The sequence below is a fragment of the Pelophylax lessonae genome, assembly GCF_965119305.1.
Source record: "Pelophylax lessonae genome assembly, chromosome: 4".
NCBI classification, from domain to species: domain Eukaryota; kingdom Metazoa; phylum Chordata; class Amphibia; order Anura; family Ranidae; genus Pelophylax; species Pelophylax lessonae.
The window spans coordinates 622,413,422-622,557,600 of NC_138771.1; the positions used below are offsets into that span (position 1 = coordinate 622,413,422).

General features: G+C 43.7%; 1 protein-coding gene across 3 annotated transcripts; it reads right to left on the reverse strand.

Moving 5' to 3' along the window:
- Positions 1–30,655: 30,655 nt before the first annotated feature.
- Positions 30,656–92,057, reverse strand: MOGAT3 (monoacylglycerol O-acyltransferase 3). Of its 3 annotated transcripts, none has more exons than XM_082255493.1 (9): positions 91,907–92,057; positions 80,368–80,415; positions 72,585–72,680; positions 61,442–61,549; positions 61,265–61,335; positions 57,145–57,349; positions 54,783–54,957; positions 48,247–48,449; positions 30,656–30,913 (listed from the first exon to the last, which is right to left on the reverse strand). In XM_082255493.1, the coding sequence occupies exons 3-9, from the start codon at positions 72,655–72,657 to the stop codon at positions 30,759–30,761; spliced, it is 990 nt and encodes a 329-aa protein (XP_082111619.1). In that variant the 5' UTR covers positions 72,658–72,680; positions 80,368–80,415; positions 91,907–92,057; the 3' UTR covers positions 30,656–30,758. The 3 variants fall into 3 exon arrangements, with proteins under 3 accessions (XP_082111619.1, XP_082111620.1, XP_082111621.1); XM_082255494.1 differs by having other exon boundaries at positions 80,346–80,415; XM_082255495.1 differs by lacking the exon at positions 80,368–80,415 and having other exon boundaries at positions 91,907–92,054.
- Positions 92,058–144,179: the final 52,122 nt, after the last annotated feature.

Sequence of the window (144,179 nt, forward strand, 5' to 3'; positions counted from 1 at the left end):
TGGAAATTGGGAGCCCAGTCTCCATTCTCCAGCGGCAGGCTGAGTTAAAGGGGGCAGAGACAGTCGGTCCTGTCGCCCAGCAGCAGGACTCTGTGTTGGGAGGAGAGACAGTCGGTCTCCCTCCACAAAGACTGGAAGTATGTATGGGAGAGGAGATTGTTACCCCCCTCTCCCCAGCGGCAGCTTAATGTACCAGGGGGAGACTGTAAGCCCCCCACCAGTGCAGATGGGACCGAGGTCTCTCCACCGGTCCTGCAGGGAATTGGGAGCCGAATCTCCATTCCCCAGCGGCAGTGTAAAGTGCAGGGAGAGGAGAGCAGTGTCCTCCCTCCCCAGCGGCAGTGTGATGTGCCGAGAATTGGGAGCCCAGTCTCCATTCCCCAGCGGCAGAGTATCCTACAGGGAATAGAGAGCCCAGTCTCCTTTCCCCAGCAGCAGGACTCTGTGTTGGGAGGAGAGACAGTCGGTCTCCCTCCGCAAAGACTGGAAGTATGTATTGGAGAGGAGATTGTTACCCCCTCTCCCCAGCAGCAGCTTAATGTACCAGGGGGAGACAGTAAGCCCCCCAACAGTGCAGATGGGACCGTGGTCTCTGCACTCACAGCACAGGGGGTAGGGACAGTCGGTCCTGACCCCCAGCAACAGGGCTGTTTAGCCAAAGGGAAGACAGTCGGTCTTCCCCCACAGAAGCATGGTGGTGTATCTAAAGGGGAGACAGGCGGTCTCCCCCTCCAGCAACCAGACTCCAACCAGACTACTCCGGTTGTAGTGCTGGCACCAGGACAGAGTACCGCTGGTCTCTGCCCACTCAGCAACCCACCAAGGCAGCCTACCAGTCCCCTACACAGCCGTGGTGAGGCACCTGGACATGGACAAGTTTCTCCTCTAACCAGGTGTAGTAACCATTTATTGTGGGTGGGCCGTACTGTTTTTTCTGTTTTGTGCGTGGGCTGCTGGACTAACAAGGGCACTGACCGGCAGGAGGTCAGGTACCCTGTTAGTCTTTTTAGAAAGGGGGAGAGATGTGACGAGACCAATCTCGCCACTGGGCGTTGGAGAAGCCTGGTTGCTCGCCTCCTGCAATGGGACTATGGACCCTCTCATCAGCCCAGGCTAAACGTAAACCCCATGGCAATTTGACTGTGTTTGTGGCATCTGAGCACTGTTTGGATATGTTGAGCGCTCAGATCCAGGCTATCTGGGGATGGGTTGAATATAGGGGTTCTGTTCAGTAGACTGGGAGTTATGCATTTTTGTGTCTTTTTGTGTTTCTTTAAACATGTGGCTAATGGAGCCTTGCCTCTTCTGGAAGCTAAAACGTATTCCTGTAAACTGTAAGGAACAGGAAGCCAACTCCTAATATGGGCATTACAGGAAGTTCTGAGGAGACGGGCGGTCTATTGACACTCAGAGTAATGTGTATTGAGGGCTCGTTAGGGAACCATTGTTCTGTGTCTGACTATTGTGTACATTGATTGCCCCCTGGAGCTTCTGTCTCCTTGCATTGGTCAAAGCTATCTGACCAATCCCTGTTGACTCATTTTTAAGCCCTCATTTGCATATGCTGGAGAGGACCTTAGTGAGAACTGCAAGTACTTTACAATTGACCAATGGGAAAGCGGTTGTTGGGGGAAGGATGTTCCAATTTCTGTATAAAAGTGTGCTCTGTTCTTCCAATAAATTTTGTTCCTGTTTTACCCTCATCTCGGAGCTTTGTCTCGTTATTGGGGGAATCTGCTGCAGGGATTGCTATGGTCTTCCATACTCCCTTAGAGAATCACTAAGCTCTTATAAGAGCTTGTGTAAGAGCTTGTTCGTGCTGCACTCTCTGGGGAAAGAGAGGTTCACCCACAGGAACCTGGGGCCTTGTCGTTGGTCCAGGGTGGGTAGGAGATGCCAAGACCCTAACCAAGCTGCGGCGGTTCGTGGAGTCTGAAGTGCTTACGGTGTCTGGTGGAGTGCTTGGAGCCCTCGGGAAGCACTAGGAGCATCTGTCAACGGAGGTACCTGCTCAGGGGTGCCCTGTTCCGTAACAGGGGCTGACAGGGGCTATAGCTCCGAGTGTCCCTTTGAAAAGCCTCGGGTCTCCTCTTCATGTTAAAAAACGATTAGCCCCGAGCCTCCTCCTCCACCCCCTCACCTGGCTGACTGACTGGCTGTACTCGTTCTTCCTTCCTTGCCTGCAAGCCGGGGAGTCGCGGACACACTGGTTGCTAGTCGGCCTGCCGCTTAGCGTCTAGCAACCAGTGATGTCACGTGACATCAGCAGCGTCAGGTGACAGCAGCAGCCAGAGCGTGCGGCGGCCCAGAGAATTCCACCTCCGCACCAAGAACTCTGACTCCACCCACCGGCCACCTCCCTCTTCTGCAGGCACTGGCGCCGTTTCCAGTCAGAGAGGACATGTGCTCACCAGGACCAGGTAGGTAGGCGGCAGGGCGGGCATGCAGGGTCCTGGCCTAAATAGGCCACTAGGTGCCAGTATGGTGGACGCGCCTGTGTGTCCAACTGCAGGCCGTTGTGCGATTGTTCCTTTGCACACTTAGTTAGGGTCACATGCCCGAAAACATGTACACATTTATCCGTATGAACATGAGCACAAGCTTTACGGTTGACACAATCTCTCTAGCAGCTGACATAATGTCCCTGATAGCCACCTCCAGCTGTCAGGTGAATACCAATCAAGTGAATACAGACTTATCAATCTCAGCCTAAGCTGATTATTGCCGAGCAACACTAAAATTGAAGAGTCACTTCTGCTAAGGGCAGGGTGGCTACAGGATAAACACGTGACCATAGAAACATAGATTTTGCCTTTTATAAGCCACTTGTCCCCCATGGGTGTAATGCTGATCCTGTGGGTTTGCTAACTAATAAATCCAGTAAAATATTGGACTAGCAACCGATGTGCTTTGTGGTTGGGTGAGGTTTTTAAAGCTGACTTCCAGGCAAGCAGCTAAATACACAGCTGAACTAGTACTTATATTTGTAGTTATGTTCAGTTAGTCTTGTGATTCAAATATCCCAGCTTTAACAGCAAGGACAGATCCAGACCCTTGACCTTCACTGTAGCAGCAGCACAACTTGGACCAGAACTCACCCCAGGCCTGCTAACTGGCCAATGAGGGAGCAGCAGCGTTCCGATAAGTCATCTTTTTGTTCACTCTGCTCTATCCTCCTATCAGCATATTACATTTTACACATGTACATGCAGCAGACATTGATTGTCTCCTAGCCCTAATCTTACTACTGCCAGTCTGTCGTACAGGGGAATTATAAATATGGAGGAGCAGCACAGTGGCTCAGTGGTTATCACTTCCACATGGCAGCACTAGGGTTGACAGTTTGAATCCCAACTACCTGCCTGGAGTTTTCATGTTCTCTCTTTGCCCGTGTGGGTTTCCTCCGATTACTCTGGTTTCCTCCTACAATTCAAAGACATGCTGGTAGGTTAATTGGCTCCTGTGTTAATTGGCCCTGGTATGTGTATGTATGAATGTGAGCTGGGACCTTAGATTGTAAGCTCCTTGAGGGCAGAGGCCAGTGAGAATGTACAATATTTTATGTAAATTGCTGCCTAAATTGACAGCGCTATACAAATACCTAAAGAAAATAAATAAATCAGCCCCATAGCCTCTGATGCAGCCGGTCTGAACCAGCGAAACTGGCCAGGCTTTATCCTCTGGAACCAGGGTTAGCCCAAGAGATTGTGCTGCCTGGGTCTAAGAATGAAATGCTGCCCCCCCCCCCTAAAAAAAAAATCACACCCACCAAAAGGCCACCACATCCATTATTTTATATCAATATAAAATTTAGAAATTATTATATATTGTTATCTTCTTCCAAAACCTCCATCAGACCAGTCCACTATACACCCACTGTCTGTCCTTAGTCCTCCTGTCACTTCTGTGTCTGCCGTAAGCACCGCCCTAGAAGATCCAGCCTGTCCTGCGTTAGATGAAATGCGCTGATGTCTAACGTCATTGTGCACATCACGATCACGCAAGACTTTCCCAGGAGGAGACGCCTCCTCATACTCATGAGTTTGTACTACAGGCGGCAGTATGAGATGGGGAAATGCCACCCGTAACGCGCCGCAAACTGATAACACAAAAAACTGCTGAAAAAAAAATCGCAATTTGCCGCCCCTCTCAATGTGTCGCTTGGGTCCAGTGGACCCAGCAGGACCCATGGAAGGGCCAGCCATGTCTGGAACCCTACCCACCCTCCTCCTAGTGAAATGACTGGGACTGTTCAGTACACTTGGATACGTTATGAACTTTGCTTTACATGTTTTCACTATGGCGGATGCAAAATAATTTTGGATGTCTTACACTACAGTTGTATTTGTTCTATACTGGTATGAAGGAGGTTGGAATGAAATGGCTACTCAAGTTATATGGCTTATAGGAGAGATGGGGCTATCACTAATGTGTTTTATGGGTTTTTCTGGTTAAATGTTTTTCTTGAGTTTTCAAATACATCAAAGGTATAACGAATAACGTGTTTTTTTTTTGTTTTGTTTTTTTAATTTATTTATTATTTTCAAAAAAGAAGAGAACATAGAGATACATTTCATACAGTAAAAAACTTAAAATTTCCAGTATTATAAATTTCTCCCTTCCCTTTATTTTCGCCCCTATTAGACCCCCCCCCCCCCCGCCCTTATCTATATTGGTTTACTTTTTCTCCACTCATTTGGTGTATTCTCTTGTTGTCTTAAACTCTCTCCAATTTTTCCATTTATCACCCCACTCCTCAGCCTCATCTTCTTCCCAATCTCTTAGATATTCTAATGTTCTTATTCTCTCAACTCTTTGTACCCAGTCCCCCGTAGTCGGGGCCTCTTCCTTTTGCCAAAATAACGGGATTAGTCCTTTTGCTGCATTCATCAGATGGGGTATTAATGTTGTTTTATATTGCCTGACGGAATTTTTGATACCGTGAAATAGGCAATACCTAGGATCTTCTGGAATTTCTATTTTCGTGATTTTTTTAATTAGGCCCAGGATTTCCTTCCAGTACTTTTTAATTTTTGGGCAATCCCACCATAAATGCGCCATTGTGCCTGTTTCTAAGCAACCCCTCCAACAGTTTTTTGATTTTTCTTCTTGATAGTTATGTACTTTATCGGGGGTAATGTACCATCTTGCAATACTTTTGTAATTCATTTCAGCTGTGTTTGTATCTACTGTGGAACTGTGTATTATTTTTAGGCTTTTTCCCAAGTGAAAATCTCTATTTCGTGTGCCCAAATCCCTCTCCCATTTTTCGATGAATGGCGGGACCGCCGGTCCTGTCAAGTCCACCAGGATTTTATATATATTTGATATTTTGTTTTCATATTTCTCTGAGGAGCAGATCCGCTCAAAAGGGAGCAGATCTTCTCCCCTTCTCAGCGGTCTTGGCAGAGAAGTCACGAAGTGCCTCAGCTGGCAATATCGCCACTCATCGAGTCTCCAATCTTTTCTTTTTTGTTTTAATACCTCGTATGTGTATATTTGGTCATTGTCCATAATATCTCTCAAACGTGCGTCCTCGTCTCCTATCCACTCTCCTCCCATTTTTTCTTGTCATGTCCTTTAACCGGTTGCCGACTGCGCACAGTATATTTACTGCGGCAGTCAGCCCCGGCCAGGCAGAGTGACGTAGATCTACGTCACTAGCCTGTCACCGGGTTTTGAGCCAATAGCGGGCGAGCGCGCGCCTCAGCTGCTCGTTCACAGGGGAGTGCGGGCGTGTGACCGGCGCACCCGATGTCCGCTGGTCACACTACAATCGTCGGTAGAGCGGGAGAAAGGCGGGCGGCTTATGTAAACAAGCCGCCTGTCATTCTCCCCTGTGTAGAAATGAAGATCAGACGGTTCTACTATGTAGAACCATTGATCTCTGTTTTTACACCAATAGCCATGTCCCACTACAATTAGAAACACGCCCCTAGGACACACTTAACCCCTCCCTCTCCAATACAGTTAACCCCTTCCCTGCCAGTGTCATTTTTACAGTAACAGTGCATATGTATAGCACTGATTACTGCAGTAATGTCACTGGTAACCCCAAAAGTGTCAAAATGTCAGTCAAGGGTCCGATCTGTCCGCCGCAATGTCGCAGTACCGCAAAAAAAATCGCAGATCGCCGCCATTACTCGTTAAAAAAAAAAACACCAAAAATGACAAAAATCTTTCCCTTTGTTAGTAAACGCGATAACTTTTGCGCAAACCAATCAAAATACGCTTTTTGCGATTTTTTTTTACCAAACATATGTAGTATAAAACAAATTGGTCGAAAATTTTAAAAAATGTAGATTTTTTACATTTTTTTGGGGGGGAATTTCATATAAAAAAAAGTGAAAAATATTGTTATTTTTGCAAAATTGATGCTCTTTTTTTGTTTATAGCGCATGATCAAAAAATCGCACAGGTGATCAAATACCACCAAAAGAAAGCTCTGTTTGTGGGAAAAAAAGGACGTGAAATTTGTTTAGGTACAGCGTCGCAGGACCGCGCAATTGTCCGTTAAATTCACGCAGTAAAAAATCGCAAAAAAAACCCTGGTCAGGAAGGGGGTAAAATCTTCCGGGGCTTAAGTGGTTAAAGGAATTAACAGTGAATTGTATTGCCATTTATTTCTTCTGTGAGTTAAATCCCAGATTTTAAGTGCATGAGTTGTGATTGGATGTGCCTTGAAATTCAAATTCCTATATTGTGCAGGTATCCATATGATTTTTCCTAAGTGAGTGTGACTCATTGTGCATTCTATTTTTACACAATTTTTTTTCGCTTTTTGTTTTCCCCCATTCTATCACACATGAAAGAATAGTTGCATCGTAATATTTTTTGAAGTCTGGTACTGCTAAGCACCCTTGATTTTTGGCCTTAATTAATACTGCATGTTGTATTCTGGGTTTACCTCTTTTCCAGATAAATCTAGATATTAAAGATTTCAGAGTTTTGAAATATATCTGAGGGATCGAAATAGGTAACATTTGAAATGTATAGGTTATTTTTGGTAGGATTGCCATTTTTATTATGTTAATTCTCCCTATCCATGATAGCGGCCTATGTGATATCCTGTTAAGTTCTTTTTTAATTTCATTTAATAGCGGGATGTAATTTTCTTTGTATAATCCTTGGGATTTTTTTGTTAGGGTACGAATAACGTGTTTTATGGGTTTTATGGGTTTGGATCTTCATCCTCCCGTGGATGTTCATGCCTTCTAGTTTTGTGGTACACTTGGCGTTACCAGTTGCAAGTTTGAATGAAGCTTTGCATGTGTTCCAGCTTGGCATCCTTTCTTCAGTTTAATGAGTCACATAGAGATTTATTTCTTACTAACCAAGGAGAACCTTTACACTATGTGGCAGTTTGATGTGTTTCATACAAGGTCATACAAGGTCAAGACTGGATTATATTCTTGTCCATTCATGCAATATGGTCATACTTATTATTTGAAATAGAAAATATAAAGATTGATGATACTGTGGAGATACAGATGAATGGTCATCATTTATAAGGACTTTAGGAGATGGAAACATAGAGAGGGAGGTGGGAATTTGGGTGGTTTTAATACAGTGTGGTATTTTGCCAAATTTTAGAGGATTACGTGTCTGTATATATTTTTCAAAAAAAATATTGTTTTGTACTGCACAGGTGGAATTGCTGGATTGTCTGAGCAATATGGATTTTTAATATATATTTTTTGGAGTTAAGTCCAAATCAGGCTTTTAGATGGGTTTTGATATTTGGATTTTTCACCAGTCAAGTTTATCAGTTAGGACTTTGAGGATTATTTTTCTTTCTTGAAATAAATATGGGTCAGAGTTTCTCAACCCTTTTTCAGTCACAGCACTCTTTGAAATTATGCAATGTTTTTATGTCCTCCAGTCTAAAATGTAGAAAACGTAAATGTTACTAATCAATGGCAAACCTGTGCCTGGGACCATGCACAAAACTGCCTTGACGAAATTAGTTCCACATCAGAAGCCACCTTCAGAGGTTCCTCTATCACAGTGATGGCGGACCTTGGCACCCCAGATGTTTTGGAACTACATTTCCCATGATGCTCAACTACACTGCAGAGTGCATGAGCATCATGGGAAATGTAGTTCCAAAACATCTGGGGTGCCAAGGTTCGCCATCACTTCCCTATCACATCAGACGTTCAGAGTGACCCCATCACATCAGAATCCCCCCATGCATCAGAGGCCCCACTCTACATGACCCCTTCGCCATCATGAGCCCCCAAATCCCACAGTCCCCCCATCATAGAGCCATTGGTTGTTATGGCACTGGTGGCCAGCCTGCCAAAGCATGGCAAACCATGAAGTTGTTCTAGGGCAAACTGGGTCCCATGCTTGCGGCACCCCAGGGGAAGCCAGCCAGCACCCTGGTTGATAAACACATATAGATATTGCTGATGTCAAGAGAATTAATTAAAATTCATTTTTAAGCTCCAGTTGTTGAGTTCTAGATGGTGCCCTGTGCTTTGTGCTGCTATAAAATGGCGTATGGTTTATTATCTTATGCATTGCTGTGCGTTTCAGTCCATTCTGCAACTTCATCCCAATAGTGGCAATAGTAGGGCATGCTTGACATTCTCAATCTGACTCACATCTCAAATCCACAATTAATGTCTGCTGGTGTCTAAAAATACAACTTTTAATAGACTCATTTTATATAGTCTATTTAAATTCCAGTAACCAATATTTTAAATACAAACCCGATTCCAAAAAAGTTGGGACACTGTACAAATTGTGAATAAAAACAGAATGTAATGATGTGGAAGTTTCAAATTTCAATATTTTATTCAGAACACAACATAGATGACATATCAAATGTTTAAACTGAGAAAATGTATCATTGTAAGGGAAAAATAAGTTGATTTTAAATTTCAAGACATCAACACATCCAAAAAAAAGTTGGGACAAGGCCATGTTTACAACTGCGTGGCCTCCCCTCTTCTTTTTCTGTTTCAAGTATTTTATTAAATAATGCAAGTGAGTAACAACGTTTGACATACAGAATAATGCAAGGTAATGTAATCAAAGCTCGGTAACAGAGCATGACCAATAACTGTAACTACAGCAAATCGTGAGGGTTAGTAGACAAGGGGTGGTAAATGGGTTGTCACGAGAGAGTAGTGATTGGCATTACCAACCCACCGGCACCCCATATAGGGATCACACTGTGCCTAGGTGGGGAGGCAAAACCAACCAATTGTTAAACTAAAAGGGAACAGTACCCAAGTCTACCGTATCGTGTGGGAAAAGGCAGGGGGATGAGAGGATCCTCACGGGTATCTACCAAACAGGGAAAACATAGGCTACAGTAAGCCAGAATGAGGGAACAAGTCGAACGGGTAACCTGTAAACTGTAGTTAAAATGACAAGGTAGAACAAACTCAGACGTTGTAGGAGCTACAACATATGTATGCAGAAGGAAGGAAGCAGGGCGTGGGGGGGACAGGGAGAAGGGGGTAACAAGAGGGGACAAGGAGAAAAGGGGAAGGGGTAGAATGAGGGGGAAGAAAAAAGGATCGCCGGGGGGGCCAGTACATAAGGAGTGGGGGTTTTGGGTCCCCAGGTTTGGTTCAGGGCAGCAGTAGGGAGCTATCAAAATTGGGGGGAAGAAAATTGTCAACCCAAGGTTGCCAGATTCTATTATATTTCTCGACTGTATCCGTCAAAACAGCATCGATTTTGGCGTGGATCATAGCGTTGGTGATTCGGTGTTTCACTTCAGTCAATGGCAGGTGTGGGGATTTCCACGCTTTGGCAATGGTTTGTTTAGCCGCTGTTGTGACCCCTCTTCTTTTTATAACAGTCTGCAAACATCTGGGGACTGTAGAGATAAGTTGCTGAAGTTTAGGAATAGGAATGTTGTCCCATTCTTGTCTAATACAGGCTTCTAGTTGCTCAACTGTCTTAGGTCTTCTTTGTCGCATCTTCCTCTTTATGATGTGCCAAATGTTTTCTATGGGTGAAAGATCTGGACTGCAGGCTGGCCATTTCAGTACCCGGATCCTTCTTCTACGCAGTCATGATGTTGTAATTGATGCAGTATGTGGTCTGGCATTGTCATGTTGGAAAATGCAAGGTCTTCCCTGAAAGAGACGACGTCTGGATGGGAGCATATGTTGTTCTAGAACTTGGATATACCTTTCAGCATTGATGGTGCCTTTCCAGATGTGTAAGCTGCCCATGCCACACGCACTCATGTAACCCCATACCATCAGAGATGCAGGCTTCTGAACTGAGCGCTGATAACAACTTGGGTTGTCCTTGTCCTCTTTAGTCCGGATGACATGTCCCAGTTTTCCAAAAAGAACTTCAAATTTTGATTCGTCTGACCACAGAACAGTTTTCCACTTTACCACAGACCATTTTAAATGAGCCTTGGCCCAGAGAAAACGCCTGCGCTTCTGGATCATGTTTAGATATGGCTTCTTTTTTGGTCTATAGAGTTTTAGCCGGCAACGGCGAATGGCACGGTGGATTGTGTTCACCGACAATGTTTTCTGGAAGTATTCCCATGCCCATGTTGTGATTTCCATTACAGTAGTATTCCTGTATGTGATGCAGTGCTGTCTAAGGGCCCGAAGATCATGGGCATCCAGTATGGTTTTCCAGCCTTAACCCTTACGCAGAGAGATTGTTCCAGATTATCTGAATCTTTGGATGATATTATGCACTGTAGATGATGATAACTTCAAACTCTTTGAAATTTTCCTCTGAGAAACTCCTTTCTGATATTGCTCCACTATTTTTCGCCGCAGCATTGGTGGGAATTGGTGATCCTCTGCCCATCTTGACTTCTGAGTGACACTGCCACTCTGAGAGACTCTTTTTATACCCAATCATGTTACCAATTGACCGAATACGTTGCAAATTGGTCCTCCAACTGTTCCTTATATGTACATTTAACTTTTCCGGCCTCTTATTGCTACCTGTCCCAACTTTTTTGGAATGTGTAGCTCTCATGAAATCCAAAATGAGCCAATATTTGGCATGACATTTCAAAATGTCTCACTTTCAACATTTGATATGTTATCTATATTATATTGTGAATAAAATATACATTTATGACATTTGTAAATTAGTCCATTCCTTTTTTACTCACAATTTGTACAGTGTCCCAACTTTTTTGCAATTGGGTTTGTATGTTTCTATGTTTAAAGTATACAGAACATCAACTGTTAAACCGAAACCTAAGCATAATTATATAAAAAAGAGGTTTGAGAGGTAGGGCAGAAAGAGAATGTCAGACATACCCTACTATTGCTTCTATTGGGAGATATTTTACATTCCTATACTTTAATTGTATAAACTTTTTTGTTTTTTTATTGTTGGGGCAAAGAAGGTTTTGGAAGAATTTATGAGGCCCTTGTCTTATTAAAACTGAGAACCACTGATATAGAACATTGGAAGTGGCTGATTATAGTGATAACTACAAAGAATTTAGGCTGATCTCCAGAAAATCCTTAAAAACTTTTTTAGATGCTGAATTAGCAAAGTAAAATTGAACTAATAATAGGTGTTCTGTTTTAAATACTGATTTATACATTAACATACCCCCTTAGACACAGTCTGTCCAGACAGCATGGTCACCTGCTGACTTGGCACCATCCACAGGCAGCTTAACTCTTCAATAAGACACGGATGTTAAAGCGTAACTCCACTTTTGTTGAAAAATAATTATTCCCCTCTGGGTGATCTCTGTACATTACAAGGATAGTAACAAACTTTGTTGCAGATTCCTACCTTTTGTTATTCTGAAGAAATCATTGTTTGTTCCTCTGTGCTGAGTGGGTCAAATGGGAGTGGTTTCATAATTATCTATCAGCTGTGGCAGCTGCAGGGCTCTAATGAGAAAATCTGCTGGGCCTGCATCCCTTTAGACGTGTTTCTATTGGGAATATCCCACCAAGAATGACATTTTTGTTGCAGGGGATGCCAGAAATATGACTTGCATCTTAGGCTGGGAAAATTGGTGAGCCAATCACACAAGCAGGAAATTATGTTTCTGGGGGTGTGGTCAGTATACATTCTGTGTACAGAACAGCTCCAGGTAGCCATGTTGCATTGCAATTTCAGAAAATTACAACAGCTGCAGATTGAAAAGGAAAGATCATTCTTAATAACCTTCAATTACAATATGATTTGTGTCGCAATTTTACACGCTATATCAGTGATGGTAAACCTTGGCACGCCAGATGTTTAGGAACTACATTTCCCATGATGCTCAACTACACTGCAGAGTGCATGAGCATCATGGGAAATGTCGTTCCAAAACATCTGGAGTGCCAAGGTTCGCCATCACTGCGCTATATTGTTTTTTTTATTTTTTGTTTATTTGCTATTTTTTTCCCCCACGAAAGTGGAGTTACCTTTGAAATCCAATGCAATTTTATGTCAGATAATTGCAGTACAAAGGATGTGATTCCAGTCCTTTGAAATGTAATGACTTTGCAAATCCCGGTCTCTGCAAAGTACTAACACAGACTGAGGGAACATGGAAGAAATTGGGAAGGTCTAGCTAGGACTAAACCAGCTAGCACTAAACAGAAGGGGAGGACAGAGGAAGCTATAAAAAATCACATTAGTAGACAAGTTGCAGTGGCTCAAAATTGCCACTAGATGTCAGCGTGCTACAGAAAAATAATAACCTTGCCTGCAGTTCAATACAAGAAATAAAAATATGTGAAAGTGGGGCTAAACAATATGTATACTTTGTGTTAATGGCTGTTGCATACTGTATGTAGATATGTGACATGTTCTCCCCTCCTCCATTCACAGAACGCCTTGAATTCTTTTAAAAAAAATATAATACTTCAAGTAGTTTGGACCTCCGCTTTGCTCCGTGCCGTCAAGATCCTAAAATTCAACAGATGACAACCTCCCTCTTTTCTAGATGGAGTTGCAATTAAGAAACTTCCTTTCTAAGTCTCTGCAGCGCACAACTCTTTACGATTCCCTGAAACCCTTTGAGTATGTATGTACTAAAAAAGTAGAATGCAAGACATACTCTGTCCCAGAGCTATGCTCTTTTCCTACCACCAGAGGGCTCTGTCTCATGTTCTATCACCCAACAAGAGAAAAAGTTGGAGAGCTCCTTTACCAAGGACCAATAAGTCCACATCATACACTCACCGGCCACCTTTTTGGGTTATTTAACTTACTGTTGCCTTTCTATCATCTTGAACCAATCTGCCCATTCTCCTCTGACAACAACAAGGCATTTTACTCCACACAACTGCCGCTCACTGGATATTTTCTCTTTTTCCCACCATTCTCTGTAAACCCGAGAGATGGTTGTGTGTGAAAAACCCAGTAGATCAGCAGTTTTTGAAATACTCAGACCAGCCAGCAACCATGTCACATTCAAAGTCACTTAAATCCCCTTTTCTCCAACCCTTGATAAAGTCACATGTGTGTGTGACGCAACGCGTCGGAAGGAGCCGGGTGATGTCATTTCCGGTCTATGGCCGAGACCGGAAGTTCGGTGTTTTACATGCTGTACTGCTATGGGGTCTCCTCGGTTCTATCTTTGAATTGTACACCTGCATTTTCTTACTCATATGTAAGTTATTTATATTTCTTATTAAACTATTACTTTTACTTACTATAAAAGTGGAACACATAGTGTTCAAGGCTAAAAACGTGGGACTTTTAGGGGGTGTGGCCAGTGTATACATGATGATGTGTTGGTAATACATACACAGCTGCTGGTAAGCAAAATGGAGCATATGATAAATCATCACGTGTTTATTAAAATATTCCATAGCACTTAAACATTTGTACATTGAGTATTATAAAATAAAACGGGGAATGTAAACAATATACATAAGGATAACATGATACAATCATAATAAATGGTACATAGATTAACAAAGTATACCAACAAATAAGCAATATAGGAATGTCCACTATGGGGACTATGGGGCTGGTATGTCCGTCACATATCGGGAACTGCGATGCGCTCCTTCCGTTTCTGCTCCCCTCCTTCGTGGGGGTGTGGTCGCGGCAGCAGCGCATTGGCGCCACTACTTTCCATACAGAACGTGACGTCATCACTGCGTCGACGTCCTTGCACGTGATTTCCATCAGCGTTCATTTAGGGACGCCATCTTCAGCAGCCGTTGTCTGCTTGGCGGTGTCCCGCATTTTGAACAGCCAGTGACGCTGGGAGCAACTTCTGCCTCCCCCTCGGTGCAGGTCTGCTATCACTCTTCTCTATTCACCCCCACTACTCTTCAGCTTTTCTGTGTAGGCGCAATTGCCCATACTTCTTTTCTTGGGACACTCCCCACATTCATTTCACCACATTTTGGCATTCTCTTTGCTCCTATACTTGTCTTTTGCTGGATTCAGCACACTTATTGGTCACCTCACACATTCGATTTTTGGGGCACTTTCTATCCCCCCCTTTCTCACCTATTACCTTGTTACACCGCTATACACATTGGCTTTTTCCTTCCCTTCCTTTCCTCTTTTTCTCACACCTCTAGTGTTGGGTCTACTCTCTACCATTGTTGGTCTTGGGTCCAGCATTTCATTCCACTATATATCACCCCCCAGTATTATTACAGTCTACCCCATTACCCATTATGTTTTTGTACCGATTTTCCCATATGGCCCATCCTATGCCAGATTACCTCTGGCTTTGGGCTTAATATTGTACCTTATCAATACTTGGACTACCCCATTATTAATTATTTCCTTTATTTACATCTTAATATAGCCCTTACGACCTTCAATGGCAATCCACCTATCCTATATGGACCCTGCGCCCAGGCCGTATGCGGAATCCTTGCTCCCTCAGTTCCCGGTGTAGACGTATTTTCGGGTGGCCTCCAGACCTTTTTGGCAGTATACTATCTTATTGTAAGTCCTATTCCACATTTTTGTATCCCTGACCCTCCTTTTTGGATGCTATACCAAATATTTTATATTTTCTAGAGATCGAAATTGCCTGCTCCTGAGTAAGTGAACTATGCTTCACGAAACGCGTAGAGCCAAAGAGGCATTTTCCACTGATAGTTATTGTACAAGCAAGCATCCAATCATTCCTATATTGCTTATTTGTTGGTATACTTTGTTAATCTATGTACCATTTATTATGATTGTATCATGTTATCCTTATGTATATTGTTTACATTCCCCGTTTTATTTTATAATACTCAATGTACAAATGTTTAAGTGCTATGGAATATTTTAATAAACACGTGATGATTTATCATATGCTCCATTTTGCTTACCAGCAGCTGTGTATGTTTTACCAACACATCATCATGTATACACTGGCCACACCCCCTAAAGGTCCCACGTTTTTAGCCTTGAACACTATGTGTTCCATTTTTATTGTATACATTAGGGATGGAGACCCCATTGCACAGGTCTCAATTAAAGTCCCAATTTCCTTTTCTTCCCCAATTGTCTTTTTTCCCCATCCTCCCCCTTTTTTTCCCTATTTCCACCCTTTGAAATACTTTTACTTACTACATTATGGAGACCCTTATCTGTCTTTTCATGAGCTGAGCACTATCTGCTGCGGAGTTATCACTCTACTAGGATTGCGTCTTTGGAAAATACGCATTTTTATTGATTTAAGCTGATTACCATTCGCCACAGAGTGAACCGCTTGATTAACCACTTTAGCCCCGAAAGATTTTGCTGCTCAATGACCAGGCCACTTTTTTGAAGTTGGCAGTGCGCAACTTTAACTGACAATTGTGCGGTCATGCAACGCTATACCCATACAAAATTTACGTCCTTTATTTCCCACAAACAGAGCTTTCTTTTGGTGGTATTTGATCACCTCTGCACTTTTTATTTTTTGCGATATTAATAAAAAAAGAGCGAAAATTTGGTGAAAAATTTACATTTTCTACTTTGACTGTTAAAAAATATCCAATATATTCAATTTTTGTCATATATTTAGGCCAAAATGTATTTAGCTACATGTCTTTGACAAAAAAATTCTCAATGAGCGTATTTTTATCCACTTTAAGACCGGAAGATTTTACCCCCTTCCTGACCAGGCCATATTTTGTGATTCAGCACTACGTTACTTTAACGGACAATTACTTTAACAGACTAGCATTTCTAGCTGTGACCATCCTGACTTGTGCGACCTGCATGTCAAGCGACTTTGTCGCTAATTTTTTCTGTGATTTGCTGTGATTTTGACTCGACTTTGATTAGACTTGACGCAATGCCTGTGTAATCTTGAGGTCTATGGAACTCAAGTCACAATTTCGTTATACCAAAGTAGTTCAGGGACTACTTGGAAGTTGCTGCGACTTGAAGCCGCACAGATATGAATGGTACTCATTGGAAATCATGGAATACGACTTGCCATGCGACTTTGTTGTCCCAAGTCGCAGGACAAGTGGCACGAGTGTGAAAGGGGCCTAAGGGTAGATGTCTGAGGTTCAATCAGACAAACTGAGTCTCAGCATCTGTGGTGTCAGAGCTTTGGGAATCCTTTGTCATCAGTTAAAGTCCCTTTGGAAAACAAATATGATAGATAGATAGATAGATAGATAGATAGATAGATAGATAGATAGATAGATAGATAGATAGATAGATAGATAGATAGATAGATAGATAGATAGATAGATAGATAGATAGATAGATAGATAGATAGATAGATAGATAGATAGATAGATAGATAGATAGATAGATAGATAGATAGATAGTTTGTGAGGTCGAAAAAGACATCAGTCCATCCAGTTCAACCTATGATGTGTTTGCTGTTAACCGTACATTGTATACCCCTGTATGTTGTGGTCTTTAAGATGCCCATCTAATAGTTTTTTGAAACTATCGATGCTCCCTGCTGATACGACGTCATCCTTACTGCTCTGACAGTGAAGAACCCCCTACGTATTTTAAAGAGGAAGTAAACCCTCCTCAGGAAGTTGTACCTATAGGTAAGCCTATGATGAGGCTTACCTATAGGTACTGTAAATATCTCCTAAACATGTACCGTTTAGGAGATATTTACCTTTAATGCAGCCAGTGACGTCACTGGCGCATGCGCTCTGAAGGAACGGCTGATCGTGCCGTTCCTTCAGAGCCCCGTGCCGTGACCGTCGGCTCCCGCGCGCGTGCGCGGGAGTGACGTCACCGCGGCTCCGGCCAATCAGATGACCGGATGCCGCGATCCCGGAAGACGAGCGACATGTCATGTCGCCCGTCATACAGGTAAGAGAGCGGCACGGCGGGGGCTCGTTCTAAGGTAAGTATTTCATAATGAGCTAGTATGCGATGCATACTAGCTCATTATGTCTTTCTCTTGCAGGTTGTAAAAAAAAAAAAAAAATTTTTAAACAAGTTTACAACCTCTTTAAGGTTAAACCGTTTTCCTCAAGTTTTAGTGAGTGGCCAGATAGATAGATAGATAACAGGCTTTTTTAAGTAACTAAAATTTAATTGATACAGAATCAATATAGTTATGTGTGAAATTTCAAAAAAAAAAAAAAAAGTATTTTTTTCCTCTAACCATAATAATTAAACATATTTACAATAATATAATGCATTTTCTTTAACTTAAGTGTATGCACATAGAATGAAATTTGTACATAAAATTGCTTTTATTGTGTTTAAAGTGTTTATTACCTCTGATAATATTGAAGATTAAAAATGGACTTAGTTCGCAGACAGTGATTGCTTTTCTTAGGTCAAAGGTATCTTATCAGCATGAGAGAGTCAGAGTTGCACAAATTTTTGTCATCTGGGTAATATCTTGTAGTACTTGTAGTCTGATTATGCCTCGGTGGTCTGTATTCCTGGAAAAAAACATTTTCATTTATAGTTTTTCAACTACAGTTTGACTATAGAGGACCATTTCATAGCTACAGCAAAACAGAATTTAGCCCTGGGACTTTAAGCAGTTCTGGACCGGAAGGTTTTACCCCCTTAATGGCCAGGCCATTTTTTGTGATTCGGCACTGCATTACTTTAACTGACAATTTTGCAGTCGTCCGTTGCTGTACCCAAATAAAATTGATGTCCTTTTTTTCCCAAAAACAGAGCTTTCTTTTGGTGGTATTTGATCACCTGTGTGATTTTTATTCTTTGCGCTATAAACAAAAAAATAGCGGCAATTTTGAAAAAAAAATAAAATATATATACTTTTCACTTTCTGCTACATAACATCCCCCCCCCCCCCCCTAAAAAAAAAATGAAAAAATCCAATTTTTTCATCATGTTAGGCCAATTTGTATTTTGCTACATATTTTTGCTAAAAAAAAATCCCAATAAGTGTATATTGATTGGTTTGTGCAAACGTTATTGCGTCTACAAACTAGGGGAAAGATTTTTATTTATTTATTTATTTATTTGTGTTTTTACTAGTAATGGTGGCGATCTGAGATTTTTAGCAGGACTGCGACATTGCAGCTATCCTGCTATCCCGGCTCAGCTGATTTGTAAGAATGGGTCCCCCCTATGAGTTGCAATACCTAACTGGCTATTGTGATGCGTATTTTTAAATTTACATTTTTTTTTTTTTAGACATGCTTTATGCGCATCTACTCCTGAAGAATTGAGCTATAGCTCACGAAACGCGTTGAGTTTTAAAGATGCTTCTATATCACCATGTGTCAATACAGTTTTTAGCATGTATATTATCATATAGTTACTACTTAGTGGTTTGGCATATTGTATATGTACTTTATGTATGATGATTATCTTCTTTACCTTTAAATACATTTACTCCATATCAAGTGGCCGCCAGTGTTCACCTCATTTAAAGTCCCAGGGCTAAATTCTGTTTTGCTGTATATGTTTATAGGGGTGGAGCTGTGTCACTGGCAGCACCAGACCATTCATTTTTAATTGGACCATTTCATAGCTGTGTTCCAAAATAAAGGAATAAAGTAAAATCAAAGTGGTTAAAGGGGTTTATATTTTAGAGTGACCAGGTCAAAGTCTTGACCTAAATCCTATTAAAATGCTGTGGCTTGCTAAACGCACCAGAAGTTTGGAGATGTTTGTTTTTGGTGCACAGTGATGCCCCACCCTAAAGTCCCACTCACATGAAACCCCCCCCCCCCTCCCCCACCACAGCCTGTAAGTAAATTTGGAGGAACATTATCCCCTAGTATTATTTTTAACCCCCTCTTACCTTATGTGCTGGGTAAACTGCAATTAGCATAGTCACATGTCCAGCGAATCCAGCCACCTCTGGTCCCTCATTGGTTTTCTTTTCTATGTCTCTTTTGGGCTCTTACAGTCAGCCCCTGATGACGTGCCACCAGGTCCACCCTCCAGCTGCTGTGGGTCCCTGCTCCTAAAGCCTCATGGGATATAAAATGTGAATATCCTTGGAGGTTGCCTGAGCAGAGACATGTCATTGCCACCTAAGTGAGAATGGAGGCAAGGGGCATAATTTGGTTAAATATTTTCATTTGGTGGAGATCTGAAAGGGGCGATTCGAAAAAAAAAAAAAATTTCTGAGTGAAGTTCCACTTTCTTTCCATTTAAACTTCCTGTGCGAATACTGGAGATGGCAACTTCATTCAGGCTGGGTTCACACTAATGCGAATTGGATGCAGGTTTCCCCAGTTGTGCTGTGACCAAGGCTCATCGCCGAAACGCGTTAGCCACCTTGTCCTTTTTACTCACTGATGTGTGACATTAAAGAATTGGAAAATTTACAGAGTTGCCAGCTGTCCTTTTGCTTGACATTGTATTCCACAATGTATGGAGAGATCACTGCAGCCTGGGCACCTATTGGACGTTTCAATTTACCTGATGGTTCCACTGCTCAGAGCGATGTTTTTTTGTCTGATGACAGGAGAGAGCGACTGGCTGTCAATGGAGCCAGCTCACCCAGCTGAGGTGCGGCCCCCGGTTTGCACAGGAATAGGGTCCTGTGCGTCTTCTGGTCCATTTCAGGTCCAAATTCAGGAAAACATTGGGACCTGTTTTGCACCAGAGAAGCACCGGACCCCCTGCTGTGAGCCTTGGCCGCAGCTAGTGTGAACCCAGCCTCAGGCCATTGCATACCTCCCAACTTTCTAAGATGGGAATGAGGAACACCTATTAGCAAAAACATGCAGGCATAGAACACACCTCCTGCCACGCCCCCTTAAATGAGAATTAAAAAAATGATTGGTTAAAACCGACAAGTGCTTTTTTTTTAGCACTATTATTCCTTTATTTTGGCTCTTGAGATTTATAAAATGCAGCGATGTAGAAACTGGATGAAATGTTTAGCACTGGGAAATAATTTTTGATAGATAAATAATGCATTTTATATGCAGCTATAAAAATCGGATCAAAATGAGGGACAAATGAGGAGGAAAAAGGGACAGAGGGACTTTGTTCCAAATGAGGGACAGTCCCTCGAAATCAGAGACAGTTGGGAGCTACGGTAATTAAAGTGATTGTAAATGATCACCTTGTAAAACAACCCTTCCTGTTTAATCACTTTACCACCGGAGGATTTTGCTGTCTTACGTCTGGGTCACTTCTTGCGATTCGGCACCGTGCAAATTTAACTGACAATTGCGCGGTCGTGCGACGCCGTACCCAAACGAAATTTACGTCCTTTTTTTCCCATAAACAGAGCTTTCTTTTGGTAGTATTTGATCACCTGTGCGATTTTTACTTTTTGCGCTATAAACAAAAAAAGAGCGTAAATTTAAAAAAAAATAACAAAATTTTTCACATTTTTTTATATGAAATTCCCCCCCAAAAAAATGTAAAAATCTAATTTTTTTTTAAATTTTTGGCCAATTTGTTTTCTGCTACCTATGTTTGGTAAAAAAAATCGCAATAGGCGTATTTTGATTGGTTTGCGCAAAAGTTATTGCGTTTACTAACTAAGGGAAAGATTTCTGTCATTTTTGGTGGGTTTTTTTTAACGAGTAATGGCGGCAATCTGCGATTTTTTTTGCGGGACTTCGACATTGTGGCGGACAGATCGGACCCTTGACTGACATTTTTGACACTTTTGGGGGTACCAGTGACATTACTACAGTAATCAGTGCTATAAATATGCACTGTTACTGTAAAAATGACACTGGCAGTGAAGGGGTTAATTTTTATTGGTAATCAAGGGGTTAATGTATGCCTAGTGCTTACTGACGTGTGTGGGGGGAGGGAACTATGTGACACAAGGACAGATCGCAGGTTCAGCTATGCTGAATCCTGCAATCTGACCCTGCCTTTCACTTAGGAGATCCGCCCGCTTTGTTTACACAAGCAGGCGGATCTCCAAACTCGATTCCTCGACGATCGGGGAAGAGCGGCGGTGATCACCGCCGCTCCTCCCCTGGCCTGACTCCCACTGTGACTGAATACAGCGGGAGTGAGCCTCCGGCGGCGCGCGCGCGCCGCCGAGGAGGGGGGATGTCTGGTGACGTAGGTCTACGTCACCAGAAGTTATCGAGCCACTTTGCCGCAGTAGAGCTCTAGTGAGCAGTGCGGAAGTGATTAAAATAGAAATGAAAGACAACAATTTGTGTTTTTGGATGTAAAAAAAAATATTCAAAATAGCTAGGTTCCAAAATCTGAAAGTAGTAAGGTATCTATCCCTAAAGAGATAGTGGAAAGTCCACAAAGGGACAATGGGGGGAATTGGGACTGTGCAATACCAAAAAAGTAATGGCAAAAAGGAAAATATCATGGAAAAAAAAAAATGATATTCTAAAATAAGAATTTTATTGGTGCAAAAAGCAGTAAAATACCTCAATGAAGGGCCATTGTTAGGTGAATAATAAAAACCATTGATTGATTTTGTTTCATACTGCACCATGAGCCTCTTCCATTTTTTTGCAAATTTAACCCTTGCATGATGTGCTGAGTCTATCATCGCACTGGAGGTTACCCGTGAGGCCGGAGGTTGCTGACTATACTGATGCCCTGGAAATCCTGAGATTGGTCGCATAACACTTGTTTGCTGTCCTATATCCTAGACAGCATTTGGCTCTGGTGAGTTAGCATTTCATTTGTTTTTGATGTTGGAGATTATCTTCTTCCTATAATAAAGCTTACCTGTAGGTAAGTAAATATCTCCTAAACATGAACCATTTAGGAAATGTAGCAATATTTCCAGGCATTGGGCCTGATATGGTTCTGCCATTATTACCGGTAACGCTTCCAACACATTTAAGTTGAAAACCCAAGTGTGAGAACTGAGACAATGACCATTCCGGCATCTTTGGTTTGTTTTGTTTTATTATATTTAGGGGATGGGAGAAGGGAATGAGTGGGATACTCCTCTGGCTCAACTAGGTTCAACTGGGACACTGTACAGAAAAATGCCCGTTAGCGCTGTCTTGACACCAGCTGAATGCCGGCCAACGCTCCCTGACGCTTGAAGATCCTGTTCTGCTGAACTGTGCTAGAACTTCGACTTTAATACTCAGATTAACTCAGCCGGAGTGGTCCCCTCTACACTTCAGGCAGACCCTCAGGGGCAGTTCACAGTACTCACGAACTTGGCATGCTTTTCTGGAACTGAACCCCTCTATCTCCACTGGTCACACCGGATCCTCTCTGCAGCTCAGCTCAGCTCTCTCTGGACTCTCAGGCAGCCACCCGAGACACCCGTTCCTTCTGACAGGAGGAGAGAAAGCCGTACTCTCCCTCCTGGGACTCTGCTTCCCGCCAAAGATGCTGCGCCATGCGTTCCCCTCAAGCTTATACCCACTCCCAGAATCCTCTGCGGCAGAATCTGCCTTCTGGGGTAGATACAGGCCTGAATGAGCCACTGATTGGGTTTCCTCCACTGCCCAATGAGAATCCTCCCATAGAGCCAATGGGGAGACTTCCCTCTCAGCAGCCACACCTAGGAGACATGACAGCCCAGCGGAAAATCATGGTCCTGCTGTTAGGCAGCCAAGGCCCACTATGCTTTACCTAGCACCTACCTGTAGGATGCTACAGAAATATTCACCCTGGATGCAGACAGTTGCATCACCAGCAAAAGCGCTCTGAAGGTCCGGCATTCCTTGCCGGACCTGCAGATCTTCATCCCAGGAACTGAGGGCTCCTGAGCAAATGTGCGGGAGTAATTTTATTGTGGCACCAGCCAATCACATAGCCTGATTGTGGGAGTCCAGAAGAAAAGACGGGGGGCCTTTGTTTCAGGTATGCAATGCATACTAGCACATTATGCAATTGCCTTACATCTGGGTTTTTTTTTTTTTATTAAAGTAACTCCACTTCCAACATTCCCCTCTGGGTGATATCTGTACATTACAAAGATTTTAACAAACTTTGTTGCAGATTCCTACCTTTTCTTCGTTCCTCTGTGCCTCTGTGTTGAGTGGGTCTAATGGGAGTGGTTTCATAATTATCAACCAGCTGTGTAGTTGCAGAGCACTAATGAGGAATCTGCTGGGTCTGCATCCCTTTAGACGTGTTTCTATTGGGAGTATCTCACTAAAATTACATTTTTGTTGCAGGGGATGCGAAAAATCTGACTTGTATCTTAGGGAGACTTCTGGGAAAATTGGTGAGCCAATCACAAAAGCAGGAAATCATGTTTCTGGGGTGTGGTCAGTATACATTCTGTGTATAGAACAGCTCCAGGTAGCTATATTGCATTGCATTTTCAGAAAATTACAACGGCTGCAGATTGAAAAGGAAAGGTAATTTTTAATAACATTCAATTACAATATGATTTGTGTCGCAATTATATACGCTATATTGTTTCTTCCTAATTTGCTATTTTTTTCCCGCACGAAAGTGAAGTGGGTCCCTCGGCGCCGTCACCGTGACCGTCCGTCTTGCTGACAGACTCAGTCACATGATCCACCGCCGGCCGGCGCCGCCGCTCTGACGTCATGCCGCTCCTAGCGGCTGACATAGTACGGACTTCACCAGGGATGCAGCAGCCATCACAGCGCGGCCGCGGGGCGGTCCCAATAGCGGCCGCGTCTTAAAGCGGCCACAATAGCGGCCGCGTCTTAAAGCGGCCACAATAGCGGCCACGTCTTAAAGCGGCCGCGTCTTAAAGCGGCCACAATAGCGGCCGCGTCTTAAAGCGGCCACAATAGCGGCTGCGTCTTAAAGCGGCCACAATTTTAAAGCGGCCCCAGGGCCGGCGGCCCACCGGGAAATTTCCCGGTATCCCGGTAGGCCAGTCCGGCCCTGGTCAGTTTCTATTAGGAAAGCAGAGTGACTGGCAGGAACACCAGAGATTTCACATAAAGGAAGCAATACAAAGAGAACAGGAGACTTTCTTATACAAGTACATGGTAAAGCAGGCACATATCAGGAATATGAAGTGTTGGGGTAACAAAGGCTTTAACTGCTGTGAAGTCAAGTCACTGACATGGCTGTGGTGGATGGAACGGTTGCGTAAATCTCAGGAGTGGATGGATAAAATAACAAATTAATTGGCTGGTAAAATGGCTCTTCATATGTAGTTCATGTGTATTTAGCTTTTTGCCTGGAGCTCAGCTTTAAAAAGGCTAAAAAATACCAACAATGTAATTAAAGTTAAGGAAATATTCCAATAGTTGTTAGTGGCTTTAGGTCATCAAGGTCCCCCTTTGCTGTGACTGTTTGGATAAGTACCAAAAAAAATGAAAAGTAATATATGTTTTGCATAAATTTAAATTCTTATATTCAAGACTAAAAAATACAATCTATAAAATCATTTGCATCAGCATATTTTATATTCACCACTTGCAATCAGCAAGCGAAGGTCTAGGTTTCCTCCTCACCTTTTTTTTCCTGGCTAACTTTACTGCTATGTTGTGAATAGCCTGTGTTGTGAAAAGATCTAAACAGCAAGAGATCAAACTACAAAGACAACTGGATGAGTCATTGTTGGGACATTTCGATCCCCTATGCAGCTATAACCCTGTATGGATCTTCAGGTGGGCAAACCAAGACAGTCAAAAGTGAGCAGGATGCGCTGAGCTTTCTCTATCAGACTTTGAGGGCTCGTGCACGCTGCAGCTCAAAAAAAAAGCTGCTTTTATTTTAGCTTGAAGAAGCGTGTGCTTTTTTGTGCTCTTGTGCACATTTTTATTGAGTTTCTTCATGTTCCTTTGAGCTTCATTAAGCTTTTTTTGAGCATAAGCATTTTTTTCACAAACCCTCCTAGATAGTATTTTCTTAACCACTGTATAAACAAAATAAGCTGGAACAAGCATTTTTGCACGTTTTCAAGCTTCTTTGAGCTTTTTTTAGCTTTTTTTTAGCTCTTTGGGGCACTAGCTCCTAGTTTGGTGGGGGGGGGGGGGGGGGTTCTGCCTGCAAGAGCATATGCCTGAAAACGCCTGAAAAATCCATAGTGTGCATGGACACATTGGCTAACATGGAGGGAAATTTCCAGGCAGAAAAAAAAGAGCTCAAAAGAGCTCAAAAGCCTGTAGGAGCAGCTTTGACCTGCAGTGTGCATGAGCCCTTAGAGTGCTCTAAAAAAAATCAGTGTCATAGAAGCATCCTGTGTTAAATAATAATTAGCACACCAACGTTTCTATAAAAATAATGAAAATGAGAGATCAGCTTATAAGCTTGTAAACATAAAAAATAAAATACGTGGAGGAAAAGCCTGATAGTTTTTCTATAATTAGCATAGTCATCGGCTATCTGCTTGATTTAAGCCATCTCATTCCTGTGCTTTAAAGGATCTGTCCACCCAACAGTGATATTTTAGTTATAGGTGAATTTTTTTGGGCTTGGGCTACTCAAAGAGTATTAACCGCTCCATCCTATCCCCATGGATAAATGAAAAGTTAGGCTTACACCAGTTAGGCCTGTTATTGGTCATTAAAACTTGCTACTGGCCATTTTCACACTGCTGTATCCTCTACATTATTTATTACTTTATCCAATGCAGTCCACAGTTAGTATTGTGAAAAGTCTCCTTCATATACATATCTTCACCATCCACCACCTTACCGTGTTTAGTCCTTTGAAAAGAATCACCACCAAAAATAGATGGAATGCCTGCTTACCAGCTCATACAGACCTCCTATCTCAGAAGGTCAATCTCGGTTGTGGCTAAATACCCAGCCAGGGCCTTTAGGGGTCATCTGAGAATCCTCTTGTGATATGCAGACCAATCATCCAGGCAGTATGATCATAGGTAAAACCCAAAATTCAGAAAACTCCACATAGTAAAAAAATCCTTAAAACATTTTATTGCACTTACATCAAAGAAGTCCAACAATCATGTTTAGAAATCAAAAAATGCTGGCCAGCAAATACAACCCCACCCGTCCATCCGGGACTCGAGATTTGCGGTGACGTCAGCACGTCTCTCTTCCCTACACGTTTCGTCATACGTTGACATCGTCCAGAAGACACGATTGTTGGACTTTTTTGATGTAAGTGCATTTTATGGTTTGTGCAATAAATTATTTTAAGAATTTTATGCTATGTAGAGACTTCTGTATTTTGGGTTTTACCTATGATCATACTGCCTGGATGATTGGTCTGCATATCACAAGAGGATTCTCAGATGACCCCTATAGGCCCTTGCTGGGTATTTAGCTAAAAGCGAAATTCACTTTCTGTGATAGGAGGTCTATATGAGCTGGTAAGCAGGCATTCCATCTATTTTTGGTGGCGGTTCTTTTCAAAGGACTATACATGGTAAGGTGGTGGATAGTGAAGATATAAAATAAGAACATGTTTCACTATACTAACTGTGGATTGCATCGGATCATGTTTTGGTATATGCAGAAGAGCTCAATGTAGCGCAACTCTGTTAGAGTATATTGTTCTTGGACTGTGTATATATCTCAAAGGAGAGTTGCTGCTCTAAGTAATGTGTTTTGGATCATAATATAGGGCAGTTTTTTCTCTTCTGTAATTATTTAATACTTGTAGTAAAACCTCAATCTGGAAATTTGGGCCTAGCCTTGCTGGTTACAAATGTCCTGCTGCTGGCCAATTTTATTCTGCTATATCATTGGTCTCTTAATACTTGTAGTAAAGCACCTGTCTGTATTCTTTTTCTCTTATACACCGTTCAGCCCTATTATCACTGGTTAAAAGTGTCTTACTTCTGCCCAATTTTGCATTGCTTAATGTTTATCCACCCCTCCTTTGCCCTTTTCCATTCACAGAATAGATGAGGGGGAAAGCTAGTAACCCATTATCGTCACTGTACTAGAGTCGGAAATGTACACTATATTACCAAAAGTATTGGGACGCCTGCCTTTACATGCATGAAATTTAATGGCATCCCAGTCTTAGTCCGTAGGGTTCAATATTGAGTTGGCCCACCCTTTGCAGCTATAACAGCTTCGACTTTTCTGGGAAGGCTGTCCACAAGGTTTAGGAGTGTGTCTATGGGAATGTTTGACCATTCTTCCAGAAGCGCATTTGTAAGGTCAGGCACTGATGTTGGACGAAATGGCCTGGCTCGCAGTCTCCCAAAGGTGTTCTATCGGGTTGAGGTCAGGACTCTGTCGAGGCCAGTCAAGTTTCTCCACCCTAAACTCGCTCATCCATATATTTATGGACCTTGTTTTGTGCACTGGTGCGCAGTCATATTGGAACAATAAGGGACCATCCCCACAATTGTTCCCACAAAGTTGGGGGCATGAAATTGTCCAAGTGTTTTGGTATGCTGACGCCTTAAGAGTACCCTACACTGGAACTAAGGGGTCAAGCTCAATCCCTGAAAAACAACCCCACACCATAATCCCCCCTCCACCAAATGATTTGGACCAATGCACAAAGCAAGGTCCATAAAGGCCCTAACCCTAAAGAGTATATAAAGGATTTATTTAAACGTATGGGGGCTAGACTGTGTTTTTTTTAAATTATTCCTGTGACCCCACAAACTCAGCCCTCTATTTATCTTGGTGACCACTGTCAGTAAGACAGAAAATTAGGGGAAAATTCAAAAATGTGTTGCCACCAGAACAAGAGGTAAGGGTAAATCATGCAATGGGAAATCCTGTTCCTGTGACAACTCTCTGAGATGGGAGTTCCGTTCACCCTGTAGAGATTTCCACTTATTTCCTGTGGTGTCACCAGGACATAAAGTGAATAGAAATCTCCCCAGAGGGATACAAACGGTAAAAATTAACCTGACAGGGGTCTAATCAATCCATATTTGATCTAAAACTAAAAGGATTGGATGCACATTAGCCTAACCCAACCCTTCCTTCGGAAAAAAAAATAGTTATCTTGTAATTCCAAAATTAACACTTAACAACCCATAACATCTAGTCTTAGGCTGGCCATACACTATACAATTTTCTTGTTCAACTTTCCTTTAGATTTACCAAAACCATGTAATATAGGGTCAAACCTAAACACTTTCAATTTGTATTCAATCAGGCATGCCCTTGCACTACATAGTTTAAGGTAAATCTAAAGGAAATTGAATAAGAAAATTGTATAGTGTATGGCCAGCCTTATTGCATAAATTCACGTTTACTTTCACCTGAACCACTTCAGCTCCTGAAGATTTTACCCCCTTCATGACCAGGCCATTTTTTGCTTTTTAGCACTACGTTACTTTAGCTTGTAATTGCACGGCCATGCAATGCTGTACGCAAACAATATTTTCTATCATTTTTTTCACACAAATATAGCTTTCTTTTGGTGGTGTTTGATCACCACTGGGTTTTTTTTTTGCAATAGAAACGAAAAAAGACTGAAAATTTTGAAAAAAACACATATTTTTTACTTTTTTTCTGCTATAAAACATATCCAATTAAACAAAAATAAAAAAAATCTAATTTCTTCATACATTTGGGCCAAAATGTATTCTGCTACATGTCTTTGATATAAAAATCACAATACATATATATTGATTGGTTTGCATGAAAGTTATAGTGCCTACAAACTTTGGTGTATATACTGCAATTTTTATTTTTTATTTTTTTTTTTATACTACTAATAGCAGAGATCAGCGACTTATAATGGGACTGCGATGGTGCGGCAGGCAATCTGACACAAACTGACGCTGGGGGGAACTGACTGCCACTGACATTACCAGTGACACTAATACAGTGACAAGTGCTTATACTATACACTGTCACTGTACTAATGACACTGTCTGGGAAGGGGTCCAGGGGTTAAATGCGTGCCTAACAATGTGTAATATGTGTAAAGTGTGCTGCTTTTACTAATAGATCTCTAAGTTTGCTTTGCAGGGAAGAGAAACAGAGAGATTGTTCCCTCTGTACAGAGTGCTGTGTTAATTGTCAGCACAGAGCTCTGGGCTGTGATTGTACACAGCCGATCAGCAGGTCCCGGCCATGAATCATTGGCTGGGGTTTGCTGTTAGGCTCCCGCTCTGTTCGATCCCAGCAGGATCCAGCCGGTGGGTGCGCAAGAGTGCCATGAACCCGGAAGAAGGCAGCAATTTACGGGTACGTTGCTTTGCCTACACCAGCCGCCCATCCACAGTACATTGTGGGCGACCGAGCAGGAAATTGTTAAATAGTGCAAAAGTACATATAATATACAATGCGGTGTTTTGTCAGCGGTACAGGGACGTCCTGCGCTGTTCCCGAAACAAAATTGAGTCGGGCTTAGTGCTGCTTAGCCAGTCACATGAAGTTTTGTGTTTCATCAATGAATACAAGACTTCCTATGATTGGTTGAGGTGGATTGGTTGTGACATCGTCTGCCCACCTCTCCACAATAACTAATGAAAGGAAGTCTTTTATTTACTAATAAAAATATAAGAGCCGGTTCACACTGAGGCGACACGACTCCTTACTACTTCGGGGGCGACTTGTGCATTACATTGCACCACGACTTCGGAGTGAGTTGCAGGGACTTCACATAATGGAAGTCTATGCAAGTCACTCCGAGGTCTCCCTGAAGTAGTACAGGACCCTTTTTCTAAGTCGGTGCGACTTGTGTCGTTCCTATTAGAACGGGTCCTGTAGCGGTTAATGGACCGCGAGGGAGCGCGACTTGTCAGGCTGACAAGTCGCCTGACAAGTCGCGCTAGTGTGGACCGGCTCTAAAGCTTCTTGTGAATGGTTGAACAGTGCTTACCATGACTTGATTTTGTCCCAGCTGCAGATGGGAATTTCCTGTTGTATATTGTATGTAGCTGACTCCAAATACAGTTTATACAGCACTGACAGCGGGCACACGTTAGAAAAGGAAAATGTTCATTGTGACCAGCTTGGTCCAATCAAACTGTTTAAAATGGAATATAAACCTGGATTTAGGCTTTGACCCTTCACATGATCTTGATTTTAATCCTTAACCAAACTACGACAACTATTTAAAACTTTTTTAAAGTCTATTTTTAACACCAGTTTGCCTCAACCCCTAAATTTAACCCGTGCTTTGCCCAGAATGAATGAAGCCAAGCCAAGCAGCAGGTTTACTTTACCATCTCCTCTCCACCAAGAGCCACTGATACCTACCTTCTCCTTATTCCTCCGCCATTCTGATTGATCTCCCGGAGTTAGAAGAAGAAGTCCTGTGTAGGCTTAAACCTATGATTGGAGCTTACACAGAGATGAAGACTATCCCCCTTCCATGGGACAGTGCTAAGTGGCCAATCATCAAGCATGCACCCCATCCCTTGGAAGGAAGGAAGAGCGAGTCACATGATCCCTTATACCTGGCTGGAAATACCAGATATGTGACTTACTGGGCTAGCCTACATGAGAAGAAAACAGGTCAGTTGATTTAATCCAACAAAATCCATCCATAACTGAAATACTAATTTTGCGTTAAGTTAGCCTTAAAGGAATCCATGGTAGGGATTGTGTAATTGAGTGCCAGAATGTCCATGGCACACTGCCTTGTATAGTAGTGTCGTAGATGGAGAGCCAGCTGCTGCCCAAACCGGGTCAGATGATCTGTAGAACATCACTAGCTGAAAGTCCACAAGACACCTTGAATTCGTCGAAGAGCTGTTTCAGTCCCTCTATGTAGAGTTTGTGATAATGTGACACTTCTTCTTCCTGAGGGCAGGGACAATGCGGCACGCGGATGGGTCTTCCCACTGCAACAAAGAGGAGACAACAACTTAAAGTGGTATTAAAGGCTTGGCTTTAAAAAAAAAAACATATCATACTTTGCTTTTTTTTGCAGTGGTTTTGAACAGAGCAACCCCGATCCTCCTGTTCTTGGGTCCCCCCCTGGAAATCCGGGCTCCAAGCAGGCTCGCTCTTGAGCCACGGCTCTGTGTGTCCATTCACACACAAAGCCTCGGCTCTGCTTCGCCCCTCTAAGTCCTTATTGGCTCACTGGCTGTAAATGGCAGCAGCTGGAGCCAATGGCACCCGCTGCTATCTCAGCCTATGAGGAGGGAGAGTCCCTGGCTAGCTGAGCCTCTCATGCACATCGCTGGATCCAGGTGTGCTAGGGGTGCAGAGGGTGCTGCTGCACACAGAAGGATTTTTATCTTTATGCATTAAATGCCTTTAGAACCACTTTAAAGCCTTGGTGCCCAACCAGTGGCCTAAGGGCCGCATGTGGCCCTTTGGTCTATGATGTGCCATCCTCAGGCTTCAGCAGTCTGTAGTAGGAACATGGATTAGGATAACAGCATTGATCTCTGCTACCCTTATGTAACATGTTCCTAGTTTTGTATTGTCTTCTGCAGCATATCCCCAGCTAAAAATATAGCATTTCCACACTCTCTGACCCTCCTTTCCTTTATTGGGTCTTCAGCCTACAGTCCTCTCAGGCATTACATATATTCAACATTATGTGCGGCCCTTTGATGATGTCAGGGGACACATTAGCTCATTTGTGACATTTACTAACTTAAAGGGTGACAAGTCTCACTAAGCAGACCTCAGTATGTAGGCAGGTGCAGTCCACTTTCTTCCCTGCAGGTGGCACTCAACTGCAGAGGGCGAGGAAGTCAAGAGAAAAATGGTTCCTCTATGGTTTCCTTTGGTTGGATGATGGCCGCCCATGTGAATCTGGTGGCCATTTTAGATGTAGCAGATTCAAAAGAAGACCCTGGCTCCTGGGTTTGGTGCGCATACTGGCTTGTGGATAGTGTAAGGACAGGTAACCATTCTGTCAGGGACAGTAGTAGGGAAAAGTTCAAGACAAGGTGGGAAAGCATAGGGATTCACCACTTTCCTCGAAACCTCCCCATTAGAGCTCAGAATGGCTAGGCCTGGTGTCTGTGCAGTTCTTGGCTGTATTCACAAATGCCAGATACAGATCAGCCCCTGCTGGAGCCTCTAACTTTGTGATTCCCCTCTAATCACTGGGGGAGGGGAGATGGAAGAAATGCTTCTTCCTGCCTGCAGTACACTGATGACTTCAACTTATCCTAGGCAAAGATGTTAAACTGGAGCTGAAAGATTGTATTTTTAGTGGTAAACTAGTAAAAGTGTGCCCGTTCCACAACAGGTATGGTTGAGGATATATTAGACATTTGGGGGTGAGGTGGATGAGAAGGTTGGATGTCATTGAAGGTGAGTTGGCTGGGAAGGGATGGATGTCAGGGGCGATGATGGTTAGCTGGCCAGGAAGGAGGGATGGATGTCTTTGGAGGGGGAGATTAGGTGGCCAGGGAGGGATGGATGTCAGCAAAGGGATTGCAGGGGTATGGGGGGGGGGGGGTAGGGTAGGGTGACCAGGAAAGAGATCAATGACAGCAGGGTAAGAAGTGAGGTAGCCAGGGAGGAATGGATGTCAGCAGAAAGAGGGCGAGAAAGGTGAGATGACCAGGATTTGGGTGAACTGCTGTGCTGCAGAAGGGAAAGGTGACCGGTAGAGAGCTGTTGGAGAAGTACATTTTTTTCCCCAGTGGGAAAAAGGAAGAAGGACTTAGGCATTATATTATTGAAGGTGAAGTTATTATGAAAATTGATGCTGTTGCTATATATTGGTAATCTGCTTCTGCTTACCTCCCAGCCACCTCACTCTCTCTGATATCATCCCTCCCTGCCCACCTAACCACCCCCTCCATTGACATCTGTCACTCCCTGCCTAACTCACCCCCCCCCCCTGGGATCTATCCCTACCCACCCCATTCACCCCCCCCCCCACTGACATTATCCCTCCCCACCCAACTCACCCCCCACTCACATATCCCTCCCCACCCAAATCACCCCAACTGAGATCCATCCCTCCCAACCCAACTCAACCCCCCACTGACATCTGTCTTTACAAACTGAACTCACCCCCCCTTGACATCATCCCTCCCCACCCAGCTCACCCCAACTGAGATCCATCCCTCCCAACCCAACTCAACCCCCCACTGACATCTGTCTTTACAAACTGAACTCACCCCCCCTTGACATCATCCCTCCCCACCCAGCTCACCCCAACTGAGATCCATCCCTCCGCACCCAATTCACCCCCCACTGACATCCATCCCTCCCCATCTAATTCACCTCAACTGAGATCCATCCCTTCAAGCAAAAAAGGAATGACCGCACTTCCGATGAAATTCAAAAAAGGAGTGTCTTTATTCCACATCAATCAAATGGTAAATATAGATACAAACTGTGAGTGCAGGACAAGATGGTCCTGCACATCTACCATCTTGTCCTGCACTCACAGTTTGTATCTATATTTACCATTTGATTGATGTGAAATAAAGACACTCCTTTTTTGAATTTCATCGGAAGTGCGGTCATTCCTTTTTTGCTTGATGTGACCCTGGATTGCGGATCCGACCAGCACCTGATCCCAGTCTCACCTGGAGCGGTCTCCCCAGCCTGGACTCTGCCTATTCCTCTGAGATCCATCCCTTCCCACCCAACTCACCCCCCTACTGACATCATCCCTCCCCACCCAGCTCACCCCAACTGAGGTCCATCCCTCCGCACCCAATTCACCCCCCCACTGACATCCATCCCTCCCCATCTAACTCCCCTCAACTGAGATCCATCCCTTCCCACCCAACTCACCCCCTACTGACATCTGTCCCTCCCCACCTAACTCACCCCCCACAGACATCATTCCTCCCCACCTAACTCACCCTCCACAGACATCATCCCTCCCCACCCAATTCATGCCCCACTCACATCCATCCCAACTCACCCCCCACTCACATCCATCCCTCCTCACCCAACTCACCCCCCACTCACATCCATCCCTCCCCACTCAACTCCCACCCCACTCACATCCATCCCTCCTCACCCAACTCACCCCCCACTCACATCCATCCCTCCCCACTCAACTCCCACCCCACTCACATCCAACCCTCCCCACCCAACTCACCCCCCCCCCACTCACATCCAACCCTCCCCACCCAACTCACCCCTCATTGACATCCATCCCCCCCCCGCTGACATCCATCCCTCTTCGCCCAACTCACCCCCCACTGACATCTATCCCATTCCACTCAACTCACCCCCAACTGACATCCATCCCTCCCCACCCATCTCACTCCCCACTGACATCATCCCTCTCTGAACACCTAACCACAACACCACTGATATCCATCCCTTTTTCACCAACTTACAATCCACAGACACAATCCCTCCCCACCCAGTGAGGGGGAAGTACTGTGATCTCAGATACAGTATATCCATCCAAATTAAGTCTATCCCTAACATCTACATTTCTATCATATCCATCTCTTATTTATCAATCCCTAATATTTCCATCACCAATATTTAAATTCACAAAATATCCATCCCAACGATACTGATTCCTCATATAGCCATCCTTGTTATATCTATCCCTGTTATATCCATCTCTGATATATCCATTCCTAGTATACCCATCCCCAATTTATCAATCCATGTTATACCCAAGCCTATTATATTCATCCCTATTACAGTATATCCCTCACCGATATATACATATACATACATATTTTATCCATCCCTAATATACCCAGCCTTATTATATCCATTTCTTATATATATATATACATGTACTATATCCCTTCGTAATATATCCATCCCTATTATATCTATCCCTGGTATATATGTACATACTTATTTTATCCATTGCTAATATATACACTATATACTGCATTATTTTTTACATCCCTGATATATCCTTTCCTAATAAAGTCACTCCCCTTTTATCCCCACTTCAACCCTCCCCCCCCCCCCCCTCCTAAATATATCCACGTCTTTTATATCCATTCTAATATATTCATCCCACAATACATTCAGTCTCTTTCATGTCACGCTCTGCTGCCTATTACTATCTATAGTATGCTGTCCTGTCTCATTTTCTGCCTACCTCTCTATTCTCTCCTAATATCCTCTGTCATCTCTATTCTCCATCTGTTCTCCCCCGCACCCCCCGCTGACTATCACTCCTCCCCGCCGCCATCTAACAGCCTCCTCTACTACCATCTCTTTCTCCTCTATTCCTCTCTCCTCTACTACCATCTCTTTCTCCTCTATTCCTCTCTTCTCTATGTCTGATCCATCCCTCTCTTCTCTCTCCTCTGTGTCTGATCCATCCCTCTCTTCTCTCTCCTCTATGTCTCTCTCCTCTATGTCTCCGATCCATCCCTCTCTTCTCTCTCCTCTGTGTCTGATCCATCCCTCTCTTCTCTCTCCTCTGTGTCTGATCCATCCCTCTCTTCTCTCTCCTCTGTGTCTGATCCATCCCTCTCTTCTCTCTCCTCTGTGTCTCTGATCCATCCCTCTCTTCTCTCTCCTCTGTGTCTCTGATCCATCCCTCTCTTTTCTCTCCTCTGTGTCTCTGATCCATCCCTCTCTTCTCTCTCCTCTATGTCTCTGATCCATCCCTCTCTTCTCTCTCCTCTGTGTCTCTGATCCATCCCTCTCTTCTCTCTCCTCTGTCTCTGATCCATCCCTCTCTTCTCTCTCCTCTATGTCTCTCTCCTCTATGTCTCTGATCCATCCCTCTCTTCTCTCTCCTCTGTGTCTGATCCATCCCTCTCTTCTCTCTCCTCTGTGTCTCTGATCCATCCCTCTCTTTTCTCTCCTCTGTGTCTCTGATCCATCCCTCTCTTCTCTCTCCTCTATGTCTCTGATCCATCCCTCTCTTCTCTCTCCTCTGTGTCTCTGATCCATCCCTCTCTTCTCTCTCCTCTGTGTCTCTGATCCATCCCTCTCTTCTCTCTCCTCTGTGTCTCTGATCCATCCCTCTCTTCTCTCTCCTCTGTGTCTCTGATCCATCCCTCTCTTCTCTCTCCACGGTGTCTCTGATCCATCCCTCTCTTCTCTCTCCTCTGTGTCTCTGATCCATCCCTCTCTTCTCTCTCCTCTATGTCTCTGATCCATCCCTCTCTTCTCTCTCCTCTGTGTCTGATCCATCCCTCTCTTCTCTCTCCTCTGTGTCTGATCCATCCTCTCTTCTCTCTCCTCTATGTCTCTGATCCATCCCTCTCTTCTCTCTCCTCTGTGTCTGATCCATCCCTCTCTTCTCTCTCCTCTATGTCTCTGATCCATCCTCTCTTCTCTCTCCTCTGTGTCTGATCCATCCCTCTCTTCTCTCTCCTCTGTGTCTCTGATCCATCCCTCTCTTCTCTCTCCTCTGTGTCTCTGATCCATCCCTCTCTTCTCTCTCCTCTGTGTCTCTGATCCATCCTCTCTTCTCTCTCCTATATGTCTCTGATCCATCCCTCTCTTATCTCTCTTCTGTGTCTCTGATCCATCCTCTCTTCTCTCTCCTCTATGTCTCTGATCCATCCCTCTCTTCTCTCTCCTCTGTGTCTGATCCATCCTCTCTTCTCTCTCCTCTATGTCTCTGATCCATTCCTCTCTTCTCTCTCCTCTGTGTCTGATCCATCCTCTCTTCTCTCTCCTCTATGTCTCTGATCCATCCCTCTCTTCTCTCTCCTCTGTGTCTGATCCATCCCTCTCTTCTCTCTCCTCTATGTCTGATCCATCCCTCTCTTCTCTCTCCTCTATGTCTCTGATCCATCCCTCTCTTCTCTCTCCTCTGTGCCTGATCCATCCCTCTCTTTTCTCTCCTCTATGTCTGATCCATCCCTCTCTTCTCTCTCCTCTATGTCTCTGATCCATCCCTCTCTTCTCTCTCCTCTGTCTCTGATCCATCCCTCTCTTCTCTCTCCTCTGTGTCTGATCTATCCCTCTCTTCTCTCTCCTCTATGTCTCTGATCCATCCTCTCTTCTCTCTCCTCTATGTCTGATCCATCCTCTCTTCTCTCTCCTCTGTGTCTGATCCATCCCTCTCTTCTCTCTCCTCTGTGTCTCTGATCCATCCCACTCTTCTCTCTCCTCTGTGTCTCTGATCCATCCCTCTCTTCTCTCTCCTCTGTGTCTCTGATCCATCCTCTCTTCTCTCTCCTCTATGTCTCTGATTCATCCCTCTCTTCTCTCTCCTCGGTGTCTGATCCATCCTCTCTTCTCTCTCCTCTATGTCTCTGATCCATCCCTCTCTTCTCTCTCCTCTGTGTCTGATCCATCCTCTCTTCACTCTCCTCTATGTCTCTGATCCATCCCTCGCTTCTCTCTCCTCTGTGTCTGATCCATCCCTCTCTTCTCTCTCCTCTGTGTCTGATCTATCCCTCTCTTCTCTCTCCTCTATGTCTCTGATCCATCCCTCGCTTCTCTCTCCTCTGTGTCTGATCCATCCCTCTCTTCTCTCTCCTCTGTGTCTGATCTATCCCTCTCTTCTCTCTCCTCTATGTCTCTGATCCATCCTCTCTTCTCTCTCCTCTATGTCTGATCCATCCCTCTCTTCTCTCTCCTCTATGTCTCTGATCCATCCCTCTCTTCTCTATGTCTAATCCATCCCTCTCTTCCTTCCCCTCTACGTCTCTGATCCATCCCTTTTTCCTCTGTCCTCTATGTCTCTAATCCATTCCTCTGATCTATTCATCTCTTCTGTCTCTCCTCTATGTCTGATCCATTCATCTCTGCTGTCTCTGATCTTTCCCTCTCTTCTGTCTTCTCTATGTCTCCAATTTATCTACTATGTCTCTTATCCATCCCTGTCTTCTCTCTCCTCTATGTCTCTGATCCATCCTCTCTTCTCCCTCCTCTATGTCTGATCCATCCTCTCTTCTCTCTCATCTTTGTCTCTGATCCATCCCTCTCTTCCCCTCTCCTCTATGTCTCTGATCCATCCCTCTCTTCCCCTCTCCTCTATGTCTCTGATCCATCCCTCTCTTCTCCCTCCTCTATGATCCATCCTCTCTTCTCTCTCCTCTTTGTCTCTGATCCATCCCTCTCTTCCCCTCTTCCCCTCTCCTCTATGTCTCTGATCCAAACCTCACTTCTCTCTACTTTAAATCTCTCATGTATCCCTCTTTTCTCTTTCCGTTATGTCTCTGATCCATCCCTCTCTTCTCTCTCCTCTATGTCTCGGTGTATATATAGCTCTCTCTGTCTCGTTCCATGTGTCTCCCTCTCTCTGTCCCTTTCTCCCTCCTCCTCGGTCACATTGTACTCTTTATATAGCTCTCTCTGTCTCAGTCCCTGTGTCTCCCTCTCTTTGTCCCTGTCTCCCTCCTCGGTCACATTGTGCTCTATATATAGCTCTCTCTGTCTCAGTCCCTGTGTCTCCCTCTCTTTGTCCCTATCTCCCTCCTCGGTCACATTGTGCTCTATATATAGCTCTCCCTGTCTCTTGTACTATCTATGTAACCTGATGACACACAGTCTGCAGATAATGTTACCATTACCTGGAATTTTACTCGCTGAGGATCACCTGCAGACATAGAGCAGCGTCATCGCTGGGGTACCCTACACCCTCTCATCCAGACAAGCTGCAGAGCATCTCATCCAAACATGCCACAGGATTTTTCATACTTGCAGAACTTCTCACTTTTTGACCCTGCGCTGCATTATACCTATACATACCTCAAAAGCTCATGTCTATACACCTTGCATAATATCTAACCAAAGATATTGCAGAATATATACCCTGCATACCATTTCTCCAATGCACAGCCTGCAGCAGATCTCATCTCTAGCCCTCATTAGCACTTCCCATATATATACTACAGAATATCTCAGATATAAACCTCAGAGAACATTGTATATGCTCACCCAGCAGAACATCTGATCTATACATTCCGATACTGACAGCAAGGAATTGTGCTGATCCCAGAAAGTAAAACATCAATTTTGGATGACTGAGTTTGTAAAATCTTATATTGTCCTAGTTTTGTTATCTTCCCCAAAAATAACTTTTACTGATGTTTTTCATGCCTTTGTTTCAAGTATTGACCTATTTAAATAGACACTGTCATCTGAACATTCAGCACAATGACAGTGCCTCCCGATTCCCCATCCACCGGCAAAGTATATATTCACTTATCCATAGTCCCTCACTGACTCCCCGCTGCAGGTGTCCACTTGGTGACCACGTGTCCCAGATTGCCCAAAACAGTCCCGCATTTTGCATGTCTGTCCTGGGTCCCAGGCACAGCCACCCTAACATCGAGCCGACGATGGAATCTGTCACTCCTTTGTCAGGGTGTTCGACGGGTGTTCACCCCACTGAACACACTGCACTGCAAAGCTTTGTCCAATTGGGGAGAGATAAATGCTGATTGTTAAGGAGCGGGGCTGGGAAGCCAGCTGCAGAATCCTTAACAACCTATGAGTCGTCAGCTGTCAGTAGCCTTCCCCGCTGACAGCTGAATAAAGAGTAGGGGTACCATGTAATATCTTGTTAAAGGGGGCTTCCAGATTCAGATAAGCCCCCTGCCCACAGACTCCCACAACAACCAGCCAGGGTTGTGGGGAAGAGACCCTTGTCCCTATTAACAGCAGAGCCCCCCTTCACCCCAAAGCACCCTGCATGTTAAGGGCATGTGGCCGCTCGCTTGTCCCCCCCATTTCCTGACCTGCCAGCTGCATACTCGGAAAAGGGTCTGATATAGATTTTGGGGGGACCCCACCCCGTTTTTTTTTTTAGTTCCTCCTGAGACATGGTCGAGTTCATAAAAGCGTTCTATCTCTGGTAAAAGCATTTTCTGGAGACGGTGTGGTAAAAGTTAGTGTCAATCTTTTCCTTGTAGAGTAGTTGCTGCAATTCCCGCTTGGTCTGGGAGATTGTTGGGCATGTAGAGGAGATAGAATTTTTAAGAAAAGACCTCTGGGCTACTAGAAGGCAGATCAGGGTCCAGGGTTTGTGTTGTGGGATAAGGTTGTTTGGGGACCACGTCTGGAGTTGTTTGTCCCAGTATCCAAATGTCAACAATGTAATGGTATCCTGCACTGGGACACCATTTTGTCAAGCAACCATCTTGTCTCAAAGAGCAGCCATCACAGGTAAACCAAAAAGGCACTCATTCACCAGCCCCCACCTTATCCTAATTAACGTTAGTATGCAGGCTTCAAAAGAATGCCTTATCTCAAGCACATCCTGGCAGATGGCAGGCCAGGTTGTAAAGCCATAAATCAGCAAGCCATTAAGACTGACCAGGCTGGGTTGTAAATACCTCACAGCCCAGATGGTCATTAGAACTGTAATACATTCACACACAAATTCATAATTGTAAACACAGCCAAGATATGTCTCTAGAAAGTATATATTTGCCAAATAAAATACTGAATGAAACGAGACCATGCATGATCCCCCTATCGCACATAGGATAGAAAAGAGCGATAAGATATTTCCTATATGATAGATATATTCATGTTTGATATCGTTTGAATGCAAATAACTTGCTGAGTTATAAAGTAGCAGTTTAAAGAATGTAACCCTTACATATTTCAAGATATGAATTCGGTTATAAATCTGTCTAAGCGGGAGGTTCCTTGGCATGTTCTGAGCCTCCATGGCCCCAGTGTTTATTGGTCAAGGACCTCTGGTGACACCCCCTGCGGGTCAGAGAAAAAGAGAGAAGCTGATGAGTTTCTCAGTTCTCATTTTAACATCAAGCAGTAACATCACTCAAGGGAAGAACCGATCACACATGCTCAGCTTCTGGAACTCTGATAATACAAGGACATTGGCTGCAAGTATTTTAATTTCTAATTCTTTATCTATTCTTCTAAATTGCTGAATTGTGTCTCTATTTCTTTGTAATCCATTTTTCTGTAAATATTTTTTTTTGCACCCATTTTAACCTTTTTATTAAACATTATTTTGAAAAGTGTTAATCTTGTCACTAAGCTCTTAATGCCAAGCTACCCAAAGAACCTGTCTCCTGAAGAGCGCTACTGTATAGAATAAACCCTCTGATCATTCCTGTCTGCGGTGACAGTGCGTGTTACAGATGATTATTCTAAAGTCATAATTGGTATTTCTAAAATTACGAGCAGAGAAAGGGTTAATTGTTTAATTAGCCCGGTGACAATCGCTCTCAGCCTGCTGGCATCTAGATTGTGGTCCTGCAATCTGGAAGAATCTTTTTGCCGGGTGCCGCTGAGAGTGGCATTGTTACGCAAGTGACGGCAGGGTGTGAGATTGCCTGGTCTTTGGTCATGATTTGGATGAGAAGGTCAGGGGGTCTGATACCCGCCACCATCACAAACAAGGGTCTTTTGGGAGTTGAAGTAGGGTAACACCGAATATGAAGGATATAACTTGGTCCCAGAAGGTAGCGATGAAGAGTGTTAAAGAGGGTCTCCGTTGAGAGCAGAAAGGACATGAGGCAGATTGGGGATCGTCCTTCGGTAGAAAAGGTATAAGGGTTCGATGTAGTATCTTCATTTGCGATTCACTCAATGTTTCATTAGGGATCAGTTGAAGGATGGAATTGTAGCCCCAAAGTATTTTGCCAAGAATCTCTGCATCCTGGAAATCCTTGCCCCAATTCGCTGCTGAAGATAAGGTGAGAGAGGGAGTAACTTTACGAAGCAAGGGTTTGTATATGTCCATTATGGAATACGCTCCTTCTTTGAGTAGGCTGTCGGTGATCGATGTTCTACTCTTTTCCCACCCTCCTTATATGAGGTGTAGATGTAGCTGACACACTGCCAGTAGTTAAAAAACCTGAGATTTGTTAAGGGAACATTCTTTTGAGACAAAGGAGAAGGGAAGTGGTGAACCAAAGTCCAGATCGCACAGGGATGAAAAAGTGGAGAGACCTTTACGCTGCCATACAGCGATGACATTGTGATCCATCCCCGAGGGGAAAGAAGGGTTTCCTTGAAAAGGTAAATGTCTAGATTTGAAAGGGGTAAGTTCAAACTCTTCTGAATTTCTCTACAAGCTATAGCCGTATCCCTCAGAAGAAGGTTATGTTGCAAGTCCATCCGGACTGATTTCCATTTACAATGTAACAAGGCCGCCAAAGAGGAAGGGCGTGCCTTTTCCAATTCAATGTGGTAGTTAGAGTAACATCCCCCATCCAATCTAAACCTATATGGAGCATACAGGCTAAATTGTAGACTCTTATGTAAGGCAGACTTATACCACCCTTTCTCCTGGGGAGAAATAATTTGGACAAGGCTATGCGAGGGCGTTTCCTTCGTCAAATAAATTGAGATAATGCTCTGTTTAAAAACTGAACCTCTTTGTGTTTCAGGAGTAGAGGTAAAGTTTGGGGAGGGTATAATAACGAAGCAAAACTGACCATTTTAAAAAGGTGGCATCAGCAAACAGGACAGAACGTAATTCACGATCGCCAATACAAATCCCGTTTAAAGGGGCCTGTTCGGTCAGGTATCTGGAGAGGGGTTCTAAGGTTAGATTAAAGAGCAGCGGTGAGAGTGGGCATCTTTGTCTCGTTCCATGAAAGGTGAAATTCTTTTGAGAGAAGGCCTGCCACAACCAGTCTGGCTGCGGGGGAGCTGTACATCACATTATTGAGGTGGTTGAAGGGGCCGAGAAAACCCATTTTAGACAGGACCAGTGATAACCACTGAAAACTGACATTATCAAAAACGTTCTCTGCATCCAGAGTGACAATGTTAAAATAGCCCCCCCACCCAGATTAAGTTTGGGATCTTCTAGAACTAACATCTCCTTGCGGATATTTAAGGAGGCCATTCTCCCCTTAACAAAACCTGATTGTGCGGGATGTATCAGAGAGGGGAGAATATTGGCAAGTCTATTTGCAACAATTTTGGAGAGGATTTTGAAATCCAGTTTCAGGAGTGATATGGGTCTGTAGGAACCGGGGTCAAGGGGGTCCATTCCTTTTTTTGGATGTAGCTTGATGATGGCCTGGTTTCCCATGGATAGATAGGAACCTCCTGACCAAATACCATTATAAACATTAGGGAGGGTGTGTTTAATTATTTCTTGAAGCATTTTAAAAAATGTGCTCATGAACCCATCAGGGCAAGGAGCCTTGTTTGGAGCTAGCTGTTGAATTGTTGTGGTGAGTTCTAACATGGATATAGGTGCATTCAGGGTTTCGAGTTGTACTGGCGATATCATTGGGATTTGTAATTTATCAAGAAACCTTAGAGCTGCCCCCTTGTCTATAGGGTCAGGGGCGTAAAGGGAGGAATAAAATTGTAACATATTCTTGCTGACCTCTTGTGGTAGGGATTTGATGGATCCTGAACTGTCCCGTAGGGATTTAATATGCGTAGGGCGATAAGGGCCTTTGCAAAGCCTTGCTAAGGGCTTTCCGGCCTTATTGCCAAATTTATGAAAGGTGGCATCTAAGTGTACTCTTTTGGTCAGTTCTAAGGTGTCAGCCCAGAAGTCAAAGGCTATTTTTGCTGCCTGCCATTCTTCTCTGTTTTCCAGGGAATTGTGTTTAGAGCGGGAAAGCTGTGCAAGTCTAAGGCAGGAGCTCGCTGACCGAAAACTGGGTAAGGCATGTCACGATGAAATCACGAGACCCTTGCTGCCCAGGCATATATTAGCATTGAGAAAATGACCCTATTTATCTGATTCTACCGATAATACCTCACAAGGAAGGTTCTTGTGGATCAGTATGAGCACCTTAGCCTTGCGACCGACTGCGTCGGATCCCAAGACTGTGCCTACCCAGAGTTTCTTCATGTAGTGCAAATCAGGGAAGGTTAGGTGGGTTTCTTGTAGCAGGGCGATGTCTGTTTTTAATCTCTTAAAGTGGCGAAGGATTTTAAGTCTTTTAACGGGGAACCTAAGACCTTTCACAATCCACGAGGTGACTCTCATGGAGGAGTTTTGGGAGTAAGAATTGGAGCTGGAGTATTACGTACAAGTATGGATTCCAGGGTAAGGAAGGCATTTTTGCTTAAGGAGCATCCATAGGATTCTCCTGTGGGAATTTGGGATAGCCTGGGTGATCGATAGGTAAGTAGGAGTAAGGGGTACAGGTGCTGAATGGGGGGATAAACAAAGGGTTAACAAAAATAATGTAAAACAAACTAAAGAGCGACCATAGGACTTTGCTTTTTTCCGCATGGGGTCACTGTGTGGATCAGCTCCCAGACTCTGAACCTGTGAGAGGTGTCTAGGATGCCCGTTAGTTTGAGAAGCATAGCAATCTCAGCTCAGATTAACAGGAAAGGTGTCACAGAGTAAGCGTCGAGTGAGGCCCATGAGGAAAACATAGAGGGGAATGGAAAGGGAAGACCCATAGGGTAATGCATCTATATTAACTACGAGTGAACTGTGAAACAAAACATGTTAGCAAAGCAATATGAGGGGACAGAAGTCAAACATTAGTCATTTACCCCAATATCTTGATATAAGGAGCCAAAAGAAGGCAAAGTCAGTGGGGTTTGGAGCGGTTCGGGGAGTCCTTTCTGGGACTTTGTTGATCCAAAGGGCGCGGGATTGGGGTTGCCCTGGAGGAGAGGTGTGGTTGAGTATTTGAGTTCAGTGACCGCATGAAGACCTCAGCTTCTGATGGGTCATTGAAGGCGAGCTGATCTTCGTTGGGTGCTCTAAGGCAGAGAATTGCAGGGAAAGCCAGAGTAAATTTGATTTATTTTTGATGGAGCTCTGAGTAGATTCAGTATCTCCCAAAAGTGAGTACACTTCTCACATTTTTGTAAATATTTTATTATATCTTTTCATGTGACAACACTGATGAAATTACAATTTGCTACAACGTAAAGTAGTGAGTGTACAGCTTGAATAACAGTGTAAATTTGCTGTCCCCTCAAAATAACTTAACACACAGCCATTATTGTCTAAACCTACAACATCAAAAGTGAGCAAACCCCTAAGTAAAAATGTCCAAATTGGGCCCCAATTAGCTATTTTCCCTCCCCAGTGTCATGTGACTCGTTAGTGTTACAAGGTCTCAGCTGTGAATGGGGCGCGAGTGTGCTAAATTTGGTGTTATTGTTCTCACTCTCTCATACTGATCACTAGAAGTTCAACATGGCACCTTATAGCAAAGAACTCCATGAGGATCTGAAAAAAAAGAATTGTTGCTCTACATAAAGATGGCCTAGGCTATAAGAAGATTGCCAAGACCCTGAAACTGACCTGCAGCACGATGGCCAAGACCATACAGCAGTTTAACAGGACAGGTTCCACTCAGAACAGGCCTTGCCATGGTCGACCAAAGAAGTTAAGTGCACGTGCTATGCGTCATATCCAAAGGTTGTCTTTGGGAAATAGACATATGAGTGCTGCCAGCATTGCTGCAGAGGTTAAGGGGTCAGGGGTCAGCCTGTCAGTGCTCAGACCATACGCCGCACACTGCATCAAATTGGTCTGCATGGCTGACGTCCCCAGAGGAAACCTCTTCTAAAGATGATGCACAAGAAAGCCCGCAAACAGTTTGCTGAAGACAATCAGACTAAGGACATGGATTACTGGAACCATGTCCTGTGGTCTGATGAGACCAAGATAAACTTATTTGGTTCAGTTGGTGTCAAGTGTGCGTGGTTGCAACCAGGTGAGGAGTAAAAAGACAAGTGTGTCTTGCCTACAATCAAGCATGGTGGTGGGAGTGTCATGGTCTGGGGCTGCATGAGTGCTGCCGGGAGCTGGGGAGCTACAGTTCATTGAGGGAATAATGAATGACAACATGTACTGTGACATGCTGAAGGAGAGCATGATTCCCTCCCTTCGGAGACTGGGCCAAAGGGCAGTATTCGAACCTGATAACGAACCCAAACACACCTCCAAGACAACCACAGCTAAAGAAGCTGAGGGTAAAGGTGATGGACTGGCCAAGCATGTCTCCAGACCTAACACATCTGTGGGGCATCCTCAAATGGAAGGTGGAGGAGCGCAAGGTCTCTAACATCCACCAGCTCCATGATGTCATCATGGAGGAGTGGAAGAGGACTCCAGTGGCAACTTGTGAAGCTCTGGTGAACTCCATGCCCAAGAGGGTTAAGGCAGTGCTGGAAAATAATGGTGGCCACACAAAATATTGACACTTTGGGACCAATTTGAACGTTTTCACTTAGGGGTGTACTCACTTTTGTTGCTAGTTACAGTGAGTTTGAGTATAGCCGTGGAACGCACGCCGGGTGTTGGACTGCACGCCAGGAAGGGACAACATTACATGTAACCTGACGAGCTTGGTGACACCTTCTATCCGGTAAAAGTGCATGCGGCTGCCGTATAGGGCAATGTTATATTTTCACTGACTTGTATTTGATTTTAACTTATTTTAATAAATGAAATGGCTTGTTTAAACTACTACATCATGAGGAGTCCCTTGTTTTTGCTCTAAATACCCGTCCCGAGATAAACAGGTTACCCTGATACCGAGGAGAGTGGACAAGAGGGCTTTCTGACACCATATCTGCAAATAAGCATTCTAGGATCCAGGTTGCCATAAGGTAACAGGGATCAGATTCATCTTGTAAGCTCATACTCTGGCCATCCCCGCACGAGTGAATAGGAGATACCCACCATCACTGTTCCCCTGCATGGTTGTGGACACCTCACTGGGACAATTTATGATATATACACACTGGACTTTGAGTGATCAATTGAAGTTGCACAGAGCACAAAAGCACTTTACTGATTGATGTGTATGCACCTTATTACTTAATAATTCATAAATTGGTTTGAGTATTTATGCATATAGGATTGTTCGTTGTATGTTTATCCATGAATTGGTAAACAGCATTTTATGTGATTGTAGTACATGCACTTTAATATATTTTATTTTTAAAATGGATTGATATTATAGCAAGGGGAGCACCCTGGCTTTGTCACTATAGCACTTTAATATTGCACAGAGATATTAATTTATAACACAGTCACTTTATAATAAGCACTATCTATTTTGTAGGATATATTTAGTATGGTAAGGTATATGCGCTGCTAAAATTGAGGTTACTACTTCAAGATAATATATACTGTTTTCCCCCTATTGGTGGATGTGTGGCAGCTGCAATCCTAAATGTATTCCATACACACATATTTAATTATTCACTTGGCGCGAGTTTTTATCAGTTTTTCAATTTGCATTGCCCAAGTGCATTACTTTATATTTTTAAACATTAAACCTCATCTGCCATGTAGTTGCCCACCCCATTATTTTGTTCAGGTCCGCTTGTAAGATTTCCACATCCTGCATAGAAGATATTGGCATGCTTAGTTTAGTATCATCCGCAAATACTGAGATTGTACTCGATATCCCCTCCTCTAGATCATTTATGAATAAATTAAACAGGATTGGCCCCAGGACAGAACCCTGGGGGACCCCACTTTCCACACCCGCCCAATCCGAGTACTCCCCATTAATCCCCATTAATCACCACCCTTTGCACTCTCCCCTGGAGTCAGTTCTCTATCCAGGTACTCACCTTATGGTCCATACCTACCTTCCTTAGTTTGTACAGTAAGCGTTTATGGGGAACGGTATCAAATGCCTTTGCAAACTCCAGATACACCACGTCCACAGGCTTTCCTTTATCTAGGTGGCAGCTCACTTCATCATAGAAGGTTAATAGATTGGTTTGGCTAGAATGATTTTTCATGAATCCATGCTGATTACTACTAATAATACCGTTTTCATTACTAAAGTCTTGTATGTGGTCCCTTAACATTCCCTCCAAAATCTTGCAGACTACTGATGTTAGGCTGACCGGCCTATAGTTACCTGGGATATATCTCGGCCCCTTTTTTGTAGACTATCCTTAAAGATCAAGAATAATGGTGATAACTGGCAATCACCTGACTGAGCTCTTAAAGAACACTTGGATGCAAGCCTTCCAGTCCCGGTGATTTATTTATTTATTCTGTGCTCTCCAGCTTCCTTCTCTAAATCTACCATCTCCAGCTTTCTTCTCTGATTCTGTTCTCTCTAGCATCCTTCTATCATTTTACCATCTCCAGCTTTCTTCTCTGATTCTGTTCTCTCCAGTTTCCTTCTCTGACTCTATCCTCTCCAGCATCATTCTCTAATTTTACCATCGCCAGCTTCCTTCTCTGATTCTGTTCTCTCCAGTTTCCTTATCTGACTCTATCCTCTCCAGCATCATTCTCTAATTTTACCATCTCCAGCTTCCTTCTCTGATTCTGTTCTCTCCAGCTTCCTTCTCTGATTCTGTTCTCTCCAGCTTCCTTCTCTGATTCTACCCTCTCCAGCTTCTTCTTGCTTGTGGACTGTGTCACAGAAAGTTCAAACATCATACTCACCTACACTAGTTACAGGTCGAGGGAAGGGGTTTAGGCCCCAGCTGCCTTCCTTGAACACTCCGGTGCCTTTGAAAAGGCAGGGGGCAAATCCCACATATTTCTGGAAGAGGAGTTGCAGCTTCCAGCTCCAGGAGCCCGGAGTAAAGCGAACCTGTTCATAGAGGTCATTCTCTCCGAAGCAATACACCGGCACAAGATCTGCCCTGCAGGAAATGAGAGATGCAGTTATACTGTGTGATCTCATTAAAGTGCATTTAAAGCCAAAATGTTTTTTTTCTTTAAAGCGGAGGGTCAAATTTAGATAAAAATACCCCCGGGACAGTCAGGGCTAGTACATTCCATAATGGATAGCCTCTGAACTGTCCCGGGTCGCACTTACCTGTAAGAAGAAATACTTACCTTGAAAAGTTCTTCTCCAGCGCTGCCATCTCAGGTGTGGGCAGCTGAAGCCAGCGCATCCTCTTCTGCGGCCTCTTTGTGATGTCGGAGTCCCACAATGCCCTGCACCGGCCCCACTCGTTACTTCTGGTGCAAACGCGGCATCCCTGCACAGCTTCTGGGCATGCCCAGAAGCTGTTTAGCAGGGAATGGCGCGCCTGCACCGGAAGTGACGAGCGGGGCCAGTGCAGGCGCATTGACTCCTGGGAGCGATGCCGTTCAGCTCCCAGGAATCATCGCAAACCGGAAGCGACGCCGCGGGCCGTGGCCGCAGAGGGAGGAAGTGGAAAGAAGGTAAGTATATTCAATATCAAGGTAAGTGACCAAAAAAAAAAATAATTGGGAGCATCCATTTCTTTATCAGGTGGCCCTCAGCAAGCGGATGGCCCAAAATCGATTTTTTCGATTTTGAGGCCAGAACTCCGCTTTAACAGCCCGGGAAGGTTTTACCCCCTTAACGACCAGGCCAATTTTGTGATACGGCACTTCATTATTTTAACTGACAATTGCGAGGTCGTGCAATTCTGCACACAAAAAAAATTGATGTATTGTTTTCCCCACATATAGAGCTTTCTTTTGGTGGTATTTGATCACTTCTCCGGTTTTTATTTTTTGTGCTATAAAAAAAAAAGAGCGATAATTTTGAAAAAAGCCCCAATATTTTTTACTTCCTGCTATAAAACATATCCAATAAAAAAAATGTAAAAAGTCAGGCCAATATGTATTCTACTACATGTTTTTGGTAACAAAAAAAAAAAACCCCAATAAGTTTATATTGATTGGTTTGCGTAAAAGTTATCACGTCTACAAACTATGGGATATTTTTATGGCATTTTTATTTATTAAATTTTTTTACTAGTAATGGCGGCAATCATCAATTTTTAGAGGGACTGTGACATTGCGGTGGACAAATCAGACACCTAACTGACACTTTTGACACTTTTTTGGGGACCAGTGACATTATTTCAGTGATCAGTGCTAAAAATATGCACTGTTGCTGTACTAATGGCACTGGCAGGGAAAGAGTTAACACCAGGGGTGATCAAAGGGTTAAATGTGTTCCTAAGGGGTGCTTTCTAACTGTGTGGGGGTTGCCCTGACTGGGGCAAGACAGAGATCCATGTTCCTGCTTAGCAGGAACAAAAGATCTCTATCTTCTCCCCTGTCAGAACGGCGATCTGCCTTGTTTACATAGGCAGATCACCGTTCTACCTTCCTCGGGAACCATCACAGGTGGCCCAATGTCCACCAGGACCCACTGATTGGCTCCCCCTCTGTCCAAACAGCATGCAATCGTGCCTCCAGTGGCGAGTGCAAGTCACCTAGTGGCTATTGTACAAAATGACGTACAGGTATGTGATTTTGTGCAACAGAGCCAGCCTGCTACAGTACATGTATGTTAGGCGGTCGGCAAGTGGTTTACTTTGGATGGAGTAGGAATGTTTGGAACACCTATCAAGTTTTTTTTTTTTTTGCTATTGTTTTCCCTTTAGTTCCTGTTCCAGAGACACTACAGCAAATGAGAAAAACTCTCACCAAAATAAGGGGATGTAGCCCAGTACTTGGCTATGTAGTCATGTTTTCAGTTTGCATGGGCTCTATACACTGTCCCTAAACTGATATGCTGATTCATCTCACTGTCTGCCTTTTGCCAACGGGGGGGGTGGGAAGTCAAGGAGCTCCATAGACTTCTATGCTGGCAGCAATGGAACGTGGGAAATGAAGTTCAGGAAGGGAGCCATACTGTGGACTTCTATTGACAATTGAAGTGCATTTTCCAGAGGGAGATTGTCAGAAGGAGGGGAAATAGCTGCATTTTCTTAGGCTATAGAGCAGTGGTCCTCAACTCCGGTCCTCAGGGCCCACTAACAAGGCCAGATTTTAAGTATTACCTTGGGGAGATGCAGACTAGAGTACTGCAATCACTGAGCAGCAAATTATATCACCTGGGATGTATTTCAGTTATCTTGCAAACCTGGCCTGTTAGTGGGCCCTGAGGACCAGGGTTGAGGACCACTGCTATAGAGGATACAGCTTCCTCTTGCCATGAGGGAACCTGGAGAGTGCACATCGCTGTCCAGTGCATAACAGCGGCCTGAGCAGGATCTGGAGTGCCGAGTCCAGATATGCCAACAGCCAGAGTCACCTGGGTGGAGAGCATAGAGTCGACTAATTGAGGTTTATGACCGGACGGTGAGGTGCAAAGCACTGAGACCAGGGAGCGTCTGCTGTGGGATTTATTATTTGCTGCCAGAGAGACTGAGCCCTCTGGAAATGACCATATAATCATCTATATAATCATCTAGTAGCCTTATTGTTGCCAGCAGACTTGGCGGAGATTAATCTCATGTGCACCAATGGTACATCTATGTGCCTACACTAGTCAGCCAAAGAGCTAGAACTAAAGACTGCATCTTTACAGCTGCTACACAGAGACCTTCACCTATTGCTTATGCTAAGAGGTACCCCTCAGGGGACATTACACCATATCATAGCCATTTTCTACAGTGCACTCTAGACTAGTTTTAGTATTATTGTTCACATTACAGTTAATGCTTATATGCTCTGTTTATTGCTGACTTTGCTGATTTACGAGTCAATCTCAGTCTAATGCTAGAGGACTCCAGTCTATGTTATCTTGGCATAATGATTATACTGTCTAGCGAACTGTGTCTGAACCTACCTTCTGTGTGTAAACTAATCCTTAAAACACCCTTTACTCTAACCCATATGAATACATTAGGGTTAATTTACTGCTAAAAAGTCTTTTGTCTATTTCCTGGTACTAATTCACAGTCAAGTTAAAGGTATTGTGTTTTTTAAGTGTTTGCAGTAACTTTTATTGAACGAGGTGTGTCAGAGGTGCAAGCGGAAAGTGACTCCTTTTGGGGTAGCACTACACTGCAATCCTCTCTTAGGCCCTGTTCACATTATGTGGGAGCACGCACATCCCTGTGGATTGCAAAAGATTCTGAATGGCAGAACCAGGAAAGGTTTGTCCAGCACCCAAGGCAAGAATGAGGAACTGTGACCCCATCCCCCACTGCTAATGCATGAAATTAAAGGGGTGTGCCACCCTGCGCCCACTCTCTGCCCCCTTGCTGAAGCTGTCCATGGTTCATTTCTTCCCTAAACCCATAAGGGTCTGGACCCTCTACGAGGCAGACTAATTCTTATGGGCATTGACTCTTTAAATGAGGAGCTAGGTCAATGGTTGGATGGCCAACTGCAACCTCTAGTGTGTTTTTTGCCTAGCTATCTTAAAGACACCAATTACCTCCTTAATCTAATGAATGGTGTTCTAAGGAAACAGGATTATGTTTGGTTGACTTGTGATGTCATCAGTCTGTATTCCAATGTTCCTCACCATCTAGCAAGGGAAGCTATATCTTTTATCTGGAATATCATACAGAATTATCTGCTTTACTGATAATTTGTGTTGGAGGTTTTTGACTATTTACTTACACACAACTATTTTACTTTCCATGGTGTCTTTTATCCTCAGCCGTTGTGGTATAGTGGGGGACGCCGCAGCTGAGCCCTTATCCCCTGCAGTGGATATCACTAACAGCCCGACAGTCTCACAACCAAGTTCCTTGAAGCGCTCCGTCCGTCCTTGCCCCTCCCCTACGAGTGATGACACAAGGGACCACGTGTTTTAAAAATCCCCCTGAGGAAGACACGTGGTCCCTTGTGTCGTCACGCGTAGGGGAGGGGCAAGGACGGACGGAGCGCTTCACGGAACTTGGTTGTGAGACTGTCGGGCTGTTAGCGATATCCACTGCAGGGGATAAGGACTCAGCTGTGGCGTCTCCCACTATACCACAACGGCATTGTAAAGAGGATTATCATCTAAGGGGCTATCTAAAGGTGCATGGATGCACCGGTAAATGTGAGTGTATCACCGCTTTTTTAATGGAATAAAGAAGGTTTTAAAATGATATAAGCACTATTGTGAGCTTTTTCTATTCCATGTATATGGATCACTGTAAGGATAAATGGTTTATCTAAGGGGATAAGATTCCCGGGATCTGCCGGATATCTAGCATTTATACCCAATTACATCCGATACGAGATTGCTAAAGAGGAGATATGGGAATAGATCATCTGGAGTCGTCAGGCATTCAGCATTTGAGCGCATTTACTTTATACACAAGGTGAGCGCCCAATCACAAGGGGGTGCACAATTAGGAAACAGCTGTGACACCCTGGTCACTCACTTGGTTTTCGGGAGCACAGCCACATATCTGGTGGCTTGAGCACATATAGCGGACTGTTTATTGGCACTTTATATCACAGAATTTATTGGACACTACTAATTTATTTATATATATTCGCTTATGATATTGTTTGCTATTTGCACATATTTTTATTGGTGATATTGTATTATCAATGGTATATTGCTTACTATTTGCACAAATATTTTTACTGGTGACATTGTAAATTTATTATCATTATTACATTGTTTTATGATTCACTATTTATTCACTGCCATGACTAAATAAGGACTTTGGTTTTATGAAAAATTTAGTGAACACTTTCGAGGAATTATAGGTATTTATTTTATTCATTTGAGCGCAGAGATTTATCTAATTTTAAATAGGACCCAGTATATAATATTTCATTCACACATTTTATTACCAATATATTCTCTTTTAATAGTTTTTTTATTTTGTGCAACACTATTTTACATTTAATAGCTCAATTGCACTTGTTTATGAGAAGTGAAGTGTCTGCGGCATTTTTTCAAAAAATCTACCATAAAAAGGTTGCTCGTAGGAATTCTTATAATTTGAGAGTTTAATTACCACTTTGAGCTTTGTACTATGAAGTAAATAGCAGGTCAAAATATGTAGCCTATCAGTAAATGTTTGTAGTGCTCTTTCTCTAAGGGTGGTGGTGTGGCAGGTCAACATTTACCTCCCAAGGTTGGATCCTTGGTGTATAGTTTGGTGAAAAACAGTTGGGCATCTGTCACTTTAGTCTTTTTTTACAATTTGTTGCTGAACTCAATTCTACGAGAGAGGGATGGGGTACAGGTTACCCAAAAATAACAAAATGGCTTAGGTGTTATTTTCTAGTTGGCCCTCAAATATCAGCCTCTTGGCAGTATTTGGCCTTTTTATAACAGCAAGATCAGATCTATATTGCCCCTGTTGTAGCAATTACAAATTTTCTTAAGTTGCAATAGATATTTCACTTTCTCTTATCAATTTAGCTCTTGACTCTTTGATAGCAGCCATAGTAACCTTGATTTATGAGCAGTAAATGTTTCTTGCAGGTTCCAGCGGCAGTTGCACCACTTCAGCACTGAAGATTCAGTTACAGATGCCCCATTATGTCTACTATTGTCCTGCACAGATCTCTCTGGATATACCCTCCAGCAGGGCACCTGAAATTCCCTGAGCCTCTAGCACAAGTCCCAAGTTGAGGCAAGGTCAAGGAGAGAAAAACACTCTGGAAGGGTTACCAAACATTCATCTTTCCTCTGCTTTACCACTGAACCAGAACCTTCTGTGATTGGCTAGGGTGGATAGATATTCATAACTCAGTTAGACTTTGTTTAAATGTGCGGTAGAGTTTACCGCCCCTCTAAAAAACTTTTCAGAGTGGCTAGGAGGCAAAATGTCACATTGTAATCCTGCTTTACCCATTGAAAGTTCACACTGCATGGACTCACGCGACTGCATGGATTTTGCATGGGCAGCATAGTCTCATTCACTTGAATAGGTCAAGTTTTATGGCAATTGTAAAGATTTTATCAGACCACGGTACAACCACAGCAATGTTTACTAACAGCTCCTGGCCATGTTAATTTGTGGCTCGAAGGGCGTGGCGGAAAAAACGGAGATCAACGCGGCCTCCTTTTATTGCCCCTCAGCTGTCAGTGTGAGCAAGGCCTTAATATCACCCACCACACTAACTATCGGAAGCATCTCAACCGAAGCAGCCTGAAGCAATGAACACAGAGAAATGCTACATTTTGGTAGTTATAACATGATACCAGATTATTACTGCCACCGGTCAGAACAGGCCCAGTGTGTCATTTTTTGGTTCCTGCTTGCCCCAGAGGAACATCATGCGGTGATGTAACCTACCCATTCTCCAAGGCCAGTCGGACAAATCCCTTCCTGCCTTCCAGTGTGACGATGTGTTGTCCTGGACTGCTTTGCAGGGACTCCGCTGCTCCTCCCACCACAATAAATAGCGCATTCCCAGTGCCGCAGTTGGTGAGGATGTATTTCAGGCTGTCCTTATTTACAGGAGCACATCCTAGAAAAGAAGGTAGAGGAAAAGGTAATAGAACATAAGAAAAAGACTTTACTAGATTAAAGCCCAAGGCTCCATTCACACCTGAGCGATCTGCAGCGACAGCTGCTGCAACTTGTTTTTTTTCCCCTCTTTTTGTTTTTTAGTGGAGCGTTTTTGGAGCAGCAACATTCGTTTGAATGGGCCTCTCTCTGCTCCAAAACCACTCCAAAGAAGCTCATATACCAAATCTTAGCACAGAACTAGGAACGTTGCGATTTTTGCTGCGACTGTAGACTGATTTGTCGTTCAACATTCATTGCAAAATCGACCTGCATTTGGGGTGCCATTAAGAAATAATGGCATCGCAAGTGCATTCTGCATTTTTCCACAATTCTGGAATCGGAAACAGAATCGCGGCAATTTAGCCCACAATCCGGATCGCAGAGGTGTAAACTGAGCCTAACTCCAAACAATAGTTTATGTAGATAGGGCGTTCCATATGTAAAGTGTTGGGCATCCTCCAAAATACCCCTAAGAAAAACATAAAAGGAGCAACTTAAAGCAGGACTTAACTCCCAAAAAAAGAAAACACAACACTACAGATGCAAGGGGAAAAAACAGCATGGGAGGAAGAGGTGAGTACCTTTTAATAAAATAATAATACTAAAAACATGTAGGGCTCTAGCGCTTGGTCACCTAAAAAATACTATGTTTTAAGGCATTCAGGCATTTTTTTTTTAAAGACCTAAATGCAGTCTATTGTTTTTAAAGCGGTTCCTTCAGAGCGCATGCACCAGTGATGTCACCGGCTGCTGCTCACAAGAATATCTCCTAAATGGCGCACGTTTAGGAGACATTTATTTTACCTACAGGTAAGCTTTATTATAAGCATACCTGTAGATAAAAACAAACAACGAGAGTTTACTATCATGTTAATGGGGCTGTACACACAGGGGCTTAAACTTGCGCTGCATCTAGATCAGTAAAAAAATGCTCATCAGTACACACATGCACGTTCAAATACGCATGTATATGCACACTCGCCACATCCCCTTCAATTTAAAAAAGCTAGAAGAATTTTTATGCATGAAAACTTGCAAGAGTGGCTTAAATGTTTTTAGTCCATCTAATTTATTAAGGTGTATTTATGCTATTTTTGCATTAGTTAGCCGGAGCATACTTATTTTTTGTAAGAGTTTCTTTTTTAAATTGGGGTATTTTAAAGATCAAGGGTCTCTGGGTCTGACTGAGCTTTAAAAAAGATTCCTTTCTTTTTTCAATTTAGTGTTTTTTTTTTTTCTTTTTTAAGTTATTGATCTTGTTAGAGCAGGGAAGGATTAAAGCTTTTATTTATTTATTTTTTTTTTGCTGTGTCCCTGTTTTCAGCACAGAACACAGATGAAAAAACTTTTTTAGTAAAGTCTTAAAGGCTAAGACTCCATGAATTACTGTCAGGGGCTCAGGATACGAGGGCCAGTCTTCCTATTGGGGTCAATTTAATGAGTTAATGATTTATTGACAAAATGAAGACCAAAATGAACAGTACGTTATTACAGGATCGTTATAATGAAAAAAGTAACCTGATCAATGCATAGAATTAATCCAGTTTTTTTACATTTTTATATAAGTAGCCTAATGGTTTTATCACATAAATCAGGTAAATTGACTGCATGCACTTAAAGCAGAGTTCCGGCCTCAAATACCTTTTTTAACTAAAAATACCCCTATAATACTTATCCATCGCCCTTTACAGAACCGCTATTCTCATACTTACAAGGTGTACAGTATTGGATCTTAGTCAAAATCTTACTTTAAAAATTGCTGTCTGGGCGCGGCCATCTTAGACGTGGGCATCTGAAGCCACAGTGTAATCTGTTGTGTCCTTCTTCCTGATTCCAGGGAGTGTTCTGGGAGTTCTTCCTGATTCCAGCCTCCTGTGAGTGATGACAAACAGCTCCCAGGATGCAATGCAAAGGCGGAAGTGATGTCGGTGGCCGTGGCCACAGAGGGGGGAGAAGGAGGAAGTACAATCAAAAATGCCCTGAAAATAAGGTAAGGGATCCCCCAAAAAAATAGAAAATGCCCAATTGTTGATCAGCATAGCGAGCACTCCAGGAATCACTAAAGTTGCAAAATAGGCGGGAACTCCACTTTAATATTTAAAGCAGCAAAAAAAAAGTTATTATTTAATTTAATCAAAAGCCTTACCAGCAGACATGACGTAATCACGATAAATGGGAAGTCTGAACATGCCCGATAGGACTGCCAGCCAAGGACGGACCCCTGGATACAGTTTAGAGAAGCCGGTGGCCTCAGTACCAAAGTTGCAAAATGAGGAAGTAGAGAAAATGCCATGAGGGTGACAACCAAGGACGTAATTCCTGTCGGGGCTGAGTGGAGAAGCCGGCACCAGCTGTCAAGATTCAGAAGATACAAATAAACAATACTTATATTAAACATGATGTACACAGTCTAATACAGTGGTGGTCATCTTTCTTGAAACTTTAGGCCTCAATTGTGGCCCTCAACTTCACCAAAAGGCTGCGCATACAATTTAGTGAATATTCAGTGTTAGAGAGAACAGACACATGACAGGATAAAGTCAAAGCCTCTGGGCATGATACAGGAGATGTCCAGACTGAGGACATATAGCAGCAGAAAAATATCCATGGAAAATATTTGCATTGCTGCATTCACTTTTATCTTATGAATGAACACCTCAGACCTGAAGATCTGACCCCCTCCCAACTAGTGAATGACTACAAGTCCCAGCATGAACTCATGAGATCTAAGGGGTCACATTCTTAAATCTCAGGGGCTCATGCTGGGACTTATAGCCCTTAAATAGTTGGGGGGCTGTCATGTCCTCAGCTCTGAGGGGTTCATGCTGGGACTAGTAGTCCTTCACTTTTGGGGGGGGGGGGGTCACATTCTCAGGGGATTTCAGGGGCTTGTGTTCACTAGTTAGGAGGGGGTGTCACGTCCTCAGCTCTGAGGGGTTCATGCTGAAATTTGCAGTCCTTCACTTTTAGGAAGTTCATACCTCCCAAAATAATGGACTTCAAGTCCCAGCTCGAACCCCTAAGATCTAAGGATTAATGCAGCGTCACCAGTGCCCATCAGAGCAGCCTCATTACTGCCCATCAATGCAGCCTCAACAGTGTCCATTAATGCAGCCTCAGCAGTGTCCATCAATGGATCCTCACCAGTGCCCATCAGTGCAGCCTGATCAGTGCCCATTAGCTCAGCCTCATCGGTGCCCATCAATGCAACCTCACCAGTGCCCATCGCTGTTGGTCCTGCAGGCTGTTGGCCTGAAAGTTCTGCTAGGAGCTAGCCATGGCCTGTGGGTCCTGCTGGCCGCTGGCCTGTAGGTTCTGCTGGGAGCTGGCCATGGCCAGCTCCCAGCAGGACCAACAGGCCATAGCCAGCTCCCAATCAGACCAACAGGCCATGGCCAGCTCCCAGCAGGACCCACAGGCTATGGCCAGCTCCCTGCAGGACCCACAGGCCATGGCTAGCTCCCAGCAGGACCCACAGGCCATGGCCAGCTCCCAGCAGGACCCACAGGCCATGGCCAGCAGGACCAACAGGCCATGGCCAGCTCCCAGCAGGACCCACAGGCCATAGCCATCACAGGACCTGACAGCCAGACAGTGTTGAGGGCTATTTCCTATTTTGAGGTTACTGGGTGGGCAGGGCACTGGGGCAGGGTAAATGGGGTGTATGGGGGGGGAGATGGGATGTGGGAGACAGCTGCGGGTGTCAGGGTGTCTCACCTCAGTGATGCCGTTGACAGCTCATCAGGTCCTTGCTTGGCCTCCTGGGGGTGATGACCACTTCAAGCTGCAGCCAGTGCCTAGCGCGCATCAGTCACATGCGTCCCCTGGCAGGCTGGCGCTCCCTGCCTCCAGTCCGAAGACTCCCAGTCCAAAGTAAGCTGCTCTCACTTCTAAAGCTTCAGGTTGCACTGTTGCAGCCATCCAGCACCCAGCCTGACTGGGTCATGTGATGTGCGTAACCTGTTCCCTGATGCGCTGTGCATCCCGCCTCTGCCCGCCTTCAAAGTCTCCGGTAGTTGTAGTTTCCTGCTACGCGCCCCTGCTCAGTTCTCCCCACCCACCGCCAAAAGGAACTGGAGCGCAGTCAGGACTACAACTCCCAGAATGCAGCGCGTCAGTAACACAGCCAATTGGCAGCCGCCACAGCCAATTTCCTGCACACGCAAAAGTAATAAATAAATAATGTCAGCAGACAGCGGCCGTTTTGATTATAGGTTAGGCGGCCTTGGCCGGCCGGGTTCAGGACCCTGGTGGGCCGGATGCGGCCCGCGGGCCGTAGTTTGAGGACCCCTGTTGTAGGCACATCAGTACCTTTAGAAGATATTTTCTAGAGCTTTCAAGATTTTTTTATAGATTGTTCATCCTTGCTCTTCTAAATGCCAGTCTATGTCACATTTCTTTATTTCTTGGTCCTTTGTGTTAACAATTGTCCCAAGGAGGCATAAACGGACCACTACTGCTATGTCTTCAACATTAACAGAAGTATTCATAATCTTAGTTAGTCTTGTTTTCATAACCGTAGTTTTTGTATGTTTGACTGAGAAAAGATTATTCACAAAGAACTTGGTTCCACCTTATTCACACAGAACTTGGTTCCACCTTCTGAACCCAAAGCAGGCCATAACCCTACATACTTTATGTATTATTAGGTACAATCGGATTGTAATGTATAAATAGTCAATGAAAGAGACGCCAAAGTCTAGATTTACCTGCAGCACCCTCCTAGTTGGGTGCTAGCTAGGTTAGGTAAATTTGGTTCTCTAATTTCTCTGTAATTAATGGAGCAGCATTTGATTTTTTGGTCCGCTCTGAGTTTCACTGATTATGTGATTGACTGCTTCCCCATGTTTTCTGGTGAGTTCTGGAAAGCAGTGGGCTGGAAGCGTCAGATCTACAGGTTGAATATTTATGTGGTCCCAGCCAATCCCTGGGGGAGGGTGCCCAGTCGGTGCATAACTAGTTTGAGACCTAGAGTAGAGGGGTTCTTTTCCAAGAGACGTTTCCAGCCTTAAGAGCTTCTGCCCTTCTGGGGCGTCCAGCTGTACTTCTTCATTTGCTCATCAAGGTCCCAGCCGTTTAACCTGAGGGGGCTTAATATATTGAATTTTTGCTGGAGCTGACTGAGGGATTTACCTAGGGATCTGGTCTGAGGAGCCCAAAGGAAATATGTCTGGCTGATAATTAAAGGAGGCATCCAACTATCTTGAGACATTTGTGAGTACAGACCAGTGCTTGAGATCCCAGTCAAAAACAAGGTGGATAAACCACCTATCTCCTGCGCTCAGAAAAGCCGACTCCTTGACTGCTCTGTCCACGAGACTTTCAAAATGGCGTCTTGGATGGCTAGGATCCTGCTGCCTAAAAGGACTGGGGCAGTCCAACAATACTGCAAACAAGAAACACAAAGAAAGTCGCATCGACCTAGCGCATTATCCTCAATATGGGCTTTATTGTTAAAACATAAAAATGGCTACTCACAAGCAAAGGTATAAATCAATCACATCGGACTCAAAATCTTGAGTATCGAGAGTAGTCCATACAAATGTCCCTTGTCCTATTAGGATGATGGCTAAGGAGCCTCAGAGCCCTGAGGAAGAGGCGTATGCCTTGAAACGCGTCAGCCGTCATCCTAATAGGACAAGATTTTGAGTCCGATGTGATTGATTTATACCTTTGCTTGTGAGTAGCCATTTTTATGTTTTAACAATAAAGCCCATATTGAGAATAATGCGCTAGGTCGATGCGCCTTTCTTTGTGTTTCTTGTTTGAGATCCCAGTGACTGTGTGCTACTTCTATCCCTTATACATCAGTGCCAGCCTGTGTTGAAAGGTGGACATTCCTTACAGTGTCCCTGTGTAGTTCAGCCCATTATTTGCTGCTGAGTGTCCTCAAGTTACTACTTTGTCCTACATGAGTATCCCACAGGTAACCTGAACCCATCCAAGTTCAAGTTTAATAAAGCATTATAAAGGATAACCCTAGACTATTCATTGAGCCAGAAGAGTGACTGAGGCCGTGTGCCTGGATATGAGAATACTGTAGCTTGGGAAAGAACCTTGGGACCATTCAGTGGGCCTTTTTGGGAGTGAGCACTACAAGTACATACTAACGTGGATTGTTGCGCAGACCTTTCTACATAACTCAAAAATGGCAAAGTCTAAGAATCAAAACTAAAAACCCAAAATTCAAAGATCACCTAAAACATGCATAGGGAATTTAAATAAAAATTAGTTGTATGAACATACAAATGTTAATAAATAAATACCTTTATTGGGAAATAGTCTCTAAAATTTTTCCACACTGTCCAATTCCTTATCCATTGCACTCTGCGACCACCTGCCAGGAAAAAAATCAAGACCGAGTTAGTCCTGCATTCTAAATATTATGAGAATATCACTGAGTATGTATCAGAGCATCAAAAAAATATATCAAAGACTGTTACCTCGAGATGGCGTGTCCCAGTCAATTAACATCCAGGAGAAATAGACCACTGAAAACAGCCAAAATGAGGTAAAGAGGAGATAAATGAGCAGCAAGGTGAAAAATGTTCCTGGGTGGAGACAGAAGAGCAGAACATGAACTGCACAGTAAAAAAAAAAAAGAGTTCTCTTATATTATAAAGGTGGCCATATACCAGTAGAATTTGTTTGAAAATTTCAATTTTCTGAACTTTTGTTTTATTTTCTAACGGTTAGTGGGATCAAATCAACGCTTGCGTTTGATTGTACTTACAAGTAAATTCTAACTATGAATATGGTTTTTATCTGGGAAAATTAGTACACGATATAATGAAAACTGCTTAATACAATATGTTTGGGAATTCATTCAAGTAGCAGGTCTGGGTGAAAGGTTAAGGGCTTTTGAACATAATTAGTTGACTCCATGATATCAAGAAAAAATGTTACAATTTTACAGAATTTCTGCATAAATGTTTAAATGAAAATCTAACCATGTATGGCAAGCTTCATTGTGGGACCTTTGGAGTCCTATACCTGTTGTAGCAACCTCCAAAGTAGGTGCGTAGGTGCTAGAAGAGAGTATAGTTTTACATTGGTAGGGTCTGCTCATGGTGCTCAGCTACAGCTCAGCTTGTCTGAAATGTTTCACATTGGTCCAATAGGGAGACATGTTAGACAGTGAGAGGAAAGCTGGCATGTTAGGGCACAGGCTGTGTTACAGCCTTGGTGAGTGGCAGAGGAAAGTGCCTCGGTGCATGCTGGGTGACTGTATAAATGCCAAGGTCACATGTGCTCAGGATCTTCGGCTGGAGAGCGGTGTCCCAGAGGGAGAGGGTGGCTGCCCCTCCTCTGTAGAATCTGCCACGCGGCCTTGGGTAGTCGAACCTGAGGGCCTTAAAGTCAGATAGGAGCTGAACCCCGATGTCCTGCAGAGCTGACTGGAAGGGAGACACTGGAAAGGATCTGATTCTGCCCACAGTGAGTACAGATCTGCGTCATGGGGCCTGTCATGAGAGGGCCATCCCTTCAGTGGAAGAGTCAGTGGACAGGTGTCAGTCAAGGGGATGCTTGCTAGAGAGTATCGACAAAAAATCAGTGGACCAAGGAATGAAGGTACATTCCCTGGTAACCAAGCAGATAATAAGCAATAACAAAGACTTGCTGGTAATTAATCATATATATTTTATTAAGTGATCAAAAATGATCAAATCTCATCAAAAAGATTGTGTGCCACATGCACTGAAACAAGAAATCCTTCCCACCCATAAAACACATGCCAACAATAGTACGTCTGGATCATTGTAGGCTAAGGAACCTGTGTAGCTGCACAGTAATGAATCTCAAGAAAGTAGCTGAAATGATTGAGCACAGCTAAAATAATGCCAAAAAAATGCACTGTCACTTTAAGTTAATTGCATTACGTATGGCACCCCTCAGAAGGTTTCTATTTAAGACATATGAGTGTGGGGAAGCGTCCCGACGAAGGTACGCTTGACGTACCGAAACGTCACAGCCAGGTCTAGGATCAGCTGTTCTCTCACTTGAAGGAGACATCTCTCTGAGCACCGGAAGGACAATGTGTTCAATCTGACAAGAAACCAGCGAGATGTGGGAACCCAGAATACATGACGGGCCAGCTGTAGGGGCATTTTATATGCTTTGGATCCCTGCCCCTTGATGAATTGGTCACCCATACATGGATGGATGCTGGAGTGGGAAGATACCCCGAAGATACATTTGGAACGGAGGTAACCAGTCCACTATATGTGGATACTAGATGGACATCTAGAAGGGGGTACGCAGGCTCGCATCCACTACCTGGCCTATTAGTGTGCCCTGAGGACTGGAGTTGAGAAACACTTCTTTATTTTAAGAGCAGTGCTGGAGAAACCCATCCAGCTTTTGATCAGTGCAGCTTGGTTAATTTTATATGTAAGAGGTGTTACCAGGCCTTTAGGAGATTTGACCCTAATTTACCTTCCAACTTAGGAAAAATTCTCCACAATCAGGAGAAAGAATTCCTCTTGTAGTTGTTGACGTGTGAAGGTCATTTTTTGGTGGTATTCAGAGGAGTAACACTTTTTTATGTATGATATGAGATAACTAGGTCTGCCATTTAAGCAGTTATTATTAACCACTTAAGCCCCAGAGGATTTGGCTGCTAAAGGACCAGGGGTTTTTTTGCGATTTTTTACTGCGTGACTTTAACGGACAATTGCGCGGTCGTGCGACGCTGTACCTAAACGAATTTGACGTCCTTTTTTTCCCACAAACAGAGCTTTCTTTTGGTGGTATTTGATCACCTGTGCGATTTTTTGATCACGCGCTATAAACAAAAAAAGAGCGTAAATTTTGCAAAAATAACAATATTTTTCACATTTTTTTATATGAAATTCCCCAAAAAAAAAAGTAAAAATCAAAATTTTTTAACATTTTTCGGCCAATTTGTTTTATGCTACCTATGTTTGGTAAAAAAAATCGCAAAAAGCGTATTTTGATTGGTTTGCGCAAAAGTTATCGCGTTTACTAACAAAGAGAAAGATTTTTGTCATTTTTGGTGTTTTTTTTTTTAACGCGTAATGGCGGCGATCTGCGATTTTTTTTTCGGTACTGCGACATTGCGGCGGACAGATCGGACCCTTGACTGACATTTTTGACACTTTTGGGGTTACCAGTGACATTACTGCAGTAATCAGTGCTATACATATGCACTGTTACTGCAAAAATGACACTGGCAGGGAAGGGGTTAACTTTATTGGACAGGGAGGGGTTAAGTGTGTCCTAGGGGCGTGCTTTCTACTGTGTAGGGACATTCCTATTGGTGTAAAAGCAAAGATCAACCGTTCTACATAGTAGAACGGTCAGATCTTTACTTTTACACAGGGAGAACTGACAGGCAGCTTGTTTACACAAGCTGCTCTGTCTTTCTCCCTTCACAGGAGCGATCGCAGTGTGACTGGGGGACATCGAGTCCGCCGGTCACACGCACTGACTTGCCTGTGAACGAGCCGCGGCGGGCGCGCGCCTCGGCGGGCGCGCGCCCGCCCGCGATAGGCTCGCAAGTCAGTGACAGGCGGGGCTGACCGCCGCAGTATATAGTCGTGCGGCGGTCGGCAACCGGTTAATCTTATTATTATTATTCAGGATTTATATAGTGCCAACAGTTTACACAACCCTTTACAACATAAGGGCAGACAGTACAATACAATTTAATACAAAAGGAATCAGAGGGCCTTGCTCATTAGAGCTTACAATCTAAGAGGAAGGGTCAAGAGATACAAAAGGGAATAACTGTGGGGGGTGAGCTGATCTGAAGAGAAGGGTTTTCAGTGATTGTGTAAAATTGGACAGAGTAGGAGATAGTCGGACAGATTAGGGTAAACAAAAACAGCAGAAAGGGGGCGCCTGGGTCAATGTGATAGTAAAAATAAGTAATACTTTATTCAAATACACTTGCATAAAAGTATCTTGCAAGCTGCGCACAGGGTAGATGTGGATCACCAATCAAGCAGCCAGCCATCCCGAGGGATGAGAAAACCGCTGTGGGGATAAACTCTGACTCGCCCTATGGAAGTATATAACCGGCGGCATCTCCAGCTCTCACACCCACTCTAACAGAGCTAGCAAGAGACCAAATCAGAACAGGGGTGGGCTGCAACACCTTTCTGAGGTGCCGCCTTCTTCTTCAGGCAAACCTGCCCCCTCTAGAGAGGAAAATTTATACCGTCTGGACGGAATCAGAAAACATCCAATCAGCACGGAGACCAGGCGTAATACTTTTATAGCTGTGATTCAATCTCCAACATTTATAACTGTCATATAGCTTGGCACAAGTTTACCTCAAGTTTACCTATAGAACAGCGGGCAACGAGGTAAAAAGTATACAAAATAGAATAAAGTAAAATGGCATTATTACAGAAAATCCTTAAAAATGTCATCTGATCCAAGTGAATGGCTGCATCGTAACACATCTATGATAGTATTTTATAATAGGTGGTAAAAAATGTATTAATAACTATATAAAAGGTGACATGAAGTAAAATAACCTATTATATTCATTACATGAATAATTACACTAAAAAATACAAATGATAAATTCATCAAGATACACACCAGGTGATAATTCTTATCAGCATATCTAAAGTGCGACGGATATATACACAGACTAAATGTATCAATAAGTATCAATAAGAACAAATATAAAATGAATGGCTGAAAATGGCAACAAATGTAAAAAAAAAAAAAAAAAAAGTAGGGGGGTAAAAAAAAGGGGAGATGGGAGGGGAGGAAAGAGAAAATAATGAAAAATCGGGAGGGAAAGGGGGGGAGGGGAAAGAGGAGAAATACTGTTACCTTCAAATTAATCAGGTATCATAGAATTATGTTGACTTTTATCTCTTCGTTTAAACCCTCAGGCACCGGAGAATTCAAGGTAAAAATCCAGTAGGTTTCCCTATGGCATAACCTCTTGAATCTTTTGGCCCGGGAGTAACAAGGAGAGACTGACTCCAACACCCAGACTTTTAACCCTTAATGTCGCAGCCTACATATAGAAGTCAAGTCAAACAATATATATAACAAATTCTGTTGAGCAACTGTAGTATTTCTTGATGATAGCTTTTGCCTGAACTATCTTTAAAACTCTTCTGGCGGTGCTGGACAAACCGGCACATTTTACATCAGATTTTTTTACACTGAAACATACCGTCAGATTGAAAAACGTGGAAATATTCTGACTGAAGTAGTACAGTAAGGAATTCTACTTGGGGCTACCATATTTGTCACACTTCTAGTTTTGCGATAGATGACCCTTTGTCTCTTAGGCAAAACCAGAGCTAACTTCGGGTCCTGTAAAAAAATACCCCAGTGACGTCTAATGATGTGTTCCATCTTTTTGAGTTGATTGTGATACTGGGTAATGAACTTGACCTCTGACCTAGTAACAGAAGTTGTCAACTTATCCTGATTGGTGAAAAAGGCTTTTTTAACTACGTCAGAATGATATCCCTTGTCTAAAAATGTATTTACTAGGAGTTGAAGTCTGCCTTGTAGTTATTATCTATAGTGCAGTTCTTTCTCAGTCTACAAAAATGGCATTTTGGGATATTCTGCTTCCATTTGGGGTGGTGGCAGCTCTCGAAATGGAGAAATGTGTCTTAGACACAATCCAGCCCTCTGCATGGAATGATTTGAGGTACAAAGACACAAGAGATTGAGGATCATATACATGAGTAAAGGAGATGCCCATTTTATTGTTGTTACAGTACTGGACAAAAGGGTAAAAAGAAGAGGGAGGACCATCCCATATAACAATCACGTCTTTGATGTATCTTCTGTATAAGACAATCTGACATGCAAAGGGGTTACTTCTTCAGATGCATGACTCCTCCATCCAACCCATAATGAGATTGGCATAACAAGGTGCAAAGGAAGCACCCATGGCAGTGCCATGCACCTGCGGATTGTAAAGATGCTTAAAGTAGTTGTGCTCCAAGCAGAATTGCATACAATCCAAGATGAACTGGGCCTGTAGGTGATGTAGGTTAGGTTCCAACTTCATGTGGGATTGATGTGTACAAGGAAGTCACATCAAGAGAGAGACAAGTGTAGGAACTCTCCAATGTGTAGTGCAACGGGGAATCTGGTAGGAACTGAACTATAGGTTTCAAAAAGCAATTTACATATTGGGACAGATCGCTCGCAATCCTATCCATAGGCACAATGATTGGCCTCCCAGGTGGACAAGGGGGATCCTTGTGCACCTTTGGCAGATGATAGAAGTACGGGTGTTTATAAAGTTCCTTATACAAGAATTGATATTCTCCTGAATTGATGACCTTATCTCTATATGCCTGGTCTACTAGGGGTTTTAATTCAGATTTGAAAGTATCCAGGAAATACCCTTAGGAAATCTAATATAAGTTTCAATGTCTGACAACAGTCTTTTGATAACGCTCTGATTGGCGGAGCGAAATGCGTCAAGCCGTCCGAATACGTACTACGTCACGTCTGGCCACATCCAACTTCCGGCTTCCGGCTTGCGGATACACGGGTGAACCACACGGCCATTTGTTTGGCGGCCCGTGGGATTGTTTTAGGCGGACATATTCCTGCAATTTTGTGTATCTTTTTATTTTGCGTGAAGAATAAAGTGTTTTGAAATACTACACGATGATGGCACTTTTCTTTTCATGAAACTTGTGAGCAATATCTGGATGCAGTGAGCGGCAGGGGACAACTACAACTCTCTGGCTGGCGATCCATAGAGGTGGTCATCACCTAGGATTACTTATAAGGCTTCATTTTACTCAGCTTCTGGTGAGTGGGGAACTGAGAGGGGAGCACCTACTCACTAGGACTGAGCACCGTCACTTTGTATGAGCACGTGGCACTTTTATGAGCACAGAGACTATTATTTTAATTACTGAAAGATGATTATATGCACTATTTTTTCACATAAGAATTAATTTTGGAATATATTTATTCACTTTTTGATATTTATATTTTGTACAACATATTTATGTATAATGATTGTATTATAATTACATTTGACACAGTTTATGCACGAGCACTTTAAGTACATCACTGATGAGTATAAATTCAGCACAATTATTCATTTGATCATATGTTTTAAGGTTCTAAGCAGTGCAGGTACTTTGTGATTCTATTGTTTGAAAGGTACCCCCTTTTTTACCAGCAGCAGCTTATTTATACATTTTAATTTTTATATACCCGTAATTACCGGAATAAGTGATCCTAAGCGCTAGCCCCTTTCATTTCAATGTCTGACAACCGTCTTTCGGACTCTTTGATGTAGTCAGATCTATTTTGAATACCTACTCCTCCCCCCTTATCTGTCTGTTTCACAAAAAGGTCATCATGATTGTTAGCTAAAGCTTCTAGAGCCAACCTCCCTCTGGGGTTGAGGTGATGGTGTTTAAAACTATTGAGCCTGGTAGAATCACACAAATGACGTAGCTCAGCAAAAGTTACATGATAAAATGAATCTATAAAAGAACTTTTCGCATGTGAAGGATAAAAAGTAGAAGGTGATTTGAAAGTTGTATGTGCAATCAGGGCATATGACATGGGTATGTAGGGGGGTATTCCTCACATATTTGTTCCACCTGAAGTTCTTTGAGAGTCTCAAGAGTTTTAGTATCGTCCGCATTCCACACTCCAGAATCAGTGGTGGGAGAAGGAGATGCATTTAAAGTCCCAAAACTGCCCATGTTTTATATGTTATCAGGGATGGAGACGCTGTGCTTTATATGGTGGTGTCTCATTTAAAGTCCCAATTTGTCTTTACTACCTATACTAAAGGGATGGAGGTGTGTGCTTCCCAGCTGGTTATTTTTTAGTTTGCACCCCATGGCTATTACACAGCCATTATTTTTTTCAATACCAGTGATGGATGGGAGCAGGTGGGGAAGGATCGGGCTATCTCCAAGCCCACCTGTTTCCCATCCATCCATCAGCATTCATGTGCTTCCATTGTGGAGACACTGAGGTTAAGTAGTGTTAGGACTGCAAGATACACAGGGTGCCGTGGAGAGGCCTTGCAGCTTACTCATTTGTTTGCAAATGTGTGTTAACCAAACCCCTGTTTTTAACCTACATTGTTGGACAGGTTTATTTGGTTTGTTAGCAGACTGGTGGGTAAGTATATCAAGCTAGGGGTCGGCTGTTTTCCACACACCTTTTTTAGTCCCCCTTTTTTTTCAGTTTTGTCATATACAGGGATGGAGACACAGAGCAAAACCTGCCGGTGTCTCATTTAAAGTCCCAAAACTGCCCATATTTTATAGGAGATGCAGGGGTAGCTTTAGAGGAAGAAGAATCATTTATATAAAAGAATTGTTTTAAGGTTAATTTACGAGTAAAACTAATTAAATCTCTGAAGAGCTTGGGAGAACTAGACGGAGCAAAATTCAAACCTTTTTTAAGGATAGAGATTTCCTCTATGGATAAAATGTGGGATGATCAATTAAATATTTTTATGGTATCTGAGGTAGTTTCCTGTGGTGCTTTTTGTTTACGCTTCCCACCTCGTCTGCCTCTACTCTTTCTTTTTTTTTTTGCAGTCTTCTCCACTGGGCAGAGAGGTTGGGTGCAGACTAAAAAAATCATCCAACAGGGCTGGCATGCTATCATCAGGGGCCGTCTATGGGCACTAGTGTTCCTGTGATAGCTTGTAAGCCCTCAGCAGATAAGTCAGGAGAAGTGTGACAAGATTCTAATGAGTACTGGGAGCTGCTTTGTATGGAATGGGACAAGACAGTAATGATGTTATTGTTAGTGGACGCCATGGCAGCCATCAGAGGGGGACAGCCCATACACATGTAGGGGGCCCGGGCATTCCAAGGGGCCCAGCCGCCCAGGCCCCAACCAACGAGATTAAGTTGTTGCTGCTGTACTAACTAGCAATTGCTAAAGCAGGGCGGCTGCAGAGGGATGTCTGCAGCTGAAGGTATGTCTCTTTGCTGGATTGCGCTGTCTCTTTGCTGAAAATTTTAAGCTGTCTCTTTGCTGGACCGGGATGTCTCTTTGCTGCATATATGAGGCGGTCTCTTTACTGGATTGGGATGGGTCTTTGCTGAATATATGAGGCAATCTCTTTACTGGATTGGGATGTCTCTTTGCTGAATATATGAGGCTGTCTCTATTGGATTGAGATGTCTCTTGGCTGAATATATGAGGCTGTCTCTTTGCAGGATTTGGATGTCTCCTTGCTGGCTTGAATTAATTTTCATATATTAAGTTGTAAATGTGTTAAAAATGAAGTGGGTGCACTGAAGGACTCGGTGGGATGGCCAGTGGGCAGATTCGGTGGGACGGCCAGAGGGCGGGCTCTGCGAAATGTTGGTGGTCAGGCCCGGAGGGGCCCAGGCCTAAATCTGTGTAAGGGGCCCCAAAATTTCTGATGGCTGCCCTGGTGGACGCAAAGAGACAGGATGATACCGGGGTGTTCACCTCCCATGCATAGGTGGGGAATGTCAAAACAATATTCTCCCTGGTGTTCTCAGCTGTAGCTATACTGTCTGAACTGTTAGAGGGAGTTTCACCTTTATTGCTGGCCCTATTTGTGGCTAGAAGTGGATAGCCTTTCAGAGGGAGTTTGGGACATTGACTCTTGGAATTGCCATTATTGGTCAGAGGTTTTTTTGGGGGATGCAGATGGCTAGGTAATGAATTCCGGTAACCTGCCATAGGCACCTGTCTCATCCTACGTCTGTGCATCACCCAGGTGTATACTCTATCATTATGAAAATCCTCTAGATCCGTATTTAATTTCTTGATTTTCTTGGCCAAAATCTTATTTTTTTTTCAACTATTTTCTGAAGTAAATTAGTAAACCATCTATCCATCAGACAAAAGGAGGATACTGTATCTCAATCTCAGACTTATATTTGGCTAATTTTCTGGTCCTCTGCTGGATAATGACCTTTATCCATTGTCTGAATCAAGGAAGGAACAACTCTTATACACAACTCTTATACACTCTAAGACCTCTGGGTGTCAATTTCAACTCTGGTCTCGAGATACTTGTTAAGAAAAATAATGTCCCACCATTGATGATTTTCTGATGTCAGTAGATCTCCCAATTTATAAAACAATTTACGCATATACAATTGAAATTTAAACGTGTGTGGTGTTATTAGAGGAAGGGGGGAATTGGGTTTGGAGGCAATTGGAGATGCAGGGATGAGGGTTCCAAAAAATAAATTAGCAAATGTAGTATCTCTGCAAGACAGAAAGGAATTAATCTGATCAATTGCAATTTTCTCCTGCAGAGGTTTGCCTGAAGAAGGAGGCGGCGCCCCCATCCTGATTTGGTCTCTTGCTAGCTCTGTTAGAGCGGGTGTGAGAGTGGGAGACACCGTGGGTTGTATACCTCCATACAGCGGGTCCAAGCTTATCCCCACAGCGATCTTCTCATCCCTGTGTGCAGCTTGCAAGATACTTTTATATAAGTGTATCTGAATAAAGTATTACTTGTTTTTACTATCACACTGACCCAGGAACCCTCTTTCTGCTTTTTTTGTTTGTGTCTGAGGAAAATCCCATTTCCTGCTGATGAGTTGCCGGTGACTGTGTGCGTGCAATCCCCACCCACCTGTGGATCCATCCGTCCTGCGGACTTCTCCCTGATATCCCTTACTACCATGGACTGTATGGACTAATTCTTACCTAATTTTGTTTTGAGTATATGTTGTTTTTTCCCCCCTGGTATTGATCCCTTATGGTCCACCTTATAGCTGACAATGAGTGCTGACTCACACACTACCTGCCAGTTCTGTGTGATATATTGCTTGGACAGATTAGGGTAGGGAGTTCGAGGATGGGAGAGGCTCTGGAGATGTCCTGGAGGCAAGCATGGGAGGAGGTGACAAGGGGGCTAGAGAGCAGGAGGTCCTGGGAGGAGAGCAGATAACAATTTGGTTGGTATTTTGAGACAAGGTTAGTGATATAGCTTGGGGCCGCGTTGTATATGGCTTTGTAAGTTGTTAGTATTTTGAATTAATTTGTTGGGTGGCAGAGAGAGGTAGCAGACACTGAATGGTTGGTAAGATGGTTGAGTCTGGCAGCAGCATGAATGATGGACTGAAGGGGGGATAGCCTATTAAAAGGTAACCTAATGAGGAAGGAGTTTCAGTAGTCGAGACGAGAGATGACCAGGTAGTGAACTTGGGGCTCTGTGGTGTCATTGGTTAGGACAAGAGTCTCTTGTCCTCATGGAATATGGACAAGGAACCATGTTCCTCCAGGGGTTTTCCGTGCCCTGGGAAGTTTTTAAAAATTCTCATGTAGAAGGACTGCCAGAAGTCAGTAAAGTTCCTTTGATGACTATATGCCTCTGAGGTCTGACCCAAGGTGGAATTAAAAAAGACTGAACTTCTGAGGAGGTGTTAGGCCTGCTGAATTAAATTTTAAGACCTAGGGGAGAAAGTCGGTTTGTGTTTGCAGAGGGATTTGTTTGCGTGTCAGACAACCACAGAGAGGTTGCTGAGTGCTGCAGGTCATAGCCTCCCACTGATTGTGAGAGTGATCTAAGTTTAGATGATGTGTGTCCTGATTTTTAATTCACAATTGGCACACTGCACATGACATTGAAGATCCACTCACCCATTAGGAGAAAGGTCAACACCCATTGAAACACACTGATGGCCAGGATATGTTTCCTTACAGAGTCCTCCATACCGAATCTTATTTGTATGTCACCTGCCCATAAAAGAAACAAATTTACCATGCCATCATAAAAAGCAGTCAGAATACAATATATAGCCACATATAGCCACATATAGCAGTATGTCTTATCCCATTACACAGCTCACAACAAAAGTCAGATTACAGCAAATGTACAAATTCTTATCAATAGGAGATAGTAATGCCAGTTCCTATGCTTAGCCCATTCATGTCATTGCAGATCAGAACTTTATACCAGCCAAGTAAAGGTAGCAGAGTCTAGAGGAAACACGTGTCATAATACCTCATCCAAAAAGCCATTGAGCTAAGGAGAGTTTCTCTACTATAATAGTTCTCAAGAAGCTCCACGATAAAAAACTGAGCCTAGGTTGGATGAAGACAGCCATGGAGACCATGATTTCTGAAGTTTTCTGTGACAAACCTTTGTGTTGATAAGTACATTTTTTCTTTCCAGTATGTTATTTACTGAATTTTTACATTGCATAAATGATGGAGGGGTGGGAGACATTCATTACTGTGCAATTGTAGCACTTACTCCCATAGGAGCCACTGGATTTACTGTCTTTCCCCTTCCACATAGCCAGGCAACAGGAATGTTCACACTTTTTTCAAAGGCTCAATAAAAAGTCCAGGGCTTTTGGTTTTGTTTATTTAGGGGTTACCTTGTACAGGAAATGGGGATGCATAGGATGCCCAGAACTGAACTTGAATCAACTCTTGAGGACTTGCTAATGTCTCTGGCTGATAAGAACTGACTTCACATGTGCTGTTCACTCATGGGAGTGATGGCGCAGCTAATATAGCAACAAAAAAGGTTCCAAACTGAAGATGCAGTTGCTAAACCTTGCAGGAATGCCAAAGCACCTGGCTACTGCTGTCCAAAGCTAGAGAAATGGGATTGCTTTTGGCTGCTTTGAGTTGGCCCCTGGTCCTAGACATGTAAAGTATGGCAGCCTTACTGTCCTCCCTGTACAGGCTTGGGGTAAATTCAAATGGAAATTGCTTACTCAGTCCCTTTTAGTAGTTCCTGGAATCCAAGTGGCTGCTGTATGGGCACACAGGCCGGGTCTACCTATCAGACTGGCCTCAGATAAGCCTAGCTGAGGTTGGTAAAGGGTGTGAGGCTTCCAGCTACTCCTCTCTTCCTCTCGCTCTCTCCTACTCCTGGCCTTCCTCCTGCCCAGGGTCAGAGCGCCCCAGCACAGGGGTCCCCTCCATGTGACTGGACCCTGTACTCTTTTCCTTGACTTCCAGGCTTCTGACTATTTATTGGTTGTTCCCCCACCTACTGAGCTTTGCCTCCTCAGGGATTGGTGGGAACTCAATAAATATTCAGGCTGCAGCCTCCGTTTTAGACATGTGCAGAATGGAAAAATTTGTTTAGTTTAGTTTAGTTTAGGATAGATTCGGTATGTTACTAATTTTGCTTTGTTAATTTGTTTTGGAAATCATTTAGTTATGTTTTGTTATTTCATTTTCTTACGAATTCCAAATTTTCTGAATGATTCCAATTTGGATCGATTGAAAAATGATCAACTGATCCAAATTTCTATGTGAAGAATAGCTGGTTGTTAGGGAACGGGCCGGGAAGCTGGCCACCATGTCCTTCACAACCCTTCAGGTCTGGTATGGGTTTTAAGGGAAACCCTATGCCAATTTTTTTTATTTTTTATAAATGGCATATGCCCCCCCCCACCCCAATACATACCTGAGCATGCAGCCTGGCAGACTAGGAAAGGGGGGGTGGGGTGAGCAAACACCCCTCCTCCTGAACCATACCAGGTCACATGCCCTCAACATGAGAGGAGGTGCTTTGGGGCAGGGGGACCTCCTCCCCACAACCTCCGGCCCAGGGTGCTTTGGGGGGAAAATACATCCAAATCCCAGAATAACCAAAAATGTGTCCAAATTTAGATTCGGACTGAAACTAATTGCCCTTGTCTACTCTGTCCCCCCACCCTCTAAGTTCCAGAACTATCCAGTGAGTTCCAGAAGCTAGGGGTAGATTACAGAGCCACAGCTTTGAAGCACTTCACAGTCTAAACCAAATAACCCCTGCTCCTCTGTCTATAGAGCCAAACTAAATGTATCTACTCAAAGAAACACTGAGGGTGCTACACAATAAACTAGATGGATTAGGGATCATGGGATGTGCAGTGTGCATAGAGCAGTGCACATGACCACAACTAATATGTGGGCAGGGCCTAGGGCTGTAGTACCCAATATGGGAGAGATTGCACACACAGTTCGGTATGTTGTATAATATCTTGCATATTGTAATAGGGTTAACAGAGGTATTTGCAGATAGTAGCTATAGGCACTGTTATTCAAGTAACAAGCTGTAGAATGTTCATACAGTTGCAATATAACACTTAGCAAAGGCACAGTATTGCAGCATTAAATTACTTGGCAATGGCACAGTATTGCAGAATTAAATTACTTGGCAATGGCACAGTGTTGCAACAGTTTAATATTCAGCAATGGCACAGTATTGCAGTGGGGCAGTGCTCCAGGCTTAGCCTGGGGTACCAGAGAGTACTGCTTCTGCTAGAGGAGTGGTAGACCGCAGTATAAGAAAGCAACACTGCTGAAGAGGTTTCCCAATTTCTGGTCCAGGTAGCAGAATGCTTGTATAAAACAAGTGCACTAACCCTGCTCGATCAAGAACCTCTTCCTGCATTTTTAACTCTACCTGACAAACAGGGTCTCTGTCCCTCACCTATCCACACGCTCCACAGGTGTGCCTGAATGGTATGGGCACCCTAACGTATAGAGTCACACACCAAGATGGCTGCCAGAAGTCATCAGAAGCCAACCAGACAGCTGCAACCTCTGTGACAACTATAGGATCTCTCAAGGAGTATTTTCCCTCTAAAGATCCCACTACATTGGTATAGCGGCACAGCGCCACCTACCGAATGGAGGCCAAGTTGCACCTGCCTACAAAAATGCACTGCCTGCTCCAAACAAACAGAGGTGAGGAGGGAAAAGAAGAGGTTCAGCAGCTCACGAAATACATTACAAGAAAGCAGAAAAACACAGTAAGAAATATTTCATGAAAAACAGATTACAAGATCATTAAGTGGTGAGCCTTCTTCCGCCAGTTTGCAGTGGCACCAATGGGTGCCTTCTGGGTTCTTCAAGGGTGCCTTGGAAAAATGCCAAAAAATTGCCTCAAAGTGTCCAAACGTTTTGGGGAAAAGTGTACACGGTCATAGATAAAGAAACCCTGTTCTCCAGGGAATTGCCACATTGCAGGCAAGGCAAAGCCTTTTCAGAGGTAAAATTGATTTAATTTCAACCAGGATGCTGATTTTTTTCTAGGTGCCTTTGGAAAATGCCTAGAAAATTGCCCCTAATTGCCCAAAAAATGTCAACAGGCCAGCATATGGATCAAGCCTGCTTTTTTGCTACACGAGGCTACAGGTTTTTATTGTGCAGCATTACAACTTTGGACACCATGTCAGTGTCCTAAAAACCAATGACATCATAGATTGATAGGGTGAATATCGGATGCCCGAGGACTTCCTTGTTTGTCCCTCTCCACCAGCACTGGGATCACATTAGCCAAGAGAAGAAGAGAAAATGAGGGGAAAGAGAAACGCTGGAATACTAGTCAGTACCAGCATGCATTGGAAGAATAAATCACCTCTAATGTTGGGTGTCCTATGTGTGTGGATAATGCGGTGATACGTAAAACTATTTTTTTTTTACATCTGTGAATGGGGTGCCACAACTGAAAAAAGGTTAAAAAACACTGAAGTAGTGGAATTCTTTTTGGAGAAGACGGATATTGTTAAGTGTAATCTCAAGAAGAAAAAAGATTTAAAAAGGAAACAAATGCAGTGACTAATTCTAAGGACTGTTACACTGCAATATATTTTTTTTTTGCTTGAAGTTTTAATTTGAACTTTCAGATTAGGTTTGCTTATGAATGAGAAGTCAGCATGAAGCAGATTGTGGTTTCATACAGATAAATTAACAAGGGCATGCGCCATCTGGCATTGATTCCCCTTTTATCTAATCATTTCTGGACTTTGGCACTTGTTATTGATACACATATTGGGATCAAGGTCTCAATGGACTTTACTCCTACTTCCTCAGCATCTATTTACATTATATGTAAAAGACAGCATTCTCTGTAGTACTTCCACATATGTAGCAAAAGACTGATTCAATATACATGAGAATTGAAAAAATATATCCAGCCAAAAGGATTATCATTAGTTTTGTATAGAGCATGGAAGGTTTAGAATCTCTGTCAGGTTAAATTTTACTCTGTGTGTACCCGCTGGGGAGATTCTCACTCTCTATATGTCCTATTGACCTTTGAAAATGATGTAAAGTCACAATTTTACAACTGTCACTGGATCAAGTACAGAGGGTGTGTAACTGAACTTGCAAGGATTCGATTCCAACGCACGTGCCACAGCGCATAAGTGGACATATAGACTCGTCCACTGATCCTGGTGCCCAAAGGCCTATTTAAACCCAAGGCCTGCCTAGTATCATTGCTGGATGGTGTTGAGCTTTACCCTTGTGTATAGAAAAATATACAAAGTATATTCCCCGCGCTAAGGAAATGTATTAAATGATTAATATATGTAGAAAAAAATATATAATATATATCCTGCGTGCCTGAAAGTAAATAAATGGGGTAAGCAGCTGCTGTAGGATAAGGGTAGGATGAAAAATTATTGGTCTTGTTAAAAGGCCAAATACAGCGCTTGCTGATTAAACCCTAATGGATAGCAATATCCATTCCAACCTCTGTGACTCTAAAGACGTCACCGAAAGTGACGAAACGTGTCAGTTTGGACCGCATAGCGTCATTACGTCATGTAGGTGGAACGCAAGCCGGAAGCCCGCTCGCCACTCTGCAAGGAGGACACGCAGCCCGCACCGCTGACCACCAGTCATTTGTTTGATTTGCATTTGAACCCGATTTATGGGAAATAAACTATTTTACTCATAAATACTACACTATCTGGAGCCTATTTCTCCTTCTCCTATTATACCACCTGGTCGTTTACCCCAGAGCCTAAAGAGCCATTACCAGCCCACAGGACCCTAAAGGGGAAGCCATTCCAGCCCAGGGGGCTATTAAGCTCAAGTGGCCCTAATGCCATATGGCATGTAGGACCCACAAGATCCGGTAAGTGATCCACTCTATTAATTTACATGAGGCAAGGAACCGATGATATAGCCAATCACGTCTGAGCACCTGCCCCTTTGAATACATTGGAAGATTCACATTCACCGAGGACTTTAATATTTGAGCACTACAGTCACTTTTTTTCTGGACTATATATTTTTTTTTTTAGTATATCCGTTTTACCCATTTTTTCATATTTATTATATGCTTTATTCACCAAGTCATCTATGCACATTGTGGCCCTTTTTTATTTATTTATTGGAATATTGATGCTTTACTATTGTTATTTATATTTGCTTACTAAATATTTTTAATTATACCATAACATATTTATTGACCATTTATGCTTATCACAGAGGTTGAAATGGATATTGCTATCCATTAGGGTTTAATCAGCAAGCGCTGTATTTGGCCTTTTAACAAGACCAATCATTTTTCACTTTACCCTTGTGATTTGTGTTTCTGAAAACCTACTTGATCCTGTTACTGATATGGCTCTCTCTGGCCTTTTTCTGGTCCTACCCACTAAAGACTGTGTAGGCAGATGCAGTCTGTATTCCCCACTGTAGGTGGCGCTTGACCAAAGCGGCAATGCAGAAGGGGCAGGAAGTTGTGAGGAACTGAGTCCATCTATGACTTCCTGCAGTCACTAAAAAAACAGCCGTTCGATTGGATACTGGCGCCCCACATGGCCTTGGCAGTCATCTTGGGCAGGGCAGAGTCTATTTAAGACTCCAACCCCTGGATTTGGCACTCTTTATGGGAGTGGCTAGTGTAGGGACAGGTTACCCATCTGGCAGGGACAGTCTTAACCTTAGGGAAAGATTCCAGGGGAGTAGGGAAAGTGCAGGGACTATGCTATCTCTTCTCAGGAATCCTCCCGTTTGGGTGTGGACCGGCCAGGCTGCATTCCCATCCTGCGCTGCAGAAGCCATTGGAATAGTTTCAAGATCACGGTCCTCTGCTACTGTTCGCAAGTTGCCTCAGTTAGTTGTGCTCACCTGCCGGGCCTGACTGAACATGTTTTGGGACTGTCTCAATATACTGTTCTCTCCTACCTTGACCACTGAATGTATTCTTTTCCCACAGCGCATCATGGTGCACCTTACCCAAGCAAGATTTAAACTTGCGTTGGGAAACCCCAATGCATTTCCAACAAATTGGAGCCCACGTGAGAACGCATCCTCTATCAGGTGGAAAAACAGCATGTTCCACGACCCCTGTGTACAATGTCATCCCAGAAGGCTCAGAACCACTCAAAAGATGGCTCCACCGCAATCTGCAGAGGACCTGCATGCTGAGTGGGGACTGTTCCATCAAACCTGCTGCTGACAGAAGGGTCATCAACCCTGAGGATGTACCACCAATCCAGGAAGTCCCTTTGGAGTAGTATTTTACTCCCATTCAACCTGGTCCTCTGGCCCCAGCTGATCCCAAGGAGGAACGAATACCACGGACGCGTATACGGACAGTCCCAAGGTGCCTAGTCGTGCTGATTCTCTGGAGTCCTCCGAGGATGAAGTCTCTGGCTCAGGTGAAGGGAAGGTTGCTGGTCCTGTTGACCCTCTACCACCCGAGGCCTCAGAGCGGCATACACAAGATGATAGTTCTGAAGGTGAGCTACCAATTGTACCACCATTAAAGCTTGATCATCCATTATTGCATTTCTTATTTTGGAGAGCCAGTATAAAGGAAAAGTGGTGGAAAAAGGCAATTGTCTTTTGATAACTTTTCACACAATCTCATTCTGCCAGCCCCCACTCCTCGTGCATTCCCTGCTCCTCATCTGCATGTATGCAAGCGGGCAGAGATGCTTGTGACATCATTGAGCTAAAATGGCCACATGGCCATATTAGGTCAATTGCATTGGTGTAAAATGGCCATGTGGTCATATCAGGTCGATAGCTTAACAAGCATGCCCCAGCCTCAGCTGATTGAGCCAGCAGGGGTGAGATCATGTGACAGCTTCCCACAGGTTCTGGACCAGGTTCAGACTGAATCCAGATCATGCCTAGCTGGGAGGTGTACCACTACATGCTGCTTGTGTAGTTTGCTCAATAGGAACCCTTTTGTTCCATGAAGCGATCATTTGCTACTCCTAGTGATCAATTACTAGCGAATTTAGTAGCAGAATTTAGTAAATTAAAAAATTCCTATCCTATTCTGGTGAGTGACAGCAAGTGGTTAGATCTAGCAAGAAGTTAAAATTAACCATATTAGATCTTCCGCAGTCGATTGCCAATAGTTTAGCTGAAGCTCTAAAATGATGGCCTACAAGAACATCTAGCAGGACCGAAATATGTTGACTGCTCTTTTCTGAGAATGCTAGCTGCCTGTTTGAAATACATCAGAGTCACAGACCTGGAAAAAAAAATAAAAAGCGTTGGAATTGCTAATCCATATCCTTGTTCTGGGCCAGCAACACATAACAGATAAGTAGACAGCTAGCATTTATCACAGGTTTAGTAAGAATGGGTAAAGGTAAATAGTAAGGTTGTGATGGTGCAACAGTTTAAACATGTCACCTAAACATGAAGAGGGGGTCACCTGCTCACAAGGCTGGACAACTGTTCTCACACTCAGGACTCTGTCACCCTGTATGGAGATAAAGCTGATTTAGTGTCAGAAGAAAAACAAAATCTATACATACTGAAGGTATATAATCATATCTTGCATATAAATGTTGATTAGGCTTCTAAAATTACATTACATCTTTAGTATTACATTTCAAGTACAGCAATGTATATCAGCCGCTCAGAATTCATTTTGCCCCGGTTGGACTTGGGTAGAATGATTTCCGATTCGCTGCAATGGCTTAGGTGACAACTGTCCCGGATTTGCTGGGACAGTCCCACATTTTGGCGCTTTGTCCAGCCAATGCTGTGTTGATGTCCCGAGATCACAGCATCAACCTGTGATCCCGTGGCACTATGTGGAGACACCCACCATGCTTAAGCGATGTCCCCCAGCACTACCTGAGCTGAGGCTTCCCAGGTAGCTTTCCACGTGGATGGAAAGGCCAGGAACTTGAAGACCCTCATGGCAGTGGCATCACTAGCAGTGAGCACCTGGGGCATGTGCCCCACGTCTCTTACCAGGTGCTCTGGGTGCTGTGGCTGATGCTGCCTGCCATGTTTATTGTGTCTCTTCTGCTGCCAACATGGCGGGTGTGGAAAGACAGCGCCAGGGAAACAAACGTAAAAGACCACGCACTCACATACTGTAGCTGTTCCATTCAGTAAAGCTGTGGATGAGGGGTGCCGAGATGAACTGTAAACAAGGAGTGCAGAGGTGAGCTGGGGGTGATGAGTGCAGACACAAGTGATGGACAAGGGGAGCTGTGAATGAGGGGTGCTTATGGGAGCTGTGTCTCTATGGGAGAAGAGTGCACAGGCTGGCAGAGTGGTGCAGAGGTGAGTGGTGAAAAAATGCTGGGGGTTATTTTTGCATCCACTGACACTAATGCTGCGGGTTTTTATTGTGCAAACTAACAACAATGCTGGGAGGTATTATTGGGTTCACTGACACCAATTTCTGGGGGTTAATATTGCATCCACTGACATCAGTGTTGGGGGTTTTGCTTGGGGTTATTATTGAATCCACTGACACCAGTGCTGGGGGTTATTATTGCGTTCACTGCCACAAATGCTGCAGATAGTATTGTATTCACTGACACCAATGCTGGGGGGGTTTATTGGATCCACTGACAACAATGCTGGGGGTTATTATTGCATCCACTGACACCTCCCACATGGAAGAAAAATATATTTAAAATATATTTTTTAAAAAATGAAATTTTCCCCCAAATATATTGGAAATATATTTGAAATGCTACAATTTTGGCCATATTCAATATATTTCTAAAAAAAAATCCCTAAATATATTGGAAATATATTTTTCTTCCATATGGGCTGTGCTGGGGGATATTACTGGGTTCCTTAACACCAATGCTAGGGGTTGTTATTGCATTGTCTGACACCAATTCTGGGGGTTATTATCTGGTTCCTTGATCCCAATTCTGGGGGCTATTTTTGCTTTCACTGACACCAATGCAGGAGGTTATTATCGGGTTCCCTGACACCAATACTAGGGGTTGCTACTGCATCCACTGGGGGTTGTTGTTAAATACACTGACACCAATGCTGAGGGTTATTTTTTGGGTCCATTATACCAATGCTGAGGGTTATTATTGCATCCACTGACACCAATGCTGGGGGTTGTTATTAGATACACTGACACCATTGCTGGGGGTTATTATCTGGTTCCCTGATACTAATGCTGGGGGTTGTTATTGCATCCAATGACACCAATGCTAAGGGTTATTATCGGGTTCCCCGACACCAATGCTGGGGGTTATTATTGCATCAACTGACACCAATTCAGGGGGTTATTATCGGGTTCCCTGACACCAATGCTGGGGGTTGTTACTGCATCCATTGACACCAATGCTGGGGCTTGTTATTGAATCCACAGACACCAATGCTGGGGGTTATTATTTAGTTATCTGACACCAATGCTGGGGGTTTTTATTGCATCCACAGACACCAATGCTGCAGGTTATTGTCGGGTTCCCTGACACCAATGCTTGGGGTTATTATTGAGTTATCTGACACCAATGCTTGGGGTTATTATTGCAGCAAGCTACTAGATATCTGCAGAAAAAACCCACATCAAATATCAAGCGCTACATGCAAAAAACTCTTATGTACTGGAAATGTCCACCTAGAGTCCATAGTGCCGTCAATAATCAAGGGAGGAAGATCCTGCAGCCCCTAAGTAGATCTGAGGCTGATCCAATCAATATGCATGTAAAGAAGCAGAAACAGCAGGGCACAAGGGTCAGTAAAAGTACTACTCTATTCCATCAAAAAAACAGCACATTTACATTCAGATATACTGTGTCCAGCATGTAGTGCAGAGGGAAGCAACAGGGATAAACCCAAGGTGGTGTGAGGTCACGAATCGATAAACGTCTGTGGTATGAGAGTCAATTTGAGCACAGGCATATCTTATTTCTGGTATAAAAGTTGGACCCGCCACACAGATCGAGCCATCGGCATCTACACCCATCCAACATGCACCTCATACCAGAGCAACAGCAAGGGCATTAGTGGGAGTAAATGAGAAGCAGCATGTTTCAGGGGCCCGACTTCTTTGTCAAGCTAGCCTTTGTTGTTGCTCTGATACAAGATTGCACAGCCGAAAACACCGTATTGCTCTACTACCATCCGCATTGCCCTTGCACCATCACCGTATTGCCCTTACACCATCCTTGTTTATCCTTGTAGATTAAGTGGAGCTCCACCCAAAGGGGAAGCTCCACTTGTCTGCCTCCTCCCTCTGCCTCCGCTGCCACATTCAGCACAGGTACCCACTCCCACTTCCAGCTCACTTTGCCGCAGTGAAATGAGCCGGAAGTTTTGGCTACCCCTCCTTCCCCACGCAGCCGGCCCATTCACAATGTGCAGCACGATTTGCGCATGCACAGTAGGAAACAGACGTGAAGCTGGTTTGCCTTAGCTAAGATGGCGGCGCCAGCACCTGAGAGCAGATTTAAGAATCGGCTGGGGTGAGGACACCTCTGGATCCCTGGACAGGTAAGTGCCCTAATAGTAAAAGTATTTGTAGCTGTTGATTTTAATTTGTTTTGGGGGGGGGGGTCGAGGGGTGCCGGAACTCCTCCTTACCTCTGCACTTCATGATGGACACAGTATATCTGAATGTAAGTATGATATTTTTCTATGGAATAAAGCATAATCATTGCATCCACTGACACCAATGCAGGAGGTTATTATCGGGTTCCCTGACACCAATACTGGGGGTTGCTACTGCATCCACTGACACCAATGCTGGGGGTTGTTATTAAATACACTGACCCCAATGCTGAGGGTTATTTTTTGGGTCCATGATACCAATGCTGAGGGTTATTATTGCATCTACTGACGCTGATGCTGGGGGTTGTAATTAGATACACTGACACCATTGCAGCGGTTTATTATCTGGTTCCCTGATACCTATGCTGGGGGTTGTTATTGCATCCAATGACACCAATGCTGAGGGTTATTATCTGGCTCCCTGACACCAATGCTGGGGGTTATTATTGCATCCACTGACACCAATACTGGGGGTTATTATCAGGTTACCTGACACCAATGCTGGGGGTTATTATTGCATTCACTGATGCCAATTCTGGGGGTTATTGAATCCACTGACGCCAATGCTGGGGGTTATTAATTAGGTCACCCACACTAAAGCTGGGGGTTATTATTGCATCCACTGACACCAATGCTGGTGGTTATTATTGCATCCACTGACACCAATTCTGGGGGTTATTATTTAGTTCACCCACACTAAAGCTGGGGGTTATTATTGCATCCACTGACATCAATTCTGGGGTTTATTATTGCATCCACTAACACCAATGCTGGGAGTTATTATTTAGTTCACCCACACTAAAGCTGGGGGTTATTATTGCATCCACTAACACCAATGCTGGGAGTTATTATTTAGTTCTCCCACACTAAAGCTGGGGGTTATTATTGCATTCACTGACACCAATTCTAGAGGTTATTATTGCATCCACTGACATCAATGCTGGGGGTTATTATTGCATCTACTGACACCAATGCTGGGGGTTATTATTGCATCCACTAACACCAATGCCGGGGGTTATTATTTAGTTCACCCACACTAAAGCTGGGGGTTATTATTTTTGCATCCACTGACACCAATGCTGGGGCTTTTTTACAGAGTTACCTGACACCAATGCTGGGGGTTATTATTGCATCCACTAACACCAATGCTGGGGGTTATTATTTTGTTCACCCACCCTAAAGCTGGGGGTTATTATTGCATGCACTGACACCAATGCTGGGGCTTTTTTACCGGGTTACCTGTCACCAATGCCGGGGGTTATTATTGCATCCACTGACACTAATGTTGGGGGTTATTGTTGCATCCACTGACACAAATGTTGGGGGTTATTGTTTCATCCACTGACACCAATGCTGAAGGTTATTGTTGCTGTGTACCATTTGGTAAATACCCCTTCATTTCCATAGGTAGTTAGATAAAACCTCCCAAAAGTGAGAGGAATTCTCCTCTTATACAATTATTCCCAGAACAGTTGTCCCTATATGAAGATTTTCTGTACACTTTTGTTTTGGGACAACTATAAAGTTTTGGATTTCCACTCATTTTCTTTTTAAAAACTGAACGCTAAAAAATATGTGCACATTCACCTTCCATGAAAATGGGGAGAAGACAAAATGTGAAATGTGTGCCGGTATGATCTTCAGCTTGCCAAATTCCTTTGGGACATGATGTCACCACCAGTCCATCTATGTGTATATTATGTGCACAGTGCAGGATACTGACTATAGATAGGCTGTGTATCAACTAACCAAGATAATTACATCACCTGCTGATAACTAGGGGTCACCTGGGCATAGGAATGTTATCAGCACACCAAGGATCCTCAAAAGGGTCCAAAGCTTGGTTTTTGTGGTCAAATATTAAACATAGAGCAATGTTTTGGAGCCACGCAGGGCCTCTTTGTCAGGCAAGTGGGGGTCCTGCGTGGCTCGGAAACATTGCTGTATATTTATGTGACCAGGAAAATAAAGCTTTGGATCCTTTCGAGGAATCCTTGGTGTGCTGATGAGATTTCTTCACTTTGATCATCCACAGTTTCCGGCCCGTGGTCACTACAGCACCCAGCACTACTGCGCTTAAAATGTTATTTTTATTTTTTTTCTCATTTATTTTCCTTTTCTTTTTTTTTTTTTTACACTGTCCCTTTAAAAAAATAGTTTTTGATTACTTTTATTCCTATTACAAGGAATGTAAGCATCCCTTATAATAGAAAAACGCATGAAAGGGCCTCTTTATTGAGAGATCTGGGGTCAAAAAGACCTCAGATCTCACATTTACACTTAAAAGCAAAAAAAAAAATGTCCTTTTACTTCTGCTAATAAAAAAAAATGGGCCCTTTAAGGCCGTTGGGCGGAAGTAACGTATGACCTTGCTCCGGGCCTTCAAAGGGCATAGAGTCGAGTGGGGGCCATCTTGCCCTCATTCGACTTCCTGAACCATCACTGCACAGAATCGGATTGTTTTTGCCACTACTGACGGCTCCAGTAAGCGGGAGGGAGGGGTGGGTACCTCTCCAGCTGCCCATAAAAGTGATCCTGTGAGGAATCCGCCGCCGGAACCACTTTTATCATATTCCAGAATGCCAGCTGTGCAAAAAAATAACGGGGTTATGGCAGCTAGCGGTATTAAACGTCAAAGTACCGACGTGGGTGGTCAGGAAGTGGTTAACCACTTCTGGACCGGGCCTTTTTCTGACACTTGTTGTTTACAAGTTAAAATCATTTTTTTTTTTTGCTAGAAAATTACTTAGAACCCCCAAACATTATATATTTTTTTATCAGAGACCCTAGAGAATAAAATGGAGATCGTTGCCATATTTTTTATCACACCGTATTTGCGCAGCGGTCTTACAAAAGCAATTTTTTTGGGAAAAAATTATTTTTTTTAATTAAAAAATAAGAAAACGGTAAAGTTAGCCCAATTTTTTTATATAATGTGAAAGATAATGTTACACCGAGTAAATAGATACCCAACATGTCATGCTTCAAAATTGCCCAAGCTCGTGGAATGGCGACAAATATTGGTACCTAAAAATCCCCATAGGCGACACTTTAAAAACTTCTACAGGTTACCAGTTTAGAGTTACAGAGGAGGTCTAGGGCTCATTATTATTGCTCTCACTTTAACGATCACGGCGATACCTCACATGTGTGGTTTGAACACTGTTCACATATGTGGGCGCAACTTGCCTATGCTTTTCGCTTCTGCGCGCGAGCTAATATGATTTTTTTTTTTTAATAGGTTGCTCTTTTTTTTTTTACTTTCTTTAATTACAATTTTTTTTGTTATTAAAATTGTAAAGGCCTATTTTTCTTTTAGATAAAAAATAAATCATTTTGTATTTTTTCATAACTAAATATAACATTTATTTATATATATATATATATATATATATATATATATATATATATATATATATATTGCTTTTTTTGTACTTTCTTTATTTCCAATTTTTTTTGTTATTAAAATTTGAAAGGCTTTTTTTCCTTTTAGAAAAATAATAAATAATTTTTTATTTTTTCATGACTAAATATAATATTGATATATATATATATATATATATATATATATATATATATATATATATATATATATATATATATATATATATTGCTTTTTTTGTACTTTCTTTATTTCCATTTTTTTTTGTTATTAAAATTGTAAAGGCTTTTTTTCCTTTTAGAAAAATAATAAATCATTTTGTATTTTTTCATGACTAAATATAACATTTATATATATATATTGCTTTTTTGTACTTTCTTTATTTCCAATATTTTTTTGTTATTAAAATTGTAAAGGCTTTTTTTCCTTTTAGAAAAATAATAAATCATTTTGTATTTTCTCATGAATAAATATAACATTTTTTTTTTTTTTTAATAGGTTGCTCTTTTTCTTTTTCTACTTTATTTAATTACAATTTTTTTTTTGTTATTAAAATTGTAAAGGCTTTTTTTTTTTTTATTTTAGAAAAACAATAAATCACTCTGTATTTTTTCATGACTAAATATAACAATTATATATATAGATATTTTTTTTTTTTGTACCTCCTTTAATTACAATGACTTTTTTTTTCTTTTCTTTTAGAAAGGCAATAAATCATTTTGTATTTTTTTTCATGACTAAATATAAAAAATTGTTTTATTAATTTTTATATGTCTCTTTTTTCTTTTGTTTCTGTTTTCTTTAATGACATGTTTTTGTTATTAAAATTGTGCAAGAATGGTAATGGATAAAATAAATTTAGTAATATGAAATAAATCTTCAACTAGATCCGGTACTACGTATATTGGGGCATATGGAGCAGAGAGAGGGATATTATTATTATTATTATTATTATTATTATAACAGTTTACGCAGTGCTTTACACCTTGAGGGTAGACAGTACAAATACAATACACTTTAATACAGTAGGAATCGTTAGAGCTTACAATCTAATAGGGGTATGGGACAAAGCGAAAAGCAGTTTTAAGATGTTTATATCAGGCTAGGAAATCTATAACAGAGAAAAGGATAAAATCAAAACCACTACGTATAGTAGATTGGTTGAGGAAAGTCAAAAATACCATAATTGGCTTACAAAAGAAGAAGAAATTGGAGGGAGGTGAGTTTCTCGACAATCCTTGTTCTCCAGCGGCTCCTATGCGGCGTTTTCCTCCTGGCAAAAAGTGCAGTTGGCTCACTTTCTTCAATCCCTGCCACTTGCGACCTCATTTGACCGACGCCTCATGCCTTTCGAAGAACTGTGTGTCTCGAACTCGCCATTACGACACACCATATCTTTGATCTATAGTCTGCTGACGGGACCTGATCCCTCCTCCCGACCCCTGTATATCACCCGTTGGGAGCGCGACCTGGGTCTCTCTTTTTGGGACCACCAGGTTGAACGTATTTTCTTCTTTACCTACAAAACTTCCACCTGTTCCAAATATCAGGAGGCGGGGTATACGTTTTTGACCAGGTGGTACTACACCCTGGCACGGTTGCGCAAAATGTTCCCTTCTTGCTCTGACCTTTGCTGGAGGTGTGGAGAGGAGGTTGGCTCCCTTCTCCACATCTTTTGGTCTTGCAGCCGTCTGCAGCCCTTCTGGGCGGAGGTATTACGCATCGCACAAAAGTTCACGGACCATGCTCTCACTCTGTGTCCTGCCCTTTTTCTCCTTCACCACAACGGATTCCCACGAGCATCCTACAGAAAATCAATCCTGCCGCTCCTTTTCACGGCGGCCAAGAGCTGTATCCCTCTTCTCTGGAAACAGTCGCAACCTCCCACAGTGGCTATGTGGCTGCGGAAGGTGGCCAGCATCAACGAAATGGAGGATCTTGTGGCTGCCGAACGGGGCACTAGGGGGAAGTTTCTCAAAAGATGGTATTACTGGCATGAGTTCAGTTTTTCCGCAGAATACAAAGACTTGGTGGCCTAGTTAGACATCTACGGCCTGGGTGGCCGTCTCTTCCCCCCCTTCCCCCCTCCATTCCTTCCTCATCTCTTTCTTTCCTCCCCTTTTCTTGTTGCCCCCCCCTTTTTTTCCCCTCTCTTGGTGGGTTCTTCCCCACTTCTACACAAAAGATGTGAAAAGGAGATTACGGAGATTGCCGATCATTATCTGTTTCTCTTGTTTTTATCACTCCCCATGGGCATACATACATATGTTCATACTAGATGACTGGGGGGGGGGGGGCTTGGTCTGCCCGGAGTGGGTCTCTCCTTCTCAGTACTCCGGCCATGTGAAGGATGCCGGTTGAGGGCGGGGTCTCTCCGGGGTTCGGGCTTCCCCTAGCAATTCTCTCACATTTTGGGTAATGCGTTTTACAATAGGGTCTTCTATACTACGATTACTGGTATTCACTAGAGTTGTTTGTTTTCTGTCTTTTTTGTATATATATTTTTTATATGATTTTGTATATGGACTGATACCGTTGTTTTTGCCTATTCTGTATGTCTTTTTTTTTTCCTTTTCCTAATAAACACTGAATTTATAAAAAAAAAAAAAAAAGAAGAAGAAATACTAAAAAGTTTGAAAGAATATGGAAAGTATGGATAAAAACTCCCGGCCTAGTACCTGATTATGCTGATATTTAAAATGCTTAGTTGAATTAATGTAACTTGGAGTATAATATGGGAAGGGGGGGGATAAAAGGGACGACTCATTGTTTATTAATATTTTTGTTACCCATACACTGGGGTTCTTCCCACATTCCAACCATTTTGGAATGGCTCCGGAGCATTGGTAAGATAGCTGAAATGGAAGAGCTGATTCACATCGCCAAAGACTCTCCTAAATTTTCCAACACTTGGGCCTGTTGGACACATTTCACCACTACGGAGGAGTACAAGACTCTTATGAGAAATGATCCAACCATTGTGCCGACCTGATATTTCTTAAATGCTCACCTCTATATGTAACGCAAGCTAGCCACGCTCCTTCTTGTCCGTCCTTTTGGAGAACAAGGATGATTTGGGGACCTCCCTTTCCTAAACAAGGAAAGAGTAAGGAAGACATCCCATCTCGGAAACACTTTTACGACCCATATCTTCATCCTATTATTCACAACGGGTGTCAGGGAGCCCAAACAGATCGCAATACTTAGTCATACTATCCCCCCCTTTTTTTACCCCCCCCCCTCTTGATTCCTTCCTCACCCTAACTTTATACATGCCCAAAACAACCCGCCACCAAGAGCTTTATACCCTCTCTTCAGACTTCGTTCACAGAGACCATAATCTACTGGAGAGCGCATCTATACTCTAACTCACTGCCCCACCACTCCGTACCGCACTTTCACTCCCGTGCTGAAGGGCCTGCTTTGGTTATGTTCTATTTTGTTGTGCTTTGTCAAGATATTTCCCATTTTTACGTATTCTATACGCAAGACACCTCTCAAATCGAAGAGAGGTACTATTGGGCATACTGTTGTTTTCTTATACTGTATTAGACCCTTCTCTTTATTCCTTTTTTGTAATGTTTTAACCGGGTAGCGACCGCTTACCGCATATATACTGCGGCAGTGTGGCTCTCCCAGGCAAACGTAGGGCTACGACGGTCACCTGGAGGCAGCTAGGGGGTGAGCGCGTGCCGCCGGCAGCACGTCTCCGCTCACACTTTGCAGCAGGGACTTCGATGCATGGGGCAGGCGGCTCTGATTGCCGCCTGACACCCGCGATCGCTCCCCGCTGAGAGAGAAGAACGGTCAGCTGTTGTAAACACAGCTGACCATTCTCTCTGGAATGATAACAGAGCTCCTGAGATCCTTCTATATAGGATCACAGGTCTCTATGGTCATTCCACAAGCCACGCCCCCCCAAAGTTAGAAACATGCCCCTAGGTACACTTTAACCCCTTGATCACCCACACTGTTAACCCCTTCCCTTCCAGTGTCATTATTACAGTAACAGTGCATATTTTTAGCACTGATTATTGTAGTAATGTCACTGGTACCCCCAGAAGTGTCAAAAATGTCAGTTAGAGGTCCAATCTGTCCGCCGCAATGTCGCAGTCCCGCAAAAAAATTGTAGATCGCCTCCATTACTAGTAAAAAAAAACAATAAAAATGAAATAAATCTTTCCTGTAGTTAGTAGACGAGATAACTTTTGCTCATACCAATCAAAATACGCTTATTGCAATTTTTTTTTTTTTTTTTACCAAAAATATGTAGCAGAAAACAAATTGGCCTAAAATGTTAAAAAAATTTGATTTTTCAATTTTTTTTTTTGGAATGGTATATAGCAGAATGTGAAAAATATTGATTTTTTTTTCAGAATTGTAGCTCTTTTTTTATTTATAGTGCAAAAAATAAAAATCGCACAGGTGATCAAATACCACCAAAAGAAAGCTCTATTTGTGGGGAAAAAAAGACATCAATTTTATTTAGGTACAACGTCGCACGACAGCGCAATTGTCCGTTAAAATAATGCAGTGCCGAATCGCAAAATATGGCCTGGTCATTAAGGGGGAAATCTTCCGGGCCAGAAGTGGTTAATATTTCAATAAAATATTTTTTGGAAAAAATATATATATATATATATATATATATATATATATATATATATATATTTTTTTTTTTGTATGTGATATATAAGTCTGTGATATATTTGTTTATTGACAGAAAATAATAAAAATATAAATAATTAAAAAAAAAAAAATAAATCTGTGCAAGAATAAATATAAATAAATAAATATGTTTTTTTTTTAATAACTAAATATAACAATTTTAGTTTTTTTTTTTTTTTTTTTTGAGTTATAGAGACGTGTTAGTACAGTAAATGATAATTTTCAAGAGAATTTGTGAAAACGCCGGAGACATTTTTAGGGACTCATTTTATAAATATGGTACTGTGGCTGGAAAAATCTGCAACAACTAATAGATAATATTTCATATCCGCAGCATAACCTTGGAAGACATTGTCCAATATACGCAAGCACAGCCTCTTACCTTATGGCAGCCCCTCGGCCCCCCTTATGTTGGAGTGTTTTTGGGTGGTGAGCTCGGTGTGTCCCTCCTAGGTGCGGATATTGTGTCTCTGCAGATCAGTGTCAGGCCGTGTGTTGTGTTCCTGTGTGCACACATCTCCATATCTCCCTATCTGATGCTCTGAACTTTGCTCATGTTACCATGTGGAGGACTGTGACCCCGGGACGCATGGAGATTTAACTCTCCTGCCACCGGACCGTCTTCCAGGAGCCAGCAAAGCACAGCGACAAAATAATAGAAACACCTAGCAGTATAATAAAATCTATCCAATGCTCAAACCATTTGCACGGAGTACAGAAGTGTTAGAACCCTCACCGGCTTTTATTTCTGCCTGTATGAGATTCTTCTTTCATCTTTGTCCTGCTGGTCATAGGAAGTGATAGGAAATCCAAAATTTTACAGACGTCACCAAAATAGGAATAGAGGGGGAAAATCTTCCAATCACTGAGATTACACGGCCACAGCCACTCTTCTAGCAGAGACGGTTCCCATCTGGTTTATGGTTGTCATGCATGTTTGGTGACATGATCAATAGAAATAATCCATCTATAGTCGACCACCCATGCAACTGATATGTCACATATGGATAAGTGAATTTCAATTGATTGGTAACTTCTTCCCTCCCACGCTATAACCAAAAGACGACTACGGTACAGGCTTCCAGTTCTGGGAGGGTGTCCCAGGATGTCCTCCCAAAATCCCATGTGCTGCATGGCCCCTGGGGCGTGCTTTCGGCGACCTCTGTGACTGCTGTGCCCATAGGACACAGCTGATCACAGATCTTGGTTAAGGGCCAATCACAGGGGCTCGTTACCATGTGATCGGCTGTGCCAAATCACAGCTGATCACATGTAAACAGAAATGCTGGTTATCGGCAGTGCTTTCCTCCCACGCTGTGTCTGTGTGAGGAAAGGAGAGCTGATACCTGCCAAGACTGTCAGTAAATTTACACTGATAATCAGGGCACTGATTATCAGTGCAGCCCCATCAGTGCAGCTTATCAGTGCTACCTATCAGTGCCCATCAGTGCCACCTATCAGGGCAACCTCATTAATGCCTATCAGTGCAGCTTATCAGTACACATCAGTGCAGCTTATCAGTGCCCATCAGTGTAGCTTATCAGTGCCCATCAGTGCAGCTTATCAGCGCCGCCTCATCAGTGACCATCAGTGCTGCTTATCAGTTCAGCCTCATTGGTGGCCATCAGTGCAGTTTATCAGTGCCCATCAGTGAAGCTTATCAGTGCCCATCAGTGTAGCTTATCAGTGCCCATCAGTACAGCTTATCAGTGCCGCCTCATCAGTGCAGCCCTATCAGTGCAGCCTCATCAGTGCTCATTAGTGCAGCTTATCAGTGTCCATCAGTGCAGCTTATTAGTGCCTATCAGTGCAGCCCCATCAGTGCAGCTTATCAGTGCCACATATCAATGCAGCCTCATCAGTGCCTATAAGTGTAGCTTATCAGTGCCCATCAGGGAAGCTTATCAGTGCCGCCTTATCAGTGTCCATCAGTGCAGCCACGTCATTGTCCATTATTGCAGCCTCATCACCACACATTAGTGAAAAAGAAAAATGACTTTTTAAAAAAAAAAAAAATTCAGTCTTTTTCCTTTATCAAAAAATAAAAACCCCAGTGGTGATTTAATGCCACCAATATAAAGCTCTATTTGTCGCAAAAAAAAACCAAATTATAAAAATGTCATATGGGTGAAGTGTTGTATGACAGTCAAAGTGTGACAGCACTGAAAGCTGGGCAGGAAGGGTGTAAAATTGCCCGATGTTGAAGTGGTTAAGATACAATTGTACTTTATAAATGGAAGTTACTGATTGCATCTCTGTTTCCATCATGAAATCTCACAATCTGATCGATCGAAATACAAACGTATTCATGTACAAAGTACCTCAGTGCTTCTGATCAGTGCAAAATAATTGATCATTTTCCATCCTGGCCAGTTGACTCGGTTTGATTGAACCCTGTAGGATTTGTACTCAAGTCCTAAGTGGTTTGGAAAGGGAAGTTATGGATGTTTGATTGTTTGCAGATTTGATCGTTTTGATTGAATGAATAAAAAAATCTCTATGGCCATCATTAGGCAGGTGAACACCGGCTGCCAGGCAGGAAGAGTTTCCACGCAAGAAAACCAAGCATGGTCTTCAAAGTGCATCATAAATGCTCTGTGTACAAAAGGTCCTTCAACTCAAAACCAAATCCGTAATTTTAATGTCTGTTAGAGGCTTAAAGCTAAATTCCAGGATAAGCTAATATTATCTAAATATAAGACATGTGTATTCTTCCTTGAATCTTGGTGTGCTTTCTGTATTTCCACCAGCAATTCAGTGTGAGACTTTACCTCTGTGCAGGAATTTTCTGAAATAAAGACCGGTCACTGCTGGTCTCTCTCCTTGTGCAGGGTGTGCAGGCAGGTTTTGTCTCCGCCCCCTTCTGTAGTTTTCTACAGGCAGCCTATAGTGGGTGGGGCCTGCTGGGTCCCTCCGACAGCACTGCTCTCTGCACAGGTAATGTACAGCACAGAGATGTTGTGAGATCAGATGGAATGTGGATGGGGAAGGTGAAACATCTAAAAATCAATTGACTATAAATGTGTACATTTTTTATTGTATTATTAATATTATTAGAATTATTATCAATATATATATATATATATATATATATATATATATATATATATATATATATATATATATATATATACACACACTGTACATCACATGGATACATGTGCTTCCAAAAAGTGACAGTTGTTTTTCAGTGGAGTCCAATTAGATTTGATAAATATCCCTTGGCAAAAATAAAACTCCTTATACATGTGCTAAAGCTTTGTGAAGTGAGCCTTAAATAGGATCTATGCTTACCTTCTCCCCAGCGCTGCAGTGTTCTGGAGCTCCTTGCAAGTTGCCGACACCTTTGGCCGGAGTACCATTGGCTGGGCCAAGGTGACATCACTTCCTCAGCTGCACCACCCAGCTTCTACTTGACTCATTTCAGTGAGGAAGACAAAAGATCTCCAGACTAGAGTCTCAGGCAATGCCCTCCAGCAGAAATCCTTTAGCAAATCTTCTCTATGCCCTCACCCCAACAGCTGCTGAGACCCAAACTTCAAATCTTCTTTCACACTAGCTATCTCCCAGGGGCAGCCGCCCCACGAGGACTGGAACCTTCCCTGAAAAGGAAAGAAATCTCTGGAAAGGCCTCCCAGACATGTATCACCTCCCCAGCCAGCTTCTGGACACCCCCTCCAGGGATTGGCTGAGGTATGATAAATATTCATAACCGAGTGATTGAACCTCCTGTTCTATCTTCTGTAAGCTGCCTCCATAAATAAGTAGAAGCAATCACACAGCTTAGGAAACCCTGGCCAGACCAAATGAACAGATCCAAACTCCATTGATAACAGTGAAGACAAAAGCTAGCTTTAGCCTGATAGGCAGGGTGCTACACTTGTTTAATAAATAACACACACAATGTTTTACTTTGTCATATCTTTATTAACAAACGGTTTTGCGAATCCATTTTGTTGCTAAAAAAGGTACATATATTACATTCAGAATGGCTAGTGGAACCTCATTTCATGACAACAAGCTCCCCCAAGTAGCTCCTGTTGCTACTGGTTATAAGGTGTTTTGGTTCATTCCAGTCATAATTCTGTTTTAGGAAGTCTTGCTTGAACAGCCTGACTCGAATCATGCCACAGCATTTCAATGGGACTTAGGTTAGGACTTGATTATTTTTTTGAATGCTGCCATTTTTCTATCTGAAGACTAATAGGGAGACAGGCAACCTAAACAGCAGCAGAGAAAATAACATCATAGAGGACCTTACAACAATGTGTTATTCAGTATATTGGACATACCCTAGGGCAGCCTTTTTCAACCAGAGTGCCCAAGCATCCTGGGGTGCCTTGAGGTTTCTTCAGAGGTTCCTTAGCAAAATGCCTAGAAATTGCCCCAACTTGTATACTAACCAGCAGATGGATGAAGCCTACCTTTTAGTTACACAAAGCCACTTTAATTCATTGTGCACCATTACCACTTTCTAGCAGCTGGCATCTTAACAACCAATGACCCTCCCCTACCCCTCTCTGTCAGCGCTGGGGTCACATTAGCTGAGTGATGGAGAAAAACTGAGGGAGAAGAGAAACATTGGAACACTAGTCAGTACCAGTGTGCAAAAGTGTATTGGATATGGAAGACTAAATCACCTCTAACGTTGGGTTTCCTACGTGTATGGATGTTGATGTATTATGTAAATCTTTTTTTTAACATTTTAGAATGGGGTGCCTCGAGACTGTCCAAAATTTTAAAAAGGTGCCTTGACTGAAAAAAGGTTGAGAAACACTGCCCTAGGGTGTATTCTAAACATGCTAAAGTGACCTCATAGTCTATATTATTTTGGCATGCCTTAGGTGCTACTTAGCACACCTTAAAACCCAATTGAACCTTCAGTTTAGTTTGGCTAAATACAATAAAAAGTGTTAGATGTCTTATATTTCTTTGCTTTCTAAACAGCCACAACCTGAGTAGAAAATCCTATCTCCTGCCATCAACTGCAGAGCAGGACTATTGTCCTATGTGGGGAAGCAGTGGTCTCATTTCAGACCCCAACATGTCCCTCGCTGGATTAAACCTAGAGCTCTGTAAAAAGCCCAGACTATGCTCCCCAATGGTTAAAGAGCTCTGGCTCTAAATCATTGGGAGGCATGTCCAACCTCTGCAAAGGGACCACTGCTTTCACATGGAAAGCATGGGCCCCACTCTGCTGGCAGAGGAGAGAACTTTTTTGTACTGAGGCAGTGGCTGATTTTTAAAGAAAATAAACCATAAAGCTTTTGCTTTGATGCATCTGGAATGCATTTAGCTCATTTAAACCATTGGTCCATTGGTCTTTAAGGAAAAGCCAAACCAATCATAGACAAGGTATCTTCCTGGTGCCTAACCTTACATATAGCACTTATGCCCACTGTACTATTTCCAAAAGGTCACCTGCAAATACCAAGAACACTTGATATTGCCGGTACTTGGATGCCCTCATATGATACCACCCAGGCTTGGTGATTGGGCATTCAGGCCCTGAGCATTGTATTTTGGGAGGGATTAGAGACTGGCATGTGTGGCCCCATACCAGGACGTACCAGGATTTTATATGGAGCACCGATGGGCATAGGTCAAAGCACCAAGTAGGGTGATAATAGGATAACAACAGGTCTTCCTTAAAGGGTCAGTACAGACACTGAAATGCTAAATATCTCTGCATTGATGTTCCCGCCATGTCCTAAAAGGGGTTCCTAGTCTCTCTACTGGATATTTCACTGACTCAACACCATGAAAAATACGTAAATCAGGAGTGAGAGTTCCAACCAAAGAATTTCCATACTTTAGGGTTGCCACAATTTCTTCAAGCCAAACCTGAACACTTGACTTTAGCAGCACATGGCAATTTTATTTTTGTAGTATACACTATAGGATTTTAAAAGACCTAGGACGCCTTAGAATGTCCCAAGGAAAGTAGTAATTCAGATAGTTATACACACTTCAGCAAAGAGTCTGTGTGGCCAAATTGCATTACCAGCGGGAGGGGCTTAAAGGAGCATGGTTAAATAAAACAAAATCATTCTTGTGCCCATAAAATCTGCTTATATTGCTGTGTCCCTCGCAGTGAGCAATCCACATTGTAAAGGGAAAAGGGAGGACTCTATACTGGCCATTTCCTGTCATACCCATCCCTCTGCATTGGACTGACTCTCCCAAAATCCTGCATAGAGGGAGCCACAGTCAAGTCTGAATGTGCCAGGGATTCGGGCGGACTGAAACCCGGACAAATGATTAAAAACCTGGATTGTCCAGGTGAATGCTGGACAGATGGCAACCCTACCCTACTTGGAAGTCATATGTATAAATGAAATTTTAGTTTCGGGTGGACTAACTCTTTCAATTAGACGCCTAAAGTACAACTAATGTCATTTTTTAGGTTTAGATAGAGTGGAGATGGATTAGAACACCTGTCAAGCTTTTATTGCTGCCAGTGCCTCCTTTAGGGAGATTCAACTAATTACCACTGTTATCACCGAAAGTGAAAGAAAAATCCTAAATTCTAGGTTGTCCCCAGAACAGTAATAGAGGGTAAACCTTTCAATGTAGACACTAGATTTGGAGACCCCGGTGACAACCAGGGATTCCTTCACTTTGGAGGGATATCCTGTCACTTCCTGTTTTGGCTATGGGAAAAGAAGGGAAGAGAAATCTCACCAGTTGAACACAAATGGCAAAGAAAAAAAAAACAAAAAACGGTGTTATATAACAGGTGGTATAATCCTCCATTACACTATCCAAAATGAAAAAAGCTTTGCCTCTAGTTCTTCTTTATTAGTGATCATGTGGCCTCAGTTTCAGATAAATAAAAGAACCCCCATACATGGACAGGGTTATTACCAAGAAAAGCGGAAACAGGACTATGCACAGGGGTACAGATAGAAAACAGCGGCGAGAAGCAGAGGGTGACGTCATGGGTGGATCTGTGGAGGTCACGTGAAGAGGTGGTGTGGTACCTAAAAACAGACAGAAACGGGAGAACTATTATTATTGACTAACCAATTTTTAAAGAAGACAGGAAAATAAATGAGTAACCAAATTATTTTCAATCTTCAGCCCACCATGTGTAAATCAGATTGCTCCAACCCTCCTCAATGTGAAATCAATTAGTAAAGGGGTACATTGACCCCTTGCCAATTCCATATCTTGGAGTTTATGTTCCCCACATCCTCTCTATCTGACCCTCTAAACCACGGAGAGATGAGAGCACTGAGGAATCCGAGTACAAATGACTGATAGAACTACACAAAATCACAAGTCTCTACTCTATTGTCATTTATTATACTATTTCCCCAGTAAGGAAGAATTATAAGGTCTTCATCCTACTGTCATTTATTATACCATTTCCCCAGTATGGAAGAATTAAAAGGTCTTTACCCTACTGTCATTTATTACAGTGGTTCTCAACTCCGGTCCTCGGGACCCACCAACAGGCCAGGTTTGCAAGATAACTAAATTACATCACAGGTGATCCCATTTGCTGCTCAGTGATTGCAGTATTCTAGTCTGCATCTCCCCAAGGTAATACTTAAAATCTGGCCTGTTAGTGGGTCCCGAGGACCGGAATTGAGAACCACTGATTTATTATACTATTTCCCCAGTATGGAAGAATTATAAGGTCTTTACCCTACTGTCATTTGTTATACCATTTCCCCAGTATGGAAGAATTATAAGGTCTTTACCCTACTGTCATTTATTATACCATTTCCCCAGTAAGGAAGAATTTTAAAGTCTTTAACCTACTGTCATTTTATTATATTGTTTCCTCAGTTAGTAAGAATTATAATGCCTTTACTCTACTGTCATTTATTATACTGTTTCCCAGTAAGGAACAATTATAAGGTCTTTAACCTACTGTCATTTTATTATACCATGTTCCTAGTAAGTAAGAATTAAAAGGTCTTCACCCTACTTTCCTCTATTACACCATTTCACCAGTAAGGAACAATTATAAGCTCCTCACCCTACTGTCATTTATTACACCATTTCCCAGTAAGAATTAAAAGGTCTTCATCCTACTGTCAGTTATTATACCATTTCCCAAGTAAGGAAGAGTTATAATGTCTTCAACCAACTGCCATTTGTTATACCATTTCCCCAGTATTGAAGAATTATAAGGTCTTTACCCTACTGTCATTTATTATACCATTTCCCCAGTAAGGAAGAATTTTAAAGTCTTTAACCTACTATAGTTTTATTATCAGTAAGAATTAAAAGGTCTTCATCCTACTGTCAGTTATTATACCATTTCCCCAGTAAGGAAGAGTTATAATGTCTTCAACCAACTGTCATTTGTTATACCATTTCCCCAGCATGGAAGAATTATAAGGTCTTTACCCTACTGTCATTTATTATACCATTTCCCCAGTAAGGAAGAATTTTAAAGTCTTTAACCTACTGTCATTTTATTATATTGTTTCCTTGGTTAGTAAGAATTATAAGGCCTTTACTCTACTGTTCATCCAGTAAGGAACAATTATAAGGTCTTTAACCTACTGTCATTTCATTATACCGTTTTCCAAGTAAATAAGAATTAAGAGGTCTTCACCCTACTTTCATCTATTACACCATTTCCCCAGTAAGGAACAATTATAAGCTCCTCACCCTACTGTCATTTATTATACCATTTCCCAGTAAAAAATGAAAAGGTCTTCATCCTACTGTCATTTTATTATACCGTTTCTCTAGTAAGTAAGAATTAAAATGTCTTCACCCAACTGTCATTTTATTATACCGTTTTCCTAGTAAGTTAAAATAAAAAGGTCTTCACCCTACTGTCATCTATTTCACCATTTTCCCAGTAAGGAACAATTATAAGCTCCTCACCCTACTCTCATTTATTATACCATTTCCCAGTAATAATTAAAAGGTCTTCATCCTACTGTCAGTTATTATACAATTTCCCCAGTAAGGAAGAGTTATAATGTCTTCAACCAACTGTCATTTGTTATACCATTTCCCCAGTAAGGAACAATTATATGCTCCTCACCCTACTGGCATTTGTTATACTGTGTCCCCAGTAAGGAAGTAGTATATTTGTTGTAATTACAGTATATTAACACAGAGTAAACTGATAAGGGGTATTTAGGTCCGAAGGACACCTTCAGCTGTTTACATCACAGGGACTTGATTAATTAATCTGTGGATTTTTTTTTTCAAATATGCCAAAAATATAAATACAAATCTAAATATAGCAGAGCTGCAAACATCCGGGGGCAGATTGCCAGCAGAACTCCAGGGAAACAGCTAAATACACATAAAATACACTGTTCAAAGAAATTAAAGGAATGCTTTTTAATCAGAGTATAGAATCAAGTCAATTAAACCCCTGCAATATTGATATGGTCAGTAGGGTAGCAGAGGGGGTTGTTAATCAGTTTCAGCTGCTTTGGTGTTAATGAATTTAACAACAGGTGCACTAGGTGGGCAACAATGAGACGACCTTCAAAACAGTAATAGTTTTACAGGTGGAGGCCACTGACATTTTTTTCCCTACTCATCTTTTTTGTCTGTTTTTCACTAGTTTTGCATTTGGCGAGGGTCAGTGTCACTACTGGTAGCAGCAGGTGATACCTGGACCCTATACAGGTTATACAGGCAGTCCAGCTCCTCCAGAATGACACATCAATACGTGCCATTGCCAGATGGTTTCCTGTGTCTTCCAGTGCAGTCTAAAGAGCATAGAGGAGATTCCAGGAGACAGGCAGTTACTCTAGGAGAGCTGGACAGGGCCATAGAAGATCCTTAACCCATCAGCAGGACCGGTATCTGCTCCTTTGTGCAAGGAGGAACAGGATGAGCACTGCCAGAGCTCTACAAAATGACCTCCAACAGGCCACTGGTGTGAATGTCTCTGACCAAACAATCAAAGACAGACTTTATGAGGGTGGCCTTAGGGTCCGACCTCTTCCAATGGGCCCTGTGCTCACTGCCTGGCACCGTGGAGCTCGATTGGCATTTGCCATTGAACATCCGAATTGGCAGGTCTGCCACTGGTGCCCTGTGCTTTTCACAGATGAGAGCAGGTTCACCCTGAGCACATGTGACAGACGTGAAAGGGTCTGGAGAAGCTGTGGAGAACGTTATGCTGCCTGTAACATCATTCAGTATTACCCGTTTGGTGGTGGGTCAGTGACGGTCTGGGGTGGCATATCCATGGAGGGACGCACAGACCTCTACAGGCTAGACAATAGCCCCATGACTGCCATTAGGTATTGGGATGAAATCCTTGGACCCATTGTCAGACCCTACGCTGGTGCAGTGGGTTCCTCCTAGTGCACAACAATGCTCGTCCTCATGTGGCGAGAGTATGCAGCCAGTTCCTGGAGGATGAAGGAATTGATACGATTGAATGGCCACCCCACTCGCTCGACCTAAATCCAATAGAACATCTCTGGGACATTATGTTTCGGCCCATCTGATGCCACCACATTGCACCTCAGTCTGTTCAGGAGCTCAGTGATGCCCTGGTCCAGATCTGGGAGGAAATACCCCAGGACACCATCCGTCGTCTCATTAGGAGCATGCCCCGACATTGTCAGGCATGCATACAAGCCCGTGGGAGTCCCATTTGGAGTTGCTGCAATGAAATTTCAGCAAAATGGACTAGCCTGCAGCATAATTTTTTCACTTTGATTTTCGGGGTGTCTTTGAATTCAACCCTCTGTAGGGTAATAATTTTCATTTCCATCAAACAATGTGGCATCCTTTTGTTCCTAACACATTACCCAGTCCATATCGGTATAGATATCCAGCATGATATTTTTCCCAATTGAGACCTAATGTGTTTTCAGGGTGTACCTTTTATTTTTTTGAGCAGTGCACATACATGGGCTCTGTTTTATCTGCCAAAAGGATGATTCCGTCGATCCAGTTCCGGAAATTACAAAGTCTCACCTTACCACACTGCCCTATGTGGCTGGGCAAGACCTGAATTTTCTCTGCTGCAGTTCAATAACACATTTCACCCCTCCCCCCACATATGACTGGACACTAAAGCAGAGAAGCAGTAAAGTGATTAGCTTATCTCTCTGTCTTTCTTTCTTTCTCCTTCTATCAACATACAGTGGGTACGGAAAGTATTCAGACCCCCTTAAATTTTTCACTCTTTGTTATATTGCAGCCATTTGCTAAAATCATTTAAGTTCATTCTTCTTCCTCATGAATGTACACATAGCACCCCATACTGACAGAAAAACACAGAATTGTTGACATTGTTGCAGATTTATTAAAAAAGAAAAACTGAAATATCACATGGTCCTAAGTATTCAGACCCTTTGCTGAGTATTTAGTAGAAGCCCCCTTTTGATCTAATACAGCCAGGAGTCTTTTTGGGAAAGATGCAACAAGTCTTTCACACCTGGATTTGGGGATCCTCTGCCATTCCTCCTTGCAGATCCTCTCCAGTTCTGTCAGGTTGGATGGTAAACGTTGGTGGACAGCCATTTTTAGGTCTCTCCAGAGATGCTCAATTGGGTTTAAGTCAGGGGTCTGGCTGGGCCATTCAAGAACAGTCACGGAGTTGTTGTGAAGCCACTCCTTCATTATTTTAGCTGTGTGCTTAGGGTCATTGTCTTGTTGGAAGGTAAACCTTCGGCCCAGTCTGAGGTCCAGAGCACTCTGGAGAAGGTTTTTGTCCAGGATATCCCTGTACTTGGCCGCATTCATCTTTCCCTCGATTGCAACCAGTCGTCCTGTCCCTGCAGCTGAAAAACACCCCCACAGCATGATGCTGCCACCACCATGCTTCACTGTTGGGACTGTATTGGACAGGTGATTAGCAGTGCCTGGTTTTCTCCACACATACCGCTTAGAATTAAGGCCAAAAAGTTCTATTTTGGTCTCATCAGACCAGAGAATCTTATTTCTCACCATCTTGGAGTCCTTCAGGTGTTTTTTAGCAAACTCCATGCGGGCTTTCATGTGTCTTACACTGAGGAGAGGCTTCCGTCGGGCCACTCTGCCATAAAGCCCCGACTGGTGGAGGGCTGCAGTGATGGTTGACTTTCTACAACTTTCTCCCATCTCCTGACTGCATCTCTGGAGCTCAGCCACAGTGATCTTTGGGTTCTTCTTTACCTCTCTCACCAAGGCTCTTCTCCCCCGATAGCTCAGTTTGGCCGGACGGCCAGCTCTAGGAAGGGTTCTGGTCATCCCAAACGTCTTCCATTTGAGGATTATGGAGGCCACTGTGCTCTTAGGAACCTTAAGTGCAGCAGAAATCTTTTTGTAACCTTGGCCAGATCTGTGCCTTGCCACAATTCTGTCTCTGAGCTCTTCAGGCAGTTCCTTTGACCTCATGATTCTCATTTGCTCTGACATGCATTGCGATCTGGAAGGTCTTATATAGACAGGTGTGTGGCTTTCCTAATCAAGTCCAATCAGTATAATCAAACACAGCTGGACTCAAATGAAGGTGTAGAACCATCTCAAGGATGATCAGAAGAAATGGAAAGCATCTGAGTTAAATATATGAGTGTCACAGCAAAGGGTCTGAATACTTAGGACCATGTGATATTTCAGTTTTTCTTTTTTAATAAATCTGAAACAATGTCAACAATTCTGTGTTTTTCTGTCAGTATGGGGTGCTATGTGTACATTCATGAGGAAGAAGAATGAACTTAAATGATTTTAGCAAATGGCTGCAATATAACAAAGAGTGAAAAATTTAAGGGGGTCTGAATACTTTCCGTACCCACTGTACTTCTTGCATTGTAGCACTGAAACTGACTGGCTCCTTGAGCTGCTTCTCCCTCTCTTAGTCTGAGCTCTGCTGTACATGAACTGAAAGAGGCTGATGTGGAGGGTAACAGTGGTGCCAAGAAAAGGGGTGGGGTTACTGTCTGTGGATGCATTCTCTCTATTTGTCCTTGTAACCACTTTCCCTGGGACTACAGGTGAGAGAATATCCCAGATTTTGAACTGTTACTTTGACAATTATACACTCACCCTGTGCAGAAATGTATCCTCTGTCCAGCTCTTGGGACAACAATCTAAGTACCAGCAGTGTGAGAGTGATCATCACTGGAACAGGAGACCTTCTACCCACACACACACACAAGGTAGGCGCCATCACATGCAATAACGGAAACATTCACTTTTCCCAGCATCTGCTGTTGCACCTCCCAGTGGCGGCTTGTGCACCATCAATCGGGGGGGGTGGCAGACGGACCTGGCCGCGGACCCCCCATATCACTCCAGCCCGCACCACCACTCCTCCCCTCCCCACCAGTTTACTTACCTTGTTCCACCAGACTGACAGGCGGCAGCGGCGGCGGCTTCCCCCTCAATCTTCTTCATGTCCCTTCTCGGCGGCTGTCTCCTCCCCCCTTCTTGACCAATAGCATGCCTTCTCCTTTTGGCCAATCGGGAAACAGGTCTCAGGACCTGCTTCCTGATTGGCCGGGAGGAGAATCAGTGTGGCAATAGCGAATATTCATTCGCTATTTGTCACACAACTGGGTGGGCTCAGGGAGCAGTGTTCTGTGCCCTGAGCCCACCCTTTTTTGAAGCCTATTAGAGTCTCTGGCTCTAATCAGGTGCTTAAAAAAAAAACCCATTGGAATCCATGCATCCGGAGCCCTGCATGTAGATTAGGGGGCCGGATGCATGGATGGGGGGGGCGGCGTCCCTGCCCCCCCAATAGATGTGCCGCCACTGTTTCAACCTGTAAAGACACTGTCTGTGTCACTTACTGCCACGTCCAGACAGGAAGGTAACGGAGTTTACAATACGGTATCTCCTAACAGAAGCAAAGTTAATTTCCAGGTAGAGCATTTACAGATCCAGCTCAATGATTTTAAATGAAAATCAAGATAAACTATATGGGAAAATGAAATATGCCAGTAATTTAATAGGAGGGCTGGTTTAAACCAGCTTTTTTGTGGTTCCTTAGACACTTCTGAGAAAAGAAGATTTTTTTTGGGCTGCCTGAGAAAAAAAAGGAAAAATGGAAGCCGCTCTGATCTAATTAAAACTAGCAAAAAGGGAAAGGTGCACACAAGCAGAGCAATATACAAAACAATATCAAGGGGTCTCCAGTTGACATGTGCGGTTCGTTTCGTTCCGAATAAATATTGGGACAAATTTTTCATTATTCTGAGATTTGGATATATCCGAATTTCCGAAATTACAGTACAAACACATTTTACAGAATTCTATGAATAACGAAACAAAATTTGTCTGAATCTCCAAAATTCTAATTGAAATTCAACTCAAATTTTACATAGAATTCAAGTCAAATTTGAGCTGTAAACATTGCTGAAATCAAAGACTGCGTGTGTTATTAGAGTACCGTTTCGAAAAAATTCTGTTTTTGTTAAGCCAAAGGTGATTTAACCACTTGCCTACAGTGCACTTTCACCCCCTTCCTGCCCAGACTGATTTTCAGCTTTCAGCGCTCTCACACTTTGAATGACAATTACTCAGTCATGCAACACTGTACCCATAAAAAATTTGCGTCCTTTTTTTCCACACAAATAGAGCTTTCTTTTGATGGTATTTAATCACTACTGGGTTTTTTATTTTTTGTGCTATAAATAAAAAAAGACTGAAAATATTGTGAAAAAATGCATTTTTCTTTGTTTCTGTCATAAAATTTAGCAAATGAGTAATTTTTCTTCACAAATTTTGGCCAAAATTTATACTGCTACTTATCTTTGGTAAAAATAACCCAAATAAGTGTATATTATTTGGTCTTTGTGAAAGTTATAGAGTCCACAAGTTATGGTGCTATTCATTGAAAATTGATCACACTTGACCACACCTGATGTACTGAAGGCCTATCTCATTTCTTGAGACACTAAAAGTCAGGAAAGTACAAATACCCCCCAAATGACCCCTTTTTGGAAAGTAGACATTCCAAGGTATTTAATAAGGGGCATGGTGAGTTTTTTGAAGTTGTCATTTTTTCCCACAACTCTTTGCAAAATGAAGATTTTTTTTTTTTTTTACAAATTGACGTATTAACAGGTTATTTCTCTCACACAGCATATGTATACTTGCAACTACACCCCAAAACACATTCTACTACTCCTCCTGAGTATGGCGATACCACATGTGTGAGACTTTTTCACAGCCTGGCCACATACAGAGGCCTAACATCCAAGTAGTACCGTCCGGCATTCTAGGAGCACAAATTACACATATAATTTCCTGACAACCTATCATACTTTTGAAGGCCCTGGAGCACCAGGACAATGGAAACCCCCATAAAATGACCCCATTTTGGAAAGCAAACAGCCCAACGTATAATTTTTGAGGCATAATGAGTCTTTTGAATATGTCATTTTTTTCCACAAGTTTTTGGAAAATGTGGAAAGAAAATAAAAACACATTTTTTTTACACAAAGCTGTCCATTTATGCAATATTTCTAACACATAGCATGTACATAGCAAAAATTGCCCCCCAAAATACATTCTGCTATTCCTCCTGAGTATGGCGATACCACATGTGTAACACTTTTTCACAGCCTGGCCACATACATAGGCCTAACATCCAAGTAGCGCTTTACACAAAGTTGTCCATTTATCCACTTTAAGACTGGGCCTATTTTTGACACTTGGTGTTTACAAGCTAAAATCATTTTTTTGCAAGAAAACTACTTGGAACCCCCAAACATTATATATTTTTTTTTAGCAGAGACCCTAGAGAATAAAATGGAGATCGTTGCAATATTTTTTATCACACCATATTTGCGCAGCAGTCTTCCAAATGCGATTTTTTTGAAAAAAATTCACTTTTTTGAACTAAAAAATAGGAAAACAGTAAATTTAGCCCAATTTTTTTCCATAATGTGAAAGATAATGTTACGCTGAGTAATTAGATACCCAACATGTCATGCTTCAAAATTGCGCATGCTCACAGAATGGCGCCAAACATTGGTACTTAAAAATCCCCATAGGCAACATTTTAAAAATTTCTGCAGGTTACTAGCTTAGAGTTACAGAGGAGGTCTAGGGCTCAAATTATTGCTCTCGCTCTAATGATCGCGGCGATACCTCACATGTATGGTTTGAACACCGTTTACATATGTGGGCGGGACTTGCGTATGCGTTTGCTTCTGCGCGCGAGCTAACGGGGACAGGGCGCTTTAATTTTTTTTTTCCTATTTATTTTATTTATTATTTTTTTATTTTTACACAGTTTAAAAAAAAATGTTTTGATCATTTTTATTCCTATTACAAGGAATGTAAACATCCCTTGTAATAGAAATAGGCATGACAGGTCCTCTTTATTGTGAGATCTGGGGTCAAAAAGACCTCACACCTCACAACTACACTAAAAAAGAAAAAAAAAAAATTGTCGAAAGAGGAAAAAAAAAAAGAAAAAAAAAAACGGCCCTTTAAACCGGTTGCTAGGCAACATCTTTTGACGTAGCTCCGGTCCTCCAAGACCATAGAGTCGAGTGAGGGCCATCTTGCCCTCACTCGACTTCCTGTCTCTGAGGTTCCGGGACCGGATAGTTTTCCCCGCTGCCGGCGGGTCCGGTAAGCTGGGAAAACGTCTGGGACGCGGCGGGAGGGGGGGGGCACCTCTTCCCCTGCACCGTAAGGGTAATTCCACGGCGAATCCGCCACTGGGACCACCCTTATCTGAAAGCCGACTGCCCGCCGTTTCAAAAAATACCGGGGTTATGGGGGCTATCTGCTGCCATAACCCCTGTATTTAGCTTTTAATGGCCGACGCATATAGTCGTTAGGCGGTCAGTAAGTGATTGCATGCATATGGCAAACAGGTGACGATGACTGATGGGGTGACAGGTGACGATGACTGATGGGGTGACAGGTGACGATGACTGATGGGGTGACAGGTGACAATGACTGATGGGGTGACAGGTGACAATGACTGATGGGGTGACAGGTGACGATGACTGATGGGGTGACAGGTGACGATGATTGATGAGGTGACAGGTGATGATGATTGATGAGGTGACAAGTGACGATGATTGATGGGGTGACAGATGACAATCACTGACGGGGTGACATGTGACGATGATTGATGGGGTGACAAGTGACGATCACTGATGGGGTGACAAGTGACAATGATTGATAGGGTGACAGATGACGATGACTGATGGGGTGACAGGTGATGGTGATTGATGGGGTGACAGGTGACGGGCGATGGTCACTGATGGGTGACAGGTGACGGGCGATGGTGCACGGCGGTACTGATGGCAGTCTCTGGTGACCAGTGAACTTTAGGCTATGTTCACATGTGAGCGTAGCGATCATGGGCAGAATCACTGCGATTCTGCCCATGATCCAGAAATCATTGCAAATGGCGGGACGCCTGTGCCTTGCCCGTGATTTGCAATAGCACCCCAAACGCTGTGCGATGTTGCTGCAATTTCCGCCTGCCGAATCGAGGTAACATCACGCAAACAACGCATGATGTCCCAAAGAAGCTCTTGTACCTTTTTTGGGCGTCATGCGTTGTTTGCGCGATGTTACCGCGATTCGGCAGGCGGAAATGGCGGCAACATCGCACAGCGTTTGGGGTGCTATTGCAAAAAACGGGCAACGCACAGGCGTCCCGCAATTTGCAATGATTTCCGGATCGCGGCAGAATCGCTGTGATTCTGCCCGCGATCGCTGCGCTCTCATGTGAACGTTATGGGTGTCAATTTCTGGGCACTGATGAGGTGACTGTTGGGTGACAGGTGACATTGGGGGGGGCTGAGGACTGTGTGGGGGGACCTTTATTTGTGTGATTTTACTTTGACAGGTACACAGAGCAGTAACTCACTATCTCTAGCTCTGCTCTCCTCACACTGGAAACTGTATGAGGGGAGAAGAGCTAGTAACAGTGAGTTACTGCTCTTTGTTTACATTTTGTGATCGGCTGTGAATGGATTCATAGCCGATCACATAGTAAACAGTCACTGTCAGTGACTGTTTACTACTGCCGGTGACAGCTGTGTTCCTACGGAACACAGAGCCACCGACATGACCGCGCTGCGCGCTCCCGATCGCGCATGCGCGGTCTTCTGCCGGCATCTACTGTTGTGATCGGCTATGTCATTGCAACATAGCCGATCACGTGGGAAACAGCCATGCCTATTGGCTGTTTCCCCCCTGCCGGTGACCGGCTGTGTCCGGGGGACACCCCGACACCGGCAGTGCACGGCGGCGCACCCGCGATCGCGCCCCTGCCCTGCATTTCCTGGGTCACGTCATATGACGGCGGGCGGGCGGTAAGTGGTTAAAGAGTCATTGTAATTATTTGATGAAGATTTTCCTTTTCTTTGTTCACTTTGCAAGTGTAAAATTTATAAAAAGAAATCAGTAAAATATAAATATTCAAAATCATGTGTATTTTTTTTTTAGCTGGCTAAAACTTCTGCACAGTATTGTAAAATGTTGAAAGTAAGAGACTACTTTTATGAGTTAGAATACTTTGCATATTTTGAAAAAAACGTATATACAAACAAGATCAATGTGTATAAATAACAATCAGATACTTGGTTACTGCCGCATTTGAATGGAAAAAAAACCTAACATTTTCGATTTGACGGATTCTAAATTTATCAATTCAAACGTTTTGAATCAAGAAAAAATCAGTAAATTTGAAGAAAATTCCGAATACGAATTCCGAATATGAATCCCAAATATGGATTGAACGGATCAACCGAATTTAAGGAAACTAATTAACTAGATTAACTAATCTAAATGAAACTAAACACATTTTTTTTGTCATGCACATGTCTAGTCTCCAGCGTATTTTCAAGCCTGGCAGCAAAATACCTAACTCAGGTCCAAAATGGAGATGTTAGTTGTCTACATTTTGTGGAAGCCACCTTGCCGTGTCAGGGGTGCTTTGATGTGTGCAGTTGAAACAAAGTAGTTAGAGGTTTTTTCTTCGCCCTAGTTCAAAAGTGTACTGAGGAACCCCTTAGTACGCTTTTGGACAGTCAACCTTTGGGTGGAATGTGTTAGAGTGAAAGGTTCCAGATGGGGTTCTCATGGTCACCTTATCAGGATAAAGAAAATCTATGAAGATGCTGGAGTATGTGGTGTGCAGCCATGTTTTTTTTCCAAGTTTACTGTCATGGAGGACACCAGTCAGAGGTTTGGGAGTGGTATCCATCATTTTATGCAAAGTTTTTACATTTTTACATGAGAGATGGTTCTCCATGTCCCTAATCTTCTCATTTCAGAGCAGAGAAAACAGACCATCTATACGTCATGCGCAAGTCACATTTTCCTTTATTTACAGACGCCTACAGGAAAAGGCCTCCTAATCCTAGACACAGATCCTGCATGTTAAGACTACTAATGCCACATGCAAAGAGGATGAAACTACTCTACACACAGATTGCAAATGCTCTGCAGAGGGAGATAAGCTTACATATACCTCATCTAAATATAGAATATCACCAACACACGTAGAGGAAAAGTATGCTTAAAGGGATAATTCATGTTGGCCATGCAGAATCTTTCTTTCATGTTTAAACCATGGACAGCTGGCAGCTAACTGGTTGCTAGGGGGCAACAATTCATTTTCTTCCTGGCACAATTTTTAGACATAAGTCCCTTCAACTGCCCATTCACTATAAAATCTTTCATAAAAAGTGCATATGAACATTCAAAAATATTTTTCATATTTGTATGTTGTTTCCTGTATGCTATTTGTAATTTGTTACTATATTCCAGATACCATTTAACGTGTCCCTCCCGAAGAAGCGGTTTTCAACTGCGAAATATGTAGAGGAGCATGTGTCCAGTGCAGTGGCGTAGTGTGTGTGTGTGTGGGGGGGGGGGGGGGCTGCAGGGTCTCTCGCCCCAGGCACAATATCTAGAGGGGCACAGAAAAGTCACGGGCCGGTGGCCCGTCGATCCGACCCCTGAGTGTGCTGTGCGCTCACTCTGAGCCTTGACTGCATTTTCTTGCCTTACTGCACTAGAGACCATTGTCTTACGTGGGAGCGCTGCTGTCATCATCTTTAGGGCACTTCTCAGGTACAGCTCACCAGGAGGATCAAAATATGTTGACAAGATATGTGGCAGTGCAGTGTTTCCAACACCACCTAAAAATCATCAAAGGGCAGCAGGCGAGCAGAGACAGGCAGTGTAGAGTCTCCCCACCCTCCTCATCTCTGAGCTGTGGACGTTTTATATGTGTGCATGCCGCCTGGACAGCGCCGATCCCCTGTGTGAGATGATCAGATCAGGTAGGATGGGGATGGCAGGGACTTACAGCGGGGTTTTCATCCACGGTGACACGTTTTTAGTGTGGAAGAGTCTTTCTTCATCTTATATTGTCATTAATGCTATAGAGGATAGGTATAGTGAATTTAATGGAAAACTCATTTGTTTATAAAGACATCTAGAGGACAATGTTTGGAATAGCAATATTTCCCTTTATATTTCCTCTCTTCTTTAAGTTTCCTCTCTGTATGGGGTGGAGGCTGGTGGTGTTTGTGTGGACGGATGTTGCGCCAGGATGCAGCGCGCATGCGCGGCTAAGCCGGTTTCCGGCCATGTGGAACACAGCATTTTGACGTCACAACGCATGCGCAGTAGCGTCTATTGGCAGCCATCTTGGACGTTTGTCATCCCATATAAACAGGAAGGTGTTTGTATTAGACATGACAGCCTCTGAAGCAGCCGGGACACCCTGCGAAATCGGTCAGGCTCCATGCCTTTTCCGTCATCTGCTCCCCTGAACCCCCATTACCTTTTGGCAATGCACTAACTTGGCATTTATTGATGGAATTCATTTGGCAGAAATGCTTCTGAGAGTGACTCTGAAGATAAGTACTCCTTTTTATCCCTTTGTGGATGCATCTATAATGAGGGCTAGTAGAAGGACTATATGTTCTGATAAATTGTGATTAGATTCACGTCCCTCTCGATGAGCATCAGCTTCTGAACTGGGGTCACTGGCTATATATGTTCTCAGCTACTATATGCAACACTTCAAATTTTGGATGTTGTTATGCTCTTCAGAGAGGGGACAATGCTTCATTTATGTACCTTTATGATTGTTTATGATTGATACATTTATGCGAGGGAGGCAAAAACTTTACCACTTGGCTATATAAAAGACTTGATGTGTATCTTTATATACCTCCTCTAGACCACGAGTGTAGAAACTTCCATACTTATGGGACTGTGTGCATGTCCATGATCCTTATAAAGGAGGAAATCCATTATCCAAGGGCCTTCAAATATAGTTCATAAGTGGCCTATATATACACACATATTCTGTATCTACCCAAGAGAAGAGGATGATAAGGATACTGGAGTCACAACATTTTTATTGTGCAATAATATATTTTTTTTTTCACAATTTTATTAGCCACTAACTTTTTCATCCAAACCGCAATTTGTATACAGGTGTCATTGTGAATACATAGATAGCTAGCTAGTTTTCTTGTGAATATATGCGGTTGGAGGGAGGCTGATGGGGAGCAGTGGGTGTTAGTGTATTTATGTTTTTCATGTGCATATATACGTCTTGATTTTAACTTTGCATTTTTCAATAAAGTTGGTGACTATTTTTAAACACTAATGGGAAGAACCACACTTTATTTTATTTTATATTTGCTTTCTTACAATTTGTAATATAGATTATAAACCATACAATGGGTTCTCAACATTAGAGAGTGGTTAGAGCTCACATCCACTTGGGTTTGAGTGTTTGTGTTTTGACACATTTTCTGCCAGGCTGGAATGAGATGAGGGAGGAAGTTTATCTAAAGTGCAGTACTTCTACCACATCTGGGACACCTCACATCCAGGAAGGGGGACACATTCCCACAGACCGGTAAATCATAATTACCAACATGCTTTCAACATGATAACGCACGGCCCCATGTTGCAAGGATCTGTACACAATTCATGGAAGCTAAAAACATCCCAGTTCTTGCATGGCCAGCATACTCACAAGACATGTCACCCATTGAGCATGTTTGGGATGTTCTGGATCGGCGTATACAACAGCGTGTTCCAGGTCCTGCCAATATCCAGCCAATTCGCATAGCCATTGAAGAGGAGTGGATCAACATTCCACAGGCCACAATCAACAACCTGATCAACTTTATGCGAAGGAGATGTGTTGCACTGCGTAAGGCAAATGGTGGTCACACCAGATACTGACTGGTTTTCGGACCCTCCTGAACCCCCCAATACAGTAAAACTGCACATTTTAGAGTGGCCCTTATTGTGGTCAGCCTAAGGCACACCTGTGCAATAATCATGCTGTCTATTCAGCATCTTGATATGCCACACCTGTGAGGTGGATAGATTATCTCGGGGGGAAGTGCTCACTAACACAGATTTATACAGATTGGTGAACAATATTTGAGAGAAAAAGGCCTTTTGTGTACATAGAAAAAGTCTTAGATCTTTGAGTTCATCTCATGAAAAATGGGGGCAAAAACAAAAGTGTTGCGTTTAAATTTTTGTTCACTGTATATAATACACGGGGTGATGGTGTAGTAGCAAACAAACCTTAGGAAACCATGAATGGAATTTGGACGCAGACTTTAGAAAAACAAACCTTTTTATTTGCTAGCGAAAATGACTTAGCCCGGCTCATGCCCATTTGCCAGGTGCCTAAAAAAGCGTGTACATCACATATACTGTATATATCTGCAGTTACGTCACAGATACATATTTTCCTAACTAGCTTGGCAAGCAATACATATCCTTCTCATACAGATGTTCCCTGTAACATTTTATCTATGGCAATTAACATTCCCGGGTTCACACTTACCTGTATTCTCGTTAGTTACAGGAGAACAGAGAGAAAGAGAAAGTGGGAGAGAAGGGGGGGTCAAAACTGCGCAGCTTGACTGTCCTTGTCCCTGTAGTACTACAGGGATCGTCAGAGTCAACCATTTTTTTTTTTTTGCTAGTTTATTTGTCATTTTAGAAGGCATTTCAGGTGATGCCACATCCCCCGTTTAAAGCTATCGTTGCGGGAGTTTGAGCGGAGACTAAGCATCACATAGCATCATTGCAAAACACTGAATTCAGAGGGGAAATCTCTGGGAGGTGGGCAGGAGTTATTGTAGTTCTGGTTCGTTTAGGGAGCTAATGGTCGGTACTTCCACGTGGCCATTACATGGGCCACTGTCTTCCTCTCTACAGTGGCCCCAATGAAACCTCGGATCATCCTAGTCATTAGGCAAGGAAGGAAAATGCAGGTGGCCAGTATTGCCATTGCTACCCCTAACATGGCTTTTAGCCCACTTGCATTTGGGAACCAATCTCCAAACCAACTGCCAGCATTAAGCCCATCCTTGGTCTGTACGGGTACATGAGATAGCTTTCTTATCCTGTCAGTAATCTCTTCGATTGCTTTCCCATGGTCATCAATCTTCAGACAGCAATTACTTAGGTTAAACTTACTACACACCCCTCCTTCTGCAGCTAGCAGGTAGTCTCAAGCAAACCTATTCTGGTAAATATCGATACGCAGCTTAGTTCCTCTGGGGCCTACTTTAGTAGTTTTGATACACGGGTCACATGATTTGCTCTCCCCCCTTATGGGTATGGCCAGTATTATTACTATGGCTACCAGTAAACCTATTAAAGCATTTTTAAAAAACATCATATCGATGAATATTCCCAGCTTCGACTGTGCGTTGACCAGTCAGCTTCCTGGTGTGACTGGACCAGAGCTAGCAAAATATAGATGCCCTTTTCTTAAGCTCTGTGTTGACCCAACAGCTTTCAGGTATGTGTTGGGAGCAGGGCTGCAGTCCAACTATCTTCGGCCATGCGCAGGCCTGACAGCTTCCAGGTGTGTCTCAAGAGCAGGGCTAGAGTTCTTCCCTCTGATTTCTCCGGTCATTTTTAGCTTTAACGGGGCCCGAGGGTCTACTGTACTCAGCCAGGAGTCTGAGTCTGTGTGGTCAGCAGTTCACTTTACCCTGGAGTGGTGTATACAGGGGGTCACCTCGGCCACCTTAATGACTGTGGGGATTGAAAGTAGAACAGCATAAGGACCCCTCAATTTTTGCTCTAAGGTGGTTGTGTTCCACTCTTTCACCCATACTGTATCTCCTGGCACAAAGGGATGGACTGGGTTTAACAGATTTATGGGGAGTTTTTCCTGGACCCATTTCCCTATGTCCTGCATAATCTCAGCTAATTTCTGTAACAGTTCACAGTTCACCACCCCCCATCTGGTAAAAGTCTCCCTTGATGTCTTTTATGATGGGTGGAGGCCTACCATATAGTACTTCAAAAGGGGACAATTTTGTCCTCTTTGTTGGAGTACTCTGAATTCTCAGCAGAGCAATGGGCAGCATCAAGGACCACTTATTTGGGTTTCCTGACAGAGTTTGGCCAGTTGCGATTGCAGGGTACGATTCATCCTTTACACTTTTCCAGAGCTTTGAGGTCGATGCGCGGTATGTAGTTTCCAAGTGATCTTTAGTGCTGTTGCTAATTCCTGGGGCACCTGTGAACAAAGGTCGGGCTGTTGGCTGAGCCTATGGATGAGGGGATTCCATATCTAGGTATGATTTCATGGAGCAGGCATTTGACCACTTCTTTTGTAGTCTCAGTTTGTGTGGGCCAGGCCTCTACCCAGCCCGAATAGACGCAGGCGGCCACCAACAAATATTTGTATCCTCCTGAGCGAGGCATGACAGTGAAGTCAACCAGTAGTTCTTCCATCGGTGAGGCTCCTATAGCTTGTACCCTGGGAGTTGGTAACAGGGCCTTGTCTGGTTTTGTTTCGGGCACATTCTATGCATCTGCTGGCTGCAGCTTGTGCCAGTGCGGATAGCCTGGGAATATAAAAATGTCTTTCTAGGGCCTTTTCAATGGCTGTTTTGCCTATGTATGTTCCCCTGTGGAATTCTGTCACTAACTAAGTTGCCACTGCAGCTGGGATGACAATTCTTCCATCCTGCAACTGGTACCACTGGTTTTCCCTGTACTTTCCAGGTTCAGTCTTTATCCATTCTTGTTCTGCCTTTGTGTTGATTGTATCCCATTCAGAGAGTGGTTATGGGAACAGGGGGGCCATTATCTGTTGTGGGGGCCACTGGAATGCTTCATCCCTGGCCGCTCGGTCTGCTGTCCTGTTGCCCCTAGCTATCTGGGAGTCTCCCTTCTGATGGTCTCTACAGTGGACCACTGCAACTTCAGAGGGGCCCATACTGCTTCCAAGAGTTCCAGTATTTCTGTCCCATACTTGATGCTCTTCCCTCCAGATGTAATGAGCCTTCTTTCTTTATAAAGGACTCAATGAGCATGGAGAGTCAGGAAGGCATACGTAGAGTCCACATAAACATTTAGTCTTAGTCTGGTAGCGAGTTGCAATGCCCTGGTGGGTGCAATTAGATCATCTTTCTGAGCAGAGTTTCCCTGTGGTAAGGGTCCTGCCTCTATCACTGTCTCTTGTGTAACCACTGCATAGCCATAATAGCGGATCCCATCCTTTACAAAACTGCTGCCATCAGTGATGTACTCAACATCTGGCATTTCCAAGGGGCTGTCTTTCAAATCTGGCTGACTTGTATAGACTTCATCCATGATCTGGAGGCAGTCATGTGCCAGAGGTTCTGGTGAGGTGGGTTTAGGGTATTAACAGTCTCTAGATGAATTTAAGGATTTTCACACAGCACGGCCTGGTATTTGACCATCTGGCTGTTATTGAACCAGTGATTTGCTTTGTAATCCATTACACCTGTTCCTGGCCGCAGGCAAGGTGGCCAACCCTATGCTACAGTGTCCAGTTGTTTTGAAAGGTATGCCACAGGGCGTTGCCATGATCCCAGGTACTGTGTCAAGACTGCCAATGCTATTGTTCTTCCCATAGAAATGTCTCTCTCTTTCCGCCCTTTGTGAATTTATAGAGTGGCCTGGCTTTGGTGGCAAAGTCTGGTATCCAAATCCGGCAGAATCCTGCTGCTCCCAGGTTGGAGAAGGGATCTGGTAAACAGCTTCTTTCCTGCCCTTTCCCAACTGCCTCTGACTTTGTGACACCCTGAATCCCAGGTATTTTACAGTTTCTTGGCACAATTGAGCTTATCTTCTAGATACCTTATAATTTGCTTCTCATAGCAGCTGCAACAGTTACCTTGTTCACACTACTTCCTGTTTCATTCTACGGTCCGATCCTCACTCCCTTTCCAATCTGTAACTCACCCAATGGGGCCACAGATGTTTTTTTTTCTAACTCTTCAACGTACCTTAAAACTGCTTCGCTTATTCTGGGTCTCTCCTCTGCATTCAAAATAGTCACTAGGAGCTGCTGGCAGTCCGCCAAAGTGGGACTGTAAGTCTTTATTATTGTGCAGAATAGGTCTGTCATAGCTGATTTGAAAGACAGGGAAAGAGTTTCTGGAACCGGGGGTCTTTGGGATAGAAGTGGACATTTTATCTGTGCACCCATTGGTCACTTCTGTGGCCGTTTTCATCCTACTTATGCTCAGAGTGTCAAGCCCAGGGGTACAATTTGGGGTATATACACTGCGACTGAAGACTGACAGGGTCTGGTCATCTTCCTGTGCAACATAATGACTTAAACTTGCTGCCCCCAGTCTACAGGGTGGGGCATCGGGACTTGCTCTCTGCTTATACCTGCTCGTGACATGTATGGGGGAGGCTGTACAAATGATTTCTCAGTTAAACATACAAAAACTTTCTACAAAGGCTTCTATCCTTCTCATATACAGTACCACTTTACAAATCCTTCACCTTAATTTGATTACTTATCTCTCCTAATAATAGACTTACATAGATCCTCAAAAAAAAGTAGCAAAACTTATGTTACAGATCAGCCATACTTAGCTTTACCTTTCTGTCTTAATTCAGGTAACATTGTCACATTTACTACAGAAAAAACAAAATGCATTCAACATTTTCATACAAGCAACATTTCCGCATCATTAGTTAGCTAACACAACACAAATAGCTCAACGCATACACACATATCTTACGTTTCTGCAGTTTTACAATCTGAGCGGTCAGCTCATCATTTTCAATATTCAAACAAGTCTCATTCATCTGAAACTTCTACAATCCAAAGACCAATGAATTACTATTACAAAATGAGGCTTCCCGAAGATACAACAGTTTCATTTGAATATTAAATCATATCACCCAATGAATCAAGTTAAAACAAAATTGCTAGCTGGTGTCCAGTCATGGCCCCTTTGTCTAGTCAAACCCTGAGTCTAAGTCATATCCCAAGATTCTATCAATTATTATATCATTTAGTTCAGGTGTATCCATGGGTTTAATTACTACATCATTTTCCATTATAATATATGGAAATTGCATCACTGGTCTTACTTTCTGCCCTGATCGTATTGGGAATACACCACTGTGGAGTCAGGCGATGAGGTACTTTCCGCACCCTTATCTTCCCTTGGAATTTCTTCCCCTCTTGCTCCCTGTTCCCCTCCTGCCCCATGCTGGCTATCTGGGAGTTGTTGTTCTACTTGTTGAACAAAGGCAGGATGTGCTTGTGTGGGCATAGACGCAGTAGGATTTGGTCTTAAATCATCCTCTTTCTTTAGTGGGGGAGAGGGGTTTACTGCATCATAACTATCTGGGGATGGTCCAGGGGCTGAGGGAACATTAGAAAATACCTGTAGGGGCTTAGGAGTATATCCCGAGGCATACTGCAACCAATTTAGTCCTCCCGTCCTCAAATACTTCATGCCCCACTCTGGATTCCCTGAAAACCATGGCAATGCTACTCGGTTCCCAAACACAATCCCTTCACCATATTCATGTGGAGCTCATCATTTGCTCCATCCTGTGGAAAGGGACAATTTTTTACTCCGTGTTGCTAAATTATCAACCCAGGGTCTAAATATTAATCATACCAGGGAGAGATTCTCATAACATACTCTTTACATGTTCATTTTTTTTAACTCCTATGTCATTTGCTCTGCTCTCTTTCTTTTTCTTTATAATATTACTTATTACTTATTACGTGGAGGCTTAGGTACATTGGGCAGAGGTCCTTTACCAGGGACTATCTGCACTGACAGACACTGCCAATACCTTTTTAGTTTAGAACTTTTAACACCTAAAGACGCACACACTGCAATAACCCTATTCTGTTACTTTTGAGCATCCCTTCCTGAAATTTTTGATCATACACTCTAGGGGGGAACGAACTGACTGGTTCCCACCCATTTTGTAACCTAGAGACGTCAAGACAGACACAGAGGGTAGGGTAAGGTTTTAAGAATCTGGTAAGGGGTCCAAGACTCTCGACACAACAGGGTTATTTAAAATGACAACCACTTCCCCTTATCAACAACTCAATAGTGGTCACCTGGTTTTTTACACAGGGTCCACTATCACTTTGTTGCCAGGCAATGTCTCACGTACACCATTAACACTGACCTTTGCCACCTGGGATAACTAACAGATTGAGGTCCGCCCAGGATGCGCACTCATCCAACTTGGGGTTTCCTCGGGAGGTGATCAGGCACCCCTTCCCTCAAATACCATCGAGAGGTCCTGTCTGACTGTTATCCCAACCAAAAGGCAAAGATCTTCCCTGGTTTGAAGTGGAGCTCCAACTGTTGGGTTGGTTCCTGAGTCCGGATTCAAGACGTCTTTGGGGTGGCTCCGGAGCAGGTGGCCAGGATGTAGCGTAGTCTCCCAGACAATTTGTCTAGTGGTGCCTGAGACATAGGCGTGATCCAAGGGGCTGACTCTGGAACGCCCACCCGTCTCGGGTTTTCCACCTGGTTTCCCGGCCAATGCATCAAGAAATGTACCATTATACAGTGTTGGGAAACCAAGAATGGAATTTGGACGAAGACTTCAGGAAGAAAAACCTTTTTATTCACTAGCGAAAATCACTTAGCCCGGCTCATGCCCGTTTACCAAGTGCCTAAATTATTGAGTATATCACATATATATATATATATATATATATATTACAGTATATATATAATACATGGGGTTCAGTGTATATATAATGTAAGGGGTCAGTGTTTATATAATACATGGGGGGTCAGTGTATAATATATGTGGTCAATGTATATATAATACATGGGTGTCAGTGTATATATAATATATGGGGGTCAGTGTATATATAATACATGGGGGGTTAGTGTATATATAATAAATGGGGGTTCAGTGTATATATAATATATAGTGTCAGTGTATATATAATACATGGGGGGGTCAGTGTATATATAATATATGGGTTCAGTGTATAATATATGGGGTCAGTGTACATAATATTTGGGGTCAGTGTATATATAATACATGGGATGGGGGCAGTGTGTAATACATGGGGTGATGGGGGGGGGGTCAGTGTATAGATATTACATGGGGTGATTGTATATATAATACAAGGGGTGGGGCAGTGTGTAATACATGGGGTGATGGGGGGGGGGGTCAGTGTATATATAATACATGGGGTGATGGTAGGGGGGAGGGCAGTGACATAAATGCATTTTACTTTATTTACATCAGTATTTTCTTAAAATACAATACATGTTCTTAGGGGGTAAGGGGTTTAATACTGTACTAGTGGAAGGGAGTGCTAAAAGTACACTGGTTAGGGGGTGCAAATTACTTGACTTGCCCCGGGTGCTGACAACCCACGTTTCCCCACTGGTCCAGTGAGGATCCACTTTACCTGTAACCTCCCTACTGGAGTGTATTAAGTGTTAGTGGAACTACTGTACAACTAGACCAACTTTTGATAGTTTTTTCTGTTTTTTTAAAGTTGTCTGTATTTTTCTGTTTTGTTCAGATATGTTTGTAGCAGGTTTTCCAGGCATTGGGCCTGAGATGGGTCTGCCATTGTTACCGGTGACACCTTCAGCCCATTTAAGCTGAGTACCCAAGTGTGAGATTTGAGACAATGACCATTTCGGCATCTTTGGTTTGTTTTGTTTATTTGATATTGGGGATGGGAGAAGGGAATGAGTGGGATACTCCTCTGGCTCAACTAGGTAAAACTGGGACACTTTGTAGAAAAATGCCTGTTAGCGCTGTCTTGACGCCGGCTGGATGCCGACCCACGCTTGCTGGCGCTTGAAGATTACTGAACTGTGCTAGAACTTGACTTGTAACCCTCTGGTTAACTCAAAAGATCCTGGACTGTAGTGAACTTGACTCTTGACACTCTCTTAGGCAGTGGCGGCTGGTGCTCAAAATTTTTGGGGGGGGGCGCAAAAAGAAAAATGTAATAGGTATTGCTTCGCGTCAAAAAACGCAGTAAAAAATTGCGTGACTTTGAAGTCATGGTACAGGCATGGCACAGGTGATGGTATAGGCATGGCATAGGTGATTGGACAGGCATGGCACAGGTGATGGTACATGAGATGGTATAGGCATGGCACAGATATGGTATAGGTATGTCACAGGTCATGGTACAGGAGATGGTATATGCCCCCTTTCAATGCAGTGACCAGCGTACATGCCCCCTTTCAATGCAGAGACCAGTGTACATGCCCCCTTCAATGCAGAGTTCAGCGTGCGTGCCCCCTTCAATGCAATGAACATTGTGCTGTGCCCCCTTCAATGCAATGAACACTGTGCTATGCCCCCTTCAATGCAATAAACACTGTGCTGTGCCCCCACAATGCAGAGTTCAGCGTGCATGCCCCCTTCAATGCAACTGTGCTGTGCCCTCTTCAATGCAATGAACAATGTGCTATGCCCCCTTCAATGCAATAAACACTGTGCTGTGCCCCCTTCAATGCAATAAACACTGTTCTGTGCCCCCTTCAATGCAATGAACACTGTGCTATGCCCCCTTCAATGCAATGAACACTGTGCTGTGCCCCAACAATGCAGAGTTCAGCATGCATGCCCCCTTCAATGCAATAAACACTGTGCTGTGCCCCCTTCAATGCAATAAACACTGTGCTGTGCCCCCTTCAATGCAATAAACACTGTGCTGTGCCCCCTTCAATGCAATGAACACTGTGCTGTGCCCCCTTCAATGCAATAAACACTGTTCTGTGCCCCCTTCAATGCAATAAACACTGTGCTGTGCCCCCTTCAATGCAATAAACACTGTGATGTGCCCCCTTCAATGCAATAAACACTGTGCTGTGCCCCCTTCAATGCAATGAACACTGTGATGTGCCCCCTTCAATGCAATAAACACTGTGCTGTGCCCCCTTCAATGCAATAAACACTGTTCTGTGCCCCCTTCAATGCAATGAACACTGTGCTATGCCCCCTTCAATGCAATAAACACTGTGCTGTGCCCCCTTCAATGCAATAAACACTGTGCTGTGCCCCCTTCAATGCAATAAACACTGTGCTGTGCCCCCTTCAATGCAATGAACATTGTGCTGTGCCCCCTTCAATGCAATAAACACTGTGCTGTGCCCCCTTCAATGCAATAAACACTGTGCTGTGCCCCCTTCAATGAAATGAACACTGTGCTGTGCCCCCACAATGCAATGAACACTGTGCTGTGCCCACTTCAATGCAATAAACACTGTGCTGTGCCCCCTTCAATGCAATAAACACTGTGCTGTGCCCGCTTTAATGCAATAAACACTGTGCTGTGCCCCCTTCAATGCAATGAACTCTGTGCTGTGCCCCAACAATGCAGAGTTCAGCGTGCATGCCCCCTTCAATGCAACTGTGCTGTGCCCCCTTCAATGCAATGAACACTGTGCTGTGCCCCCACAATGCAGAGTTCAGCGTGCATGCCCCCTTCAATGCAACTGTGCTGTGCCCCCTTCAATGCAATAAACACCGTGCAGAGTTCAGCGTGCGTGCCCCCTTCAATGCAACTGTTCTGTGCCCCCATCAATGCAGAGTTCAGCGTGCGAGCCCCTTTCAATGCAGAGCGCCACAGCATTGTCCCCAATCACTGCAGAGCGCCACAGCATTGTCCCCAATCACTGCAGAGCGCCACAGCATTGTCCCCAATCACTGCAGAGCGCCACAGCATTGTCCCCAATGATTGCAGAGTGCGCCACAGCATTGTACCCCAATGATTGCAGAGTGCCACAGCATTGTACCCCAATGATTGCAGAGCGCCACAGCATTGTACTCCAATCACTGCAGAGTGCCACAGCATTGTACCCCAATGATTGCAGAGCGCCACAGCATTGTCCCCCAATGATTGCAGAGCGCCACAGCATTGTCCCCCAATGATTGCAGAGCACCACAGCATTGTCCCCCAATGATTGCAGAGCGCCACAGCATTGTCCCCCAATGATTGCAGAGTGCCCACAGCATTGTCCCCCAATGATTGCAGAGCGCCACAGCATTGTCCCCCAATGATTGCAGAGCGCCACAGCATTGTCCCCCAATGGTTGCAGAGCGCCACAGCATTGTCCCCCAATGATTGCAGAGCGCCACAGCATTGTCCCCCAATGATTGCAGAGCGCCACAGCATTGTCCCCCAATGATTGCAGAGTGCCCACAGCATTGTACCGCAATGATTGCAGAGTGCCACAGCATTGTACCCCAATGATTGCAGAGTGGCCACAGCATTGTACCCCAATGATTGCAGAGTGGCCACAGCATTGTACCCCAATGATTGCAGAGTGCCACAGTATTGTACCCCAATGATTGCAGAGTGCCCACAGCATTGTACCGCAATGATTGCAGAGTGCCACAGCATTGTACCCCAATGATTGCAGAGTGGCCACAGCATTGTCCCCCAATGATTGCAGAGCGCCACAGCATTGTCCCCCAATGATTGCAGAGTGCCACAGCATTGTCCCCCAATGATTGCAGAGCGCCACGGCATTGTCCCCCAATTATTGCAGAGTGCCAGCATTGTACCCCAATTATTGCAGAGTGCCACAGCATTGTCCCCAAATTATTGCAGAGCGCCACAGCATTGTCCCCCACTGATTGCAGAGTGCCACAACATTGTCCCCCAATGATTGCAGAGCGCCACAGCATTGTCCCCCAATGATTGCAGAGCGCCACAGCATTGTCCCCCAATGATTGCAGAGTGCCAGCATTGTCCCCCAATGATTGCAGAGCGCCACAGCTTTGTCTCCCAATGATTGCAGAGTGCCAGCATCGTCCCCCAATGATTGCAGAGCGCCACAGCTTTGTCCCCCAATTATTGCAGAGTGCCAGCATTGTCCCCCAATGATTGCAGAGTGCCAGCATTGTACCCCAATTATTGCAGAGTGCCCACAGCATTGTACCCCAATCGATGCAGAGACCAGCGTGCGTGCTCCCTTCAAACTTACCTGGCGGCGGCGCGGCTCAGCTTCTTCCTCCTCTTCTGCGGCAGGTCCTTCTCCCTCGTCTCGGCGGCGGGAACCGGCGGGCGGCCTCTCCTCTTCTCTGAGCGGCGGTGACGGTGAGTGACTGACGCACGCACCGGCACCGCCCCCATTGCGACGTCAGCGATATCCTGGATGATGATTGGTCCAGGCTGTAGACTGGACCAATCACAGCCAGGATATCAGAAAGTGGGGGTGTCCAATCGCAAAGACTTGCGCCCAGGTTACCCCCCAGAAGGCAGCCACCCCCCGGGATGTAACCCCAACCCCCCCCTCCCCTAGCCACCAGTTCCTTCAGGCGAGGCCGGCGAACCCAATTTTTTTTTTGTACAACTTTATTTGTTTGTTTTTTATTTGTTCGTTTTTTTTTTTTTTCTTTTTTTTTTTAGGGTTAGGGGGGCGGCGCCCTGGCGCCCCCTATGCACGGGCCGCCACTGCTCTTAAGCTCAAAAGTCCTGTAAACAGCTGCCTCCAGCCCTTCACTGACTGAGGTAGCTCCTTGTAACTGCTTGTGCTGCTGCAACTCTCAACACTGTACACTGCACACTGCACGCTGTACACATTAACTCTTCAGGTCCCAACCACTGGCGCCCCCTTTAACACTTCAGGGTCCTCTCACTAGGGACCCCATCTGACACTTCAGGGTCCTCTCACTAGGCTCCCCCTCTGACACTTCAGGGTCCTCTCACTAGGCACCCCCTCTGACACTTCAGGGTCCTCTCACTAGGCACCCTCTTTACCGCTAGCTAGCTCCTGGATCCCTTGGACCTTCACCGGAGCGGTCCCCTCTGTCAGCTAGGCAGACCCCCAGGGGCAGTTTACAGTACTCACAAACTTGGAATGCTTTCCTGAAACTGGGCCCCCCTCAATTCCGCTGGTCCTCGGCACACCGGATCCTCTCTGCAGCTCAGCTCAGCTCTGTATCCTCAGGCAAGCCACCCGAGACACCTGTACTCTCCCTCCTGGGACTCTGCTTCCCGATAAAGATGCTGCATCATGCGCTCCCCTCAAACTTATACCCACTCCCAGAATCCTGTGCGGCAGAATCTGCCTTTCTGGGTTAGATACAGGCCTGAATGTGCCATTGATTGGGTTTCCTCCACTGCCCAATGAGAACCCTTCTCATGGAGCCAGTGGAGAGACTACCCAGTCTCAATAGCAACACCTGGGAGACATGACAGCCCAGCTGAAAATCATGGCCCTGCTGTTAGGCATCCAAGGCCCACTACACTCTGCCCAGCACCCACCTCACAGGGTGCTACATGTTATTTTTTATTCCTGGGGCATAAATATATGTTGTTATTTTTACCTTTTTGTGTATTGAGTCTGAGGTACCGAGAAAGTCCAATTTCCCTTTTGGAAAAGGGGGAACTGCCTCCTGCTCTAATCTCCACTCAATGCAGATCTGTAAAGAAAACAAGGCCCCTGATTGGATGCTAAGGCAACCAGATATGTTCCTTTTAGCGCAGTTTTTATGCATAAGCCCCTTTGACGCATTTGCCAAGATTTGGATTGTATATTGTGTAGCTATAAGGCCTGAAGGGACAAAGCTTCAAGGAACACCCACCTACTCCTTTAGGCCGCATGCACACTGGATATTTCTGCTGCCGCTCCTAGGCCTAGGTCTGGCCGTTTTTTTTCCCTGCCTCTAAACTCCCCTGTATGTTAGCCTGTGTTCATGCATACATAGGCTTTTAGCAGCATTTAGCGGCAGGAGAATTTAGAGGCAGGAAAAAACCCACTGCCAGTGCATCCAGAAGTAGCAGAGTTTGGGCAGAAAAAAATTCTTGACCATTGTAAATGCGTCAAAACGCTTGCATTTACTGCTTGGGCGTTAATTCATTTCAATGGCCAGGAAGAAGGCAAAAATCCTGTTTGCATGAGGCCTATGTGTCTTAAAGCTGAACCCCATCCTTGCCTTATTTCTCTTGCTGATGTACAGCTCCCTCTGCTGGTCAGCATGCAGTAATTCCCATATCTCAGTACACTGTGATAAGCTCACAGCGTGCAATAGAAGCTGCATGTTCCCTATTGCCAAACAAATCACTTCCAGGGGTGGCCAATGTCACCCAGCCCTGCCCTCTCAAGCGTGGTCATCAGTGATCTGCCCCTATTAGGTGATTGTACAGCTATCTCCAATATATGTAAAGCGCTGCATAAATTGACGGCACTATATAAGAACTTGTATTGATAAAATATGTTAAACGAATCATTAGAATCATTATGTCATTTCTAAAGTCATTATTAATATTTTTAAATCTACAGATTTTAAAAAAAAACTGAACTCCAGGATAAGCAAATATTGGGGGATTATTTACTAAAACTGCTAAATCTGATGCAGCTCTGCATAGAAACCAATCAGCCTTCGGGTTTTATTGTCAAAGCTTAATTGAACAAGCTTAAGTTAGAAGCTGATTGGTTACTATGCACATTTGCACTAGGTTCTGAGTGTCTGAGTGCTTCATCTTTAGTAAATCTCCCCCATTGTCTAAGTACAAGAGTTGTGTGTATTCTTCATTGAATCTTGGTGTGATTTGTGTACTTCTAGATCTGTGCAGTAATCCAGTGCGAGACTTTTCCTTCCTGTAATACAGACCGGTCACTGCTACTTTCTGTTCTTGTGCAGGGTGACAGGTCTTGTCTCCACCACTGTCTGGGTGCCAGGAAACCAGACCACACAGGGATGCAGGTAAGATAAAGCAGTTTATTGGGACAAACAACAATAAACGCACAGCAAGAGTGAGGAAGTGGGAGCAGGAACAAGCCGGGGTCAAGTGCAGAAGCGTGTAGTCATCCAAGCCGGGGTCGAGTCCAGAAGCGGGTAGTCTGCCAATGCCAGGTTATCTGCCAATGCCGGGTCGTCTACCGATGCCGGGTCGTCTACCGATGCCGGGTCGTCTACCGATGCCGGGTCGAGAGCCAGGAGAGTCCTCAGCCAAGCAAGGTCATACACGGAGGAACACAGAGAACAGAAGACTGCTGTCAGGGAAGGCTTCGCCATAGCACTAATGGTGTTTTCAGGTGCACATGTATGCGCACTCGCGGCCGCACATCTGGCCTATTTAAACAGGACTTCAGAGCTGGCTAATTTCTGTTGGTGTACAGCATTCCGTGTCGTTCCTGCATTCCTGATTCCTACATTTGACCTCTGATCTTGACCCAGCTTGCTTCCAACTATTCTGTCTGTTACTTGTCCTGACCTCTGGCTTCACCTTGGATTCTGCCTCTGTCTGCTGCACCTGTTGATCCTGCATCTGTTACTGACTCTGACTGTGACCTGACTATGCTGCTGTCTGCTGTACTTGCCTGATCCGTCTGTCTGTTACCGACCCACTCGTCTGACCCTGCTTCCAGCTCTTCCTGCCTGCTTCAGCTCCTTCGGTCCCGCTCAGCATCTTCCAGCACTTGCTTCCTGCGTGCATCCACAGTTTGTCTTCAGCCAAGTCAAGCCAGTCTGCCTGCTTCCAGCCATCCTGCTGGCACGTCTGCCACACAGACTTCTGGAATGATTATAGGCACTCTTACCCGGGCATGTTCCAGCGGCTACTGTCTCATCACCAGTGGCCCTCGAGCCGGAGCTGTACGAGAGGCCTTCCTCGGCACGTCAGGCTCACCAACCAGGTACGTGACAACTGCTAGCAGAGATGCACCTTGGAGCACAAACACAAGGGCAAAGGACTGCAAACCATCAGGTGACAGATATAGTCAGGTGTGCAGCATCATCACTGTGTGATGCCCAGGCAGCAGGCAAGTGATGATGCAAGCAGAGTAAGCTGCAAGTATTCCCACCGGGAATGTCAGGATGCTGCTATCTCATTGGTCTGCTGGTCGGCATGCCACAATGATGTATTATACCTGGTATAATATAACCAATAACTGCTGTACCAATAATTCAGAGGGTCATGGACTGCATTATTGAACCAATAACATATGAACCCTATACTTCAAAATTGCTGATTGAATGGTGATACTGGAGTCTATTAACAGACTATCAGAAAAGCACCAATAATCTACTGGAATGCAGGTTTAAGCCTATACACTTCTACTGTGATTAATAAGTCTGTGAGCTCCACATTTTCATCATGATTTCACCATAGAGGGAGAAGCATCTAAAGGAATGTCTGCACACCAAGTATAATGGGTTGTTTGGAAAGCCAATCCTGGAAATGGATAATAGCTGATAGTCTTGAAGGAATGAAGTTCAGATCCTCCAGAATTATGGTTTGCACAATCAGGCCAACATAAAACCCCATGTGGTAGAAAGTCTCATACTGTAGTAATGGATATGGATGCGGGAGCAAGGGAGAGACGCAGTATAATGGAAGGACTGCGCAGGCTCACACCATATAAAGGCTGCACACCATATTGGTCAATTTTCCCATTGGCCTTGGCAATGGCCGTGAGGTGTATACACACTATGTGACTGGGTCAGCCTGGTGGTCACAGCCTGTTTCTCTATCCCCTTATCAACGATTGCTTATGCTCACCGTTCCTTGGGATTCTTTGAGAAAATAGACCTCTATTCATCTCCTTGGGGTATTCAAAAGATGATGGCCCAATGCTGAATGTTCCGCTCCAGTAAACCACGAGGAGATGGCGTGTTCCGGTATTGGCAAGTGAACAACGCTGTGGGCGGGAGCTGGAACGCAGCGGTGGCTCTTCCGGGTGGTGTGATGCCGGCGTGTGACGTCAACGCGTTTCGCGTGCGTGACGCACGCTTCGTCAGGACGTCATTGGTACGTGAGGGAAGTGAATAAATAGGGGAATAACCTGATTGGTGAATACTATCAGGTGACAGTGTAGCAAACATTCCTCTATTGCAACTTCCCACATAATTAAAAACCGGATGGAATGGCTCCATCATGTGGTAAAAAGTAGGTAATGCATGAAAAATAAGTATTGATTTGACCGTTGTGGCGTGGCTCCAGAGCTATCGATACCGGCTCTCCAGACAATCAAGTATTACTTAAAGGCATGATTAAAGACCAGACTTAATCAATATAGGGATTGTCACACTGGCCATACATTTCATTAGGTACCTTTGATATTTTGGACTTTAAGAGTCAATACAAACGATCACATTATTATTAGCTATATGACACATGCGACTTAGGGGTATCAATACACTAATAAACCAGATGCCAAAATTGATAGATAGGAGAGCTATTTTTTTGGAGCTATTTTTTGGGAAAAAAAACTTTTTTCAAAACCCAAAATATCTATCATTTAGCACTAGGCAGCTAGAGTCCAAACGTACATTTAGTTTAGGATTTTTAAAAGTTTCCTTTGTTAATTTTTAGATTTTTTAGATTTTTTAGAAGAAGGAGTTTAACATACGCCATACTGAGAGCACTTGAGCCATACTTTAATAGAATAGAATTGATAGTATGCTGGAACGCATTTTGTTACAAAGATTGACCATGAACTGAGATTCATATAGATGTATATACATAGATATAAAGTAATTGCCCCATTTTATAAAAAACATAGAAGATCTCAGTCACACGGGCATTGAATTGACGAAAAAGTCGTGTGGTACATTTAGGGAATTTAGGAGAAATTAGTAATAATAAACAGATAGAACAGGGTGTGACAGGTGACCTAGCACCCTCTATTGCAATATTTAGTAACAAAGTATCACACGATATAACTGGTTATGTTCTCCATCAGATGGCTGTATGTTGACGCTGGTAGCTCTAAGACTCAAGAAATATGCTGAGACTCATGTCAGTATTTAGGCCCAGAGGTGCCAGCGTCTGAAGGCGAAAAATCCATGCCTTTTCTTCTTTTAGGAGGACCTTATCGAAATCACCTCTCCTAGGTGATATCTTTAAGGCCCAGAATCCCATTACTTTTAAACCGGAGGGGTCACCGTTGTGTTTTTCGGCAAAGTGTAAGCCAATAGGGGTCTCTTCCTTAAGGCGTACACTTTTCAAGTGCTCACCTATTCTAATACGCAGCTGCCGTTTAGTCTTACCCACTTACATTTTATGACATGGACATTGTATAATGTACAATACACGTGAGGTAGAGCAGTTTATGAAGGACTCAACTCTTTATGTCACTTTTGCTTGTGAATCTGTGTAGACCTGTGATTTTATCACATGGCTGCAAATCTGACAGTGACCACAGGGGTACATTCCTTTTAAAGGTTGTGATTCGGTAAGCCAGTTGGTTTTGGTGGTGCGAGTAAACTCAGATCGCACCAAGTGGTCACCGAGATTTGTGGCTCGTCTAGCCGTTAGTAGTGGACGTGGGCCCACTATATTTTTTAGTTGTTCGTTGTTTTGTAATATGTGCCAATGTGATTGAAGGATATGTCTCACCTCATTCCACTGGCTGCCATATTTAGTGATTACGCGCGGCAAGTTTGAATTTTCGAGTTTTGGCTTATTTTGAGTCAACAGCTCGTTTCTGTCCCTAGCAGCTGCCTTCCTTCTTGCCCTCCTGATGGTTCGGTGTGAGTATCCTCTCTCACGAAATCTCGCATACAGTTCTTTAGATTCTTGTAGATAATCCTCACCCAATGAACAGTTACGCTTTATGCGAATATATTGTCCCACAGGGATCCCCCTTATTAAACTTGCTGGGTGATGACTGTCTGCCCTGAGGAGGGTATTGGCAGCTGTTGGTTTACGAAAGGTGGTAGTTACTAATTTTCCATCTTTAAACTCTATATTTAGATCCAAAAAAGAAATAATTTTCTTATCTACTACATGAGTTAACCGAATGTTGCGCTGATTAGAGTTGAGTTCCGACATAAACCGCTCCAGCTCAAGTGGTGTACCTGCCCACACCATGAGCACGTCGTCTATGTACCTCAGCCAGGTCAATGCATGGCTGAGGTACATAGGCGAGGTGTACACCACCTCTTCCTCCCACATGCCAAGATGTAGGCATGCGTACGACGGTGCCCATGGGGCACCCATAGCTGTCCCTCTGATTTGCTGATAGAAATGGTTGGAAAATTGAAAGACATTATTGAGAAGGGAAAATTCGAGCAATTCCAGAAGGAATTCATTTTGTGAACCCTGCAATGGGAATTTCTGATCAAGGAAATGATATACTGATAGAAGCCCCCAAGCGTGGGGGATAGAGGTATAGAGGGATTCGACGTCTATACCGACAAGTAATACTTCCATTTTGAACTCAAGGTCACGGATCTTGTTCAGAACATCCCCCGTATCTCTCACATATGAGGGAAGGTCGAGAACAAGATCCTTGATCAAGGAGTCCAGATATTTACCAATCCTATCCAAAGGGCCCCCACAAGCAGACACAATAGGTCTGCCGGGGGGGTTGACCGGATTTTTGTGTATTTTTGGTATAACATAAATTGTTGGTATATTGTATTCCAAGACCTGGAGATACTGTTTTTCTTTGATAGTAATAAGTCCGGCTTCAAAAGCGTATTGGAGTTTTTCATTAATGTTTTTTACTAATTCAGGTAGTGGATTTTGCTGCAGTTTTTTGTAGGTATTATCATCTGATAAAAGACGTTTTACTTCTCTTTCATAATTATCGGCTGTTAGCAACACTACATTACCCCCTTTGTCACTTTTTTTAATGACGAGGTCGCTAGCTTTTTTAAGGTCTCGCAGCGCAGTTCTTTCCTTCCGTGTGAGATTGTCGGATGAGAGTGAGTCCCAGTTGACCCGTTTGAGATCTTCTTCCACCAACAATAGGAAGGAGTTTAGCCATTTGTTAGTGCAAAATTTGGGCATCTTGGTTGAGCGTATATAAATACTGCTCTTTCTCAAACCTTCATCGTCTAGTGGGACTTCATCCTCATCCGAAAGCTCACCGGCTTCATCTAATAATGACTCTAACACTGATAGGGCCTCTGTTTCTTTGATATTCATTTGTGCTTCCTTGGAAGTCATCTCATCGCCTGCATGGACTAACCTGTAATACACTTTTCGGAGGTAAAGACATAAGTCTTTATACACTTCGAAATGGTCCATGCAGGAGGTGGGTGAAAAAGAAAGACCTTTAATTAATACAGAGATATGGGACTCATTTAGGACAAAGTTTGACAAGTTGATTACTTTGGGATCGTCGGATTTTTCACAGATTGGCTGGGGAGGAACTTTTTCACTGTTTATAGGCTGCAAAGAATTGGTTATTACCGACGGTTGCGTGGTCTGGTTCTTTGTTCCCAGACATTTCCCTGACCTCCTGTTTTTTCTCGTTCTTTGTCTTTGCCTCCTTTGTTCTTTTTGGGTCCCTTTTTCAAAATCCCCTTTGGGGTTGGGGGCGGAGAAACATCCTCCGCCGCGCCTTCCCTTAAAAAAGTAACCGAGCGGTCATCATCATCACTGCCCGAAGGCATAGATTCATAGCTAGAGTAACTTCTATAACTACCTCCTCTTCTCCTTGACCTGTTACGTCTATTTTTTGAAGAGAGATCAAAGATTTCCCCACGGGCCCAATCATCCAGATCTCTTTGGAATTTAGATTGTTTAACACTTTTTAGATTTTTTTGTGTTCTCTCTATTTCCTTCTTAAGATAATCGTTTAACTTCTGGAATTCTTCTAATTCTTTGTGTGGTTCTAATTTTTCCAATATAATTTTAGTCTCTTCCTGTATCTCCTCTAATTGTGCCTTTTCCTCCTCCACTATTAAGGCCATAACTTTTATTCCATGTGAGATACACTCTGTTTTCCACTTCTCTAAAAAGCGCTCTGTATGTAGGTGCCTTGCTGGAATGACTCTCTCACGCAAGCCTCTAGGTATAATACCTTGTGAAATATAGGATTCCAATGATAGTACATCCCATTTTCTGTTGAGGGACCTCACAAGCAATTTCTTGTGGTCCCGAAACAGATTTTTTAGATCCCCATTGGTTTCTGTGTCCTTACTATTATCGAAAGTTGCTCTAATTTCTGCATCCAGAGAGTCCCCTATCATAAAGGCCATTTCGAAAACAGACCCTATAGTACAGATATAAGGAATGTAGATTCAAGGAATAACCACAGTTCAATTGTTGACCAATATACATTTGTCTGGTTATTTTTGTCAATTATGGCAAAGGCGTGGCTCCAGAGCTATTGAACTGTGGTTATTCCTTGAATCTACATTCCTTATATCTGTACTATAGGGTCTGTTTTCGAAATGGCCTTTATGATAGGGGACTCTCTGGATGCAGAAATTAGAGCAACTTTCGATAATAGTAAGGACACAGAAACCAATGGGGATCTAAAAAATCTGTTTCGGGACCACAAGAAATTGCTTGTGAGGTCCCTCAACAGAAAATGGGATGTACTATCATTGGAATCCTATATTTCACAAGGTATTATACCTAGAGGCTTGCGTGAGAGAGTCATTCCAGCAAGGCACCTACATACAGAGCGCTTTTTAGAGAAGTGGAAAACAGAGTGTATCTCACATGGAATAAAAGTTATGGCCTTAATAGTGGAGGAGGAAAAGGCACAATTAGAGGAGATACAGGAAGAGACTAAAATTATATTGGAAAAATTAGAACCACACAAAGAATTAGAAGAATTCCAGAAGTTAAACGATTATCTTAAGAAGGAAATAGAGAGAACACAAAAAAATCTAAAAAGTGTTAAACAATCTAAATTCCAAAGAGATCTGGATGATTGGGCCCGTGGGGAAATCTTTGATCTCTCTTCAAAAAATAGACGTAACAGGTCAAGGAGAAGAGGAGGTAGTTATAGAAGTTACTCTAGCTATGAATCTATGCCTTCGGGCAGTGATGATGATGACCGCTCGGTTACTTTTTTAAGGGAAGGCGCGGCGGAGGATGTTTCTCCGCCCCCAACCCCAAAGGGGATTTTGAAAAAGGGACCCAAAAAGAACAAAGGAGGCAAAGACAAAGAACGAGAAAAAACAGGAGGTCAGGGAAATGTCTGGGAACAAAGAACCAGACCACGCAACCGTCGGTAATAACCAATTCTTTGCAGCCTATAAACAGTGAAAAAGTTCCTCCCCAGCCAATCTGTGAAAAATCCGACGATCCCAAAGTCATCAACTTGTCAAACTTTGTCCTAAATGAGTCCCATATCTCTGTATTAATTAAAGGTCTTTCTTTTTCACCCACCTCCTGCATGGACCATTTCGAAGTGTATAAAGACTTATGTCTTTACCTCCGAAAAGTGTATTACAGGTTAGTCCATGCAGGCGATGAGATGACTTCCAAGGAAGCACAAATGAATATCAAAGAAACAGAGGCCCTATCAGTGTTAGAGTCATTATTAGATGAAGCCGGTGAGCTTTCGGATGAGGATGAAGTCCCACTAGACGATGAAGGTTTGAGAAAGAGCAGTATTTATATACGCTCAATCAAGATGCCCAAATTTTGCACTAACAAATGGCTAAACTCCTTCCTATTAGGGTTGAGCGGACACCTAGATGTCCGTGTTCGACGGGTTCGGCCGAACTTTAAAAAAAAGTCCGGGTCCGTGTCCCGGACTTTTACCGAACTTTTCCCGGACACCGAACCCCATTGAAGTCAATGGGGACCCGAACTTTAAGGCACTAAAATGGCTCTAAAACACCAAAGGAAAGGGCTAGAGTGCTGCAAATGGCAGCAAAACGTAATTAAGAGCATGGCAAGTGCTCTGCAAACAAATGTGGATAGGGAAATAACTTAAAACAACAAAAAAAAACAGAAAAATAAAACAATGTTCTTCTTCATCTCTGAAGGACGAGGCCCATATGGAGTAGGAGGGAGGTTGAGGTGGTGGTGGATGTGGCGGTGACATAGGCGTGCACACAGGGTGTGCTGGGTGTGCCTGGGCACACCCTAATCACCTAGGGCACATAGCATTGCCAGTGAGGAGATGGGAAAGATCTCCCTGGGACCTGCTCTGCTCTATTTCTCCTTGCCTACAGGTACATGGCCCCGATACATTACTCTCCCTGCTGGCAAACACATGCATGTGTATTTCAACTTTGGGGTGCACACCTTAATGCAATAGGCTGCGCACACCTATGGGCGGTGTAGGTGGAAGCGGCGGTGGAGGAGGACCAGGGCCGGATTAACAGCATCATGGGCTTGGTGCTGAGGATTTTGAAGGGCCTTAGGGCCGTGCCTTGCCATGCACCCAGAGGAGGAAGGGTGCAGCCATGCATGCCTAATTCAACATGGGATGCTGTCTCTGAAGCCCATAAACACATCCATGCATCGCCAACTGTCCCTCCTTGTCCGGCCTTCACGCTGTGTGGGGAGGTTCTGAGGGTGCTGCCTGGGGAAGCGAGCATAGAAGCCAGACTTCTGTGTTTACAAGTGACAGAAGAGCGGTAACAGTGAATATGGCCAACCCGGGGCCTATATAAAAGGTAGGGGCCTGGAGCTGCAGCTCCAATAGACCCTACATTAATCTGGCCCTGAGGAGGAGGACGAGGTAGCCAACACTGCTTCTTTTCACAAATTTTAAATGAGGGTACACCCCAAAAGAGTGAGAAAGAGCAAAAATGGAACAATGGGTGGGTAAGGTCGGTATCCATTGCTATTCTGCATAAGGTACGGAAAAGTCCCGTGGGATCCATGCCTGGTTCATTTTAATGAACGTGAGCTTGTCCACATTGTCTCTGGACAGGCGGCTGCGCTTGTCTGTTATAACGCCCCCAGCCGTGCTAAATACCCGTTCAGATAATACACTGGCTGCAGGGCACGCCAGCACCTCCAAGGCGTAAAGGGCAAGCTCAGGCCATGTGCCCAATTTGGAGACCCAGAAGTTGAAGGGGGCAGACCCGTCATTCACTACATGTAGGCGTGTGCACACATACTGCTCCACCATGTTGGTAAAATGCTGCCTCCTGCTAAGACGTTCCATCTGAGCTGCTGGTGCTGCTGTTTGTTGTGGCGTGCTGACAAAGCTTTTCCACATTTCGGCCATGCTAACCCTGCCTTCTGAGGTGCTGGCGGTGCCCTGGTTGCGTTGGCGACCTCCTCCTCCTCCTCCTCTGCCTTGTGCTTCCACTGTGGCCCCGCTGTCAGATGGGAATGCCAGCAGCATGGCGTCTACCAGCGTGCGCTTGTACTCGCGCATCTTGCGATCGCGCTCCAGTGAGTGAATTAAGGACGGTACGTTGTCCTTGTAACGGGGATCCAGCAGCGTGGCCACCCAGTAATCAGCACAAGTTAGAATGTGGGCAACTCGGCGGTCGTTGTGGAGACACTGCAGCATGTAATCGCTCATGTGTGCCAGGCTGCCCAGAGGCAACGAAAGGCTGTCCTCTGTGGGAGGTGTATGGTCCGTGTCCTCTGTATCCCCCCAGCCACGCACCAGTGATGGCCATGAGCTGGCCTGGGTGCCACCCTGCTGTGAACATGGTTCCATCTCCTCCTCCAGCTCCTCCTCCTCCTCATCCTCCTCATCCTCCAGAACTGTGCCCCTGCTGGACAATTGCGTCCCTGGCGTTTGCGTGTGCAGGAACCCACCCTCGGAGCCCCTTGCGAATGACTGCCCTGAAAGCCTTGGAAATGTTACCTCTTCATCCTCCTCCTCCTCCTCATCCTGTGCCACATCCTCTTCCATCATCGCCCGAATTGTTTTTTCAAGGAGGCATAGAAGTGGGATAGTTAAGCTGAGAACGGCGTCATTGCCACTGGCCATGTTGGTGGAGTACTCAAAACAGCGCAACAAGGCACACAGGTCTCGCATGGAGGCCCAGTTATTGGTGGTGAAGTGGTGCTGTTCCGCAGAGCGACTCACGCGTGCGTGCTGCAGCTGAAACTCCACTATGGCCTGCTGCTGCTCGCACAGTCTTTCCAGCATGTGCAAGGTGGAGTTCCACCTTGTGGGCACGTCACATATGAGGCGGTGAGCGGGAAGGCCGAAGTTACGCTGCAGCGCTGCCAGGCGAGCAGCAGCAGGGTGAGAACGCCGAAAGTGCGCACAAACGGCCCGCACTTTCTGCAGCAGCTCTGACATATCGGGGTAGTTTTTAAGGAACCTCTGCACCACCAAATTCAGCACATGCGCCAGGCAAGGGATGTGCGTCAAACCGGCTAGGCCCAGAGCTGCTATGAGATTTCGCCCGTTATCGCACACCACCAGGCCGGGCTTGAGGCTCGCTGGCAGCAACCACTCATTTGTCTGCTGTTCCATGCTCCTCCACAACTCCTGCGCGGTGTGTGGTTTGTCCCCCAAACAGGCAAGTTGTAAAACTGCCTGCTGTCGTTTACCCCTGGCCGTGCTGAAGTTGGTGGTGAAGGTGTTACGCTGTCCGGATGAGGAGGCGGTAGAGGATGAGGAAGCGGAGTAGGAGGAGTTAGGAACAGGAGGCAAACTGAAGCGCCCTGCAATCCTCGGTGGTGGAAGGACATGCGCCAAATTGCTATCCGCCTCAGGCCCATCCGCCACTGCATTTACCCAGTGTGCCGTTAGGGAGATATAACGCCCCTGACCGTGCTTACTGGTCCACGTATCCGTAGTTAGGTGGACCTTGGCACAGATGGCGTTGCGCAGTGCACACCTGATTTTTTCCCCCACTTGGTTGTGCAGGGAAGGGATGGCTTGCCTGGAAAAGTAGTGGCGGCTGGGCACGACGTACTGTGGGACAGCCACCGACATAAGGTTTTTAAAACTGTGCGTCTCCACCAGACGGAATGACAGCATTTCAAAGGCCAATAATTTTGAAATGCTGGCATTCAGGGCCAGGGATCGCGGGTGGGTAGGGGGGTACTTCCTCTTCCTCTCAAGTGTTTGGGAGATAGAAAGCTGAACGCTTCCACGGGACATTGTGGAGATGGTTGTTGGTGACCCAGGTGGTGGTGTTGCTGACAGATCGTCTGTTTGCGGGGTGGCAGGTGCCGGTATCACTACAGATGTGGCTGGAGCGGCCGAGACTGCAGCAGAAGAGGAAGCAGGATGAGCCAGAGACGTTTCTTGGTTTTGAAGGTGTGTACTCCACTGCAGCTCGTGCTTTGCACTTAGATGCCTGATCATGCAGGTTGTGCTCAGGTTGAGAAGGTTCATGCCTCGCTTCAAGCTCTGATTGCACAGGGTGCAAACCACTCGTGTCCTGTCATCAGCACATTTTCTAAAGAACTTCCACGCTAGAGAACTCCTTTGAGCTGACTTTGGTGCGCTCGTTCCCTTGCTGCGTTGGGCAGTAGCGGGCGTAGTGTCTAGGGCACGGCCGCTCCGCTTCTGCACCCTGCTCCCTCTTCTGCTGTGCTGGTGGCTCTGTGCGACCACCGCCTCTTCCTCCAAACTACTCAGTTCACCTGCATGACGTTCATTCCATGTGGGGTCGAGGACCTCATCGTCCTCCACATCATCTTCCACCCAGTCTTCACCCCTGCCCTCCTTGTCGGTCTCCACAATGCTGAACGCCGCAGCAGTTGGCACCTGCGTTTCGTCATCATCGGAGACGTGCTGCGATGATCCTTGCATGTACTCATCTTGAGGAATAAGTGGTTGGGCATCGCTGCACTCAATCTCTTCCACTTCTGGGGCAGGGCTAGGTGGATGGCCCTGGGAAACCCTGCTGACAGAGTCCTCAAAAAGAATAAGAGACTGCTGTATGGCTTGGGGCTCAGACTGCTGGCCTGATTTGCAAGGGGGTGAGGTGAAAGACGGTTGGACATTGGCTGCAGGTGCCAACTCTGACCTTTCTGCAGTAGACTGGGTGGGAGACAATGTGAAGGAACTGGAGGCACTGTCAGCAGCAAACCAATCTACTATCGCCTCAACTTGTTCTGGCCTCATCACTTCTAGGGGCGTTTGATGCCCTACCAAATACTGATGCAGGTTCTGTCGCCTACTCACACTTGAGGAAGGTGTTTCACTTGTGCGTGTAGCTGGCACAGATCGACCATGTCCTCTCCTTGCAACAGGAGCTCTACCAGCAGCACCACGACCCAGGCCACGGCCCTTATTTGACGGTCTCCTCATATTTCTGTAATTTAAGATCTTGCCCTAGAAAGGTTTTTATTGAATAGCGGAATAGAAAATATGATCCAAAAAAAGTGTATGTATATCACACGTACACAACCACACTAGGCCCCAATTACTATTGTTTGTACCCCTAAAAGGCTAGATGAGGAGTAGGGGGAGTATGGAACAGGCAGCACCCTCAAACCTTCAGAAGTATGAGATGAACCCCAACAACTTGGAAAGGTGGATCTCTCTCACACGTACCGACACAGACTATCCCGCAATTCAATTGATCCTCAAAGGTTTTTATTGAATAGCGGAATAGGAAATATGATCAAAAAAAGTGTATGTATCTCGCACGTACACAACCACACTAGGCCCCAATTACTATTGTTTGTACCCCTAAAAGGCTAGATGAGGAGTAGGGGGGGTATGGAACAGGCAGCACCCTCAAACCTTCAGAAGTATGAGATGAACCCCAACAACTTGGAAAGGTGGATCTCTCTCACACGTACCGACACAGACTATCCCGCAATTCAATTGATCCCCAAAGGTTTTTATTGAATAGCGGAATAGGAAATATGATCAAAAAAAGTGTATGTATCTCACACGTACAGAAACACACTAGGCCCCAATTACTATTGTTTGTACACCTAAAAGGATGGATGAGGAGGAGGAGGAGTATGGAACAGGCAGCACCCTCAAAGCTTCAGAAGTATGAGATGAACCCCAAAAACTTGGAAAGGTGGATCTCACACGTACCGACACAGACTATCCCGCAATTTAATTGATCCCCAAAGGTTTTTATTGAATAGCGGAATAGGAAATATGATCAAAAAATGTGTATGTATCTCACACGTACAGAAGCACACTAGGCCCCAATTACTATTGTTTGTACACCTAAAAGGATGGATGAGGAGGAGGAGGAGTATGGAACAGGCAGCACCCTCAAAGCTTCAGAAGTATGAGATGAACCCCAAAAACTTGGAAAGGTGGATCTCACACGTACCGACACAGACTATCCCGCAATTTAATTGATCCCCAAAGGTTTTTATTGAATAGCGGAATAGGAAATATGATCAAAAAAAGTGTATGTATCTCGCACGTACAGAAACACACTAGGCCCCAATTACTATTGTTTGTACACCTAAAAGGATGGATGAGGAGGAGGAGGAGTATGGAACAGGCAGCACCCTCAAAGCTTCAGAAGTATGAGATGAACCCCAAAAACTTGGAAAGGTGGATCTCACACGTACCGACACAGACTATTCCGCAATTTAATTGATCCCCAAAGGTTTTTATTGAATAGCGGAATAGGAAATATGATCAAAAAATGTGTATGTATCTCACACGTACAGAAGCACACTAGGCCCCAATTACTATTGTTTGTACACCTAAAAGGATGGATGAGGAGGAGGAGGAGTATGGAACAGGCAGCACCCTCAAAGCTTCAGAAGTATGAGATGAACCCCAAAAACTTGGAAAGGTGGATCTCACACGTACCGACACAGACTATCCCGCAATTTAATTGATCCCCAAAGGTTTTTATTGAATAGCGGAATAGGAAATATGATCAAAAAAAGTGTATGTATCTCGCACGTACAGAAACACACTAGGCCCCAATTACTATTGTTTGTACACCTAAAAGGATGGATGAGGAGGAGGAGGAGTATGGAACAGGCAGCACCCTCAAAGCTTCAGAAGTATGAGATGAACCCCAAAAACTTGGAAAGGTGGATCTCACACGTACCGACACAGACTATTCCGCAATTTAATTGATCCCCAAAGGTTTTTATTGAATAGCGGAATAGGAAATATGATCAAAAAATGTGTATGTATCTCACACGTACAGAAGCACACTAGGCCCCAATTACTATTGTTTGTACACCTAAAAGGATGGATGAGGAGGAGGAGGAGTATGGAACAGGCAGCACCCTCAAAGCTTCAGAAGTATGAGATGAACCCCAAAAACTTGGAAAGGTGGATCTCACACGTACCGACACAGACTATTCCGCAATTTAATTGATCCCCAAAGGTTTTTATTGAATAGCGGAATAGGAAATATGATCAAAAAATGTGTATGTATCTCACACGTACAGAAGCACACTAGGCCCCAATTACTATTGTTTGTACACCTAAAAGGATGGATGAGGAGGAGGAGGAGTATGGAACAGGCAGCACCCTCAAAGCTTCAGAAGTATGAGATGAACCCCAAAAACTTGGAAAGGTGGATCTCACACGTACCGACACAGACTATCCCGCAATTTAATTGATCCCCAAAGGTTTTTATTGAATAGCGGAATAGGAAATATGATCAAAAAAAGTGTATGTATCTCGCACGTACACAACCACACTAGGCCCCAATTACTATTGTTTGTACCCCTAAAAGGCTAGATGAGGAGTAGGGGGGGTATGGAACAGGCAGCACCCTCAAACCTTCAGAAGTATGAGATGAACCCCAACAACTTGGAAAGGTGGATCTCTCTCACACGTACCGACACAGACTATCCCGCAATTCAATTGATCCTCAAAGGTTTTTATTGAATAGCGGAATAGGAAATATGATCAAAAAAAGTGTATGTATCTCGCACGTACACAACCACACTAGGCCCCAATTACTATTGTTTGTACCCCTAAAAGGCTAGATGAGGAGTAGGGGGGGTATGGAACAGGCAGCACCCTCAAACCTTCAGAAGTATGAGATGAACCCCAACAACTTGGAAAGGTGGATCTCTCTCACACGTACCAACACAGACTATCCCCCAATTTAACTGATCCCCAAAGGTTTTTGATTAAATAGCGGAATAGAAAATATGATCCCAAAAAAGTGTATGTATATCACACGTACACAACCACACTAGGCCCCAATTACTATTGTTTGTACCCCTAAAAGGCTAGGAGTAGGGGGGAGTATGGAACAGGCAGCACCCTCAAACCTTCAGAAGTATGAGATGAACCCCAACAACTTGGAAAGGTGGATCTCTCTCACACGTACCAACACAGACTATCCCCCAATTTAACTGATCCCCAGAGGTTTTTGATTAAATAGCGGAATAGAAAATATGATCCCAAAAAAGTGTATGTATATCACACGTACACAACCACACTAGGCCCCAATTACTATTGTTTGTACCCCTAAAAGGCTAGGAGTAGGGGGAGTATGGAACAGGCAGCACCCTCAAACCTTCAGAAGTATGAGATGAACCCCAACAACTTGGAAAGGTGGATCTCTCTCACACGTACCAACACAGACTATCCCCCAATTTAACTGATCCCCAAAGGTTTTTGATTAAATAGCGGAATAGAAAATATGATCCCAAAAAAGTGTATGTATATCACACGTACACAACCACACTAGGCCCCAATTACTATTGTTTGTACCCCTAAAAGGCTAGGAGTAGGGGGAGTATGGAACAGGCAGCACCCTCAAACCTTCAGAAGTATGAGATGAACCCCAACAACTTGGAAAGGTGGATCTCTCTCACACGTACCAACACAGACTATCCCCCAATTTAACTGATCCCCAGAGGTTTTTGATTAAATAGCGGAATAGAAAATATGATCCCAAAAAAGTGTATGTATATCACACGTACACAACCACACTAGGCCCCAATTACTATTGTTTGTACCCCTAAAAGGCTAGGAGTAGGGGGAGTATGGAACAGGCAGCACCCTCAAACCTTCAGAAGTATGAGATGAACCCCAACAACTTGGAAAGGTGGATCTCTCTCACACGTACCAACACAGACTATCCCCCAATTTAACTGATCCCCAAAGGTTTTTGATTAAATAGCGGAATAGAAAATATGATCCCAAAAAAGTGTATGTATATCACACGTACACAACCACACTAGGCCCCAATTACTATTGTTTGTACCCCTAAAAGGCTAGGAGTAGGGGGAGTATGGAACAGGCAGCACCCTCAAACCTTCAGAAGTATGAGATGAACCCCAACAACTTGGAAAGGTGGATCTCTCTCACACGTACCAACACAGACTATCCCCCAATTTAACTGATCCCCAAAGGTTTTTGATTAAATAGCGGAATAGAAAATATGATCCCAAAAAAGTGTATGTATATCACACGTACACAACCACACTAGGCCCCAATTACTATTGTTTGTACCCCTAAAAGGCTAGGAGTAGGGGGAGTATGGAACAGGCAGCACCCTCAAACCTTCAGAAGTATGAGATGAACCCCAACAACTTGGAAAGGTGGATCTCTCTCACACGTACCAACACAGACTATCCCCCAATTTAACTGATCCCCAAAGGTTTTTGATTAAATAGCGGAATAGAAAATATGATCCCAAAAAAGTGTATGTATATCACACGTACACAACCACACTAGGCCCCAATTACTATTGTTTGTACCCCTAAAAGGCTAGGAGTAGGGGGAGTATGGAACAGGCAGCACCCTCAAACCTTCAGAAGTATGAGATGAACCCCAACAACTTGGAAAGGTGGATCTCTCTCACACGTACCAACACAGACTATCCCCCAATTTAACTGATCCCCAGAGGTTTTTGATTAAATAGCGGAATAGAAAATATGATCCCAAAAAAGTGTATGTATATCACACGTACACAACCACACTAGGCCCCAATTACTA

Coding starts and splice junctions, on each gene's coding strand:
- MOGAT3 (XM_082255493.1), bottom strand. CDS start 72,657: ATGGAGGACTCTGTAAGGAAACATATCCTGGCCATCAGTGTGTTTCAA. Junction 61,336..61,441: donor CTGGGACACGCCATCTCGAG/GTAACAGTCTTT, acceptor TTTTCCTGGCAG/GTGGTCGCAGAGTGCAATGG. Junction 54,958..57,144: donor TGATTACGTCATGTCTGCTG/GTAAGGCTTTTG, acceptor CTTCTTTTCTAG/GATGTGCTCCTGTAAATAAG.